The sequence below is a fragment of the Oncorhynchus keta genome, chromosome 2 (genome assembly GCF_023373465.1).
Source record: "Oncorhynchus keta strain PuntledgeMale-10-30-2019 chromosome 2, Oket_V2, whole genome shotgun sequence".
Lineage (NCBI taxonomy): Eukaryota > Metazoa > Chordata > Actinopteri > Salmoniformes > Salmonidae > Oncorhynchus > Oncorhynchus keta.
The window spans coordinates 43,226,013-43,370,191 of record NC_068422.1 but is presented as its reverse complement, the minus strand read 5'-3'; the positions used below and the strand labels follow the sequence as shown (position 1 = coordinate 43,370,191).

General features: G+C 42.6%; 3 protein-coding genes across 18 annotated transcripts; 1 reads left to right on the top strand and 2 right to left on the bottom strand.

Moving 5' to 3' along the window:
• The first annotated feature begins 13,508 nt into the window (after window positions 1–13,508).
• Window positions 13,509–50,180, top strand: LOC118400776 (uncharacterized). 3 transcript variants are annotated; one of them, XM_035797787.2, is made up of 8 exons: window positions 13,509–13,917; window positions 28,634–29,469; window positions 35,791–35,952; window positions 43,213–43,378; window positions 45,357–45,490; window positions 45,657–45,778; window positions 47,463–47,564; window positions 47,771–50,180. In XM_035797787.2, exons 1-7 carry the CDS (start codon window positions 13,839–13,841, stop codon window positions 47,557–47,559), a joined length of 1,596 nt encoding a protein of 531 aa, XP_035653680.1. In that variant the 5' UTR covers window positions 13,509–13,838; the 3' UTR covers window positions 47,560–47,564; window positions 47,771–50,180. The 3 variants fall into 3 exon arrangements, with proteins under 3 accessions (XP_035653680.1, XP_035653673.1, XP_035653688.1); XM_035797780.2 differs by having other exon boundaries at window positions 47,463–47,568; window positions 47,771–50,159; XM_035797795.2 differs by lacking the exon at window positions 13,509–13,917 and adding an exon at window positions 25,149–25,192 and having other exon boundaries at window positions 47,463–47,568; window positions 47,771–50,159.
• Window positions 50,181–62,326: 12,146 nt separating this feature from the next.
• Window positions 62,327–80,345, bottom strand: LOC118361806 (cGMP-dependent protein kinase 2-like). The gene is given in 20 exon segments (XM_052477185.1): window positions 62,327–63,257; window positions 63,380–63,446; window positions 64,398–64,460; window positions 65,899–66,021; window positions 66,414–66,577; window positions 68,197–68,338; window positions 68,799–68,888; window positions 72,756–72,892; window positions 73,024–73,174; window positions 73,353–73,451; window positions 73,654–73,722; window positions 74,108–74,141; window positions 74,144–74,201; window positions 74,395–74,472; window positions 74,565–74,628; window positions 75,743–75,848; window positions 76,290–76,403; window positions 76,484–76,650; window positions 78,164–78,728; window positions 80,175–80,345. Coding segments are annotated over 19 exon segments (2,319 nt in total). The 5' UTR covers window positions 78,661–78,728; window positions 80,175–80,345; the 3' UTR covers window positions 62,327–63,161.
• A 225-nt stretch (window positions 80,346–80,570) lies between these two features.
• Window positions 80,571–138,541, bottom strand: LOC118400652 (collagen alpha-1(XIII) chain-like). Of its 14 annotated transcripts, none has more exons than XM_052477122.1 (39): window positions 138,111–138,541; window positions 135,231–135,266; window positions 133,550–133,576; window positions 127,208–127,258; window positions 124,833–124,868; window positions 124,171–124,197; window positions 123,872–123,898; window positions 121,470–121,496; window positions 121,298–121,324; window positions 121,124–121,150; window positions 116,437–116,502; window positions 114,569–114,661; window positions 114,368–114,409; window positions 114,228–114,245; window positions 113,587–113,613; window positions 113,062–113,097; window positions 111,260–111,286; window positions 106,985–107,029; window positions 105,590–105,625; window positions 105,447–105,500; window positions 104,757–104,843; window positions 104,623–104,649; window positions 104,400–104,435; window positions 104,238–104,294; window positions 104,106–104,129; window positions 103,447–103,536; window positions 103,163–103,297; window positions 102,383–102,454; window positions 102,147–102,191; window positions 101,945–101,995; window positions 101,802–101,828; window positions 101,562–101,648; window positions 98,887–98,922; window positions 97,495–97,548; window positions 97,284–97,337; window positions 96,944–96,979; window positions 92,627–92,704; window positions 87,510–87,548; window positions 80,571–84,175 (listed from the first exon to the last, which is right to left on the bottom strand). In XM_052477122.1, the coding sequence occupies exons 1-39, from the start codon at window positions 138,282–138,284 to the stop codon at window positions 84,146–84,148; spliced, it is 1,968 nt and encodes a 655-aa protein (XP_052333082.1). In that variant the 5' UTR covers window positions 138,285–138,541; the 3' UTR covers window positions 80,571–84,145. The 14 variants fall into 14 exon arrangements, with proteins under 14 accessions (XP_052333082.1, XP_052333076.1, XP_052333081.1 ...); XM_052477116.1 differs by lacking the exon at window positions 92,627–92,704 and adding an exon at window positions 93,225–93,311 and having other exon boundaries at window positions 138,111–138,536; XM_052477121.1 differs by lacking the exon at window positions 92,627–92,704 and adding an exon at window positions 93,225–93,311 and having other exon boundaries at window positions 116,437–116,499; window positions 138,111–138,536.
• Window positions 138,542–144,179: the final 5,638 nt, after the last annotated feature.

The following is a 144,179-nucleotide window of genomic DNA, read 5'->3' as shown; positions in this document are numbered from 1 at the left end:
ATAGGCCAGTGGCACACGACCTCAATTGAATCCATTTATATTCAGGCTGTGACACAACAAAATATGGGGGAAAATCAATGGGTGTGAATACTTTCTGAAGGCACTGTATATATAGCATAGATTAGACAATAATGTTATTGTCTTTGGTTCAAGCCATGATCATATAGTGCTGACTCTGAAATAATGAACTGAGACAAAGTCTCATGCAACAAAGACTACTGTGAACGCAGAGACTTCCCACTGCGTGTATACATGGTGTGCTGGAAACCCTGTACTTATTAATGGAAGTTGGATCCTGTGCCGTGGTTTCCCCCGATTTCATCTTTATGATATTATAAAGATAGGAATCAAAGCTTTGAAGTCTCAGGATGTTGTACTGTAGCAATGCTTGACTCAAAGCCTTCCTGGTTTGGCGTTTTCTTTTTGTATTTTTAATGCAGTACAGACATGGCTCCAGAGACCACTGCCACAAGCAAAAAGGCTGAGTCTAAAGCACTTCTAGAATTCTTCATGCTTGATAACAGTGGATCATTTTACAAAACAACTTTTGGTCCAGGGACAAGGCTCTTGCCCCCCTCCCCCCTATACCATCTTATCTTCTCCCAGCGCAAGTGAGTGATCTGTGTCACATTTCAGTTCAGCTTGTCCCCATCCTAAGTTCGCCCTCTCCTTTTCTGAGCCCTTTTCTGTGGCCCTCTCTTTGTGATCCTGCTTTTTGCCTTAGGTAATTACTTTTTGGTTATTTTACCATAACACAAGATGGAGAGACTACACCAATCAAATCATATTGATTGTTCAATCGTAGACATTGAGACTGCATGTGATGGGCTTCTTGACAGGGAGACAGTGTGTATTTGGAAACTTGTAAGAGGGTGTACACTATCTGCTGCCGTGTGCCTCTTGCATTCCTGGGTTGTTTTGCCCAGGCTTAGCTAACCATGTTGTGGAAATCTGTGGCAAAGATGTCCTGAAGAGCAACGTTTTGTGTGCCCATATTTTTTTACAATCACGGATGTTGCTCAATCAAGGAGGTGCTTGAAAAAGGTTGTTTTTTAAAAAAAACATAGATTATCTGTTATCCAACAGAAAGAAAAGTACATAAAGGAATAAAGTAATTTTACATGGGCTCTGCATTATTTACTGCGGTTCATGGTCTATCGACGCAATGGGAACCCCATTCAACCACAAATTGACCTAAGATATCAGAAAATACACAATCCCCCACATCACACCCTGGCCTATATTCATTTCACAGGACTGAGTCATGCCAGTGTGTGACGAGGATAACAAAGAAACTGTGAAACAATACTTTAACCCCAGGATGACTTGCCAGTTTTAGACTGCAAACCCCACGCTAAGGAGCAGCCATTGGGCTGGTAAATATGCTCTTTGTTGAGTCAGTGTGTGCAGGCTTTGGGCCCACATGCTGGGGGTGGAGAGAAATATGCCCGGGTTATCTGTGAGGTTATCAACGAGACTGCTAGCTGTAAACGTATGGAAACGACCCATTAACACCATTTCCTTCATTGCATCGCTGCGTCTGTTAGTTTAGCAAAAGGCTCATCAACTCTGTTTTATTTGTGTCCCATAGTGTAGGAAGCTTTGTACGTTATTCTAAAAAGGCCTGTGCATGTTCCTATACCCCTTGAGACTTTATAGGGCTACTGTTCCTCTGCTTTAATGTTCCAAATAGAACCAAATGTCGTTAACACCAACTTCCCCACCACCCTTCATTTGCAATGACTTTCATCAAAGCCCGATTGTTCATTCCTTTTTACATTGTCATTCTCACTGTACCCTCAACCAAGAGAGCAACACGCAAGGAACGACTTGTCTGGGTTTTCTGTTGTGGACACATCAAGGCCATCCCACCTCATCATAGATCTAGAGGCTAAAGGCAAGCCTCCTCCATCGAGTCAACATCGGTAAGTATAGACTTACACACTGATTGAGAGTCAAGCAGGCTTGTTGTGATGTAGTAGTCAAGGCGTGAGCTGTAAATACACTGTAACCTATACATGGCAGTATTAGAGAGGACTCCCTGCCAGTGTCTTACAGTGTGATTCGGGATGGTTGATCTTGGTGTGCCCTGGTGCAAAGACTCATTACATTTGCTTCGTCAGTTACTGTTTGTGTTTCTCTTGCGATATCTCCTGAAATGTGTCCATGTTGAAGCATTTCTCAAGCTTGTTCGCCCACAGGTCATATTGTTGTTGTTATCTCACACAAGCAGAACAAAACAAACATTTTAATCAAAAAGTGTAACAGTGCTTAGCTTTTAAAGTGAAGTGTTAAATTGTATAGTAGGCCAAATTCTTTATGTTGACATACTTTTATGGTGCTGAGGACTTTGGTTTTTATGGGTGTCAAAACATCAATTATTTTCCAGTGTTAACATGATAATGATACATTGCAACTGTCCACGTGCTGCATGTCGAAAACACTGTATTTTAAGTACTGTGAAAGACACAGCGCAAGTCCCACATGCCTTAACAATTAATAAAACCATTCTGACATTTGTTCTGATTTATAATCATTATCATGTGTGCATACACTAATCTCATTAAGGCCAAATGTAGTTCAAAATGCCTTTTAAAGTTCAAGAGGAAAAAGGGGCTGGATCAGAACTTAAATTGGTTTCAAGAACCTGTTATGGTTTTCACACCGGAATGGCAGGAATTCCAAATGAACACACACTTTTATCAATGGGTTTTGAAGTGTCAGCATTGAAAAGAAATGTACAACTTCATTCCAAGTTTGCTACACAAAAATTTAAAAAAGAAACTGGACGTGCCTGCTCTTTCATTTCTACTAATGTGGGCACTGTTATGACCACAGTTGTTATTAACGTACAATTATTCATCAAACAACATTCAGTATATTGTCTGAATAATATTGACAGGTTTCTGCCTTGATTAACATGTTAGTCATAACTCTTTAGAGATGATTTGCCAGTACTATTATCTTCACAAATAATTGTCACATATTAGAGTGACATCTTAAATAATATGTCCCTATCTTATTGCTTCGGGTTAAAGGTGCACCCCGGTGCATTCAGTCTATATAACTTGACTAAAGTTCAGGAACACCTCATATATTTGTTTAGCAGCAGCACCATTGCAGACACACAGTCATATTTACTCAAAAGGAGTCAGAATGCTTTATGATGACACGGACAGTAATCAGATTGCTGAGGTCATCTCCCTCCTCGAGAGAGAGCTTGATCTGAAATAAAACGACCCCCCCCCATCTCAACTTACTATATTTGGGGCTTAATAAAACCTCAACTGCCCTTCTTTCTGATCTTCTGACCACCAGAATCAAATGACCCTAAATTGGGTTATTCTTAGGTTAGTCAGTTGGTGACAAAATTAAAGGCTTAGATGTGGGTATGGTGAAGCCAATGGCTTCTGTATAAGTGTAGGTGGATGAGTGTGCCCTTATGCTTTCATTTTGGGTCTGTTCCATTGATGTCTTTGTCAAACTCTTTCAATCAAATGAAATCAAGACAAAAGCTTGTGGATCAGGTGGGGGGACGGCTCTTTGCTTGTGATGGAAAGTGCAGCCGAAGGTCTGGTGTAGCGAACATTTTGTCGTGTTACATCCTGAATTCAAAATGGATTAAAACAAATAATTGCACCCATTTACACAAAATACCTCATAATGACAAAATGAAAAAATGTTTTTAGATCAATTTAAAATTAAAAAATGAAATACAGACATATTTGTATTTACATAAATAATAACACCCTAAGTCAATACATGTTTGAATCATCTTTGGCAGCAAATACAGCTGTGAGTTGTTCTGGGTAATTCTCAAAGAACTTTACACTCCTGGATTGTACAATATTTGCTCATTATTCTTTTTCAAATTCTTCAAGCTCTGTCAAGTTGGTTATTGATCATTGCTAGACAGACATGTTCAAGTCTTGCCATAGATTTTCAAGACGATTTAAGTCAAAACTGCAACTAGGCCACTAAGGAACATTCAATGTCGTCTTGGTAAGCAATTTGTATCCCAGTGTCTGTTGGAAAGCAGACAAAACCAGGTTTACCTCTAGGATTTTTCCTGTGCTTTGCTACATTTAGATTGATTTATTTTTTAACTCCATAGTCCTTGCCAATTTACAAGCATACCCATAACATGATGCAGCCACCACCATGATAATATGAAGAGTGGTACGCAGTGATGTGTTGTGTTGGATTTGCCCCAAACATAACACTTTGTATTCAGGACATAAAGTTAAATTCTTTGTGTCATTTTTTTGCAGTTTTACTTTAATGCCTTATTGCATATTTTTTATTCTATTTTCTATCTTATTGCATATTTGTATTCTGTACCAGATTTCTTCGTTTCACTCTGTCATTTAGGTTAGTATAGTGGAGTAACTATAATGTGGATCCATCCTCAATTTTCTCCTATCACAGCCATTAAACTCTGTAACTGTTTTAAAAGTCACAATTGGCCTCATGGTGAAATCCTTGAGCGGAGTTAGGAAGGACGCCTGTGTCTTTGTAGTGACTGGGAGTATTGATACACCATCCAAAGTGTAATTAATAACTTTTTTTTTACCCATGTACCATAGGTGCCCTTCTTTGCGAGGCATTGGAAAACCTCCCTGGTCTTTGTGGTTGAATCTGTGTCTGACATTCACTGCTCACCTGAGGGACCTTTCAGCTAATTGTATGTGTTGAGTACAGACACTATTATTGCACACAGTCCATGTAACTTATTATGTGACTTGTTAATCAAATGTTTACTCCTGAACATATTTAGGCTTTCCATAACAAAGGTGTTGAATATTTATTTACTCAAGACATTTCAGCTTTTAATTTTTAAATAATTTGTTTAAAAAAAAAAATGAAAAACATAATTCACTGAATATATATATATATTTCATTCAGGCTGTAACACAACAACATTTAGAAAAAGTCAAGGGGAGCGAATACCTTACAGTGTTGAGTGCTTTTTGAGGTCGGTTCAGTTTAGGTTAGATTATTTAAAAAAGAATCACAGTTTTCAATTTCAAGATTATTTTATTTTACACTATGCAATTCGTGGGTTGAATGCTCCAACTACACAGAATAAAACAGTTAATGAACGTCCCATGATGGTAGTGACTGCCCATTAAAGCTTATCGCTTATTAGCCATACTTTATTTTTTTACTCTAATATATTACTTTACGAAAATATTTCAGTTGTGTATATGACATTTGTTTTATTTGATGACTATTATTTTATTCCAAGTCATCATCTCATCTCTATAGATCTGCTGCCTATGCTGTCTGACAAGATCACTGTTTTATAGTTCTTTAAAATAAATAAGTATACTTTTATGACTGCCCAATACCAACTATCAATCACTAGTAAAAAATATAAATAGTAAAGTAAAGGACAGATACCTCAAAAAACTACTAAAGTAGCACTTTAAAGTAATTTTACTTAAGTACTTTACACCACTGCAATTAGGTGAGGAGGCCGAGGCGGGCCTCCGTCGGCTCCGCTGAGAAATAGGCTAATTAGATGCATGAAAACTATACCGAACAAATGTATCAATGCAAAATGTAAAGTGTTGATCTCATGTTTCATGAGCTGAAATAAAAGATCCCAAAAGTTTGCCATATGCACAAAAAGCTTATTTCTCTAAAATGTTGTGCAAAAATGTGTTTACATCCCTGTTAGTGAGCATTTCTCCTTTTCTAAGATAATCGATCCATCTAATAGATGTGTCAAGTAGCCTATTAAACAGCAGTGTCATTACACAGGTGAACCTTGTGCTGGGGACAATAAAAGTCCACTCTAAAATGTGAAGTTTTGTCACACAACACCACAGATGTCTCAAGTTATGAGGGAGCGTGGAGTTGGAAAGCTGACTGCAGGAAGGTCCACCAGAGCTGTTGCCAGATAATGAAATGTTCATTTCGTAACCATAAGTCGCCTCCAACGTCATTTTTGAGAATTCAGAAATAAGTCCAAATGGCTTCACAACCGCAGACCACTTGTAACCACGTCAGCTCAGGGCCTCCACATCCAGCTTCTTCACCTGCAGGATTGCCTAAGACTAGCCACCCGGACTGCTGATGGCAATTTAAATGCACAGAGATACCATGATGAGATCCTGAGGCCCATTGTCGTGCCATTCATCCGCCGCCATCACCTCATGTTTCAGCATGATAGTGCACAGCCCCATGTCGCAAGGATCTGTAACAATTTCCTGGAAGCTGAAAATGTGCCAATTCTTCCATGGTCTGCATACTCACCATACATGTCCCCCATTCAGCATGTTTGGGATGCTCTGGCTCGACATGTACGACAGCATGTTCCAGTTCCCGCCAATATTCAGCAACTTCGCTTACCCATTGAAGAGGAGTGGGATAATATTCCACAGGCCACAATCAACTGCCTGATCAACTCTATGCAAAGGAGATGTGTCGCATGAGGCAAATGGTGATCACACCAAATACGGAGTGGTTTGGGGTCACCGTTCAAAAGTTTGGGGTCACTTAGAAAAGTCCTTGTTTTTGAAAGAAAAGCAATTTTTTGGGCGATTAAAATAACATCAAATTGATCATAAATACAGAGAATGACTATTGTAGCTGGACACAGCAGATTTTTAATTGAATATCTACATAGGCGTCCAGAGGCCCATTATCAGCAACCATCACTCCTGTGTTCCAATGGCACGTTGTGTTAGCTACTCCAGGTTATTTATTTATTTTAAAAGATCTAATTGATCATTAGAAAACCATTTTGCAATTATGTTAGCACAGCTGAAAACTGTTGTCCTGATTAAAGAAGCAATAAAACTGGCATTCTTTAGACTAGTTGAGTATCTGGAGCATCATCATGTGTGGATTTGATTACAGGCTCAAAAAGCACTTTCTTCTGAAACTCATCAGTCTATTCTTGTTCTGAGAAATGAAGGCTATTCCATGTGAGAAATTGCCAAGAAACGGAATATCTCGTACAATGCTGTGTACTACTCCCTTCACAGAACAGCGCAAATTGGCTCTAACTAGAATAGAAAGAGGAGTGGGAGGCCCCAGTGCACAACTGAGTAAGAGGACAAGTACATTAGAGTGTATAGTTTGAGAAACAGACGCCTCACAAGTTCTCAACTGGCAGCTTCATTAAATATCACCCGCAAAACATCAGTCTCAACAGTGAAGAGTTGACTCCGAGATGCTGGTCTTCTAGGCATAATAATACACACCTCCAATAAAAGATTCTAGAGTGGTATTTGCCGCCCTCTGGTGCCAAGAGGAACAATGACACCCCCCCCACACAAAATGATGAGGTGCCCCCTCCAACTAGTGTCTCCACCCCTTACGAGCCCACTTAACTGCCAAGAGCTCCTGGTTGCCTACATAGTAGTTGCGTTCCGCTGGCGAGAACCGCTTGGAGAGAAAGGCACGTGGGTGCAGTTTCTTGTCCTCCTCGTTCGCAGTGAACAGACCGCCTCTGCTCCACCTCAATGGGATGAGTCGGATCAGGATGAATGAGAACGGGTCCAGAGTTGAAATTTCCCTTGAACTCCATGAATGCCCTGTCAGCCTCGGGGGTACAGCAAAAATGGGTCTGGGACTGGTTAGACTGTGTGAGGCGCTGCCACCACACCAAAGTTGCGTATAAAACGGCTGTAAAAATGGGCTAAGACGAGGAACGCTGGACCTGCTTGAGTGAGGTGGGAAGCAGCCAGTCGGCAACTGTACAGGGTTCATTTGGATGCCTGTGGTAGAGGTAATGTGACCAGGAAGGAAACCTGGGATACGTGGAACTCACACTTCTCTATCTTGATATTGTTGACTCTGCAAGAGGCGTCTCAGGACTTGGCGGACATGCAGTGTGTGATCCGGAATGGTCTTGGAGAAGATCAAGATCAAGATGCCACCCAATCTACCTACCTCATCCCCATATTGTTTTTATTTACTTTGCTGCTCTTTTGCACACCAGTATCACTACTTACACACCATCATCTGCTCATCATCATCTGCTCATCTATCACTCCAGTGTTAATCTGATAAATTGTAATTACTTTGCTACTATGGCCTATGTATTGCCATGCCTCCTCATGCCATTTGCACACACTGTAATATAGACTTTCCTTTTTTCTATTGTGTTGACTGTACACTTGTTTATTCCATGTAACTCTGTGTTGTTGTTTCTGTCGCACTGCTTTGCTTTATCTTGGCCAGGTCACAGTTGTAAATGAGAACTTGTTCTCGACTAACCTACCTGGTTAAATAAAGGTGAAATAAAAAATATTTAAAAAAATAAAGGCAGTCTACCACTCATCCCCCTCCCTGATTCTCACCAGATTTCAACGCTTACAGAGGTCCAGTTTGGTGAAGAATTGGGCCCCTTGTACCAGGGGTAGGGAGTAACAATTCTTGATCGTAATCTGATTCAGCTCTCTGTTGTCGATGCAGGGACGCAGCCCTGCATTCTTCTTACCCATGAAGAAGCCTGCACCAGCAGGGGATGTAGAGGGGCGAATGAAACCTGCCTCCAGTGACTCCCGGGTGTAATTGTTCATACCTGCTGGTTCAGGGGTCGAAAGGGAGCACAGATGACCCCGGGAAGTTCTATGGCACAGTCGTAAGGACGACGAGGGGAAGGGTGGCAGCCTACCTCTTACCGAAAGCCTCCCGGAGGTCGAGGAGCAGGAAAAAAAGCATTGGTCTTCAAGGGATGCAGGCTCTTGGTGGGGGTCTTAGACATTTAGTTTGGCAGTCCATACCCCAGTCTAGTAGGTGTCCCATGGACCAGGAAACTAGTGGGTTATGTAGAGATAGCCAAGTGTAACCAATGTGAAATGGCTAGCTCGTTAGCGGTGGTGCACGCTAATAGCGTTTAAATCGGTGACATCACTCGCTCTGAGGCCTTGAAGTAGTTGTTCTCCTTGCTCTGCAAGGGCCATGGCTTTTGTGGCGCGATGGGTAACGATTCTTCGAGGGTGGCTGTTGTTGATGTGGGCAGAGGGTCCCTGGTTCGAGCCCAGGTAGGGGCGAGGAGTGGGACGGAAGCAATACTGTTACACAGGGGTACCCTAGTATAAGGAGGTTCTCGGGAGCAGCGATCAACAGAAAACTAAGAGTCTCAGTGGTCCACCCCAACCTGCAGAAGAATGGGCTTGGTCTGATATTCCACCTGACCGGAGCCAATGGGGCATACATCGAGGGCTTTAATCTGCAGATTGATGGGACATTTCATACAGGGCCTCTGTAAATCTCTGGCGAAGTCTTGATCAATGAAATTATCCGCAGCCCTGGAGTCCACAAAGGCTTGAATCTGGTGCTGACAGTTGTCCCAGTGGAGGGTTGCGGGTAGTAACAGATGGTGACTGGGTAGCTGAGAGGTAACTGCACAGCTCGTAGGTTTCTTCCCCTGGCGTATTCCGTAAACTCTGGGCGGGTAGCAGAGATTTTCGAGATCTCCGCCGTAGAGGAAGCAGCCTTCGCACATGCAACTGTCACGCTCCTGTAGGCTCAGACGTGTGTTACCCAGCTGCATGGGGTCCTCCATGCTGGGCTCAGTGGCCTTGGGGTACTCAGGAAACCGGAATGAGGGGTGCTGTCTTACCCATTCCCAGATGCAGTTGTCAACCTGATTGCCAGCATCATCAGGGACTCAAGGTCCTCTCCCAGTCCCCGAGTGGCCAGTTCATCTTTGATGGAGTTAGACAGACCTTGGTGGAAAGCAGTAACTAGTTCCTCCGTATTCCACCCACTCTTGGCGGTGAGGGTGCGAAACTCAATGACAAAGTCAGCCACTGGTCTGGCCTCTTGGCAGAGGTCGAACAGTCGGCTGGTCGCTTCTCGTCCACCGACTGTGTGGTCGAAGACTCGTCGCAGCTTGGCAGTGAAGGCTACTATGGATCTGCAAGATAGTGGCTGCTGTTCCTACAATGCCGTTGCTCACGCCAGGGCCTTGCCCGAGAGTAGAGAGATGATGTAGGCGATCATGGCCCGATCGGTGTGGAACGAGGTGGACTGTAGCTCAAACACCAGAAAACACTGAGTGATAAACTCCTTGCATCCTCCTGGGTGGCCGTCTTACCGTTCGGGGGCTGGGATCTTGGACTACCGGTGTAGAACCACGACGGCATCTGTAGCACTGGCTGATGAGACCTGGACATTGGCTCCTCCTGGGTTGGGGGCTTGCCGTTTTTTGCTGTTAGGCGGACAGGGATGAATGAACCAAGCTATTTATTGTAACACAGGGAGAGATGGAGTGCGGATCCGGGGAATCTCGTATGAGTTGTAGGAAACCAGATGTGGAGGCTGAGGTTGGAGTGAGCTGGGTTGGGACAGGGTTAACAGGTCCGAAGGGGAATCCAAGGGAGTGGTGGTGAGCTGAATCCAGAACAGGGTAGCAGTGAGATGTGGAACAGGAACCAGAGTGGCAAAACTGCAGTGAGAGGATTTTTATTTGAGAGAGAGAGAGAGAGAGAGAGAGAGTGTACTGGGGGAATGGCTGCAGGTCAAGGAGACACTGTATGTCCACTAGGGGGTGTGGCAGAAGCAGATGTGACAGACTCTGCAAGTACCTGAAGGGTCCCGGAGATTTGGCAGAGCTGTTCTTGCTGCTGTCCTAACAGTGCTCCTTGGTAGGCTACCACATTCCTGATCTGGGTGATCTCTGCTGGGTCCATGTTGTAGCAGAAGCTTGCTGTGATGAGGTTGGACCCATGTGCAGAAGAGACCAGACGAGGAATCAGTGGTTAAGGATAAACATAAATACTTTACTGAGAAACAGTAGCTGCAGGATCACAGTACACTAGAAAACAACAAACACTAAGTCTCGAAAACTCACTCAGGAAATGAACGCACATGGTAAACAATTCAAGCTTCTGCAAAGGACCACAGAAAACACACCTCTTCTTAAAAAATGTATTTCTTAAAGAAATTATTACTGTCTTGTCGCTACAACTTCCGTACGGGCTCGGGAGAGACGAAGGTCGAGAGTCATGCGTCCTCCGAAACACAACCCAACCAAGCCAAGCCGCACTGCTTCTTAACACAGCGCGCATCCAACCCAGAAGCCAACCAATGTGTCGGAGGAAACACTGTGCACCTAGCTCTCTGGTCAGCGTGCACTGCGCCCGGCCCACCACAGGAGTCGCTAGTGCGTGATGAGAGCACTAGCGACTCCTGAGCTAGCACTGTAATGCAGTGCCTTAGACCACTGCACCACCCGGGAGGCCCAGGAAACACACCTCTTTTAACAGGGACACACTCATGAAATAATAAGACACACCTGAGTCCAATACAAGTCTCTAGGGCGTTCTCTGTTGCCCTCTGGTGCCAGGAGGAACGATGACAGCCTGTGTATAGCCGTATATAAGACAACTGCTGGGACTGCCCCAGCAGAGCTCCTGACAGACAGCCACTATGGTGCATTACGTTTGTTGGAACCGCGGCAGCTCGCCAATAATAAACAATGATTCATTTAATATTGACTTTGAGTGTCCCTGTGTAAGAATTTCCACAACACCCTCTTTGCTGCTATAACAGCCTCCACACTTCTGGGAAGGCTTTCCACTAGATGTTAGAACATTGCTGCTATAACAGCCTCCACACTTCTGGGAAGGCTTTCCACTAGATGTTAGAACATTGCTGCTATAACAGCCTCCTCTCTTCTGGGAAGGCTTTCCACTAGATGTTGGAACATTGCAGCGGGTACTTGCTTACATTTAGCCACAAGAGCATTAATGAGGTCGGGCACTGATGTTGGGCGATTAGGCCTGGCTCGCCGTCAGCGTTCAAATTCATCCCAAAGGTGGTCGATGGGGTTGAGGTCAGGGCTCTGTGCAGGCCAGTCAAGTTCTTCCACACCGATCTTGACAAGCCATTTCTGTATGGACCTCGCTTCCTGCTGAAACAAGAATGGGCTTTCCCCAAACTGTTGCCACAAAGTTGGAAGCACAGAATCGTCTTGAATGGCATTGTACGTCATATCGTTAAGATATCCCTTCATTGGAACTAAGGGGCCTAGCCCGAACCATGAAAAACAGTCCCAGACCATTATTCCTCCTCCACCTAACTTTACAGTCAGCATTATGCATTCGGGCAGGTAGCGTTCTCCTGGCATCTGCCAAACACAGATTTGTCCGTTGGACTGCCAGATGGTGAGATGTGATTCATCACTCTAGGGAAACATGTTTCCACTGCTCCAGAGTCCAATGGTGGCGAGCTTTACACCACTCCAGCCGACCCCTGGCATTGTGTGTGCAACCACACACCTTGGCCATGGAAAACCAATTCATAAAGCTCCTAACGAAAGGTTATTGTGCTGACATTGCTTCCAGAGGGAGTTTGGGGATTGGTAGTTAGTGTTGCAACCGAGGACAGTAGATTTTTACACTTTGCACACTTCAGCACTCCCGTTCTGTGAGCTTGTGTGGCCTACCACTTTACAGATGAGCCGTTGTTGCTCTTAGACGTTTCTACTTCACAATAATAGCACTTACAGTTGACTGGGGCAGCTCTAGCAAGGCAGAGATTTAACAAACTGACTTGTTGGAAAGGTGGCCTCCTATGACAGTGCCACGTTGAAAGTCACTGAGCTCTTCAGTACGAGCCATTCTACTGCCAATGTTTGTCTATGGAGATTGCATGGCGGTGTGCTCGATTTTATACACCTGTCCAATCAAGTCAAATCAAATTGCATTGGTCACATAGACACATGTCAGCAACAGGTGTGGCTGACATTGCCAAATCCACTAATTTGAAGGAGTGTCCACATACTTTTGGCCATGTAGTGTATATTTCTGGAATGTTTTCAAACGTCTCACTTTGGCTATCATTGATTAACAGTAGTACAGTAGCAGGCTTGAAGTGCCGTGAAACATTTCCAGATCCATTGTTTTGTTGAGATGTTATATGTTAGCAGATGCCAATACAGTCTGGCTTTAACAATGGGATAAAATGTCAGATCTAGTCAAGAATCTGCTTGGGGATTTTATTTTGGTGTAAAAGTAGATCAGGAACTCTACTGTGAAGCAGACTGGATCATCCAGTCCATTTTCCTTTGGTATTTCCTGGCCCATGTGAGCATTTATAATGAAAGACAGCAAAGCACATTCTCCACCCTGTCTCTCTTCTGAGATGCAAAAGTGAAACATATCTGTTTTCCCAATAGAGTAATTGACACATGATGCAGATTCCATCCCCCCTCACTTTCTCTATGACAAGGGGGATAAAAAAGTCCTCAAGAAAATCCTCAAAGACTGTATCTCAGTGAATAATACCTTATCTGGTAATTGACCCACTCTACCCCTTTCTCTCTCCTTCTATCCATCTGTTATTATTCTCAGACATTCACCCTCAGGTTGAATTTGAGTCCCATGCTTCTCCCTAGTCTTTTCCCTTACTCCCGCTCCTCCTCTCTTCCTTCCTCCCTCTCTTCCCTTCCTCCTCCCTCTGGCTGGCTGCCACTCCTCCCAGCGGATCTGTGCCTGTGGTAGTGGTGTATGTTGTCGGTTGAGGCCGGCCCCCTCTCTCTCCTCAGATGGAGGAGTGAAGCTCACTGACACACATACAGACCGCAACAAGCCACAGGCAGGCACGCTACCAGACAGACCGGCAGACAGGTAAGCAGGAGGCAGGCACCATGACGCAAACAGGGGACAGACTCAGCTCTGTGACAACAGATGCCTCCCACAGGACTGAACACTGAAGTTTACTTTGAGAGCCTCAGTGGAGCTGGAATAAGCAGAAAATAAGACAAATAACAAAACGGGATGAGGAGTTCTTGACTGCTGTTTTTTATGCTGAGGAGGAGGGGGTATTTTACACACTTTTTCTGTAGTTGCTGAACCTGTGGAATTACATCTATGAGTCAGGGGAGGACTAAAGCCAGCATGGTATTCAGCTGGCAGAAGTCCTTTGCCATCCTGAACCCCTGGAGGAAAGGTACAGTATGCTTCATGTTGAACCTGTCTCTGTCCCTTGTGCCATCATGTTGTCTCATCCTAACAGCTAGATTTGCCAGCACATGTTGTAATTTGAGTGTCTGATGGATGTGTGTTTGTGGTTTGAGACAGGTGTCATTTCAGTCTGAAAGTAGAGGGTGTCTTTAGCATTGGGTTGTTATGGTGTCAGGATGTTAGGAGACTGATAGTCTCATCACATAGACCAGCGGTTCCCAACTCCTCAAGTACCCCCAACAGCACACATATTTTATTGTAGCCCCAGACAAAAAACACCTGATTAAACTAATTGAGGGCCTGATGATTAGTTGACAAGTTGAATCAGGTATGCTTGTCCGGGCTACAATATTATTTTTTTACTGTTGGGGGTAATCGAGGACTAGAGTTGGGAACCACTAACATAGACAAAAACAAACATATATTGACTCATATCCACATGGACTTTTTCTCAGTGAACAGATGAGAGTAAAGTAGTATTATTGCCTCTCGGTCTAAGGAAATGCATCTCAGTGCAAGAGGGGTCACTGCAGTCCCTGGTTCGATTCCAGGCTGTATCACATCCGGCCGTGATTGGGAGTCCCATAGGGTGGCGCTCAATTGGCCCAGTGTTGTCCGGGTTTGGCCGGGGTAGGCCGTCATTGTAAATAAGAATTTGTTCTTAACTGACTTGCCTAGTTAAATAAAGGTTAAATAAAAAAATATATTTAAAAAATACAGACGTAGGATCTTAATTTGATCACTTAATTTGATCACGCTGAGAATTTTCCTGAAATGCAGGAAATGCAAACTTCTAGTGTATTTGATTTTTTAAAGTCTTCTAAATGTGTAATTTCCACTTTGAAATTTCCAATTTATTTGCCCTCCTGAAAAATGTATCAACTCCTAGAGAAATGTCCATTATTTATAATCCACATAATAATTTGCATTTCCTGTTGATGAAGGATTATTTTCCTGCTGTATGTCCCAATAGAATGTATTGAGGAGAACTGGACTTGATACAGTGTAATGGTCTCTTGATTAGAATAAGCAACAATATGCTCTTATATAGCCTAGCATGGTTTTAATTTGGAGCCCAGACAGAACAATTACTTTTGCTTTCCAATGGCAATATATTTAATTACTATACCATTGGGGAGTGAGACATTTTATTTTATTTTATTATTCTCATTTATGTACCATCTGTTTGTTATATACGATCCAAGCTAAAGCAAAGCATATTGTACAGACCACCAAAAATTAGGTTGACTTCAAAACTCAGCAGTGTCATGAAATAACCAAACTCTAAGAGGAAGGGACATTAATAGTCGGTGCTGTGGAGCCGTTCTGCAAAAAGCTGTGAAACACGTTCATATCAATCCACATCCTCATGTCTGTGGTAATTGAACAATATCGTATTACATTAAATATGGTAATCAACAGACAAAAAGCTTTATATTATATGACAATGCAAAACCAAGTGCTTTGACAAATCACATCTGATAAAGCATAATAGCTACATATTGCATGTTTACGGGGGGAAAAAGTCTGAAATATCCTGACTCAAAAACATAGAAATCATCTTGTGTTTAGGACCTGTTAATAGTCACAGAATCTATGGGGCTCTTGTGATACAGTGTAACTTATCATTCTCCTTCCACTCCTTTATAATGGGACTATTAGCTGTAGCTTACAGGTTTGTCGACATTCCAAGAATCCGCCTCTATCAGATAACGATCTCAGCTTATGTACAGTATGACCAACACACGTTGGGAAGGATTGTCCCTCCTCAGATCCTCAATTTGTTTTGTCCCGAGAATTTCCAGCATTGTTGTAGTTGTGAAAGAGCTTAGACTCCCCTTGGCAGGAATCATGTTGTTTGCCATGATCCTTGGGTTGGAAGAAAATAACCATTGTAAAGATAACACTCACTTTGTGTACAGTACATCAAGGCAAGGCATTTATTGGTGTATTCTTGTGTGGCCCTATTGTTGTCTTCGATCCCGGTTAAGTTCACAGAACGAGGATTGCAAGAGGAGGTGAAATACAATGACGCTAATTATTTTGGGGGAAAAGGAGTTTATCACAACTCAGGATATGACCCAGATGCAGACACAGGAGACGGATAGTTTGGTTCTCAGAATATTTATTATAACAAAGGGACAGGCAAAGGGCAGGTCGAGGGCAGGCAGAGGTTCGTAATCCAAGGCGGAGTCAATCAGGGACAGAAAACGGCAGACAGGCTCAGGTTCTGGACAGGAGGAAAGGTCGGAACCGGGAAGACTAAAAAACAAGAACTAGAGAACTGGCGAAATGGGAAACATGCTGGTAAGACCTGACAAAACAAGATGAACTGGCAATAGACAAACATAAAACGCAGGTATAAATACACAGGGGATAATGTGGAAAAATAGGAGACACCTGGTGACGGGTGGAGACAAGCACAAGACAAGTGAAACAGATCAGGGTGTGAAAGAGCAAACATTCAGAAACATCCTTGGGCTCTTACTTTGTACATTCACTCTGGCTATCTACTCCGATTTCAGAGCACTCTGGTCTGAGTGTGCCAGAGCGCAGAATAACTGATGCATTTACGAACACACCCTCTGTGCATAGCGTTTCCCTGAGCACATAGTAAGGAATTACATCAGCAGTGTTTTAAAATGTTCACTTTATAGCGATAAACAAATTAAAAGAGTCCCCACTTGCCTCCCCGTATTCATCACCCTGACTCATAAACAACCAGGCAGAACGGCACACAGTGGAATTCACTGATATATGGAATGGAATCATCCTGTGAGTACAGGCTGACAGGTATGATTCAGATCCTGAGGAATTTGAGCACCTGGAGGGAGTAAGGGGAGTACTTTACATGTTAAACATCAGATTTACTTCAACTATGTGTGAAGTTCAACTGTGTCTTGATGCCCTAGTTTTTTCCAGTGTGATCCTGCTACAATAATTCATGATCATCACAATAATCAAGAGCCAATAGCAGTGTCGATGTAGGATTCCTTCATCACACCTCCAACAAGATTGGGAATGGCCTATTTAAACATATTCATGTTGATTTGTGTTCAATCTTGAAGTAATATGTGTTATTTAGAAACATCAGAGTTGGTTGGTGAGGGGGATTGTGGGAGGATTCTAACTCCAGACCTGAGCTGTTGGAGGAAACTAGCCCCAAGGAGACTTGACTTGAGTTAGCTCACTCTTGCCTTATCCTAATGGCGTCTGATAGTGGAGGAGTGGGGAGCGGGGTCTCTGCTAGCATCTAGCTCGCAGTCTGGGAGTCCTACTTAGGGTCGACATTACGTCCAAGGAAGAGGTGGAATTGTGAAAAAAGATAGAGACATGGAGCTGAGAGGTGCCCTGGTGGGTTTCCTTGGGGGATGAGGTGAGAGATGGGGAAGGGCTGAGAGGGAAGGTGTGTCGTGGTATTTCACACCTCATCAGGGCATCTTGTTTCTGTCACCTGAACTGCAGTTGAAATGATGTTGGAAAATATGTTTTTTTTGTTTTCTTTCGGGTCAATTGGATCACAATGGTGTTTTCCTTGAATTATAAATGTGTCTCTTGCGTAACAACTACCTCTTTCCCAACTGTATTTAATTAATTTATTTATTTTGCTCCTTTGCACACCATTATTTTTATTTCTACTTTGCACATTCTTCCATTGCAAAACTGCCATTCCAGTGTTTTACTTGCTATATTGTATTTACTTTGCCACCATGGCCTTTTTTGCCTTTAACTCCCTTCTCACCTAATTTGCTCACATTGTATATAGACTTGTTTATACTGTATTATTATTATTATTGACTGTATGTTTGTTTTACTCCATGTGTAACTCTGTGTCGTTGTATCTGTCGAACTGCTTTGCTTTATCTTGGCCAGGTCGCAATTGTAAATGAGAACTTGTTCTCAACTTGCCTACCTGGTTAAATAAAGGTGAAATAAATAAATAAAAATAAAAAGTATCCACCTCCAGTTATCATTACATCCATAACAACTTGAGGTTGAAACATGTATTAAAAAACATTTCATGACAGTGACTAGTAATGGGCATGAAGTTCTACCAGCAGACTTATGGTCAGTCCAACTAACCACTCAAAGTGCTAACAGAGAACGGACATTCTCCAAAGCCCCCCGGCCGTAAAAATAGCATGCCTGTCACAACCTGTTTATGACCTTTCCACTTAGGATCCAAGGGGCCAACTGAATTAATAGTTTTGCCCGGGGATTTCACATGCCATTGCCCAGAGCCTGAGCTACTGGAGCCCGCCTTTTAGCATTCGGAGGAGCACACCTGCGTGGGGAGATAAAACCTATTTCCAAAAATACTAAGCAGGAAACCACACTTTCCAGTGAGTAGAAAAAAAATGTATTTGAAACTCTTCTTGGCCTAGTTTATTTAATGGGAGCATTTCAGTAGAAATATACTGTACATGCTCAACCTAATAACATCTGTCATTCTCTAGTTGTAAATCATCTGTTTGTTGGGATCTCAGCTTCCACCCTACTGCGAGAGCAGTAGTGGAATGTTGAGTCTGCACATACACAGGTCAACACACCTCAGGGAGGGTCCGTGAAATCTAATGAAGGACACACACACACACACATACACACACACACTGAAGAGGGGAGGAATGGATATTACCCCTCCTTACAGCACATATTTTTGCCCCTCCCCAATCCGACCAGCTTCTGCCAACTGGCTGGCTGGCTGTGTTTTCCCTGTGAGGGAGTGACAGCCATCCAGGAGCTTAAACCGTTGTTCTCACAGTAGAGTGGAGGCTCCAGGCATTTGGAAGGGCGATCCATTTATCTGAACTCCCCTTTAAAGAGATCACTGTGAAGTTGATTATCCGGGGCTTATTTTTGTTGGCTAAGCTGATTGACAATAATCAACTGTGGGTCTGGAATGTAAAATTAATGTTAAGGGAAACACCTGACTCCGTCTTTTATGACAGAAAGGATGCTAAAGACGAGTCTAGGGGGGCGGACAGTGTGTAGCCTAATTATATGTTGTGGGGTTACTCAGCCTTACTGAAAACAGGCTGACTCAGCTGTCTGTTCAACTACAGTGTGGGATTTCAGATCTGTTTTGTCTTTCCGTTGATGACAGCTGGATGATGTTGACACTTGCTTGGGTGCAATAACAGATTATTTGAGGGATCAAGCCAAGCAGATTGTATCACAATGGTAGTAGTTTGATTACATGGTTGAATAAGCAAGGTGACTTCAGTGTGTGATTCATGTCAATCTGGTCCCATTTCTGTCTGCTGCCAATTCAGAGGAGCTGGCAATTACTGCATTTATGAGTAAGGATGAGATAGCATAAACAGCGAAGAAAAGAGTCAAATGTTTTTTTTATCACAAAGCAAGATTTTTGTTTTTCTAATTTCTTGAACCAGTTTCTTGATTAACTTTAATCCATGAAATAATGTTTTTAACAATCTCCACCTTTTATTAATTTCCACATTCTTGGTTTTGAAAATAGGTTCCTAGGTTCTTCAGTCCCAGAAAAATATGTTTTCTCTTAAAACCTCTTCTATTTCCTCCTAAATACAAACATAATTATTTTTCATGAGATGGCCATAAACAATAATATAGTTTTAGAAAGGTCTGGAACTCACCATTCTGGTAATAGTTAGTTATAAATTGTTATTTTGTAATTTGGGTGTACTTTAACATTGAGGGGGGTCTTTAAAAAAAAAATCACCTAACAGCAGGAACAGCACCATCTAGTGGACAGAACCTGGTCATATCAGGATGTCGGATGAGACATAGACCTAACAACTTCAATTACTAATTTCTGTGAACAGGTGGGAAAAACATCACTGAATTCACTGAGAATACATAACAAATGGCGAAGAATCAATACTCCGACTTTGGTCCAAATCGGATGTTAGGTACTATATTTATTGAATATTAAATGAATCCTATAAAGTAAAATTGCCAATTTGGGTGCAATCAATTATCTTAGTTTATCAGAGAACAAATTATATTTAAAAAAAAAAATAATAATAATTATCTTATTTGTTTCTAACAACAGAAATGATTGCAGAACAACCTGAGATGGTGGGTGTCGAAATCCTCCATATTGTGCTTTTTTTGAGGTGGAACAACCCCACAGCCAGATGAAACCATAACGAGCGGAATCGCGAGACTGTCACCGTTCATGTTTTTTTTCTTTCAAATTTTACCTTTATTTAACCAGGCAAGTCAGATAAAAACACATTCTTATTTTCAATGACAGCCTAGGAACAGTGGGTTTAACTGCCTGTTCAGGGGCAAAACAACAGATTTGTACCTTGTCAGCTCGGGGGTTTGAACTTGCAACCTTCCGGTTACTAGTCCAACGCTCTAACCACTAGGCTACCTTGCCGCCCCATGTGACGGGTTGGGCACTCCCAGGCTGGGCTCACTCACTCAGAGGGAATAGATTATTTGTCTGGATAGGCCAGAAAACATAACACGTTAGTCCCTATGCAAATGTGGCTTCTGAAACCTGACACAGACGGGGCTTCCTGGCTTTATAAGGCATGAGACCCTAAGGCGTTCACAGAGCACTTTGCACATCAAAATGTCAATGGGTGCTGTTAAAAAAAGATGGCTTGGATAAAGGGACTTCAGAAATGATTTCCTCTAAGCTTGCTCTGTGTAGACAACGTGAAACACAGCAAACCTTTAGTTCTTTGGTTTGCTATTGAGTGAGAACCTATAGCCAAAACCAGTTGACCAAAACCAGGTCAACTTCTCCAACTAAGTCATTCCAGTACTTCTGCTGAAAGATAAGGTATTGAATAAAGAGTTTGTGGTCGAGGTTATGGAAGAAAACTGATTGGGAAATAGGGTCTCGACATATTCTGCAAACACAGGCATTGACCTATTTCTCTTGTTTGTATTTTACAAAACACATACCTCCACTGTATTCATACTCCTGGGCACTTACACTGTATTGCATTAGTCACATTCCAAGCTGCCTGGAGCTGGGTGAGGTGCTGTTTGATCTCTCTGAACAGGGAGCCAGGTCTCTAGGTCATTAATTGAAAATCCAAAGGGATTTGGATGCAGATTGCTTTCTTCTCAGGACAACAGAAAAAAATGCCCCCTCATCAGCAAATCCCTGTGCTCAATTAGAAGCACAGCACTGCTTTAAATACTAGTGCATATCAATTCCTAGGATGTCAGTGAACTTCGAAGTACAAGGCGAATCACACCTTGTGAGGGTAAAGCTTCGGCCGCTAGCATAAACATTATGGTAATGCAGTTTACAATTTGCTTGCATGTTAAAGAAAACTCGGCGGAAATTGAGAAAAAAGGGGCCTAGCCCTAAGAAGTTAAAGAAAACTCAGATTAGTTATTTTTGGTGGGACAGTTGGGGGCTTTAGTTTACAGTAGCAGATGCAAACATTTAGTAACTTTCAACCAAAATACAACAGCCTACATGTTGTGCAGTGTGTCTGACTATAGGATGGAGTGCAGTACACTAGTTGTCAGGGCCGACTCTAGGCTCGTTGGGGCCCTAAGAAAAATTGGGTTAGGGGCTCCCCAACTCACGGCAAAACATTTTTGTGGCCCCCCTTTTGATGGTGGAGAGAAAATGTTTTGTTTTAAAGTTAATTTCCTGTAATTCTGCAGATTTTGCCATGAGGGCGGAGAAAACTGCAATTTCATAATACATTTCCTGCAATTCTAGTCCTTTTGCCATGGGGCAGAGAGAATACATGTGCAGTTGTACAGCACATTTCTTGCAATTCTACCCATTTTGTAATGACTTATGCCATGTTAATATGATATCTGAGTGAGAATGACTAACAAATTATTGGGGGCCCCCTGGACCAGGCCATGATTACTACACGGTTATTTAGCTGGCTAGACTAACTACCAATAAAAAATTGTTTAGCTGATTGAGTGACTGTCAGTGGCTAATTGAGTGACTGTCAGTGACTGTCATAGCAAGAGAAAAAACGCTGATGCATAACCACATTTTTAAATTGTGCGGTCTATTTGACTATTCTTACTCTCAATAGTAAGTTGAGACCTCGACTGAGCTCATGGAACCGGCTCTGGTAGCTGTTATGCAGGAGATCCTCAATGTTGCTCTTTAACTATCTACTCCTTCTGGTCTGTTGCAATCGTGTGAGATACACCAGTTCCCATTACACTCGTATTGATAACACATGACTGACCATAGACTGACCTGATAAAGACAATGAAGAGAAAGTCAGAGCGGTACTGCGAGAGGGTTACACACAGACTGCAGTCTCTCATATCTCCCCCAAGGGACCACAGCCTTATCAAGGCTTAGGGAGCTGCTGTAAATCGGTATACATATGAGATTTACTAGTTCTTTAGTGTACAGTCATAACCTTGAGGGCCATCCCAGACATCCATTTCCCATACTTCTGATTGGACTGCTCAGGATTCAGGAGTGTCCATGCAATGTGTTCATCTGGGAGCAATAGGACTTGGTTAAATGTGTGTTTTTGTTTGCAGTCTTGCTGTTGTTTGTACTGGTGAAACCTCTATTAAGGGAAGCACCATATGATCCTGCATACGCTTTTGTTCAGGGCTCAGGCTAGATCAAGCACGAACAAGCATTTCGCTACACCCGCAATAACGTCTGCTAAACACGTGTACGTGACCAATACAATTTGATTTGATTTGATCAAAGGCTGTATATTCCAGACTCCGGAGACATGCTAAAGAATGACTTACCTCAGACATAATTCACACTTGGACAAGTCTTTCATCTGATGTTGCTAGGTAATCATTGACACAATAGGGCATAAACAGTGTTGAAGTACAGTGCCTTCAGAAAGTATTCATACCCCTTGACTTATTCCACATTTTGTTTCGTTACAGCCTGAATTCAAAATGGATTAAATATTTTTTTCTCTCTCACCCATCCACACACAATACCCATAAAGACAAAGTGAAAATATGTTTTTGAAAATGTATTGAAAATGGAATACAGAAATCTCATTTACTTAAGTATTCACACCCCTGAATCAACACTTTGTAGAAGCACCTATGGGGGCAATTACAGCTTTGGGTTATTTTAGGAATGTCTGTATAAGCTTTGCGCATCTGGATTTGGGCGGTGGCGGTGAACAGCAATCTTCAAGTCTTTCCACAGATTTTTTTTCTGAAGGCACTGTAGTTGTACTTTTGCTCTGACCACAGTGGAAACAGTTGTGCTACATTTTCCTGGCGTTTGAAGAAAACAGGAAATACATTCCCTTGCCTCTACTGCAATAATTTGTTTTGAGAATACTGTCTTGAGTTAAGCCAGTGAAATTCTTTCCACATGTAACATTAGCACTACGGGAATGTCATGTAGAAAGTACACATCTCATTCCAATTAAGTGAGACATACCAAATGACACATGTACAACACATGCAATTTTGTCCATTAAAACTCATTCATGATATCTACTTTAATAAACAGTGGAATTTTGACTGAATGTACTTCAGTTGAACACATTGAACTCAGAATTTGAAAGAGAAAAACACATGTAGGCTACATTTGACTGTATATGCTAGCAAGTATTGCTTTCTGATACTAATGTTAAAGTTATTTGTCCACCAGTGGAATTTCTGAATCTTATAATATTTCCAAGAGGCCAACGTTGTGGTCTGGAAACACCCACATAACTGCTCCGCCATCTTGATTCACAAGCTTTGGCCAGAATCGGTAAATGTAAACTAACTGGGAAAACAAGGCCATTGTTTTAAATGGGAAGAGACCTGAGCCAGAACCAAGGCTGATAGGAGCTGCTATCTAACCCCAAAACAGTATTATCACAACTGATTGTTTTCTCAGGGATAACATGGGTGTGCCTCCATTGTCGTGGATGTTATTCACAGTGAAATAATAAAACAATGGGTTTTGTTTAGTGAGAAAAAGCAGGCGAGCAAACAGGGTGGAAGTATCTCCACCTCACAACCCCCACTAATATTCAAATGCAATTCCATACTAAGAAAATTCATTCAACTTCAAAAAATGAGGGAAGAGTATCACTGTAATATGATTTATTACGATGTAATTGACTGGCTGCTTTTAAATCTGACACGTCACCATCTCCAAATAGTTTGTTAGTAGAATGTTATAACAAAACATGGTGGTTACACCTATTCCAATCACTTTTGTGTGCTCATCTCAGCGACCAACTTCCTGCCAATTAGGTTTTTAGGATCATCACTCAGTCTGAGCTCCTGTGAATTTGATCATCCATCATTCTATCCATGTCCCCTCCAATCCAATCACAAACTCTGCCTGCCTAATTTCCTAACAATCAGCTATGGAATTCCCCTGGAAGTGTTTATATATTCCTGCAGCCCACTCCTTAAGTAGGCATAATTTAAGTAGGCATCATGTTAGGAAGTTTTGTTTTGTTTGGTAATGAGGTAAAAGGTGGTAATGGGATTCAACTAGTATTTATATTCAAATGAATTCAGTTGTACTTTTCTTTTAGCTCTCACAAATGTTTCCTTCAAATACTCCCCTCACTAAAGTGAATGAAAGCACTGGATTACATCTTCAAAGCCCTTTTTAATCTCACATTTGCCTTGCCCAGATCTTCAATTTAAATAGTCTCTATAATAGCCTCTATTGTTGAAGTATTATCTAACAATCTGCTATTACGTTATACCAGAAAGATGCTTGGGTTAGATTTGCAGCACAGGACTAAATAAATAGAATAAAGTAATAATCAGATTTAATTAAAACATATGAGATGCTTAAGGAGATGGTGGAGGTCTTCTTGGGTCCAAACCGAAGGGACCTGAGGACAATCACACCAGGACCCGAACGGACTCGATAATTTCAAAAAAGGTGGGACCCCGGAACCAAACCGAGCCGAGAACAATCAGACCCGGATCCGAATGGATCCGACGACAACCAAACCTAGACCAATGATTTATGGATTGCCCTGGATTGCTGATACTATGTATTGGTCACTGACTATGTTTACATGCAGTCACGCCCTGGTCTAAGTATTTTGTGTTTTTCTTCATGTATTGGGTCAGGCCAGGGTGTGGCATGGAGTTTTTGTATTGTGGTGTGTTTTGTCTTGGGGTTTTGGTGTGTATGTATTTGGGATTGTAGCTAGTGGGGTTATCTAGCAAAGTCTATGGCTGTCTGGAGTGGTTCTCAATCAGAGGCAGGTGCTTATCGTTGTCTCTGATTGGGAACCATATTTAGGCAGCCATATTCTTTGGTTGTATTGTGGGTGATTGTCTTGATGTCCTTAGTATGTGTTAGTTTGCACCAGGTAAGGCTGTTTCGGTTTTCACTACGTTTATTGCTTTGTAGAGTTTGTGTTTTGGATTCGTGTTACGTTGTGTGATTAAACATGGATCGCAATATACACGCTGCAGTTTGGTCCGACTCCTTCACCTTATGAAAACCGTGACACATGCCCACCAATATCCTGTTATTATTCGGGATACTCAAGTATTTTGTTTTTGAGTTGACACATGTAAACAGCATATCCCGTTTACAATAACTCGAAAAAGCTTGTATCCCGGTTATGAGAAACCCGGCTAAGATGCCTGGGATATACTGATCTTAGAGGGGATACTGTGGCATGTAAACATCTTATCTCGTTTACTGTTGTTTTTCGCAGGCTCAGTTTCGCATAACATGGGTGTTGTGTGATGATGTTTTCATCTGATTGTCAAAGAAATCACTTTAAAAAGTAGGCTACCTGAGCAGTTCCATCCCCTATAATTCCATAATTTATTTTGCTGATACTCCCTTACTGGACCGTATAGCCTACTAGCTACTTTCAACCCATATCTAGACAACTTTCTGATTTATAATTTCTGACATTAGGCAGGCCATTTGATTGTCAGCTACAGTTAGATAAATTCATTTTTTCTTCTGTCACAACTTGTTGACCCAGAAGGCTAAATAAAGTAGTGCTCACCAGAACAATCTCTTACATCGATAGAATGAATGCATTAGAAATCTTGTAAAGTTGACTGTTTCATTTATGCACCGGGGAGAAAAACGCAATAACTCTAAAACAGATTGGTCCTGTGTAAAATGTCCAAATGTCATACGTTTTACCGGTTTTAAGGAAATGAAAAGCTGAGAACTATGAAATACCTTTCTGATAGGACTTCAACTCATCTTGGGTGCATATTTTATGTGGTTGAAATACTGTCTGCTTGCATAACATTGTCAAAGATAACACATTTACATGTGCACATTCACATTTTCTTAGGGAATACTGAAAGAAATCATATTTCTCAACTCCTGTTCCTGAAACAAAAATTAAAATTGATTGTATCACTTTACTGAAAGAAGTGCATAATTCTGCAGGAGTTAATATTATATTATGCTACGTGTGAGAGGTTATAGACCTACAGTCAGTGTCCAGATTTCAGTTACTATTCCATTTAACCCATATTCATTTAAATTAAGAATATTCTGTTTATTTTTGGATACAGGGAAACTCATGAGTGGGATATCAAAAGGTCCAACTACTATGCAGAATACTGTGCGCATGTAAACGTGTTCACTGAGAGGCTTTGAAGCCACAGCTCGGCCATATTGGCACTCCTCAGTAGGAGCAGTCTTCCATGGGAAAGAATGGAATTCTACAGTATTTTCCTTGAAATGTTTTAAAGACAAAATTACATGTATAAGTATTTTTCTTGTTGTAGTGGGAACAGTAACATTAGTAATCTCTAATGTCTTCATATGAAAATATGAAAAAAAATATGAAAAAATGTTTACCTCACATAATATACTTTAAAAGTATGCCAAGATGGAGGCATGTTGGTTTCAACACAGCGGCCCCTATTAGTTATCTAGAGTATATATAATCCATTGACTTAGACCCGAGTGACAAAAACAATATGTTTATCAGCCAAGTTGCTCTTCTGGTTAATGAATAGGTCTTAATGTGTTACGTATGCCTCTAGGAAGAGGGAACGCAACACCCTGCTACAACTCAACTCCCTGTGAAGTGCGAGATGTATGGGACTGTAGGTGCGAGTAAGAATGACAAAAGGCAGAGAATTACCATCTACAGGGAATTTATTCCGTCACACGGTAATTTTTGGGGAAAAGGGGCTGGACGGAACCTAAGCAAAGAAAGTAAATATCAAAGCCCCTTCTCCTACCTTACCTGCCTACCCACTACTTACGTAACTAGCACCACCTGGTGCACTAACCAAAATAGAAGGGCTGGTCCACCCAGGTCTTACCTAGTGTGCATAGACAGTGACCTACTACGGGTTATGTATGCCCGCAGGCCTCTTGCCTAAGCACTCCCTAGGTGCCTTCCCCTTCCCCCCTGGGAACCATAACAGAATAACAAAAACAATTTCAATAATCAAAACAATGCATCCTATTGACACATAACAGACATAACCAATCAGCTCTCTCACTCAACCAACACAGGACACACTACTCATCGCTCTCATAACAACAACCAACACATGATATCACCCTCATCTCTCTTCGCTCAGCAATCACCTCCTTTTCTGAGCAACAGAACACTGGCTTTTATAGCTGTAGAATGAGTCTAATGGGATACAGCTGTATCCTGACGGGGGGGGTCAGCTCAATTAGCCATGAGGTCGACCAATCAGCTGCTTGGGGGTTTCCAGGAAGCCATTTCCTGAAATACATACAAATACACAAACCACAACACAGAAACTGGGGAACGTAACAATATGTTGGCTAAGCCTTTTATACGACAATACATTCACCCTATTAGCTTCAAATAAATATGCTATAGGCTATGCAGAGCCGTGTTCGGGTTCATTCGGGGCTATTCAGGTCTATCAGCTGTAGTTACATAGACCCAATGACAATCAAACAGGACCCGACATTGACTGGAAGGAAAAGTTAGAGTTTTGGACCAGCTCGGGTTGGGTCTCGGGTATTCGGGTTAGGGTGGACCCATGAAGACTTCTAGGAGATGGTGTTATGTAGGTTTGTTGTTTTGGAATTCAAAGTAAGGGGGGAAAATGTTTGATTGACACAGAGGAGTATCAGATTGCCCGTGTCGAGAAAGAGGAGATGTCACATATGAATGCACCCCATCATAGTATTAAGCTGGACAAGCTGGACAGTCCAGTGTGGGGCACGTTTAAATAGTGTGTGTCCTGTGTACGTACGCCCGAGTTAAAGAATGCTGGTTTGTGTAAATACCAGTCTTCAGGTTTCATTGGAAGATCCTCAAATACCTCTTAGATGTATATTTTGAGAGTACATCTGTCATTCATGGTCAAAGGAATTGGACATGCAACTGTGAGTCCTTTGGAACAAAAACACCATCCTCCTGCTTACACAAGAAGAGAGAATATTTCAAATACCTGAGCGGCTCCAGTTTTACATTTACTCTTGACATCCACTGTCCTTAAGAAAGAGATGTTGTAATTAGATGTTAGTGATGTTCTCAGGTATTCTATGTCTCTGGTCAAGAAAAGTACATTTTGTAATCTGAAAGAGTTAACTTTTTGCTTCGCCGTCCCTTTAGTGCACCTGAAGCTTTCTGGCATATGGTATTGTTGTAGCCCTTAGAGTAGACTGCTATGCAACACTTGAAAACTGGCGTACACTCGCATACATTTTTATTTCATTGGGGATAATTGTGAGTGAAATTCAAGTCACTTGTGGGAACACTCGAAATAGGCAACTCGGGTAATGCGCAAAAAAAAACTGCTTTACTAATTGTGCTTTTCATTATTCACAGGGAAGGGGGACAATGTGCTGGATAATGAGGTTGTCTTGACCAAGATGAAGCTCTTCAACAACTTCCATGAGAAGCTCCTCAACAACGCTGATGATTCTTCATCCACTATCTCCATGTCAGTATCGGAGCAGGACATCTCAGAGCCTGTCAAAGGCTTGAAGGGGAATGCTGATCTGGATAACATGCCTGGAAAGCCCCTGATGGAGTCAAACTCAGGCTACCTCTCTGACATTTTCTCAGACTCTCAGCTTCCCATGCTGTACAAGTTTGAGTCGGAGGACTCTGGGGTGGAACTGCCCAGTGGAACCAACTCTCCGTCCACACCCACCGGCTCAGAGCAGAGCTTTGTGGTCCACAGCCGGGAACCCTCCTATGACTCCTGTAACCTCAATACTCCTGTCCCTACCCCAGGTCCACTCCTCACCATTGAACAATGCTCTGACACCAAACAAAAAGAGGATTTAAGAGACACACCATGTACGATTGTAGACAATGCTGTGCTGGAGTGTAATACTGTGGAGTTGGGGGCTGAACTCAACACAGAGGTTGAGAGGGTAGACCTTCATATAACTGAGAAGGACATACATATGGAGAGGGCCCAACACAGGGCCTTGAAGGACACTGCTGAGGACAGTGACAAGGTTTCAGAGGAGCTGGGTGAGAACAGGGCTGTGACTGACGGGATCAACTCAGAGAACACAAGGTCCAAGAGCCAGTGCTCTACAGGGGCCTGTGATGATATGACAGGAGTTAACTTTGAGCAGCGTCCTCTGAGGAAAAGCACGACGAGCGACAGCCTAGAGGAGTATATGGAGGAATGCTGTAGACTGAGTGAGGTAAAGATATCCCCGGCCCCCACACTTGGTATCTACTCCCAATGTTTTATATTCTGTTTTATGTATAAAAGATGAAGGTTTATTGATGGGGAAATGTGTTGTAGCTATGCCATCTGTGTACTTTCATCTGCAGCATTAAGTGTGTTGGCTACTTGAACAGAATCAAGGACCTCATTTTTCATTCATATGAAAAACACACATCTCTTAAAAGGATTCAAACCAGGGATACTTTAGTGACTTCTCACTAATTTAAACATGATGCCCTCAGTAGTTTGATGGATTTTGGGTGGTGGACAACAAAGATCTTTACGCTCCCTAATTATCCCTGATTACGAACCCTTCCCAGTCTCTATGTCAGCAGCTAATCATGGAACCTCTAACGAGAACACGGCTCTAGGAAAGTATCTCTATGGGCAGGAGAGTATTTCAGGGAATTTGGGTGTATTTCGAGAGAAATGACTAAACTTTGTCTTTGCGTTTACAAGTAGGTGCTAGATTAGAATCAAACCAATAGCGGTGTAGACCACATCATCACAGTATTGCAAAAAGATAACATCACGCTGTTATTTTTTAAATTTTTTAAAATTTATTTAACCTTTATTTAACCAGGTAGGCTAGTTGAGAACAAGTTCTCATTTGCAACTGCGACCTGACCAAGATAAAGCATAGCAGTGTGAACAGACAACACAGAATTACACATGGAGTAAACAATTAACAAGTCAATAACACAGTAGAAAAAAATGGGCAGTCTATATACAATGTGTGCAAAAGGCATGAGGAGGTAGGCGAATAATACAATTTTGCAGATTAACACTGGAGTGATAAATGATCAGATGGTCATGTACAGGTAGAGATATTGGTGTGCAAAAGAGCAGAAAAGTAAATAAATAAATAAAAAAACAGTATAAAAACAGTATGGGAATGAGGTAGGTGAAAATGGGTGGGCTATTTACCTATAGACTATGTACAGTTGCAGCGATCGGTTAGCTGCTCGGATAGCTGATGTTTGAAGTTGGTGAGGGAGATAAAAGTCTCCAACTTCAGCGATTTTTGCAATTCGTTCCAGTCACAGGCAGCAGAGTACTGGAACGAAAGGCGGCCAAATGAGGTGTTGGCTTTAGGGATGATCAGTGAGATACACTTATAAGATAAGTGCTTGTTGATTTTACAAACAGCACAGCTTAAATCTCTAATTATGGGTAAAAAATTTATAAATACAGTATTCTCATACTGAACCTCCATTATAGGGACGGCAGGTAGCCTAGTGATTAGAGCGTTGGACTAGTAACCGAAAGGTTGCAAGATTGAATCCCCGAGCTGACAAGGTACAAATCTGTTCTTCTGCCCCTGAACAGGGCAGTTAACTCACTGTTCCTAGGCCGTCATTGAAAATAAGAATTTGTTCTTAACTGACTTGCCTCATTAAATAAAGGTACAAATAAAAAGATAGCTATGACCTCAACTTGTCCTTAGTGAGATAGCTGAGCAACAAAAAGCTACTTTACCCATTCAAAAGGACCAGTAGAGGCACGTTCCCTAATGAAAGCTTGTGAATGACAGCTGTGCTTTCATTCATGTTTGGAAAAAATGTATATCTTATTTTTCATGTTCCAAACGAGAAAACAGTGTTGTCTTGTAGAGCTGCACCTGACAGCTGTAGAGGTTTGCCAACCGATAATAACCTGTTTGACGTGCTGCTGTACACATCACTATCAGCTCTCAGCTCTGTCTTTGATACGGCGTCAAATGCTCTCTCATCTGAATGTCTGGTCGATTTTGCTTTTGACTGAAGATGAGCGTTTCGTCTGAGATGCTTTGATCTTCTCCCCCCAAAAATCTGCGTAACATTTATTTCACTGTAAGTAGCCTAGTCATCAATTTATTTAGGCAATAAGGGATACGTGAGCTATAAAAGTTTACCGTGGACAGTTTGGTGTGCTGTGTCAAGCAAGGCAAGGTGAAAGTGATGCCCATGACATATGTGACCTTTTGACAATTTCCCAGGACACAGATGGGAATCTCCTCAGATCCTATCTTGGATGACACACGAGCTGTTAGTTGATCTCACATCCTTTACACGATACACAAAATGTTCAACAATCCAATATTAATGAGCAAACTAATCTGTTAAAGAATTTGAGGTGGCCAAACTAGAAAAACTAGGACATACTTCAAAGCCGGCACCTCTTAACACATACTTCCCCATCTCTCCCTCAAAGACCTTTCACAACAATGTCACGTTCAAAGACCCAGTGAAGACAAGGCTGTATTATGGCATACAGCAGGGGAATCTTAACACAGGGCCTAGTAGCTTACAGACTGAAAGGAAAGGTGGAGAGGGCATGTGTTACAGTGCGGGGGCCTATTTCATGCTGCCGCATGTCAAACAGCACCTGTTCATCTGTGCTGAGTGACTGTGCAGATGACTGTGGTGATATTGTCCCGGAGAACCAGCCAGCCAGCCAGCTCCCTTCTCTCTCTCTCTCTCTCTCTCTCTCTCTCATCTGGGTCTTGCCGCTCCCTGGGCCCAGAGATGGACGGTCTACCTGGACGCATCAAACAGGTGTCAAATTGCTCAAATTACTCACATATTTACCTAGATAAAGCCCCTTTGATAGCCTCTAGGGCCCCTTTAAGGGAACAGCCGGCTACCAGCGGGTGGCGGTTATTTTGGGGGGCCCTTCCGTGGCTTACTTTAGAGGTGTATTGCTGACAGGCAGTCCGGCGGTAAACCTCTTCATCATCATCATCACTTGTCACCACAGCTAATAATGCCATTCCTTTGCCTGCCAAATGGGGCTCTGTGGCCCCAGGAATTTAGATATTGGAAGCCCCCCCACCCCACCCTCAGTCAAAAACATCAAAGACTCTCTCTCTCTCCCTCTGCCCCTGTTTTATAGTTTTAAGTGGTATGATGGCCTCAAGATGGTCTGTCAATCAAATGTTTTGAAAAGAACATCATTCGTCCTACGCATGCTGAACATGAAAACAGTAATGTAAGTTAGTAACCAATAACACTGCCTTCTACTAGAGCGACAGGGCTGCAGGGCAGTGCAGAGTGCAGCGCAGACATATTTCACCATGAGGAGAAGAGGTTTATCATATGGATGTGTTTAGCTATCCGTCTGATCTTCAGCGTGCCTCTATCCAAAGGAGGAACCACAGGGTATTCAAAGCATATTTTCCCCTCCGTTGAAGGATGTGTGGAACACTGTGGAATATGGTGTCATAAAATAATGAAGACCGGGGAAGACGGCAACTCCGGGTTCATTAAAATGGCGGTCCTGTCGAATTCCCCAGCTGCAGCCCATAAACATGCACATGATGTACAGTACCAAGCACACTTCCTAGGGGCTAAGATGCATTCCACTGATTCATCTGTTTATGATGAGCCGGTCTGTGTGTATTGTGGTGCTCGTTCCTTTATGCCCTTTGGCTCAAGGCATCTGTAGAGTACATGAGAAGTATAGCTGCTGAATTGATGCAAGACACCCAAGGACTTATTCTGGTTATTGTTGGCAGGTAGTAAGAGCTCCTGAGGTAGACCAGCGTTTTGGTAAGTTGTGGTTGGTGGCTAATTGAGACAGGTAGCTAGCATCATTAGGGTTGTTAATCTCACCACGAACCCATCAAATTTTTTTATTTCAACTTTATTTAACTAGGCAAGTCAGTTAAGAACAAATTCTTATTTACAATGACGGCCTACCAGGGAACAGTGGGTTAACTGCCTTGTTCAGGGGCCGAACGACAGATTTTTACCTTGTCGGCATTTTTACCTTATCGGAATTACATCATACATTCTGTCTCTCTGTAAATCCTCAAGATGCCCTTTTCCTGTCAAAGTTTGACAGAGCCAGCACTGACACACATAGTGTTCCCCAGAGAGTGGCTTGGGAGATAAACAACGAAGCAGAGAGGCAAGAATATTATCTCAACTCTCCCCCCAGACTGTATGTGCTGAAAATAAATGGGGCTTTCTGGATAGAAAACGAGTAAACATGTACAGCACATACTTTTCTCCCTCTCTCTGTCTTTCTCCACCAATCTCTGTCTTTCAATCTATCTCTGTGTGCATCCCACATCTGACGGCTAATTCCTTTCCAACGCTGTCCTGTTTAGGAAAGTATTTTTTGATGCAGTAGACGCAGTGGAATGTCCAGAACCAAGACCCGAGGAGAGTCTCAGTTTTTCACAACTTTGATATGTTGGCATATCATGCTCATATTTTCTATGTTGCGTCTGGCTCACTTGGTAGGGCATGGCACTTGCGACGCCGGGGTTGTGGGTTTGATTCCCATGTATGCTGACGCTTGGGATAAATGTCTGCTAAATTAATAAAATCATTAGATACGGTATGATATGAAAAATAGAAAAATAATCCACAGTTATTTTTTTCATATATGTTTCTCATTGTCAAGGCAATGGATGGTCTTGTGTATTTGCTTTGGAAAATGGACCTGCCCATAAATGCCATTTTAACACATGCACCTCTCCTTTCTCTCTATTTCACACTCTCACAACTTTAAAGGAAAGAGCCAAGTAAAAAGTAATTCACTAACTAGGCCAAAGCCTGGCATTTCCTCCACACGTCAGCGATTCCCACGTCTGAAACATTGTTACCTCCTCACAACATAAGGGGCCAGAGGAAGTTCTGAGGAAGGGAGTGGGGGCATATCTTCCCTCTCTCTTTTCCCCTCTAGTCCCCTTCCCTGACCCACAGGGGACCAGGAGGGCCATGGAGGGGTGATAAGATCAGTCCCAACCTGCTTCCATCACCGCCTCTGCCAGGAAGACTGCTAATGACTGCCTGTCTCATATCCTCTGCCCATGACTTACTGTGTGTGAGGAGGAATCTACTCCTTATCTTAATTGAACCCCTGTAAAACAGAGCTGGGATGGCCAGGCTACAGGCTCCAGGAACAGGCACCAATTCACTGTCAACCCGACATAACATCGCTGAGGCCCTGGCCAGACACCTGCATATCTGGGGAGATAAGGGGAGAGCTAGGACAGTACTGGACGTCTCCATGAGCCATTGACCAAATATAATGCTTCAAAACCACTGTCTGGGAAATTAGTAGTAAGTCAAGACCGTGTGTCATGGGTAGAAGGTTCATTTCTCCGTCGGAGGAAATGAGTGATGTCAGTTCTCCTGACTGTTATGACTTTTTGTCCCATTGTTTGGCCTGCGCTTCCATTAGTGGACACGGCCCTTACTAGAGTTTCACAGAAGTGGCACGGAAAAGCCTTCTGGGTGGAGAAAGGCTTCGACCTGAGCTTACTTCCTGCTTTTGTTTGGACACTGTGGAATGGTGGACGATTGTATAAATATTTGCTCAATATGTCATTTTCATATTTCTGCAAACGTGAGCATCTGCGCCTCTCGGGCTAAAGGTCACACCATAAAACAAACAAACAAATACATGGCACACACCTGACTTTGTGTTCCCACACCAAAGGCAATGACTTAACCTCTGTTCCACCCCTCCAAAGGCACTATATCTCACATTGTCATCGCAGACATTTCCCCTACCCATCTCCAGCCAATGGCAATTTGATGTTTAAATTTGAACATCTTCATAACTACCATGGGAATAAAACCACCACCCGCCGTTACCATCCATCAGACGATTAGAAACGTATGCACTGCCACTACGGTATGTCGATAGATTATGCAATACCGTCACGATGAAGCGAGACCCTAAGATGAATTCATATGAGTCGCACGTAATCCCTTTCAGACTTTCTGACTCGTCTCCTCCCGATCAACGATGACAGGAAGCTAGGTGCAGACGAGTGGCCCACGCGGCAGCGGGGGAATGTATTTACGAGTCTGAACAATGATTCGGAGTAGTAAAACAGACTCCGTCTACATGGTTCACATGTAACAGTGTTTTGTAAGTCAAAAAAATATCCCACAAAAAAACAGGACTATGATAAAAATGGAATAAAATGAAAATGTGTTGAATATCAGAGTGGATGGAGAACCTGCCTGGCAGGTTCCACCATTCATCAAACGTCACCTTGTTAAATCCACCAATATATGGGGCACCATTAAGGTCAATGTTATATCTGGACCCAAGAATTTCAGAGGACGTGAAGATATTTTTATCACACAGGAACATTTTGTGGATTAGGGATCAGTAAATCAGTAGCCCTTTCTTTAATCTGGTTATCAGGAATGACAGGGTGATATAAACCTCTGGAATCATTTGACCAAATACCTTTGACCACTAGTTCTCAGCAGTAAAGTTTCATTTTTGTAGCCCTACAGAGCCCTAATGACTAAACTCACCAACCAAATGGTCTCTATTTCCTCAGGTCCACCAGGCCAGCTCCAACCCCCTTGGCTCCGGACTGGGCTACCTGGAGCACATCTGCCAGCTCATTGAGAAGATTGGTCAGCTCCAGGAACACAACCTCAGGCTGCAGAAGCAAATCTGTGGGCTGCAAAAGGATGGAAGGATGACCAAGACCAAAGAGGTGAGTCACATACAGACACATACTGTACGCTATCATCCTCATCAGCATACTCACACAGTGAGTGTGTCTGCTGGTCATTGGTGAGCACCCTGGGAAGAATCCCAGGTTAAAACATCTGGATTGGACTTGTGTGGATTGGATTTATCAAAGATAGGCTTCTGCCACGTAGCTTTTGCATGACATATCTAGTCTTGTCAGATCAGGGAGGGCGAAGAGAGTAAGTACTGAGACAAAGCCTGCTTATGGTCGAACCATCTCTCTCTCAATGAGTTATAGCAAACAAAGGGGTCCTTAACAGTGTGAATGTTCTAATGTTGCGGTATTATGATTTATCTCAGTTACTAGCTAATTTGTCAGCGATACAAAGCTCCTACAAATGTTGTAAAAACATTGTGAACGTAGCTGTAGGTCGTGCAGGGCAGACCTAAGACCATTGATCTTTGATTTGCAGCTGACTGCTGTCCAGGTGGTGCAGAGATAGCCATGCCTTGAAGTGACTGATTACTCACCATTAGGTCCCAGTGCTAATCCAGCGGTTTCAGAACGGTAGTAGGAGCTGTAAATCATGCCGGAGGAAAGTGTATTTAATAAATAGAACAGCTGGGTCCAGCCCACTGCAGTCTTCAAACATTTATTTAGTCAGTTAAGAACAAACTCTTATTTACAATGACGGCCTAGGAACAGTGGGTTAACTGCCTTGTTCAGGGGCAGAACGACAGATTTTGTACCTTGTCAGCTCAGGGATTCGATCGACCAACCTTTCGGTTACTAGCCCAACGCTCTAGCCACTAAGCTACCTGCCGCCCGGAACACATATGGGGCACACATTTAGTAACGTCCTTATAGCACGGCAAAGGGGTTGTTGTAGCACGGCAAAGGGGTTGTTGTAGCACGGCAAAGGGGTTGTTGTAGCACGGCAAAGGGGTTGTTGTAGCACGGCAAAGGGGTTGTTGTAGCACGGCAAAGGGGTCGTTGTAGCACGGCAAAGGGGTCGTTGTAGCACGGCAAAGGGGTCGTTGTAGCACGGCAAAGGGGTCGTTGTAGCACGGCAAAGGGGTCGTTATAGCACGGCAAAGGGGTCGTTGTAGCGCGGCAAAGGGGTCGTTATAGAATGGCAAAGGGGTCGTTATAGCACGGCAACGGGTCGTTATAGCACGGTAAAGTGGTCCTAATAGCACGGTAAAGTTGTCCATATAGCACGGTAAAGGGGTCGTCATAGCACGGTAAAGGGGTCGTCATAGCACGGTAAAGGGGTCGTTATAGCCTGGGAAAGTGGTCCTTATAGCACGGTAATGGGGTCGTTATAGCACGGTAACGTGGTCCTTATAGCATGGTAAAGGGGTCGTTATAGCACGGTAATGTGGTCCTTATAGCACGGTAAAAGGGGTTGTTGTAGCACGGTAAAGTGGTCCTTATAGCACGGTAATAGGGTCGTTATAGCACGGTAACGTGGTCCTTATAGCACGGTAAAGGGGTCGTTATAGCACGGTAACGTGGTCCTTATAGCACGGTAAAGGGGTTGTTGTAGCACGGTAAAGTGGTCCTTATAGCACGGTAAAGGGGTTGTTGTAGCACGGTAAAGTGGTCCTTATAGCACGGTAAAGGGGTTGTTGTAGCACGGTAAAGTGGTCCTTATAGCACGGTAAAGGGTTGTTGTAGCACGGTAAAGGGGTCCTTATAGCACGGTAAAGGGGTTGTTGTAGCACGGTAAAGTGGTCCTTATAGCACGGTAAAGCGGTTGTTGTAGCACGGTAAAGGGGTCCTTATAGCACGGTAAAGGGTTGTTGTAGCACGGTAAAGTGTTCCTTATAGCACGGTAAAGGGGTTGTTGTAGCACGGTAAAGGGGTCGTTATAGCCTGGTAAAGTGGTCCTTATAGCACGGTAAAGGGTTGTTATAGCACGGTAACGTGGTCCTTATAGCACGGTAAAGGGGTTGTTGTAGCACGGTAAAGTGGTACTTATAGCACGGTAAAGGGGTTGTTGTAGCACGGTAAAGTGTCCTTATAGCACGGTAAAGGGGTTGTTGTAGCACGGTAAAGGGTCGTTATAGCACGGTAACGTGGTCTTTATAGCATGGTAAAGGGGCACGGTAAAGGGGTTGTTGCACGGTAAAGTGGTCCTTATAGCACGGTAAAGGGGTTGTTGTAGCACGGTAAAGGGGTCCTTATAGCACGGTAAAGGGGTCATTGTAGCACGGTAAAGTGGTCCTTATAGCACGGTAAAGGGGGGGTCGCACGGTCATAGCAGCACGGTAACGTGGTCTTTATAGCACGGTAAAGGGGTCGTTGTAGCACGGTAACGTGGTCTTTATAGCACGGTAAAGGGGTCGTTGTAGCACGGTAAAGTGGTCCTTATAGCACGGTAAAGGGGTTGTTGTAGCACGGTAAAGTGGTCGTTATAGCACGGTAAAGGGGTCGTTGTAGCACGGTAACGTGGTCTTTATAGCACGGTAAAGGGGTCGTTGTAGCACGGTAAAGTGGTCCTTATAGCACGGTAAAGGGGTTGTTGTAGCACGGTAAAGTGGTCGTTATAGCACGGTAAAGGGGTCGTTGTAGCACGGTAAAGTGGTCCTTATAGCACGGTAAAGGGGTTGTTGTAGCACGGTAAAGGGGTCGTTATAGCACGGCAAAGGGGCACGTGTATGTTTATGTTTATTAATAACAAACATCAGGGGCTTTCCAGTCACCTGTTTTGAGAGAGCAGAGAAGTTAGAGTCTGTGGCTGGGCCAATGATGCATCATTCATGATGATAACCTGAAAAATCTACATCTGAACCCAAACAACATCGTGCAAACGAGACGGTTTACCAGAATTGGTTTAAATAAAAAATAATAATCTGTTTATATCTGAAATAATCTCCATGTTTGCTAACCATGTACTGTATCTGTAACATCACTCTCTCACAGCTGTCCAAAATTAGATAGCCACATTTGTTTGTTATAGAGTTCAGTGTGTCAAATCGGAGGGCATGCTGTCCGGTCCTCTGGCAGTCTCTATGGGGGTGGCACAGGGTTCAATTCTCGGGCCGACTCTTTTCTCTGTATATATCAATGATGTTGCTCTTGCTGCGGGCGATTCCCTGATCCACCTCTACGCAGACGACACCATTCTATATACTTTCGGCCCGTCATTGGACACTGTGCTATCTAACCTCCAAACGAGCTTCAATGCCATACAACACTCCTTCCGTGGCCTCCAACTGCTCTTAAATGCTAGTAAAACCAACTGCATGCTTTTCAACCGATCGCTGCCTGCACCCGCATGCCCGACTAGCATCACCACACTGGATGGTTCCGACCTTGAATATGTGGACACCTATAAGTACCTAGGTGTCTGGCTAGACTGCAAACTCTCCTTCCAGACCCATATCAAACATCTCCAATCGAAAATCAAATCAAGAGTCGGCTTTCTATTCCGCAACAAAGCCTCCTTCACTCACGCTGCCAAGCTTACCCTAGTAAAACTGACTATCCTACCGATCCTCGACTTCGGCGATGTCATCTACAAAATTGCTTCCAACACTCTACTCAGCAAACTGGATGCAGTTTATCACAGTGCCATCCGTTTTGTCACTAAAGCACCTTATACTACCCACCACTGCGACTTGTATGCTCTAGTCGGCTGGCCCTCGCTACATATTCGTCGCCAGACCCACTGGCTCCAGGTCATCTACAAGGCCATGCTAGGTAAAGCTCCGCCTTATCTCAGTTCACTGGTCACGATGGCAACACCCATCCGTAGCACGCGCTCCAGCAGGTGCATCTCACTGATCATCCCTAAAGCCAACACCTCATTCGGCCGCCTTTCATTCCAGTACTCTGCTGCCTGTGACTGGAACGAATTGCAAAAATCGCTGAAGTTGGAGACTTTTATCTCCCTCACCAACTTCAAACATCAGCTATCTGAGCAGCTAACCGATCGCTGCAGCTGTACATAATCTATTGGTAATTAGCCCACCCATTTTCACCTACCTCATCCCCACAGTTTTTATTTATTTACTTTTCTGCTCTTTTGCACACCAATATCTCTACCTGTACATGATCATCTGATCATTTATCACTCCAGTGTTAATCTGCAATATTGTAATTATTCGCCTACCTCCTCATGCCTTTTGCACACATTGTATATAGACGCCCCTTTTTTCTACTGTGTTATTGACTTACTCCATGTGTAACTCTGTGTTGTCTGTTCACACTGCTATGCTTTATCTTAGCCAGGCAGTTGCAAATGAGAACTTGTTCTCAACTAGCCTACCTGGTTAAATAAAGGTGAAATAAAATAAAAAACCTTCGTCTATGAAAATGTACAAATGCAAGCACAATGTCAGCAGTAAAATAGGGCAAATTACGTTTCTTGTTTTTCTGTAGTAAGCACCATTTTAGAGTAGTATTCCAGTAAACTCTCATAAAATAACTACAATTCTGCTCAGTTAACAATGTGTAACCTATAAAATCCCCAGGCCAGCTCTCCCTGCGCTTACTTTCCGTTCCCAAACAGGATGAATGCGTTGCTCTGAATGTTATCTTACCAACGCCAGAGAGACATTTTTGATTATATATGGCTTTTTAAAAGTTGTTGCATTGTTGTCATTTAAAAAACATCAGTATGGTAAAACATGGGCACATGGGTGGCATTTTAACACACTTGAATAGAAAATGAGGCTCGTAGAGTTCACAGAGTCCCAAAGCTACTTCAATTTTATGTTTTTGTTTTCAGCTCAACATCATAAGAAAACCTGACCTTGAATATGAAAAATAACAACATTGGCACAAGATTTATCCCAACCCTATTGCATTGTATTCAACGTTGTCCCCTCTCTTGTGACAGTTGCCTGTGCTTCTAAAGAAAAGTACTTTGGCATTGTGTGGAAGCCTCCCTTTCCTTTTGAGACTTTGGCACAATACCGGAGCGGCTATGTTCAGGGGGTTTCAGAGAGAGCTGGTTCCAAACTATCCCTGTCAGTTTGGGCCTGGGGGCCGGAAAAGCTTTCCACTGAAGCAAAGGGTGAGCCCAGCAGGAGCATACACTACAAAGTCTTCAAAGACAGAGAGAGAGAGAAATAAAGAAAGAGGGAGAAAGAGAGATAGATAGGGGAGAGAGAGTGAGAGAGGAAAAGAAAAAGAAGGAGAGAGGGGGAAAGGGGCACAGTAAGAGAGAGAGAGAGAGAGATCCCAAAAAGTGCTCATTCAAAGAAAACGCATCCTCTCTTACAAAAGCTATTTCTTAACATTCTTAGCAGAACTTACTATTCTTTGAGGTCATCAAATTCTGACATGATTTCACCTTGATTATGATATTTGTCCAGATAACTTGGTGTTGTTATTCTCTCTGGGCCAAACCCTGACTTGAAAGAAGATTTTTAGGACCACACTGGCTGGCCTCCCAAGCGGTTGGTCTTTTCCCCTGCTGTGAGTGTTTCTATGGTTACGCCACAAGCTGAACCCCATAGATGACACATCAAAAGGAGGAGCAAGTCAGCAGGGGTACATCTAAGCTCCATGAATGACACCCATGGTTCCCTGTGCCTACACACATCTACCCCACCTTTCAAATCAACACCAGGGTCACCGCTGAGCTCACTATAAACACAGAGATCAATGAGACAATGGCCAATTACCACCTACATAGAGCCCTCTTTTCTGGCTTCATCTGTTCTCTACCAGGACCCGTGTGCTTTGGGGTTTCTCGTGATGAACTGAGATGCAAGAGTCAATACTAGAGTGGATGATGACTTGTAATCAAGTTTCGAATGTGAGCAATGAACATGAGCTCACTCTTACGGACTCAAGCTACCCCTTTCCCTATCCTCAAAGCAGTACTACCTCAGACAATGGATCCATCTGCAGGCTGTCCCTGGGTTGTTGAGGAACGGGATTTGATGGAGGGAACATTCCAGGGCCGGAGTCTTCTGGACCTTCCCTTTTCCCGAGTGCACAGGGGCAGTTTAATCCTCTTCTCAGAGGTCAGAGGTCAAAGGCCTGGTGTGGCCGGCCCTCTGAGTCCCCAAATGTGGGCTGCCTCCTTCTAAGGGCTAAGCACACACAGATGGGGTAGGTCCTTGGAGAGTGCAAAGATCACACTGTTTTCGCCCATGGAACCAGGGCCAGGAGCCTGGGCCTAGCCCCTTCTCAGTAGAGGCAGTGTCTTCACCGAGGGGAGCGTGTGGTCGTGGTTCCAGCGGGGAAGTCAGACTATGGTCAAAGTCCCGTGAGACAAAAACAAAGCCATGGAGTGTGACTTCAGTGGTCATTCATCATGCTATTTACCCCTTTTTATGTTTAAACATCCAGTGGTTTCGTAACAGGCTATTCAGTGTTAAAACAAGGAATTCTGGAAGAGAGCACTGCCCAGAGATGATTCTATTCTAGTGTAGAGTTTGCACCTTGTGTCCAGGTTAGAGGTAACTTCAGAGCGGAGAAGGAAATTATTTTGCACAAGATTAGGAAGTGACTTCCCCTAATGAGCCTCCTGAGTATCGGTCCTGGGTTCTGAAGTTGTGCAAGTGGCGAGTGTGTCAACGTCACGTGATGAAAAATCCCCCTACTGTAGAAGTGACACTGCACGTTTAAATGTTAACTATGAAGCAGGAAAAAACAACACTCGTCTCCAGGCTTTCATCTTATTCCGTTTATCCTACTGCTGGGTGCCTGCGTTGTTTGAGTTATAAATGTGATTTTTTTTACCTTAGCGTGGATGTGACATCCAGAGTTTCCTCAGCTGGGATAAACGGATGTGAACATTTTCCTGACAAATTCCAACTTTACACAATGACTCGGAAAGTGTCTCTCATTGTTCTTTGAATCACCATACATGTATCGGCATGGCACATAGATTGGAAGGCCTACTTTGGACAAGTTAATGTTGAGTTCAGAAGTTTGAGGTTAGGTTAGCATAAACCCAACTCAATCTGGAAAAGAAATAGTAAATACACACTATGTATGAAAACAATAATTAAAGTAAGTTATTAAGTTGAAGTAGGTTTAAAACAATAACAATAAACTCAAATATCCCAAAGACTCTTGTAAAAAATGTGGTAGCATATGAGGCCAAGAAATACAAGAGTGTGATGGCCATAACACATTTTCACTCTCCTGAATTTGTAACAGATGGTTGCTGGCTGAGCCAAGTATGCAGTATTAGAGGGCCATTCTTGACCAACGAGTGAGAAAAACAACGAAACTAGATTTGGATATTGTAAAATACATTTCATATGCCTCCTACTCAAAGTCCTGTATCTTCTCTTCCTGTCTGTCCCCCAGGACTTCTTCCTGCAGCACTGTAGCTGTGGAACGGCCGGCCTGGCCTTCCATGAACAGAAAAGACACTCTAGGAGCGAGTTCCTGACCACCTCCGTGAGCGGCACCCTCTCTGACCTCTCCACCATCCCTGAGGTCACACACCACACAGGACTCACAGCCAGGGGAGGTCAGTTAACTACTTAATAACATGATAACAACCCATAATCTACATCCAGTCATCTCTCCTCACTCAAAATCCAATGGATATTCCATAAATTCTCCAAAAGTAATTTTGTCCCAGTTTGACTGTAATCTCATCAGATGTGTCCAGCCCAATCCTTTTGTTTCTCTCGGAAAACCATAGTGTATTATTTCATTGGCAGGTAGATTAGCACTTCATAACCTGCTCCTGCGGTAATCATTCAGTCACAAGACCAATTTATAGTAATGTTTGCCCAAAGTTTTCCTGAAATGGATTTTCTGGGTTTATTTAAAAATCATTAGGGGTTACCAAAATGTGACCGGGCGACGACCCCAGGTGTGATTTCCCCCAATGTTCACCTTTTCGTCATGTTTTTACTCTCCTGTTTTCGGAGTGGCTCACGTTCCCTCAGGTGGGCTGACTATTATTATCTACTTTTATTTATTCAGGGAAGACCAATTGAAACCAGTGTCTCATTTGTAATGGTGCCCTGAGGACAGAGATTCCACCAACACAACAACAAAAGATAAGACACAAGATAGCTATAAATACATTACATCAGGTTATTACAACAAGTTATAATAGTCCATTGAAATGATTGCACACTTCAATAAACTAATTTAACAACAGAGTTTTAAACTTCCTTATAGGCACCAGGGAATCCAGGTGTAATTTGTTTTGTAAGATATTCCGTAACTGTGGTGCGTTAAAACTAAAGGCAGATTTACTAAACTTTCTGAATACAAGCTGGACCTCAAGAGTTAACGAACACTGCGACAGGACACAATGTGTGCTCTCTCATGGTGTCAAGTCTAGTTGCCACTATATTACGAAAGGTGTACCGCAAGGGTCGGTATTGGGACCTGTTCTTTTCACTATTTCTATAAATAATATTGGTCTATGCAATCCTGTAATATTCATCACTATGCAGACAATACGGTTATGTATGCCATTGCACTGAGTGTTGCCCGAGCTATGTTAGAGCTGCAATCTGATTTTGTTGCATTACAGAAATCCCTCGTTGATTTAAAACTTTTACTTAATACGGGCAAATCTAAATATATGTTGTTCTTTAATTCACAAAAAAAATCTCGAAAGGGCTACATATTCACTCATTGGACAGCTCTCTCATCGAGCGGGTTCCAGCCTACAAATATCTGTGCGTTTGGATTGATAAAGATCTAATGTTTAAAAAAACATACTGACGAGGTAGTTAAATGGAGGGAACATATAGAGTCCCATGGATTCAGGAATTTCTTGCTCTTCCGATAAGCAGGATTCAGGAAATTGGAGCTGGGGAGTAGGAGGATGGCGAATGGTGCTGCGATAACAGATTGAGGACGTGGGGAGGTTGAGTGGGCAGTGGCGGCAGGTTGAAAGAAGGGGTTCCTCTGGGACTGCTGATTCACATCACCATGTGTCATAACAGTTTCCCCCCACTATGAGCAGCGAGTGGTTCCAACCCTTGTGACTCTAGCCTCATTTATACCTGGCGCTAACATGTGTCCTTTGTCCTGATCTTGCCCACATTCTGATTGTGCCCACATTTTCAGAAATATGTCTACACATGGTATTAAAATTAGTCTCACTGTGTTTGCATTGTGATCAACTATTCTTTAAAAAATGTATGTATTTATTTATTTTAAGACCCATATTGATGCCATAAGTCAAATGGTGCCACCTATCAATTAGTTAAGAAGGTGGGATAATGATTAATTAAACGGTTTCACTGTCCAGATCCGTCTACACTTGTAAGGTTTCCAGACACAATGCGTGCCTGACTACCTTCGTAGATGGTCAGAAATATCACAATCAGATCACAATGCGTATTTTAATCATCTCCAGTCTACACCGGTCTGAAAATGTGGGCACAATCAGAATGTGGACAAGATCAGAACAAAGTATGCATGCTAGAACCAGGTATAAACAGATCTTCTGATTCATTTATTCTCTCTCTCTATAGAGAGTGACCAGGGTGGATGCCAGCCCCTGGTGCCCCTTTGGAAGAGGGGCCTGAATCGGATGAGCTACACAGAGGGAGATACGCGCTCCTATCTCTCTGACAGTACAGAGGGTCTCTCTGCCCCACACAGACGGGTGAGTCACTCTAACATCCCTCCTCTGACTCACTGGCTCTGCACAATACCCTCAACCCCTGTTTACTGTGCAAATATCTAAATCAGCGTAACTCGATGTTACCCGACCAAACAGTGGGTAAAGCGTCTATTCGTTAATGCTGAGAGATGTGTGTTTGGTTGTGTAGCTGAGTGAGAACTACACGTGGGGCAGAGTGAAGGATCTGGTGAAGAAGACCAAGCTGAGGAACCAGAGCAGACTGGGACAAACATCCACCTCCCTCAAGAGATCCTGTCCACAGCTTTACCGGTGAGGACACTCCCCACCCACCCACCCACCCACCCCCCACTCCCCACCACCCACCCCCGCTCTCTCTCGCTCTCTCACGAAGGAAACACTCAGTCTACTCGAAATACTGTATCGCTTACTACAGTATATGTAAACAAACACGCACCTAACACTAGGATTACCTTTAACTTCATAAAATTAAAAATAACAGTTGGAACTTGTTGCTCCTTCAAGGATTTTTGAAAATCTTGAGCTAATCATGCTACAAGGAAGGAGAGGTTAAGTTGTAATTAATCACAGCTCGCTTTAGTTTCATATTTTGTAGGTGCCTATTATTTCTAGATAATTTAGTCTTAGCAGAAAGAGGAGTTAAGACTGTCTTTGGCAGTAGGTCATGGGTTGTGTTTGCAGAATGATTCAACTGCTTCCTAGGAAGAATATAGACACTGAAAATACTGAAAATGCCCAACCGACTCATATCATTTTACCATTTAGAGATCATTTTCTCAAATTAAATTACTTTTATATTGCTTTTTAAAATGCAGTTATAAAACATCACTTGTAAGTAGCGATTTAACTTTCCCCTGTGACAAATTATCAGCCAAGCTAAACAAGTCAAAATCAAATGGATTTTGAGAATAAAATGTACCACTAACCAGAATATATTGTTACTCAGTCAACACAACTGTCAGAAGTCTTTGCCTTGACAAATTATCTTGAGTAATAACCACGGCTTTAATATTTTATTTTACAACATTCAGCATACGCCATGGAGAACTTAGCCCACGACCACTGGAATCTATCTTAAATAGCGTCCCGAAAATTTCAAAATGAAGCAAAAAAACTGACTTGTACACAAAGCAGATGCACTCTTCAGTGTCAGGGAGCGACTATGCACCGTTTATTTCAATATGACTGAGGCAAATATGATAAGCTTAAATGTTATTATCTGAGTACAAGCTTGTAAAATTATATTTCCCAAGTTCACTGGCTCTCTCCACTGGTGGTAAATGGTGACTAGCACTGCTGGGTTTAAATGGCCTAAGCTCAAAACTACTGAAAACAAACCAACCTCCCTCATTTGTTAAACAAAACACAATTGGCCCCCTCTAACAGTATGTCAGCTTCTACTAAGCAGGAATCTACGCCAACATATTTGGAGTAGACAAAAAGACGTGGACATTTTGGGTTAGAAAGTATTGACAGCCTTAGCGACTTTAGACGAATACCAAACTATGACAGGTTCTTGGCACTTCAAGATTTTATTTTATTTTGTTCATGCAAGATGGCTGTGTCAGTGGATGAATTGTGGTATTATTCTGTTTGAGGGTTGTAGAACATAAGGATCTGGTGGGAGTTGAAGAGCTTGAGGAAAGAACAGCTATTTGTTGTGCCCTTCAACGTATTCCACAACTTGGATGGGCACTCCTCAGAGTGAGGGAGCTGGGCACGGACCCAGACTAATAGCGGAGGGGTTGCAGTGTCAGGTTTGAGGTATGCAAGGAGGAGTTGGAGAATTCCACATGTATTTCAGAGTGGTCCAATGATATATAGAGATATGCAGAATTTATCAAAAGGGAGACCCTCTCTTGGAAAGAAATGCATGTGGAAAAACCATCCTGTTCTCAAGCGTTGTGCAAACTAATGCATTGCTCATTGTAATAGCATTGGAGCACACCAATAACAATAACCCATTTCCCTCCAGCCCTGACCTGGGACCAGTGGACCTACCAGGAAGAAACAGGAACTCCATGATCGCCTTGGGCCATCAGAACAAACTGGACTTCCAGTGGCCCAGATAACCATTGTTGGTACAGAAAGTTCTGACGCAAAATATTGCTAAAGCGTAGTGAAACATGTTGGAAGCATGCTGTGCATGTACAAGCACAACTGATTTAGCAGCTGTCGTGCGATCTATTCTCAGCGTATATGTGTAATAAAGATATCCATTGAGGTGAAGAGGCAACACTTTTGTAACACTGCCCACACTGAACGTCTTTGTTTTCTACCCAGATATGAAACAGACGGCCCGAAGTGGGAAGAGAATGCCCGGAAGGTGAAGTTGCACAGATTCTCGACTGGACTGAGAGAGTAGTGTGAAAGGGGGGATGTGAGAAATAACAACTTGTGATGGATGACAAAACTTTGAGTGAGGAGTGAAAAGAAAACAAAAAGAGGGATGGTCATAGACATCTCTCTTGAGATACAATTCTAAACTAAGGGATTGTATTGTTTCAGATAAGGGAACATTGGTATTTATATGAGAACAGACATGCATGTACTCCACAATGTACATGAATACGATACAAATGATTTCATCTTGTACTATAATCGTTTTTCTATTCAATTCATATTGTAATGCTTTCTCTAAATATGTGTTATGTTAGTGACATTTCAGTACTATGTGTTGATGGAGAAAACAACAAACTCTTTGACATGGTTGTTCCAACTAAGAAATAGCCCAGACAATATTCTGGGGTGAAATTAAGGGATAGTTCACCCAAATTACAAAATGACATTGGTTTCCTTACACTGTAAGCCGTCTATGGACAAGCTATGGCAGCAATGCATCCTTTGGTTTAGTTTCCCTGCCACTCTTTCAACATGCTAGCATTTTAGCATTTGTGGCACAAATCCCATTCAAGTCATGGGACCGATATTATTCGCGCATCATGCCCAAATCAATACATGATTTCAATTCTAGATAAGAGCGTCTGCTAAATGACTAAAATGAAAATGTAAATGTCAAAATAATTCGAAAGTATCTAAAGTCGCTTGTCAAACTCAACAAAGTCACATAGATTATTTGAACATGATGCTTGAAAAATACTAATTTCGGTCCCATGACAGGGTAAGGAAACCAATATGTAATTTTGTGTTTGGGTGAACTATCGCTTTGGTTATCATGCCCCCTTGAAGAAATGTGAAACATACACATATCATACATATTTGAGAATTGTACTTAACTATTCAACACATTTTGTATGAATTCTCCTCTTGGTTTGAGTGTAGGCCTAAGAGGCTGTGTGTGCATGCACTATTACAGGGATAATAGATCGTGGTGATGTTGTGTGAATGTGCTGTATATAACAAAAGTGAATTGTGTACAGTCACTGTGTATGTACAGGAGGGGAGTTATGCCTCTGTAAATGCCTATGTTAATATGATGGAAATGTATACTTTTTGGAGATAGGGGTTCCAGATCCCTTATGATAAAAAAAAACACTTTGAGGATGCTAGAAAACGTTTGTGATGCATTGCCGCAAGGTTTTTTAATGTTCCTCTCAAACATTTTATGTAAAATAAAAAAAAAACAGCAAAGAAAAAAAACAATAATTTCGCATCACTGCAACATGTACAGTATTTTATCAGAGGCTGCTGTTGCATATGTTCATCTTCAAGACATTTTTTTATTTATTGTGACACGCAAGTCTGGTTTGACAAGCTAACGGTGATTTGAGCTTTTCTACATCACGGTTACATTCCCCGGTTTTCCAGAAAGCCTGGTTGGAATATTCCCGTATTTCCTGCTTTTCCCTCGTAATGCCATGAATCTTCCCAACAGGCTTCTTTGAAAAATTGGGAATTTTGGGAAAGCCACTGGAATTTTGCAACCTTCACTATGAGCTTCCTTTGATAACAGACAGGCAAGTGCCATGGTACCTTGGAAATCTCACTGGGTAACTACAGAAGGAAGGTTCAACACAGAAACTTTGAAAATGATGATTAAAATGGCTTCAAATCCTTGACATCTAATTGAAATACAGCAGAAGTCAATTCCAAATGCTCAAAACTGTCCAGCGTTGTTTACAACAGGAATGGAGGTCGTCACATTTTTTGAAAATACTAATCCCACAGAAAGAACAAAACAGTTAGTTATCCAGTATGTACTTCAGCAATGTGAACAACAGTATAGTACAACACCAATGAGTTATTCATCATGGTCAACATGTACTCCTATTAAAATAATAATGTACTCTGTAGTACTGTACATGTAGCACAGCTGTAGCTGTATCATACGGAATTCATGTACTTCTAAATACTCTAATCAAGTAGAAAATACATCCGTTGCAACTTGAGAGGCAGTAAATGCTGTCAATATGCATGATAGGCCTACATGTTTTGTCAGGACTGGGATCTAAGGACTAAAGATTGTGATATCTGTATATTGTAGAGCCACAGTAAGTTGTACATGGATGGAATATCTCAATATGCGTAATGTATCATTATTCAAAAGTTATTTTTTCGAAATAAAGTTGACATTTTCAATGACATGAAATGCTGTGCTTTTAGTAATTTTATACCACTCATCGATTCCTGCAGGATATAAAGCAAATTGTGTTTCCCATGGAAAGAAAGATGTAAAGATCACTCATTCACTAGAAACTAGAGTTTCCAAATAAGTGGAAAGATACACTCAACAGTGTGCCCTTAGAGATTCCCCTCTCTTTATGATTCATTCTATAGTAAAACCTACTATGCGGTTTTCCTGGAAATTCTACACAGGGACACTTGATATCCACACTTAAATGGATCATTGTTCATTAACAGCATGCTGAAGAGGTCACAGTCAAACTTAGGTGCATAAAGTACCGGTCTGAAGTTAGCTCTCCCGGAGCAGTCCCGTTAGTTCTCTTATATACTGCTTACACAGACAAGTTATATTTGCACGATTTAGCTTATTCATCATTCATAATTAATTCATCATTAACGTTTGGTTCATGCATGTGACCGACCAATACCTCACAAGGCTTCCTCTCCAAGCTGAGACCTTGAAACTGAGATATCCCTTGCGTTCTCAAAACAAAGTTCTGGGCGTACTACCAAAGTGCTCTACTGATAGTGAGAATTCCTCCCAGGCACGTTCAATCAGTCACTTGCATGAACACAGAAATTGGTTATTAGAACAGCACAAACATAGAACACAGAAATTGGTCATTAGAAAAGCACAAACATAACATTTTCCATCACAGGGTAGAGTGTGCATTGGATACAACACAGTTTGTAGTTCACAGTAATCCATTTATTAAACACATAGAATATCAACCAATCACCCAGCAGAGCTAGCAGAACCCATGAATAGACAGCCCAGTACCCTTACGCTTTCCCTAACTTACCCTGCCTTTTACCCGGTCCCTGCACTTAATCCCTAAACACTCTACCTTAATCCCTAAACACTCTAAAATTAACTAAACATAGGGGGAAAAATAAGATGACAATGCAAAGGGACATCAGATATTATCTATGAATGTTAAGGAAGGGGGGGGGGGAGTCTATTAAATGAGTGAAATTGGAAGTGGTGTGGAGAGCGCTATATTTAGATGGAGCACTTGTTCCTGTAATCCTTGTTGCTGGAATCGGTCTCATGGTAATTTTCCATTAATTAACATAAACACATTTAGCATCTCCTGGCTTCCACACAATTTTTAAAAACATATACGTTTTTAAAAAGTCGAATAAATCCATGTAATATAATAGCCGACCCCTTCACAATAAATCCATTATTTATTTTAGACAGGTCTAAAGAAACATGATATGAAGAAAATGTAGTCTATTTCAGGAGAACAGAATCACATACTCTGAGTAGTCCTTATGTTAGACCCTGATCTGGCTATTCCAAATGGCTGTGGGCTACACTACTTCCTTTAGCAGACAAGATTTGCTTACAATTCCGTGGCATTATTTATAATATAAAGAATACAATTGAACAAAGCTGAATAAAATAGAAAGGATATTTTCACCAAACGATTTGAGGGAGTGCGCACATGCGGCTATTCTGTGTTGAGCACTAAACAAAAAAATGGGTACTCCTATATGCTTAATTTAGAGTTATTATTGTAACTTTAGTTGTTCTACAAATGTTGGGCTATATGTTTAGAGTTTTAATACATTGTAAGGCTACATGATTCGATCCTAATGATGATTTGGAAAAAGTTGCTTGAAAAGCACGAGCTCTGCTTTGTTTCTTTGCGCAGGCTGTACAAATCATCTGTCTCTCATTCACAATTTAACAAGTACTTACTAATGCCTGGCATTTCCCGGTGGCATCCCCTTTGTGTGGCCGTAATGCACCCTAAAATACTTATTTTCCACCATAATTTGCAAATAAATTCATTAAAAATCCTACAATGTGATTTTCTGGATTTCTTTTTCGAATTTTGTCTGTCACAGTTGAAGTGTACCTATGATGAAAATTACAGGCCTCTCTCATATTTTTAAGTGGGAGAACTTGCACAATTGGTGGCTGACTAAATACCTTTTTGCCCCAATGTAGGCCTATGGGCTAGGCTACATGAGGTGTGTGACTAGGATTCTTGCCTTAAGCTGGTCATCATTCACAAGTGATAATATATAATTCACAAGAAATAGGCTAATATTGTCACCCATCAGACTCTTCTTGATGCAATCTCGTCTCTACATATACTAAATGATATATGTGTGAAACTTGTTTTGATTTAAAATGGACCATTATCATGCACATGTCTCAAAACAGGGGCAGCGGGAAAAATACATGTCATCTATTAAATAGCAAATGGAGGAAGCTTATCCAGTGGTTCATTTTCATGCCAGCCAGGTAGACAATACTCCTGTTGTAAAGATAAACAATGTGCTTAATATTAGGAAAGTTGAGAAATATAGTAAGCCTAGCCTATAGAAAGCTCATGGGAACCTCCTCTTTTTAATAGAGGCCAGTCACAATGTTTGTATCCATTAGGCAATTATTTTTGTTGGCTCCACCCAGGTTCCGTCTCTTATTCAACAGTGCAAACCGTACTCTTCTTCAGACCAAAGTCCTGACAAAGTTCATGTGAGCACCCCTCCCCTTCGGCTGATGCCGACCTTGCACTAATCACTCTTCAGCCGAGGACCAGAAACACAGTCTGTGTGAAATGGTTACGCAGCTCCTAAATCTTCAAACAAATACCCGTGTGGCTCAGTTGTTAGGGCATGTTGCTTGCAACGCAGAGTTGTGGGTTCAATTCCCACAGGGGAAAAGTATGAAAATGCATGCACTTACTACTAAGAGTCGCTAAGAGCGTCTGCTAAATGACTAAAATGTCAAATGAATGTCAAATGCTGTCCTAGCTCGCACACTCCCATCTTCGGCATAAACCAGGCTAACCTATGTCAGCTAGTGCGATACTCTTCGGTCTAATACCCAACACTCAGTCTGTGCATCTATACACCGACTGTTCTTTGGGCTCCGCCCAACAATACTGGTAACAGCTCTTGCTGTAGCTTTACCACAACGAAGGAGTTCTCCTTGCAGCGTCCACAAGGCAATTGCTCCCAACACCAGAGAACTGGGTTTCCTATCCTGTCCTACGCGCACCTGTGCAGTTCCCCCCTAGTTAGCTGCACGCAGGTGAATTAATCAATGTGTGGCCATATCATCTATAAACTCAGTTTATCACAACACTAATAGGTAATAACTACTGATCTTCATCCAGGTAGGACTACAGTAAGCAGAAAAGCCCTTTTCCAATCAGAGAGGACCTTCACAGCCAGCGACTCCAGAGATTCATACCTCTTTCTGTCCAGGCTGAAATGTTGTCGGATAAAAAGACAGAATTCGAGAATGGTATCTGAAGGCAAAGGAAAAGTATTTGATCGTCACGTCATGGTTAAGTAGGTCTGTATCAAAGACAAGTACTGCAACTGGATCTATTGGCATAGAAAGGATACTACACAATAGTAAATTACTTCAGCATACAGAACTACCGGGGAGGAAGCAAACTAACTCACTCACATTTGAGAGAAGGGAAACAAAAAGTCACATACCCTAAGAAGGATGTATAATTATTTGGTTTTGCTCTGTGGTCCATAGGCTGCCCACATACATCTTTGGGTCTGTGAAGTTGAACACCTCATACAGTTGGTGGATGGTACAGTCCAGGCCAGGCCTCCACAGACACATGGATACATTACCTCAGAACCATCCTGACATCTTCTGGTAATATGTGGTAATACATGTATGATCAAAGAAAAATATTGATACTATTGAATTTATTATGCCCACACCCTCCTTTTTTTCATCCTACCATTAAACACTCCGTCTTCTTCTTAATTTGTGACCAGGCATAGAACGTCACAGACTGTGAAGACATTTTTCAAACAGACAGTGACTGTGGGTACACCTTATTACGTGCTGAATGTGACCAGAACATAAAGGTTTGACTTTCACCTGTTTACCGTAAGACAACGTTTTACCATGGTGAAAGTATGTCCAATCATCTTTAGAAATCTCATTAGAATCAATGCTGAGAACACATATGATTTTAAAAATGTATGCGTTATTGATTATGAGATTTTTTTTTAAAAAGTGTACTGTTTTCTTGGTGCCCTCTGAGATCTATGGGGTGCATAGAGTTGGCTTTAAGACGTCTGGAATGTGCTCCTGGACAATGGACTCGTAAACGATGTAATAAAAGCCCAACATGTGCTTCTAAAGATAGCAGGCAGGGAGCAGAGCCATTGTTCAGTGAAATATGGAGGAAATTCTTTCTGGTAAGGATGATTTACTGCAGGGAAAATCGTACTGCTCCCTTTATGTCTAAATCAGGTTTCCCCAGACCCTTTTAACAATACAGGTAGCTCTAATAGCTTTAGTATACTGTGTAGGTTCACATGGTGCTTTGATGAACAATGTCCCATAGATATTCAGTAGCAAGAAAAAGTATGTGAATTTGGAATTACCTGGATTTCTGCATAAATTCGATATACAATTTGATCTGATCTTCATCTAAGTCAGAACAATGTGTGCTTAAAACTAATGTGCTTAAACTAGTGTGCTTAAACTAATAATACACAAATTATTGTATTTTTCTTGTCTATATAAACCTGGAAAGGTTTACAAAAGTATCTCTAAAAGTCAGTCCACAGTAAGACAAATTGTCTATAAATGGAGAAAGTTCAGCACTGTTGCTATGCTCCCTATGAGTGGCTGTCCTGCAAAGATGACTGCAAGAGCACAGCGCAGAATGCTCAATGAGGTTAAGAGGAATCCTAGAGTGTCAGCTAAAGACTTACAGAAATCTCTAGAAGATACTGACATCTCTGTTGAGTCTACAATACGTCCTTTTGGGAGGACACCATGGAAGAAGCCGCTGCTGTAGAAAAAAAACATTGAAGCACGTATGAAGTTCACAAAAGATGACCTGGATGTTCCACAGCGATACTGGCAAAATAGTCTATGGACAGATGAAACTAAAGCTGAGTTATTTGGAAGGAACACACAACACTATGCGTGGAGAAGAAAAGGCACAGCACACCAACATCAAAACCTCATCCCCAGTGTAAAGGATGGTGGAGGGAGCATCATGGTTTGGGACTGCTATGCTACCTCAGGGCATGGACAGCTTGCTATCATCAACGGAAAAATGTATTCCCGTATGGTACTGATATAATGTGTCTCTATGACAGCAGCTCACCCCTGCCTCTTGGTACTCGTTAACGAGTGTTGGATTTTCAGTGAATGCCTTGAGCTTTTCTCATACCAGACCAAAACCCACTGAGCCCTTCAGAGATCAACACCCAAACAAACACTCAGAGGCGTCTATAATGGCATAATTCTAACTTGGGACATATATGATATTTACTGTGTGAAGTTTCTGAGGAAAATAGGCTGTTTCCTATTGCCTACCTCCAGAGGAATTCAGGAAAAAATGTGCGATGCATAGAGAATTGTGTACTGTACAAACCCACTGAGAGATACAGGGCTATTAAACCCACCGCTTCACATAGCAGGGAGACTTACAACTTCAAAACCTTCAGGGCTTGTCTTGATAAATGCCAAGCTCTTACAGTAGATGTCAAAAATTATATTATTGATGCCAGCTAATATAATGGATGCAAGTATTGAATACCTACCAAAGCATTTATTCTCCACGCACTACATATTTTTTCGAGTGGGTGAGGTGGGTATACTACTAGCTACATAACTTTCCTGTTAAAGCGAGCAGCCCTCATACCAGGCTCTTTCCTGTCTCCTTCAGGATGTGTTTGGCCCATGGGTCTCTGAGAATGTGCTGTGGTGCAGGAAACAGACATGGATGAGTGGCACAATATTCACCGTATGTGTCGTTCTCTGCCTGACACATGACCAGTAAGGGGATTGCTTACCTCAAATGCGTGATGGATCGCATTGAACTTGATATTGATCAAAGCATCATCCTCCCTTTCTGGCAGGTAGGGGCTGTGATAAGAGTACAGGGGGACGTTTCACCAAGTGTTAATGTTCCTTGACTGGTCAGCTTGGTTGTCACGGAGACAAGGTATGTCATGTTTGCACATATTGACCTCTAATAAAGTCTAGGCAGAGCGCTCACCTCCAGTTTTGGGATATTCTCACATCTGTGTAGCCTACAGAGGAGTCATTTAAGGTCACAACAGAAGATCCCCTGAATAAATCCAGTATCAAGTGTCTATTGACCAATGGACTTACCTTACCTCATAGCAAGGGAAATACACTATATATACAAAAGTATGTGGACATCCCTTCAAATGAGTGGATTTGGCTATTTCAGCCATACCTATTGCTAACAGGTGTATATAATCGTGCACACTGCCATGAAATCTCCATCGACAAACAGACAGTAGAATGGTCATTGAAGAATTCAATGACTTTCAACGTGGCACCGTCACAGAATGCCACCTTTCCAACAAGCCAGTTTGTCAAATTTCTGCCCTGCTAGAGCGTCCCTGGTCAACTGTAAATGCTGTTATTGTGAAGTGGAAACATCTAGGAGCAACAATGGCTCAGCTGAGAAGTGGTAGGCCACACAAGCTCACAGAACGGGACTGCCAAGTGCAGAAGCGCGTAAAAAAAAGTATATCCTTGGTTGCAACAATCACTACCGAGTTCCAAACTGCCTCTGGAAGCAACGTCAGCAAAGTAACTGTTTGTCGGGAGCTTCAGGAAATGGGTTTCAACGGCCGAGTAGCCTCACACAAGACTAAGATCACCATGCACAATGCCAAGCGTTGGCTGGAGTGATGTGACCCCTCCTGTCTCAGCCTCCAGTATTTATGCTGCAGTAGTTTATGTGTCTGGGGGCTAGGGTCAGTTTGTTATATCTGGAGTACTTCTCCTGTCCTATCCGGTGTCCTGTGTGAATTTAAGTATGCTCTCTCTAATTCTCTCTTTCTCTCTTTCTTTCTCTCTCTCGGAGGACCTGAGCACTAGGACCATGCCTCAGGACTACCTGACATGATGACTCCTTGCTGTCCCCAGTCCACCTGGCCGTGCTGCTGCTCCAGTTTCAACTGTTCTGCCCGTGATGATTATTATTTTACCATGCTGATCATCTATGAACATTTGAACATCTTGGCCATGTTCTGTTATAATCTCCACCCGGCACAGCCAGAAGAGGACTGGCCACCCCACATAGCCTGGTTCCTCTCTAGGTTTCTTCCTAGGTTTTGGCCTTTCTAGGGAGTTTTTCCTAGCCACCGTGCTTCTACACCTGCATTGCTTGCTGTTTGGGGTTTTAGGCTGGGGTTCTGTACAGCACTTTGAGATATCAGCTGATGTACGAAGGGCTATATAAATAAAATTTGATTGATTGATTGATTGAAAGGAGAGGAAACCAGCAGCATGTCATTTTCCAACACTTTGAAATCGTCAAAACAACGAGAAAATTCACAGTTCAAAGCACACAGCAGCGATGTATACTTCTCCCGCTGGTCATCTGATAGGGAACAGACTAGTAGTGCCGGAAGGTGGGTGAGGTTGTTTTCTTCTACTTCTCGAATCAGGAGGAGTAATTTTCCCTTGAAAGCTTTGACAAGGCTGTACATCTGTACATTCCCTTGTAGTTTGGAATTCAGTTCATTCATGAGGGCCATGATGTCCATGGTGAAGGCAAAATCAGTCAACCATTCATTATCTTGCAGTTGAGGGAAATCCACATATTTTCCTTTCATTTGCAAAAACTCAGCAATCTCAGACTTCAGGTCCCACACCCTTTTAAGCACCTTCCCCAAACTCAGCCATCTCACGTTTGTGTGATAGGGGAGATATGCATGACCCGACTCTCTCTTCCAACAGTGAGACAAACTGTCTGTGGTTTAAAGATTTTGCTCTTATGAAGTTTACCGTTTTAGTGACTGTATCCACAACATGGCTCATTTTCAGAACACATTTACAGAGCACCTCCTGGTGAATAATGCAAAGCAGGAAAATCATTTTCTGATCTGGGTTCAGCTCAGCTACTTGATCTTGTATCCTTTTCAAAAGGCCAACGTTTCCTGTCAAGTTTGGGCACCATCAGTGGTCACACTGGATAACTTTTCAAAACTCAGTCCCAGCTTTGCCACACACTTATTAACCTCCCCCAATAAATCTTTCCCTGTGGTTGTGCTCTTCATTGACTGCAAGCTCCTCTGTAATTTCAAAGTCTGGGGTTAAGCCTCGTAAGAATGTGACGTGCGTGTCAGCCTGTCAGTCACTGTCTGTCCTCGTGCTGTTGTTATTCATACGTGCCTTCAAAATACATGTCCCACAAGCACTGGGAGTTAAATCATTACCCAAAGGCGATTATTCATTGGGCTTTTAATTTGAATAACAAATACGTTTTTCAAATCTTTACTCTCGCAAATTCTTTATGTGATCTGAGCATGATTCCGCGGGCCTTTGCTTTAAGCACTGCGATTAAAAATGAAGATACACAAATTATTAGAGGGAGCCCCCCCTCTCTATTTTCATGGATAACATTAGCATAATGTTTTCTGTTAGAGAGTGGAGAAGAAGAGGAGGAAGAGTGAAGGAGATAGAGGAGGAAAGGTCAATATAATAATAATAATAAGATATGATTACAGAGCCTGACAATTTATTATTCCAAACAATGTTTTTGAGATAAAATACAAAAATGAGGCAAGCATTGGGAATCTGTTAACCAAAGTATTTTATGTAATAGTGTACTATTAATTACTAAAGATTGGGGAGGAAGGAGAAGAGAGAGAAGGAAAAATTAAGGGAGTAAAAAGAGTGAAGCGAGGAGAGTGTAGAAGAGTGAGGTGGAAAGGTAAAGAGAAGGAAAGGAAGAAAGAGAAGGAAGACGAGTGAAGAAAAGAGGAGAAATATCGGAGGAGAAGAACAAGTTGAGAGTAAGAAGAGTGACACAAGGGGAGTGAAGAAGAGCAGACAAAGGAGGTACAATGGCTCTTTCCAAGTGGAAATGCCATTTTAATGACAACGTGATGAGAGAATTTCCATTTATACGCTCAGGTCAAGGCGATAGAATGGTTCACTGCACCCTTTGTTATTCCTCTTTTTCAATTGGCAGTGGGAGGGGCAAGAACGGCAGTGGTAGAACGAAAAAGCATAAAGCCTCTCTGATTGGCCGTGTTGGTATGCCCTCTGTCACCACATTCTTCAAGAAGGTAGAGACTTCCCAAGAAGAATATGATTTAGTTGTGCAAGAGGATGTCTTTGCTACCACACTATGCGACACAATCATAGTTACACATATCCATAGTTAGTAACGTGTTAGCACCATGGGCAACTACAGGACCTAGACCAAGTTGAATTTGTGTCCCTGTCCATTGATGCGTACATGTAAAGCTGCTGCCAATAGTAGTCAGATATTGTCACGCCCTGGTCGAAGTATTTTGTGTTTTTCTTTATGTATTTGGTCAGGCCAGGGTGTGACATGGGTTTTTGTATGTGGTGTGTAGCTTAGTGGGATTGTAGCTTAGTGGGGTGTTCTAGGAGAGTCTATGGCTGTCTGAAGTGGTTCTCAATCAGTGACATGGTTTTTGTATGTGGTGTGTGGAGTTGTCAATCTGATTGATTGTAGCTTGATAGTGGGGTGTTCTAGGAGAGCCAAGTCTATGGCTGTCTGAAGTGGTTCTCAATCAGTTCTGATGGGTCTCACAGTGAGAGAGATAGCGGGAGAGAGAGTTGGCCAAGGACGGCACGCTCAAGAGTTTTGGAGAGAAAAGGGTCTGTAGGTGTTTATCTTAGCAAACGAGGATCGGATGTCATCGACCTTCTTTCAAAATGGTTGACGAAGTCATCTGCAGAGAGGGAGGAGGGAGGGGGGGGGATTCAGGAGGGAGGAGAAGGTGGCAAAGAGCTTCCTAGGGTTAGAGGCAGATGCTTGGAATTTACAATGGTAGAAAGTGGCTTTAGCAGCAGAGACAGAGGAGGAAAATGTAGAGAGGAGGGAGTGAAAGGATGCCAGGTCCGCAGGGAGGCGAGTTTTCCTCCATTTCCGCTCGGCTGCCCGGAGCCCTGTTTATCGTTGTCTCTGATTGGGAGCCATATTTAGGCAGCCATATTCCTTGGTTGTATTGTGGGTGATTGTCCTTAGTGTCTTGACGTCCTTACTCTGTGTTAGTTTGCACCAGTTTAGGCTGTTTCGGTTTTCATTACGTTTATTGTTTTGTTGAGTTTTTGTATTGATTCGTGTTACGTTTGGTTTATTAAACATGGATCACAATATACACGCTGCAGTTTGGTCCGACTCTCCTTCACCATATGAAAACCGTGACAGATATTGTAAAATATATGATGGCAGCACGTCTGTGGAAACAAAACTGCTTGATTTTGTTGAATTGAAACGAGAAACAGCAGAGGAAATTGCAGCTGTGGTCCTGGTGGTCATCCAAAATTGTAACCTGGAAAACAAAGTCGTGGCATTCTCTGCCGACAACACATATACCAACTTTGGAGGACTGAATAGGCTGGGGAGGGTCAATGTCCATACCAAAATTAAAAATGTTCCGCAGCGGGAGGTGATTGGTTTAGGTTGTCTCCTTTTAAAAAGGCAACCTCCGGGTGAAGAGATCCAGAAGGCAGCGGCCACACTGCAGGAACAATGCCCCAATGTGACCATCAATGAGGATGCATTGTTTGACGAGGTTAATGGCCTGCAAGATTTCCTAAAGAGGGGGGAGGAAAAAAATAAAATCGCTTGACGCATGGAAAACATCTGAGACACCGCTTAGTCAGAGATGGAGCACGGTGGTTACCCACTTCAAAGAGAATGACATCCCGCACACTAACCTGACTAGATTTGTGTCTGTTATGTGTTTACCTGGAAGTAATGCACCAGTCGAGAGAGTGTTCTCCCAAATGAATGATATATGGACAGTAGCAATAAATAGTGTCACTGTTCCTACCATCAAGGAAATGCTTATTGTGAAGACAAACTTCAACCTCCCCTGCCAGGAGTTCATGGAGAAGCTGGCTAAAGACAGAGCAATCCTGATGAAAATACATTATTCAGAGAAATATACAGATTAGGTTGGTTTAAGTATATTATGTAGTTACCAATCTCATCATCATCTTATTTTTTTAATGTTGTTAAATATTTCACATATACTATTTTTTTTTTATCAAGGCGAGACCCAGATGCAGATGGTTGGAGTCTTACCATTTAATAATCCAAAGGGGTAGGCAAGAGAATGGTCGTGGACAGGCAAAAAGGTCAAAACCAGATCAGAGTCCAGGAGGTACAGAGTGGCAGAATCAAGGCAGGCAGAATGGTCAGGCAGGCAGGTACAGAGTCCAGAAACAGGCAAGGGTCAAAACCAGGAGGACTAGAAAAAGGAGAATAGCAAAAAGAGTATGGGAAAAACACACTGGTTGACTTGACTAAACATACAAGACGAACTGGCACAGAGAGACAGGAAACACTGGGATAAATACACTGGGGGGGAGTCAATCACAGGAACAGGTGAAACAGATCAGGACGTGACATTTCTGTTTTCTTACATTTTGCTCATGTTCTCTTCTGCTCTTATTCTACCCAGACTACCGGGACCACTGAAAGGCTGTTCTGTCTTGTCTGTAGTGTTTCTGTATATATAGTTGTTTTCTCTATCACAGTGTGCATGTTAGACTAAATACATGAAACCAGAATTGTCCCCTTTTTTATTTCATAGACAAAAACATTGATATTTTAATGATATATTGACCGCCGAACTGGAAATGTCCCCGGTTTTCATTTCAGAAATCTGGTCACCTTAATAAGGATCGGACCCTTTTTTTGTTGTCAATTTTCGCCTAAAATGACATACCCTAATCTAACTGCCTGTAGCTCAGGCCCTGAAGCAAGGATATGCATATTCTTCGTACCATTTGAAAGGATACACTTTGAAGTTTGTGGAAATGTGAAAGGAATGTAGAATATAACACATTAGATCCGGTAAAAGATAATACAAAGAAAACAACTAATGTTTTTTGTAAAAAACATTCTACCATCATCTTTTAAACACAAGAGAAGGCCATAATGTAATTTTCCAGCCCACTAGATGGCAGCAGTGTAAGTGCAAAATATATACTGGTCTGATGAACCATTGCATTTCTGTTCAAAATGTTGTATCAAGACTGCCCAAACGTGTCTAATTTGTTTATTAACAACTTTTCATGTTCAAAACTGTGTACTCTCCTCAAACAATAGCATGGTAGTCTTTGACTGTAATAGCTACCGTAAATTTGACAGTGCAGTTTGATTAACAATCACTTAAGCTTTCAGCCAATAACATATATGTCTATGTCCTGGGAAATGTTCTTGTTACTTACAACCTCATGCTAATTGCATTAGCTTACGTTAGCTCAACTGTCTCGCAGGGGATCCACCGATCCTGAAGAAGTTTACCGTCACTGGTATCTACTAACCCTAGCCCTAACCCTAAACTTAACCCTTACCCTAATCTTAGCAAGCAGTTGCTTATCAACATATAGTTTGTTGATAATATGACCATCTGTAGAGCATCAACAGATGGACTATTCGGATCCGGATTATCCAAATCATGTGTGACTGTAATATGTATTGTGTGTAATGTGTCAAGGACAATTGGTCAGATTTTTTACGAATCAGATATTTTGTTACAGTATGTTGTTTTATAGTGATTTGTCCATAGTAAGCCTTTTTGAAATGTACTGTATAAAACCCTCATTATTTATTTTCTTTTGTAAAAACCCTGAAGAATTCCAAAAGCCGAAATGCATTGGTTTTTAATTGTAACAATCAAGAAGCTTTATTATTTATTTCCATTGTCCTAAGAGTTTCTGTCTGAGGGAAAGAATTTGACAGAGATTAGAGTTTTTGGCAGTCAAAGTTAATCACTTGATGAAAGTCCTTGCTGTCACATGAAAGTTTCAAGTGACACTTCACACACTGTTCCTCCGGCCAAGAGCCCCAAAAAAGAATGGTCTTCTCCGTCTGCAAGGCAGCAACAGCCAGGCACTCATGATGTCAAATGTATGGCAAGAATGGCAACCGCAGGGAAGAGATGGGATTACAGTATTCAGTCAAGGCTGCTTCTGTGGTGTCTATTGTCTTAGGCCAGATAGCACAGCTCACTGCAGTAGTGGAACACCGGCGTCAGGTAGTAGAGTGACACTACCTGTCTGGAGACATGGCTGTGCGGAGTAGAGGCTCAAAATGGCACCTCAGAAGTCCTTGTCCCAGCCTGACAGCTCATCTGGAGGCTCCTCCAGCTCGGGGGGAAAGATGTCAAAGTGGCTGTGGTCCATCGGCCCCTTCAGCTGGGGAGAGGAACATCAAAGAACACCCGTCAGATACAGTCACATCCAAGAACTCCTTTGACGGTCATATACCTGTACTCTATAATTTTGTGATTAGAGTACTATGCATCAGAACACTTCACCTCTCTCTTCAGTGGGGATATGAGCTTCTGGCATCTCAGCCCCTCCCCGTTGAAGCCCTGGAACCACCTGCAAGACGTCACAAAAAGTCAGCTATTAATTTTCTGTCAGAACTACAGATCCCATCATCCCCCAGTGCCCACACACTCCACCAGACCCAATACAATATAGAACAGTTGGTATAGATATTGCATACATGCACACACATCACCCCACAAAGACAGACCCCAGCCTGTAGGACCCTGTATCAAGCAGTGAACAAAATATTTTATTTTGCAGGAAGACACACACACAGGAGTGTACAGTCACAGCAACACTAAAAACAGAATGATTTAGGTCATATTGAACTGCTAATAGGACCACTAATGTTTACATACCATTTCTACCAAACATCACTCGCCTACACAGAACAGGAACATCTCTCTAATGACCAAACAAAGGTCAAAATGGCTGTCACGATTTTATGATTTGCTCAGTGAGTTCCTCCAGCTTCGAGCATTAGTGCTCGGATGACTGTTGAGAGGGAGCCAGCTCTGCCAGTCCTATGGTCTATTCAGGCTCTGCTCTGCTGATTAAATAAGGAGGCAGATGCACCCCCCATTCTCACAGCTAATTGCTCCCAGGTGAAAGTGCTGTTTTTTTTATGCAGTACTGACTATTGTGACATGATACTGAAGAGGAGGGAGGGGGTAGGTGCTCAACACACATTGCTCTGCACAGTGCAGAGAGGTTTGACACCAATAGGTTCAGAAATAATTACCCTAATGTCTCTGGGTGACTGAACGGAGAGAGAATGATCCATAGCCTACTGGTTATGAAGGCACCACTGAGCAAGTTGTTCAAATTGAGCTGGATTTATATCACATTTGATCAGAAATCCATCAATGGCTGAATACGTTAAAGAACCGTAGCTGATCAGTGGCTAGGATCTAGGATCTAGGATCTAGGATCTAGGATCTAGGATCTGTCTAGGTGTGTAGTTGGTGTTGATGATGCTTTATTAAAAATAAGCAGACCCACTTGTGTTTCTTAATGTCGAGGATTCCGTTCTTCTTATTACCAAGCCTGTCCACAGGGTTGAGCCTAAAGGCAGGACAATATATATATATATATGTACATGTTATTGTTGACAACCATCTGGACAAACAGAATGCTGACAACATGATTGCAGCTAATACCCTATATACACACACGAAAGCAGGTTGATACAGTAGATATGACACAGTCTATTTGATTCAGACCTGGTCTGGCTTGATATGTGATTATTATCCATGCAGGCCACTCATGGACCAATTACATTCAGTTGTTTTTGTCTGGTCAATTACTAAAGGCTCAATTGCTGTGTGACTCACTGAGCTGGCCAAAGGATTTTAAACATGGTGCTCACTAGCCTTGTCCAGTAGCCTATTTATGACCAATCAAATATCAACATACTGTTTTGTCAGCTGAAAGTGTGTCAATGTGCACTCTGGGTTGTTAGTAAATTCAGAGCGTTGTCAGATTGTCCATGCATAAATTCAGATCGTTTCACTCTCTGAGCGTTCAGAGCACACACTGGACGCTCTGGTAGGGTTTAATCTGAGTGTTCTGAACTCACAACGGCAGTCAAGCACCCACGCTAACAGGCTAAAGTTGGCTAGCTTACTAGCTACTTCCAGACACAAACGAGTGAACACACTCTACTGCCCTAGCAGAGCTAGTTGGACTGTTTTCATGTAATTTAGAGGGTTAGTGAATGTAACTGTGCTGCTGGCAACAATTTAATAAAATATTTTTTGCAGACATTTACTGTCACCAGTCATATCCACAAATGAAGGGTGTTGCTAAATTCCTTCATTATTCTTCATTATTATTCTCTGGCACTCTGAGTACTCTGGCACTCTCAATACAGAGTGCTCTGCTATCGGAGCAGACTGCCAGATTGAATTTACAAACACATCCTTTATATGCTGCCAATTACAACCACGACAACATTTAGATCCAGAGGATCTTCGTCAGGTTTACTAGTGTTAAGGTGCTAATTGGGAGAATACAGTGAGTAGAGACTGTTATTAGCACCTCACAACCCTGAGCTGCACACTCCACTCCCCAGCCCCCATGGCTGGAGCCTGAGAGTCGAGGGGGTACCATAAACCAGCCTCTCAAACTCTCTCTGACCTGTGTGACTCGTGCCCTGATAGGTTGCTAGGGATGTTACTAGGGGGACGGACATCAATTACTAGGGGGACGAACCACAATTATTATTATTATTTTTTAAACATTTTATTTAACCTTTATTTAACTAGGCAAGTCAGTTCAGAACAAATTATTATTTACAAAGACGGCCTACCCCGGCCAAACCCGCACGACGCTGGGCCAATTGTGCGCCACCCTATGGGGAACTAGGGTTTCATTATTTTTGTTGGCTTTACCTCAAACAAAGTAGACAGACAGACACACTGTTAATTTAATTCAACTACAGCCTTATTTGTCGCTTAATGGGATTACTATAGCAGCAGTCAGTGATGCCACAGCCACATACTTGCAGAGTCTCCTGATGAGGTCATCGGGGCGCTTGCTGATCCTCTTGGGGAACTCAACCTTTTCAATCCCATGGAGGACCATGGTGTAGATCTTTATAGGGTCAGTTCCAGAAAATGGTGGGCTGGAAGAGGTGGTTTGGAGGGTAGAAAACGTGTAGAAAACAAATAGGGGATCTTGAGGGATCTTGCTCATGATGAACATGACAGGCTCTAGCTAAATGGTATCGTGGATATGCTTGGGGCACTTACACACACTGTATTGTCTTATGCAGCCCAACAAGCTATCTCAAGTAGGCTGATAGATCCTCATACACTCAACATCCTAGTGTCAAATATGTTACCGTGGTTGTGGGATGAGGCCTAACGTCTAATGGTTCCTCTCAGAGTGAAGTGCCTGAAGCGCCTTATTCAAGATTCAAGCACATACTCAGTGTCCACAACACTCCACCCATTTGAGGCACTGTTATTGTCAAAGGCAGATCACATCACAGGTCATACTGTCCTACTGACTCACCTGCCAGTCAGCAGCTCAAAGATGAGGATCCCTAGAGACCAGCAGTCAGCTCCAAAGTCATGGCCCTTGTTCATGATGACCTCTGGGGCCACATACTCTGGGGTCCCACAGAATGTCCATGTCTTCTTCCCCAGGCCTATCCTCTTAGCAAAACCAAAGTCAGCCTGAGGAAACAGACAGATACTGTAACATGGACACCCCTTCAAACATGTATACACCTAGTGGTTTTGGCTATAGAAGGCTAGAATGATCTTATTGAAGAGCTAACAGACTTTCAATTTGTCACCGTCATAGGATGCCACCTTTGCAACAAGTCAGTTCATCAAATTTCTGCCCTGCTAGAGATGCCCCGGTCAACTGTAAGTGCTGTTATTGGGAAGTGGAAACGTCTAGGAGCAACAACGGCTCAGCCGTGAAGTGGTAGGCCACACAAGCTCACAAAATTGAACAGCAGAGTGCTGAAGCGTGTAGCGCAGAGTGCTGAAGCGTGTAGCGCACAAAACAAATTGTCTGTCCTTAGTTGCAACAATCACTACAAACTGCCTGTCACGACTTCCACCGAAGTCGGTCCCTCTCCTTGTTCGGGCGGCGTTCGGCGGTCGACGTCACCGTTCTTCTACCCATAGCCGCTCCACTTTCATTTTCCATTGGATTTGTTTTCCCGCACACCTGGTTCACATTCCCTCATCAGACTAAATGTATATTACCCTCTGTTTCCCCTATGTCTGTGTGTGGAATTGTTCTTTGTGTAGGGTGTTATGCAGGCTGGCTTGCGCTAGGTTTGTTTCAACCCTAGGTTTGTTTGTTTTGTTTAATCCGGTTCATGTTACCGTGGTTGTGCTTTGTGTTGCCTCGCCTGTGCCTTTGGGCCAGGGTGTATATTAAAGTTCTCCTGTTATCACCAATCTCTGCTCTCCTGCGCCTTACTTCCCGGCAACCAGTCATTCACTCCGTTACACTGCCTCTGGAAGCAACGTCAACACAAGAACTGTTCATCGGAAGCTTTCCATGGCCGACACAGACCACCATTCACAATGCCAAGTGTTGGTTGGAGTGGTGTAAAGCTCACCACCATTGGACTCTGGAGCAATGGAAACGCCTTCTCTGGAGTAATGAATCACGCTTCACCAACTGGCAGTCCGAAGGACAAATTTGGGTTTGGCGGATGCCAGGAGAACGCTACCTGCCCGAATGAATGGTGCCAACTGTAAAGTTTGGTGGAGGAGGAATAATGGTCTATGACTAGGTCCATTAGTTCCAGTGAAGGGAAATCTCACTGCATACAGTACAATGATATTGTAGAGGATTCTGTGCTTCCAACTTTGTGGCAACAGTTTGGGGAAGGCCCTTTCCTGTTTCAGCATGACAATGCCCCCGTGTACTAAGCAAGGTCCATACAGAAATGGTTTATTGAGATCGGTGTGGAAGAACTTGACTAGGCTGCACAGAACCCTGTACTCAACCCTGTCGAACACCTTTGGGATGAATTGGAACAGCGACTGCGAGCCAGTACAAACCGCCCAACATCAGTGCTTGACCTCACTAAACCTCTTGTGGCTGAATGGAAGCAAGTCCCAGCAGCAATGTTCCAACATCTAGTGGAAAGCCTTCCCAGAAGAGTGGAGGATGTTATAGCAGCAAAGGGGGGACCAACTCGATATTAATGTCCTTGATTTTGGAACGAGATGTTCGATGAGCAGGTGTCCACATACTTTTGGTCATGTAGTGTATGACTATGTACAAACAACTGAAAATGAGCAGTATTCAAATTAAGGTATATTACCATTTTGACATAGCCTTCTGCATCCAGTAGTAGGTTCTCAGGTTTCAGGTCTCTGTAGATGATTCCTCTGGCGTGGAGGTAGTCAAAGGCTTCCAGGACACAGGCAATGCAGAAGCGGGCTGTCTGCTCCTCAAAGAAACTCCTGTTTCACAGTCAAGGCCAACATTAAGACACATACTAGGATCTTGTACTGATTACTTTTGATTGGCATCATAAGAGCAATAGTAATGGCATATTTTTTTAGGCACAAACTCCACTACGGTTCATTGGACAAAGCCTATGGGGAAATTAATGCAGTTTCTGTAGGATTTTGGAATAAACGTTGAAAATAAGGTCTGTGATAAACACAGGCTTCAGACATCGTATACATTTTGTTCTATGAGATAATCTTAATCAGCTAACATAACTTTTTATGAATTTTGAAGCATTCATGTCATTTAAAAAAACACGACGCACATAAAGGCTTCTTTCCCAATTCATTTTGCCCCATAGGAACGGCTTTACGAAACAAAACGTTTTGTTTTTAGGACTACAAGCTGGCGATCTCTATTGATTACAGGCTTTTGAGGTGTTTTAGCAGATGTAAGACAACCCACACTCACATGTCCCGTAGTACACTCCACAGCTCACCACCCAGGCAGACTTCTAGTAGCAAGTACACATACTTGTCATCTCGGAATGTCCGAAACAACCTGGAACACAAAGTGACATTTAGAGGACTTAGGACCATCTGAACAATGTTACTGTTCTGGGGTTCTTAAAGACATGACTGCTTGACAGAGGTCTTTCTTTGGGTGAGGTACTTTCAGGTGTTAAGCTGCTTTTTGTTTGCCTTGGTTGGATCTGTTTGTCAATTGAGCCCCAAAGAACAGTTCCTAGGAAAGCAGAGTGAGAGAAAGGAGCATTTTGAAAAAGAGAGAGAAGAGAGAGATGTGTGAAGATGGATATGGCATTCAAACTGAACTTTCCTCTTTGAGTGGCAGCTGGAATCAGTGTTTGCCCAGACCTTTTGTCCTTGAATGTCACAGGGCGGATAAATCAAACCTCAGTCTACACTCAGCGGTGAGGCCAAGGACAACGACATTCTCCAAAGGGACTCCTTAGCAACTCATACTGGACCATAGGACACGTGGAGGGGGGCCTCTCACTCTTAATAGGACAAGTTCGAACTTTCCTCTCATGAACCACTTCTTGTTTCATGGTCAACACCCTTCACTTCCACAGTCCCTTTTCCCGTGTCAATCTGAGGGCTGACTTGTCTTATAGGGTATTCAGTGAAATGAGACCTTTCACTCTCAAGTCATGGGAGGCATGGCAATGGAACTAAATCACTTGGGAAATAATAAACATCACTTTGTCTAAAACTAGCCAGGTTTCCATCCATTCATTCAAAAAAGTCATGACTGAGCTGATGGAAACGGGGGATTTTATAAATGCTGCCAGACAATTTGTTCCTTGGTCAGTAAAGTGTATTATGCGAGAAATGGCGATGGAAATGCCTTTATGTGGAAATATAGTAACCAACACATCGAAGTAAATTTGGAGTCAAGCAACAATACAGTACCAGACAAAGGTTTGGGCACACTTACTAATTCAAGGGTTTTTCTTTATTTTTACTATTTCTTTTTACTATAGTGAAGACATCAAAGCTATGAAATAACACACATGGAATCATGTAGTAACCAAAAAGGTGTTAAACAGATTCTTCAAAGTAGCCACCCTTTGCCTTGATGACAGCTTTGCAGACTCTTTGCCTTCTCTCAACCAGCTTCATGAGGTAATCACCTGGAACGCATTTCAATTAACAGGTGTGCCTTGTTAAAAGTTCATTTGTGGAATTTCTTTACTTTTTAGCCAACCAGCTGTGGTGGTCGGAGGTGGTATACGGAAGATAGCCCTATTTGGTAAAAGACCAAGTCCATATTATGGCAAGAACAGCTGAAATAAGCAAAGAGAAATGACAGTCCGTCATTACTTTAAGACATGAAGGTCAGGCAATGTGGAACATTTACAGAACTTTTAAAGTTTCTTGAAGTGCAGTTGCAAAAACCATCAAGCGCTATGATGAAACTGGCTCTTATGAAAGGAAGACCCAGAGTTACCTCTGCTACGAAGGCGTTAACTGCACCTCAGATCTGAGTTAACTGCACCTCAGATTGCAGCCCAAATAAATGCAACACAGAATTCAAGTAACAGACACATCTCAACATCTGTTCAGAGGAGACTGCGTGAATCAGGCCTTCGTGGTTGAATTGCTGCAAAGAAACGACTACTAAAGGACATCAAGAAGAAGAGACTTACTTGGGCCAAGAAACACGAGCAATGGATATCAGACCGGAATAAACCTGATGAAACCTAATGAGTCCGAATTTGAGATTTTTGGTTCCAACCATAGTGTCTTTGCGAGATGCAGAGCAGGTGAACGGATGATCTCCTCATGTATGGTTCCACCGTGAAGCATGGAGGAGGTGGTGTGATGGTATGGGGGTGCTCACTCTTTGTGATTGATTTAGAATTCAAGGCACAATTAACCAGCATGGCTACCACAGCATTCTGCAGCGATACACCGTCCCATCTGGTTTACGCTTAGTTGGACTATCATTTGTTTTCAACAGCACAATGACCCAAAAGACACTGTGTAAGGGCTATTTGAGTGCTACATCAGATGACCGGGCCTCCACAATCACCTGACCTCAACCCAATTGAGATGGTTTGGGATTAATTGGACCGCAGAGTGAAGGAAAAGCAGGCAACAAGTGCTCAGCATATGTGGGAACTCCTTCAAGACCGTTGGAAAAGCATTCCTCATGAAGCTGGTTGAGAGAATCCAAAGAGTGTGCAAAGCTGACATCAAGGTAAAGGGTGGCTACTTTGAAGAACCTCAAATATAAAACATTTGTTTTACACTTTTTTGGTTATGATTCCATGTGCTATTTCATAGTTTTGATGTCTTCACTATTACACTACAATGAAGAAAATAGTAAAAATTAAAGAAAAACCCTTGAATGAGTAGGTGTGTCCAAACTTTTGACTGGTACTGTATGTTGTGTTGCCCTCCCACTACTACTCGTGAAAGCATGCAGTTTATTAGGCTACAGATTAAATCCATTAATGTGAACTTCACAGGGTGCTGAAAGTGAGCTTGATGCTCCCTTTCCAATACATTTCGAGGGTCTTATTCTGGTGACATAATGATCGATGATTGGCTGCCGTTTGACAAATAAAAATGATCCATAATAATCTCATCATGTATAGTTAGCCCCACCCACACTGTATCTGTGAGCTGTTGGCTATAGTGCACGTGCCAAGACCAGAGTGGGCACATTTGCAATATTACATAACGTTTTTTGTGACAAACCATCAGTGGAGTTGAAAAATGTAACTTTTTATTCGGTACATTGGAATTAAAATCGCAAAATATATTTTTATACGCACTATGTCATCAAGCACAGCCTTTTATCCGCAATAAGTCCGTTTGATGGAAACACATCTCTGGTGTGAAAATGCGCATATTGTTCAATGCAGATTTGAGAAGATTGGCATGAAAATCTGTCGCCAATTGGATGGAAACCTAGTTACACTAGATTACAATATTTGTTTCAATGAATTTTAAAACCATGGAAAGTATGTGAAAGTAAGACTGGTCTTGGCAGCATTTGCCTCATTTATATTTCAAGTTTGACTTTTGTCAGAAACCACTCGAAAACATGCGTTACGCATTGACTAGATGGATACAATACATGCTGTATTCATTTCCATTGTGAATACAAAACACTCTCTTCTCGGTTTCATAGATCTGAACAATGAATTTGTCCTTCACTTAACTGTTTGTTTATGCATTCAGCGGATTCACGAGGTCCCACTTTGCATCCCACTGCGATTGTATGATGTTGTATAACCAACCATACATTGTTTTTTATGAAACAATACAGGATCCTCAAAAAGAAAATGATGATTGGGAATAGAGTACATCTACAGTGGGGCCTGAAATTGACACCCTTGATTAAAGATGCTATATTGTATGCTCAACATTTCATACCCGCAAGACATGCTAACCTCTCACCCTTACCAATAACAGGGCAAGTTAGCATTTGAGCTAAGTATTTTCATTATTTATTTTATACCATCATTATTGCTCATCTTTATCAATGGTGTCAATCATTTCAGATCCCACTGTATATGATATTCCACATGGGAGGCCTTGCAAACATCAATATCTCTTGTCTCCCTCTTCACATAAAAGTTTATTTGTCACGTGCTCAGAGTACAACAGGTGTAGTAGACCTTACAGTGACAGAGTAGTTGGCCTTGCTCTTTAGATTGAACCTGATTGTCATATGGTCCAGGCGATAGCAGTCATGCTCCATTCATATTGGAACTCCTTTACACTGATATAAAGACGTATCATGTGAAGTACTCTAAGAAAACATTGCAGTTGTCAAAAGCTTGAAAAAAAGCCTGAATAAAAGGCTATGGATGTTTCCACTGCTTTGGGGACTTTGCAATAGGCAGTGTTGTGTGAGGACAACCAGAGAGCATTGTGAGCACGTGACGCAGACCTGACTATGAAGTGTGACTTGGTCAGCTGAAGGACATTCCTCTCAGAGTAGATGTGCTCCTGTTGTCTTGTGTCCAAAATGTGCTTCTTTTTAATACACTTCAGAGCAAATGTGGTGTCTTCATCTCTCAGTTTCACCTGCAATATAAAAATAACAATTATTGACATGATGTTACATCGTTTTTATAGCAACTGTAGGCCTATGCCCTATGCTGTTGTTTTTGCCGTTGCTTTATGTTGTGGTGTGACCCAGACATCAGGCCACTCACCAGCTCTACTCGGCCGAACCCACCCATGCCCAGTGTAGCTATGACCTCCAGGTCCTGGAAGGGGTCATGGGTGGGGAGGACAGCTATCCTCTCCCTGAGCCGATGCACTTCTTGGGCCTCTGGGGACGAGTCGATAACGGGGGAATGGGGCCTGTGGAAAGATGGAAGGAGGGAGGAAGGGGGGACCATTTGGGTTCAACTCCTAAATCTCTGTTTCTGCCCACAGTGGGGCCCTACAATGTCTGGGGTGGTTGGGTATTTGTCAATGTACGTAACTGCCATTTGTTATTTGAATTATGTGGAAACAGTAATTTTGTGGAACTACTTACAGTGCATTTCTCCTCACGTCACATCGGGAGAGCTCTTCGACATATTCCTTCAGATACGCCTGCAGCTCCTCATAAGTGCCCACCATCTGGTTGAAGTTGCTGGAGAGGTGGCATAAACACATGACTGCTGTTTCCTTTCAGTGTGTGTGTGTGTGTGTGTGTGTGTGTGTGTGTGTGTGTGTGTGTGTGTGTGTGTGTGTGTGTGTGTGTGTGTGTGTGTGTGTGTGTGTGTGTGTGTGTGTGTGTGTGTGTGTGTGTGTGTGTGTGTGTGCGTGCGCGCGCACGCAGTGAACACACTCACTCTCTGTCCACCACCAAGCACTGTGTGTCATTCTCAGTAGAGATGATGTTTGCTGAACGCACATCCTCACTGGAAAGAAACAGACAGTCTTAATCAGCAGAGCTACACACAATTGAATCCAATGGAAATTCACCACAGAATCATCATTGCAATAGCCGCCAGATAATGCATGCCTTTGTCAGACAGACAGACATTCCGAGGCCCACTACTCTACAATATGGTGAAAGGATTTGATTGAAACCGCGTTGGTAAAATGTGTGGATTGTCAATCAGGGGGCTAGCAATGACAATTGATAGAAAGTGGACAAACGCATATTAACATGGGAGAACGAGGGAACCGACGGTGTGTTACAAGTGTGTTTGATACTTGCCTTGGTGCAAGACAAACCAGGCCAGAGTGCTTTTGCCCATTTAACATTTTGAGTCGGTCAAAGCGATCAGTAACAGCTCTTACCTTATGAGGGCTTTTTCTCCAAAGTAGTCGCCACACCCAGCGTCTTTATCTCCCGCGGCTCAGTACATCCCTCTGTGGTCTGGGTGACACACACCTGGCCAGAAACCACAGCATGTTAAGGGCTATCTCTTTTTCCCTTGATCCAAAATGGCAGACTACGTTTTCTGCAATCAAAGATAGCATGATCTATAACGGTCGGATAAAGCATTTCAACTTCTCTGTAACGCCAGATACGAAAGTGAGTCTTTTCAGCTACAAACATGAACCATGTGTCACTTGTGTCTTACCTCTCCTTTAGCTATAATGAAGAAAGTGTTCCCTTCTTCGCCCTCCCGAATGATATACTCTCCTTTATCAAAATAGTCCTAGGCATGAGACAAAATAATCAACAAATCTTCCCAAATCACCTGTTATAAAAAAAAAAAAGTCTGATTAAGAAACAAAGTAAAAGGCTCACAATTTCCAGACAGTCAACGATTTTAGAAAGCTTCTCTTCTGGCAGGTCTCTCAGCAGAGATACACTGTAAAAGATAAGGACACAGAGATAGTTATTGGGGGGATAAAAATTTGGATTTAGCAATGCAACATATTCACAACTACTTCAAAGATAACCTAACTTAATAGTAGACACTGAGTATACAGAACATTAAGAACGCCTGCTCTTTCCATGACGTAGACTGACCAGATGAAAGCTGTGATCCCTTACTGATGTCACATGATAAATCCACTTCAATCGGTGTAGACGAAGGGGGGCAGCGTAAATAAGGATGTTTAAGCCTTGAGACAATTGAGACATGGATTGTGTGTGTACCATTCAGAGGGTGAAAAGGCAAGACAAAATATTTAAGTGCCTTTGAACGGGGTATTGTAGTAGCACAGGAGGTTGCTGGCACCTTAATTGGGGAGGACGGGCTCGTGGTAATGGCTGGAGCGGAATTATGGGATGGAATCAAATACATCAAACACACGGTTTGATGCCATTCCATATATTGTAACACAATATAAGGAAGGTGTTCCTAATGTAAAATGTTTATTTCAAAAAAATTTAAGGGGTAGATCAGCTTTAATATTGCAGATAAATTCCATCAATGTAATTGTCTGCATCACTTCCAATCCCACATGTATATTTTTTGCATTTATTTATATACATAGAAATACATACATATACATGCATATACTGTATATACGCATCTTTTAAAGAATATATCTTTTATTTTATTACTTTTTAACCCTACCACTTCTCTGCTAATTGGAGTAAACTAATGAACAACAACACTTAGGCTTCTACTTCCAGCTTATACATACTATATACATTTTACGGGCACAGTCTATTTTACATTTATATATATATATTTTTTTCTCCTGTCCTTCCTCGAACCTCAATCATTTATTTATTTCACAAAAGTTCTGAACCTATATACGTTTTACGGACACTTTATGTTTTATATTAGTTATCTTCTTGTTATTAGCTGTTATTATTCCCAACCTTCAGCGCCATTCAACCCATCTATCTCTTACAGTAACACCATCCATACTGGATCTCTATTGTGTTCCTAATGTTCCTAAACTTTCATGCACATCTTCCATAGACATCAATGCCTGCTTCACGGTTGAGGACCAATCCTCTAGCTGTACCTGCGTAGGAAGCTGAAGTACTCTTCTTGTGTGGCCTGTGTAGACTTCATCATAATACTCTGGAAGGTCTGACGGTCCAGAGCCCAGATATGAGCCTGGGATACAGCTGGCCATTGGAAATCACAAGTCCGATCAACACACCACACAACATCAGACATTCACTGGGCCGGGTATTCTTAGAACATTATATGAGTTGGCAAAACATTGCGTGAACATTGCGTGAACATTGCGTGAACATTGCGTGAACATACTTTCAATATGTGAAAAAGGTGTGTGGTTCCTACAGTACTATTCCATGCAAGATTAGAGAAAGCACCTGTGTGAAATATGGTTTTGCACATTCTAATGACGATTTAATAGTCCCTTGGTGACTCCTCATAAAATCAGGTGTCGCCTTGCTGCTCTGTCATACATTGGTAATCATGTATGTCACATGAGTGGTTTGCTGCACTTGAGTATGAACACTTTGTTTACGATGTGTGTGGACAAGTATTGTATCTAAAAGGGGAAATCCTCTCATTCTAGAGACTCTACCAGTTAAACTCACCTTTCACTGTAGCAGTTCTCTTACAGTTGTACAATATAGCCAACTCTCCAAAGGCAGTCCTGGGGCGCATCTCTCCAAGCAATTTGCCATTCTGCGTGACCTTTAGCAGGCCATCTGAAGGGACAAAACCTAGCCTGAGTATAGACCAACAGCCAAAGATATACTGTGTAAGAAGGTAATAAAGTCAATATGACCTGCCAGCACATAGAGGTAGTTCCCTGGTTCTCCCTCCTGGATGACCAGTTGGCCATCAGTGTAGATCCTCTCATACATGCAGTCCACCATCTCCTTCAGGTGCTGCGGATCCAGCTTCTTCAGGAAGTCATTGTTCATGATGGCGTCATTGATTAGCTTCTTGGTGCTAGGAGCAGGAGGAGCACAGATAAGAGGCACAGACACTCTACTTTTAGAGGTCAAAGCCTTGTTTCACCTCCATATCAATATTCATCCAGCGTTTTAGTTGCAAGTCAAATATCAGCTTTGACAGCAAGTCAAGTAAATTGGTAGTGGGAGCACAAATGGGCAGATTATTTTGAATAACGTGGGTTTTATCGCCTCCGGATAACTTTTCTGAACAAAAGGATCCAATGTATTGCAGTAAAGTACTAGGAAAGCACACCAAAAGTCGAATTAGTTCACCTTAAACAGCCCACTAAGCCATACATACAGTAGGGGCTGCTAACTGGTGGTTCAGTTGAGTAAACGCTTTGTCACGAGAGACTTTCAACGACGCCGTTACAACTGTATTCATACTACAGCGTTCATGTTTTCACAGATGGACAAAGCCCTATGCTGTCACTAGTCTCTAAACCAGCCACATAAAAGACTAAACGGTTGATATAGTACCGTTAGTGCTGTCAGTTTCCCCCTGTATCCCTCTTAACTACAAGGCCTATGTTATCGCATCAGACAGCCGAGGGCCAGTCCATTAACCTAAGATCGACCTGGTGAATGAACTAAAGCAGGAGAGTGTGATGCAGGCAACCGAGGTCTGCTTAATTGAAGCCATAATTATCCAGTCCATACATATTGCGTATTGATGCTCAACGCCTTTGTTTCCCCGTGTGCCTTCCAATTATCCCCAATGCTAATACAGGATTTCGAATCTCCTTGGAGTGGCAGACACTACAAAGGCTTGGCCAGAGCTGTTGTTCTTTCAAGAGAGTCAGGCAGTTTTCCAGAGAACACTTGGGCCGAGAATCAACCAGAACACAGATTTGGACAATGCGCCGTTTAAAAGGTCATTTACAATTAAACCGACATATGCACCTCTTCCTGTGAACGTGGTCTCCGTGAACACGGTCACATTGACTTTAAAACGTGCATTGCGGGCCAAGCAAGATACCCCTACCTACATGTACAAATTACCTCGACTATCCTGTACCCCCCGCACATTGACTTGGTACCGGTACCCCCTGTATATAGCCTCGTTACTGTTATTTTATTTTTTACTTTAGTTTATTTAGGAAATACTTTCTTGAACTGCTGGTTAAGGGCTTGTAAGTAAGCGTTTCATGGTAAGGCTTGTTGTATTCGGTGCATGTGACAAATAAAATGTGATTTGATTTGAGATCAGATTGAATCCCGGCATAGTTATTTTTTTATGTGCATGTAGCCTATACCAGACACCGGCATTCAATGACAACAAATAATGGTTAAAGGCTTTATCATCACAGACCCAGCTGATTGCTTCTAGCTTATTGGGAAATAGGTTAGAATGTAATTAAATGTGGGAGAATGAGACAATAGGAACAAGTACAATAGAGGACAATCAGTCTGGGCTGTCCACCACGACATGGAAATGTTTTGAGAGTTATTATCCCTTCCAACATCCTCAACAACATTGTGTGGTACTGTTGATGTCTGACACCCACCTGGAGTCCTTGCGGACACAGGCCCTCTCTGTGGACACATGTTGGGCTCTGAAACCCCCGCAGAAGTGCCCTGAGGTGGGCTCAGCTGACACGCCCTCCTTGGCCTTGAGCCTGCAGTGGACCTCCACGGCCACCCTGTGGAAGCGGGTGGGACCCTGGTTGATGACACTGAGCATGTGGTGGCTGGGGTAGTTGGGAGCCGGAGCGGAGCGGCCCAGGCTGTTGTAGCCGATGGCATCCTGGAGCTTCTCTATTTGGGAGACTTTCGCCTCCAGCTCTCTCTGCAGGCTTTGCAGCTGCAGCTCCTGGGCTTTAAACTCCTGGTCCCTCTGTGCCAGCTCCTCTTCCAAGTGGGCTATCCTGAGCCTCAGGGGCTCCGTGTCCCACACGGGGCTGCCCTGAGGCTCCACCTTGAGGCTGGAGGCCAGGCATCTGTCCTCTGGCCGTGGGGCTTTGATTGAACCGTTGCCCATGGCCAGCTGTTGGCTGGCCACCATAGGAAAGCTCTTGGTCACCCTCGTCTTGTCAATGATAGGTCTCCGTCTGGTGAAAAGTCTCCTTTCTCCTTGAGAAGAATGTTATGCTTTATGTTACGGCCGGCTCTGTCCTTTTTGGGGCTCTAATCGAGATTTGGTAGCTAACAAAATCAATGGCGGCCCGCTGGAGGTCAGGGCACCTGGGCACGTGCCTGGTCGGTATTCGGCCATGATTACTACAAGTTTAGATAGCTAGCTCGACTAATTTACCAATCTAAACAATTGCTATCTTGTTGGATAATTGAGTGAACATGGATAATTGACATGGATAATTGAGTGACTGTCAATGACTGACATAACAAGAGACAAATTTCTGATGCACAACCAAATTTCAGTTGCTTAGGGCCCCCTAGCGGCCTGGGGCCCTAAGCAACTGCTTATACCTGGAGCCGTCCCTGCTTTATGTTAAAATAGATGTGATCAGCAACAGATCATCTTGAATAGATTTTAAATCCACAGGATATACATCCCTACGATAACATTTAATTGACAAACTATCTCTAAATTTCCAAGCATCAATTGCATTCGGTTTAACCTCCAAAGAATGAAACTTGGTGAAAAAATACCGTACAAGCCAATGACTGTGAAAATAAGGAAGCCTATATTCCTGCATTCATTGCACGGAACTGATACAATATCTTACAAACGGAAACATTGACATAACTGAGATACACTATCACTATATCTTGATTCTAGATCTGCGACCAGATCATATGTATATATATATATATATATGTATATATAAATATATATAAATTAAGATCTGGTCGCATTTTTGAAGACGTTTAGAGAGTGCAATACAATGTAATTGTATATATATATAATTACATTGTATTCTATTGCACTCTCTAAACGTCTTCAAAAATGTATTTAATCTGTTGTTGCTAGCAATATTCCCATCCCCAAATATCTAATTATATGTATAATATGCCCCATGGCAAAATGTGTATAATTGCACGAAAATAGTTCTAAAACTGCTAAAAGTCTTCTCTTCCCCAAGGAAAAATGTATCGATTTGCAGGAAATTTGCTTCAATTCTGCAAAAATGTCTCTTTGATGCCAAGGGGGGGCTTTAAAATATTTTAATTCCCCCCCTTCATTAATTAAACTGCTTGTATATAATGTTTAATCAAACTCTAAAGTAGGAGTTGTATTCTGATATTATGAAGGTGTACCTGAAGTATTTGCTATCACAAAGGGGGTCCCCCTGATGCAAAAAGGTTTGGGGACCCCTGTTCTAGAGAATGCAATTACCATTTTATGATATTGAAACACTGACATGCATACTGTATGCTGCAGCAACACAACAAAAAGTATGATTAAAAATGCCCTGTATATATGGTATACATGTTGTAAAATGTTGTAAAATGTTCACACAGCCACACATCAGAGCTTGTCCTATCATAGCCTAAATGAAATTGCACTAGCCTACAATATGTCACAACAATAGCCTAAGTCGTAGCTATATTACTTACAATATCGTCGAGTACGTTCCTGGTTTCTCAAAATGTAATGCAATATTTCATAAATGTAATGAACGAGCCTCTCCAGATGTTCAAACACCTGCGAAAAAACAAAGACGATCATCTCCCTTGAATGCACTGTGATCTGTGACATCCTCCTCAGAAGCCTGTTGTCGTTAATGTGAGTACTTATGTGGAAATAATGGTACTCCTACTCCGTCCAATGATGGCAAGAAAAATCAAGGCTACCCCTGGTGGTCGCATGGTGTTTATCAATGTAGAAACGGAGTTGAATACTGGCCATATTCACACCTTGCGTCGATATTTTTCGTTTACATGATGTATTATTATTTATTATTATACCTTATTTCCACAAGGTTTAATTGAACAGGCCTCCAGCAACAACAATTTAAAAACGATAACTCAATTCTTTATTTTTGGAATTATTGACAATGTTCTCAAAATGTGACATGTATTGAACAGTGAAATAACAATCGGCAACCAGTGACGTACTCTGAAATGTAAGATCTGTAAAAAGTAAAAACCTTCTCTGAAAAAAACCCAAAACTGTTAAAACACCTTTGACAGCACACTCAACGAAGCCATGAAAACATACTGAACTCTGGATTACATTGATTTAATTCAAAGGTTTACGGACGACTCACATTGAATCTCAAGAAACAACCTTTCTAAACCTCAACTTAATGTTAACATTGCAAATTGTATTCATTTTCAGGAGTCTGTAACACCAGAGGAAGTTATAAAAGGTCACTTAACTGACAGAATTCCTCGTCTTGTGCAGAATTGGCATATCAAATATATGCCCATATATGGTGTGCAGTTATTTCGCTGTTGCTATTAAATGGTAAAATAGTGCTTATAAACAATCATATCAGCATGCAGATGTTTTTTTTTACATCAAATGCATTGAAATAAATGCCCTCAAATCAGTTCTCAGTTAGCTACTGAAACTGATAGTTTGTCACACAAAATATTATACATCTTCATTTCTGCCTAGCATACATACAGTATAGATAGTTAAGAGAAAACAACATGTATGTCAACCGCAGATGAACTATTGTGCAGTACTATACAATACTATCTAAAATGCTTTCTAAACCTGAATCTCCTATATTTCTTTAAAAGCTCAGAATGGTGACGGCATCAAGAAGAGATACATCCACTTTATACAAAACAGAATGCATTGAGCATAGACTGGCATAAACATATCGGCAATGTCAACCAGTGATGAACCACACAACTTTACAGTTGATACAACACCAGTACTAAAACAAATCCGTGTACTCGTCATGTAAAAAAAAAAGTGAGAGTGAATGAATTGCAAAGTGGCATTGACAAAAAAAATGAATAATGAATCGAGGACTTCATTTGAATTTTTTCAGGAGGCAACAAAAATACATACGAAAGACCAATTTTGTGCTCAGTTCCAAGAAATAATTACGCATGACCTATCGTCAGTTTAATGGGTGTTGTTCATGAATCACTTGCTCTCATATATAATGTGTTAAATAGTTATATGCATATTACATGACGAGTACACTTAATATATTAACACAATGTAAGATCAAGACACAGTAAAGTTGTACCAAATGGGAAATGTATACCAAAGAAACATAATACAAATGATACATGTAATAATAATGTCCAGAAAATATCTGGTAAAACTAAAGAGTACTGCCACCATTGTGCAAAACATAAGTGAGAAAAAGCTGAAATGAAATGCACACAAACTTTCAAAGATGACCCTACAGTCAATGCCCTAAGGTGACTGCTGTTTTGAATGAATTCCTACAAAATAATGAATGATTCTTAGTATATTTATATTCAATCTTCATATGATTACTCTGGTTAATTCATTAAGGACTGTGGGCTGTATTGGGGACGATGGACTCTCTTGTTAAAAAATATGTGAGGTGAACTAAATCATCTATTAATCAAATGAAAAGCATCAAATTCGCCCAAATTACACATGTATTATGTATCATTGCACAAACGGGCACCACTAAATGAATACGAATTTTAATCTTTGGGAGGACAACTTCTTGTTTAGAGCATTCAAAATAAATGGAAACATTCATCAATTGTTAAACACAACAATTGTGGGCAACACTTTGCTTTAAGTGACATTTACAGTAGTTACTTTAATACAGTGACAACACTTAACTTTAAGTGACATTTACAGTAGTTACTGTAATACAGTAACAGCACTTGACTTGATCCACTCTTATAAGGACCATGTTCCACAGAGGTTTTATAGGAGCAGTTCATGTAAATGTAAATACATTCAGAATCAACTGCGTGTAAAGTATGAACAACAAGTGCAGAGTAAGCCGAGTTGTCAGACTTGATGTGGCTTTCATGAACTCGAAAGAACAACCACAATAACTGCCCCTTGTTCGCAATACACAATTTGGATATGAATATGGACTCTAGCTAAGCACGGTTCTGTATTCACCACGTTGAATATTCAAATAATTATTTTATGCGCATTTGGATTGAGTTGTGCGAACGGGTAAGAAGGCAGCTGTCAATATGACATAAGGAATGCTTCTGTGCATTAGATTATTTTAGGAAACAGGGAAGCTTGTGTGAAACACAGATAAAAGGCACAAGATATCACAGTCGTTGACAAGATGGACATACCGGCAGTTCAGAGTTCAGACGTTGTTTTCACCCAAGAACGTCATTAAATTGTCGATCAGCTCCGATGAAAACGTCATAGGCTACCTCAATAAACAACTCATTCGATTCAAAATAATCTCAGCGTCTGTTGTCAACTGTCCAATAACTCCAAAACTGGTCTTGTGCCTCCAGCCACGACAACAAAAATCAGGGGATCTTTCTTCCATCAGTATTCAAGAAGAAAAATGTTTGGAGGAGCTGTTCAAGGTTAGAATCTTACATAAAGATTAGCCTACAATATAAATAAGCGTTCTTATAGTTCAAATCGATATTTAAGGGCAACAAACAGTAACCGTAAAGCCCAACTGATTCATACAGACAGGATGCACGTGTTAAAATTATTACAGTTGAAATTAACTGCCCAAAATGGCGCACGACGTCTTGCATTTAGTATGGCATTTCTCAGGAATATGAATCAAGTTATTCTAGAATACTCATTGAAAGCGGACAGTATGTATGACTGCTAAAAATGTATATATATCGATGAGTAATTCATATGCTTGATAGTGTGTGAACCCTCTCCTACTGTATAATACTTACTCTTTCAGCATTGATATGGTGAGTATTACACCTCAGTACAAGAATGTGAATAAATGTAATATACTATGTCTTTAGTATACGTATATAATGTATACCAACAGTATAGTGTTCGTAATAAAGTTCTTCCTTGGGCACAGGTCAGGCAACATAGCTACATAAACAGTTTGTTATAGGCCTGCAGCACCCAGGATAGTAGAGAAGGCAGTGAGTTTGATATCAGGAATCATCGAAAGTGTTTCCATTTGTTTTTTTGGTTAGTCTTGGAAACACATGAACAGGGAGAGAATATTTCTGTATGTTCTGTGAGCTGCTCTGAATTCTTGAATCACAGTTGTTGGTGTCAAATAAAACACAGGGAAGTGTACACTATAAAAGGTTCATGTCTTACTTTCACATAGTGAATAAAGACCGATGGGAAATCAAGCATATTCATCTCAAAGAAATGCATCTGTGTCTCTCTGTGGCTTTGACGGCTTTTCTAGCCTGAGAATCCTTCAACAAAAAAACTGCAAAGGAAACTGAATTTCCTTTTGTTTCTGAGTCTTATTGAAGTCAGTCTGCTCATTGCTGCCACTGGAGCCCCCCAACATTACTGGCTCTGTCTTCAGTCGGCTGGAAAATCTTTGAGTAAAATGGCAACCACAGGTCGGGTCAAAACTCAAAGATATCTCCAAATGTCTTCAAGTTTCCATTCTGTAGCTTTGAGCAAAATGTCACTGAGCAGATGTCTTGAACCTCTACTACTTGGCCAGTTGGAAAGGATTTTGACCCTTTTAAGGAAAAAGAGGATCATGTCAATGGATAACTATTTCCATACTACCAATCCATATGCCTTTCCCCCATTCATGTGTACTGTAGTGTACTGTGTATGTCAGTTCAAAGACCCCACCTCAAACGGCACAATCCATGCTTTTTTGGCACACACACACACACATTCAGGTCACTACAAACCAGAGCAGAGCAATTTAAGAGACTTAAATGCACACTTCCCACAATTCATGTTAAATGGAACGTTTGCATATCAAAGGCATCCCTAGATGGCATGGTATTCAATGCAAAGTGATGCAACACAAAAGGAGGTACACTCACTCCCCTATTGGGTCAGTGAAGCCAACACCTTTCATTTGGCTCTATATTCCAGCGTTTTGGATTTGAGGTGAAATGTTTTATATGAAGTGACAGTACAGAATGTCACCTTTTATTTGAGGGTATTTTCATACATGTTTTACTGTTACGAAATGAATGCACTTTGTGTACAGTATCTAGTCCCCCCATTTTAATGTCTCATAAGTATTTAGACAAATTCACATATAGTGCATAACATATAGTCAAAAATTAAGTATTTGGTCCCATGTTCATAGCATGCAATGACTACACAAACTTGTTGGATGCATTTTCAGTTTGTTTTGGTTATGGTAGGGATTATGCTGTGCACAATATAAATGAATGGTAAATAATGTATTGTGTCATTTCGGGGTCAATTTTATTGTAAATAGAGACACAGATGCACAACGATCATACCCCCAAGACATGCTAACCTCTCACCATTACAATAACAGGGGAGGTTAGCATTTTATATCATACACCCAAGACATGCTAACCTCTCACGATTACAATAACAGGGGAGATTAGCATTTTATATCATACCCCCAAGACATGCTAACCTCTCACCATTAAAATAACAGGGGAGGTTAGCATTTTATATCATAACCCCAAGACATGCTAACCTCTCACCATTAAAATAACAGGGGAGGTTAGCATTTTATATCATAACCCCAAGACATGCTAACCTCTCACCATTACGATAACAGGGGAAGTTAGCATTTTTTTGATGGGGGGGGGGGTGATATTAATGCCATGGTAGCATACATCAGACTTGCATCCACACAAATGTAGAACTGTTCAGAAACATATTCTATTCTTATTCACAATAAAAGTGACTGCAAAATGAAACAATACATTATTTAAGAGTGCAGTCCATAAGAGCAGACAAAGGATACAAAGGGTCTGGAAAGATTCTGTATGGAGGAATGGTCTCAGATACCTCCAAATGTGTTCAAATCACATAAAACATTAGAGAAAAAGGCTCAGTGCTGTTATACTCACAAGGGGAGGGTGCTAGAGTATTGACAACAGGGGTGCCAATCATTTTGACCCCTATCTGTTTTTGACCACTATTACTTTTATGATATATTTCTCTGAGCAATTGTATTATTATAAAATAATATCATTTCCCAATTTTTGGAGCGTAGAATATAGCTCAGTATTTGTATTATATATTTTATACAGTATTCTTCGCTCATATTTATCAAGGGTGCCGATAATTATGAACCTGACTGTGTTCTTTTTTAAAGCACAACAACTGTATGTACTGTAAAAATGGTATGCTGATTTCTAACATACATGTCCATTTGAACACAGATCCTCAATGATCCCATGAAACTATGGGTTGAAAACTAACACAAAGGAGGGCAAGGCAGGGGGACAAGGCACACGCTAGTATGAGGTATAAGAACCTGATGAAGACTTTATTGAGGGTGGTAATCTGACAATCTCTTAATCTAGCTATACATTTCCAGGCAGAGCAGAACACAGAGCTTTTTTTTACAATGAGCAGCAACTCTACTCCAGTCCCCTTCATCCATTTCTTCAATACTGATTCATAAACACAGTTAGCGAGGGCGACATAGACTACTACATCCTATGAAACCGCTGTAAATAACAAGTCTGTTTCTTCTTAACAAAAAATATCTATTTATTGTCCATTAATGGCTTTCTTCATAGAAATAAATGGATGAGGTACACTGGCCGTAGAGGCTATGTGGCTGGTTGCAGCAGCATGCCTTAAAGGTGAGCAGCAATATTTCAGTCATCCAAGAGAAAGCCTGTAACATGGGTTGGTCTCAATTTGATAACGTTCTAACAAAAAGGCAAACACCTATGGTTAAAGAGAGCCTGATAGTGAAAAAGCAGGGGGTGGCCCCTTAGATTTGGTCCCAAAAAAATATTTACAGATAACTTGGACAAATTGAGGTCAGGTTATATGTGAAGCTATAGCTTAGAATGGTTGGTCACTCTGGCTGTATAACTACTCAGCCAGTGGAAAAGCAGCAAATGCTAAGTATTTGTTTTCTATTTAAAGATGTCAGTTTTGCCATAGTGGAAACAATTAAAGCTTGAAATGGTCTGGCAATCTTAGTTGAAACCACCTTCATGAGATCCCCTTTCAGAGAAAGCGACAAAATGTGCTTGTGTGGCATGCTGGGTATTCAGGATACTTTATGCGTTTATGATATCAGAAATCCTAAATGGTTTAAATCGGATGAGATCCATCTGTGTGCTAGTGATTTAAATGGCTATACTGTACAGTGCAGACTAAATACAGTGCTGTCTGTCACCGTGACTTGAGTTGTGTACATATTTAGACAGGAATTATTTGCGGTGCCTTTCATTTTCATAGTTATGATCTCTACAAAGAGGGTTCAACTAAGATGTTTCAAGAAGCCAACACTTCATCTTTCCAGCCCCACAATTCAGTGCAGCGTGGTCACAACAAAACAAAATCACATGATACAATAAGTTAATTAGCAATATCCATTCACATTATGCACAAATATCATGCTGTATGTAGCCACATTGCAATTCTTCCTTATTCAAACATGTTGACATAATGCATAGCTATGAAATAAAATCCAATACATAAACATTATTACAAGTAATAAAAATAAACAATCTGTACAAAACTCCTGGCATATTGTTATGATTTTCTTTTTCTTCCCTCAGTATAAGAAAGCACATACAAAGTACAAAAATAAATATTCTATGTACAATCACACGTGCCACCTCGAAGTTATCGTCACTGCAAGGAGAAAACAAGAGGCAACAAACCACACATTAGTTCATGCAATGTTCATTGAGGACATAACGAACATGAATACAAAAAAAAGCCCTTTTTTTTTACAGTATAAACGAAGAAATGATAGATGAGGTTGTTGATTATACTAGCATGGGGATCATTTAAAAAGCAGAACTGCCAGGCACTTTATCACCTCAAGATGCAGATAACGTACGTTCACAGCAGGAAACCAACGCTCTTTCACTTACTTTATTCCAACACCCTGATACTGGTAGGCCGTCATCCCCCTAAGGAAAGAGAGGGAGTGAGTCATAAACACTCTGAGGTAACACTTTACATTAAGTAGTTCTAACACAGATATACATTCAAGGTAATGTGTTACCCACACTGCTAAAACTGTAGGATGTGACTTAATGTACCGTATAACAAAAGGCAATTTACTGTTGAATAAAAATGCTATGGACAGGACAATACTATAGTGTGTGTATATGTGTATTATATTTATGCAATGTACTATGCATATTGTGTTAAAAAAGCAGCAACAACCAGCCAAACAACTAGTGGTACACATGGGCAACTGACTTTTTCTGAAAGTGGGAGAGCTAAAATGTTATAGCTTTTATAATATTAAAATAATTTTCCGGCAACGCTGTTTCATAACCGGGGGAATCCATATTTATGAATAGAACACAACTACTTTTCTTAGGTTTTGTCACAATAAATGATATTGAAAAAGTTTTTTAATTACTTGTTTACCAGTCTACTACCTTCCCTGAAAATCCCACCCATAGTGATTGATTGACAGATCTGAAACCCTACCAACTCAAATCAAATCAAATCAAATCAAATCAAATTTTATTTGTCACATACACATGGTTAGCAGATGTTAAATGCGAGTGTAGCGAAATGCTTGTGCTTCTAGTTCCGACTCTGTGACTCTCACAAATATCATGCTCCTCCCTTGACAATCCCACCTACAGTTATCGACTGACAGGCCACACTGTTAAGAATGTGGCCAGGATAACACATGACAATGACGAAAAGAGAAAAAAAAAGTTGGGAGGAATAATATTGTTTAACCTAATAAGGATTTGAATTATAATTTTGCACTTGGTAGGTTAATAAAAAGCATGGTTTAATTGCACATTGAGTTTTCGTTTTCTTTTTTGTCACAAATAATATGATCACAATAATGTAGTACAATTACAAATGACTTTAGTTTATCATTAAATTCAACATTTTCTCAATATGGCAGTGTTATCTGGAAGGGCATTGAACAAGAACTGTCAACTTACAAATTCCACATGGAGTTTTGCATTTAAATGTGATCACTGATTATGTTCACATAAAAATAAAATTGCCAATGTATTATTAATTTGCCATTATCAGGATCAAATTAGAATTTCTTTGGCAACTCTATATATTCATAAATTGCGGCCCCGAATCTGCAACAGAAATAATCAAATGTAGCTCAGATAATATTGATCATATCCGAACAGTTTGGGCTAGAGCAGGGGTCTTCAAAAATGTATTTCATTAAAAATTACTTAATCAAAAATATTTTTTTTGGGGGGCTACTCATATACTGCCTGCATATTTTCTTATTGTGTAGGTCTAATTTGATAAATAGAAACAAAGAACAGCACAGCATACACAACGTAATTGTGTTTTGTTTCTTATAACCACACAAATCATTCTACTGTAGCCCACCTGTAGAATATTTCCTTTTTAAATGATGAGAGAATAAAAAGGTTTTACATTTGAACAAATATGTAGCCTGCAGTAACAGGAATAGGCTACTATTTCGCAATTATTCAAAAATGGTCATTTTGAACAACAACCACAGTGAGTAGGCTATATACGTGTATTTGACAACAAAAAGTAAATAATGAAAAGTATGAGGAATAACAAAAGTGTATTCTCAGCGAGCACATTATTTGACTGTTCCACTTTTACTCCAACAAGGGCATTTTGGCACCGTTATTTGAAGCTTTGTCACCATGAAAATGTTTAAAATGATCTTGTCTCAGAAGCCTACATATCTGATGGAAATAGGGTAGAAATGGCTTATTTTGTCAATTCTACTTACCAAGCAGAGCTGTTTGTTTTATCCAGATACAAATGATCCTGTGCTTTGTGACGCATGGGCACATACTGTACAGTGCATTCAGAAAGTATTTAGACCACTTCACTTTTTGTTACATTGCAGCCTTATTCTAAAATTATTTTAAAACATTTTCCCTTTATCAATCTACACACTATACCGCATCATGACAAAACAAAAACAGGTTTGTAATTTTTTGCAAATAAATTAAATATCACATTTACATAAGTATTCAGACCCTTTACTCAGTAGTTTGTTGAAACACCTTTGGCAATGATTACAGCCTCGAGATGTCTTGGGTATGACGCTACAAGGTTGGCACACCTGTATTTAGGGAGTTTCTCCCATTATTCTCTCAAGATCCCCTCAAGCTCTGCACAGATATTTTCAGGTCTCTCCAGAGATGTTCGATCGGGTTCAAGTCCAGGCTCTGGCTGGGCCACTCAAGGTCATACACAGACTTGTCCAGATGCCACTTATGCGTTGTCTTGGCTTTGTGCTTAAGATCGTTGTCCTGTTGGAAGGTGAACCTTCTCCACAGGCTGAGGTCGTGAGAGCAGGTTTTCATCAAGGAACTCTGTTCACTTTTCCCTCGATCCTGACTAGTCTCCCAGTCCCTGCCGCTGAAAAACATCCCCACAGCAGGATGCTGCCACAACCATGCTTCACCTTAGGGATGGTACCAGGTTTTCTCCAGACGTGATGCTTTTACTGAGGAGTGGCTTCCGTCTACCATAAAGTTGTTTTTTGACACGCACTGTCAACTTTGGGACATTATATAGACAGGTGTGTGCCTTTCCAAATCATGTCCAATCAATTGAATTTACCACAGATGGACTCCCATCAAGTTGTTGAAACATCTCAAGGATGTCCCATTGCAAAGGGTCTGAATACTTACGGAAATAAGGTATTTATGTTTTTAATACATTTAGGACATTTCTAAAACAGGTTTTCGCTTTGCCATTATGGGGTATTGTGTGTAGTTGTTGATGAGGATTTGTATTTATTTAATCCATTTCAGATTAAATGTAAACGTTACAAAATTTGGAAAAAGTGAAGGGGTCTGAATAATTTCCAAAGGCACTGTATGTAGCCTACACAGCTTGACTGCATTGCAATTGCAAAGCGACAATGGTGCGCTCGCATATGGGGCTCACCCAGGACTGTTACTTTTGTAACTGAAGGAAAACATTTGAACAATGTATTTTAACTGATTGATGTTGGGAAAATAGATGGCAAAATGCAGAAGGGTGTTAAATGCCTGTAAACAGCTTAATAATAATAATAATATATGCCATTTAGCTGACGCTTTTATCCAAAGCGACTTACAGTCATGTGTGCATACATTCTACGTATGGGTGGTCCCGGGAATCGAACCCACTACCCTGGCGTTACAAGCGCCATGCTCTACCAACTGAGCCACAGAAGGACCGCTTGGGGGGTGAAATTATTTCACAGATTTAAATCATGTAATATTAGGCCTACTGATTATTCCTCAATTGCGAGTTTCTTATTGACAGCCCACAAGCTACCTGCAAAGGTGCAACCTTTCATATGCTGATGGAAGGGTACTCAGAATCAGAGGCTGCGCTACAGCAAAGCCAAGACATGCCCGGGCCGTGTTCAGGCAAAGGGAAATGATACATGCCGCTCAAATGATATGTAACAACACCATTGGACCAACACCATTCGATATGACACAACGATACAAATGTAACAACAGCAAAACAAGTGCCTTTTTGCAAGTGCCTTTTCATTTTATACACCAGTGGTGCAAATTACTGCTTTCTAACTGCACTGAACTAAAACAGTGGCGCACGGGAGCGAAGCGAAACTTTAGAGTGGTCAAAACAATTCATCTTGAGGCGACAGGGTGCAATCGACAAAATCGCTTCATTATTAAAGCATATTTCAAATGGACACATCTATTTTAATACATACTAGCTCAAAACATTGTTAATCAGTGAAAATAAGAAATGACCCATTGGATTATGACCATTTTGCGCCCCCACTTAGTTACCAGAAAGTGCGGATACAGCAGCTCCATTAGCTCCATTGCTCAGGCGCAGTAGTAGATGTGTATGTGTATGTAGATGTGTATGTTTTTTCGTTATATCCAATTGGTAGTTACAGTCTTGTCCCATCGCTGCAACTCCCGTACTGACTCGGTAGAGGTGATGGTCGAGAGCCATGTGTCCTCCAAAACACGACCCGCCAGCCACACTGCTTCTTGATACACTGCTCGCTTAACCCGGAAGCCAATGTGTCGGAGGAAACACCGTACAACTGGCGACCGGAGTCAGCGTGCATGCACCTGGCCCGCCACAAGGAGTCGCTAGAGCGCGATGGGACAAGAACATCCCAGCCGGCCAAACTCTCCCCTTAACCCGGACTACGCTGGGCCAATTGTGTGTCATGAGTCTCCCGGTCGTGACACAGCCTGGGATCAAACCCAGGTCTGTAGTGATGCCTATGGCTCTGCGCCACTCAGGAGGCCTCATTCAAACTTTTATTTAGAAATAGGGTTTAAGTCCAGCCACTGGGCTGTTATTTTCTTTCATCTGGCAACTTTTATGAATGAATCAAACCTTCCATTCCTCTTCTCCTTTTCAATACACAAACTCAAAACAGGGTTCAATGAAAATCAATGAGGAGGCGCTGGTTCTTCCAAGATAATCCTTCCCAATACAGTTCTGTTGGCCAAAAAGGTAAGGGACAAGGTGGGAAAAGGGTGCCATGCGAGTGGGACAGGGATAGGAATAACGAAAAGTAAAGCCATTAACTATTAAGAGTATTTGACATTTTCAAACAACAGTCACTGAATGGATCACGGGTTGTGATCAAGAAAATAGATTCTGTAACACACCACTAATTAGTGTAGGTGTTCTGCTGCCCTTGCAAGACAAAATAACAGCATTCTCAGCAAATCAATTACTAATGTTAGTAAAAGTGAAAAATCATGATGCACAGTTAATCTAAACAAGTGTTCTGAGCAGTATTTGTAGTAAATAGCTACGTCTTAATCAAGAACTTGAAGTGTGCGCATGCCTACTTGGTTAATAAAGGCGTTGCTTTTTCGGGGTAATAACCTGTTACATAACTAACGGTACTAATGGGTTAGCTCAATGTCATTTTCACGCAGCCCTGTTATATTGGCTTTTACTCATACCTACAGCAAAGCGAATAAGAGAGTGAAGGGAATTGTTATGGGTGGTTAGGGAAGCCAAAGTGATGGATAGGAAAGGAAGAGAGGAAGCATACCACAGGACAAGGGGCATCCAGCCCATCCAGGCCAGGTAGGCCCGGTTCACCCTTTTCTCCTTTAAAGCCTCGGAAACCCTGTTTGTGAAATCAACTTTGTAAACATTTGCACATTGCCCCTCCTTTAGGAGCAGTACCCCCTGCTGGCCAATGAGATTACCTGCTGCCGCTCCATGAACAGACCGAATCCTGTAACGACAGACACACTTAAACATGCAAGCGGCCTGAGACTGACAGGAACAGACTCAATGGAGAGAATGGGCCATGTTCCTGTTAGTCTTACCCCTGAAAAGAAAACCCCCTCTGATAGTTTATGGTCCCTGGTCCTGGGGTAATTATTCAGAACTCATAATCATCCAGGCATTCACTGAATACCAAATGATCATCACTGCTGTAGTTTGTGTCGCTGGACTTAACACTGTAGAGGACGTTTGGACCAAAAACCACTTCAGGGTCTATTAGGGTTGATTATCATCAGAGGCAAAAGGAAGTGCGAATCAGAATTCAGAGACTACTGATTGTCACTGCAAGTTATATGGCATTCTGAGGGTCGCTCCTTCCTTTTGCCTCCTGGCTGCACATTGAACGCAGGACATACCAACGGACAGGGGGCATCTAATCCGGGTGCTCCTTGGTCTCCCTTATCCCCTTTAGTTCCCCTGTTGCCTTTCTTGCCCCTCTCTCCCTGAAAACAACATTGCATTAAAAGAGACAGGCTTTAGTTCCTCCTGGCTGGCTCATCCACACAGTAAGCAAATATGTGTTTGTTTTTTTAAAAGCACAATCATGAAGCTTGAATTCTTACCTAAGCAATTTAGACATTTTACAGGTATTAAAAAGATTGATGTGCTTTTTTTGGGCTTACTAAGGAGAGTACTAAAGTTTCAGAATTTTGTGGTGGGAAAAATAAGTGGAGGGAGTTAGGGAGTAGGGATACAGGCCGATGCTATTGGTGAGCGGGTTCCTTAAGTGCCTAATGTGACCTTCACAGGAGGTTGTTGCAGGAATGGAAACACCTTATTGGTTCATCAACTACCACTGTATAGATTATTACGAGGGTATCACTAGCCCTAACACAACATAGACTTGATGACCCAAATAGTACCATAACAATATCTTAATTGCCATATATCACATTTAGAAAGCTGGCTCTCTGCGGTGCATTGTACTACGAGTGACTGATCATCATGTTTCACTGCACATACTGTACTCTAGACCTGACAAAGAACATGACCACAAACCTCCTATGAGTAAAGACACCATTAATTATGTCCAGTTGCCCAACTATAAAGCCAGCACCGTGCAAAATATGGCATAGAAATACCAGAAATAGTATCACTCTACTATTTTCCCTTATCATCCCAATCCCCAAAAATACTGTTTCCATTCCCCGAAAATGAGAACCAAATGATGAAACGGAAAGATGCTGTTGTTTGTGTCCACTGAAGGTGGCTGGGCTGGCTGCAAGCTGGCTACAAGTAAACAAGCGACTTAGAGGATTCAAAAGCTAACATTTTTCTTTCAAGAAATGTTATTCCTTTACTGCTGAAGTTAGAGTTATATTTACAGGTATAACTGTATGGTTTACAATACATTCTAATTTCATTAACCTAGTTCTCTACTGGGAGCAGATCAAATATTTCCAACCAAAGCAAACTATTCTATATAGTGATGAAAACGTATAAAACCTGACCACATTGTCATTCAAACATCCGCTCACCAAGATCAAGGCGTTTGAACAGGTTGGATTAGGGGTTGGACGAGTTTATCAAGAAGGAATTGGAATTGGAAGAAAAATAAACCCTGGCAAACATGTAAGCCCTCTCACAACTTTGCCTGAAAACCCTCAACATTGGCTAACGTTGCGGCAACATTGTGGGAACATTACTTGCCAGCCAAGGGAGAGGAGATTACAGGCTTGCAGGGAAGGTAAATGGTGAGAAAAGGAGGAGGATGAGGAAGAGGTGGATGAGGAAGAGGAGAAGGAGGAAGATTAACCCGAGACTACGACATTAGAATGCAGGAGGAGCAGGTTGCCAGGGTGTGTGAGAGGGAGAGAGAGGACAACACGACCCGGCAAAAAGAGCCGCGGGGAACAGAGCAGGGTGGAGGGGAGGAAAAGGGGATAGGAAGACCTGCGGAAACAAAGGAAAACAGGACAAAAGTAAAAACCACCAGGATCCCACAGCCGGCCACAGCACCTCCAACTGGTTTAGCAAAATACCTCATATCAATCTCTTATCCTTTCTTTTACACCCCAAAGTAGCAAAAAAAATTGTTCCACAAATAGGAAGTACACATTAGGGTCAATGTCATATATTTCCTGCTGTCAAGAGCCCAGTTGGAAGTGCTGGGAGGGTCAATGACATGTTGTGACTTTTAAGTAGAGAGTCAGAATATTAAATCAGATGTTAATAGGAAGGAAACAAACATTCTCCAAGGGGAAGGGGGGCATGTGTAAAACATTATTTAATACATTGGTATAATTAAAGTGCATACTCTTATTTTATTTTGCAGTGGCTATTTTACAAAATGAGGGTATAGCATTCTGTTATTACTTGAAGTAAGAACAGAGTATTCAGATACGACGGCACAAGGTAAACCAAGGACAATTTATAAGACAACGTTTTGACTGGTCTTCAGAGTAAATAGAATATCATTTTGTAAGTTCTTTGATGTGTCCGTTCACATGTTCCAGTCATCTCATTATCAAGGTTGAACATCTTCAATCTCTTTTGATCTCTGACTTAATTTATACGAACTCAGTCATATTTGCATATTTGAACAAGATTCATTGAACTCTGAGGTAAAAAGGCCACTGCAAAGGTAAAGGACATATGCATATAATTTCTTCAAACATCACTTAAAAGACCAATTGAGGTCACTTTCACTATATGAATCACATAAACTCACACATACTATCAAAGAGCACATCTCTTTTTTCCTCTGTAGTAATGGGATATTCAAAAGATGAGGCTATTGATATTCACATTAACATTTTGATTCAGATTTGCCTAATTAAGAGAGCCTTTGAATCCACCATGGTCCTGCTCATATCACCTAATACAAGCCTACCATGGTCCTGCTCATATCACCTAATACAAGCCTACCATGGTTCTGCTCATATCACCTAATACAAGCCTACCATGGTCCTGCTCATATCACCTAATACAAGCCTACCATGGTCCTGCTCATATCACCTAATACAAGCCTACCATGGTTCTGCTCATATCACCTAATACAAGCCTACCATGGTCCTGCTCATATCACCTAATACAAGCCTACCATGGTTCTGCTCATATCACCTAATACAAGCCTACCATGGTTCTGCTCATATCACCTAATACAAGCCTACCATGGTCCTGCTTATATCACCTAATATAGGCCTACCATGATCCTGCTCATATCACCTAATACAAGCCTACCATGGTCCTGCTCATATCACCTAATACAAGCCTACCATGGTTCTGCTCATATCACCTAATACAAGCCTACCATGGTTCTGCTCATATCACCTAATACAAGCCTACCATGGTCCTGCTCATATCACCTAATACAAGCCTACCATGGTCCTGCTCATATCACCTAATACAAGCCTACCATGGTTCTGCTCATATCACCTAATACAAGCCTACCATGGTCCTGCTCATATCACCTAATATCGGCCCACCATGGTCCTGCTCATATCACCTAATACAAGCCTACCATGGTCCTGCTCATATCACCTAATACAAGCCTACCATGGTCCTGCTCATATCACCTAATACAAGCCTACCATGGTCCTGCTCATATCACCTAATACAAGCCTACCATGGTTCTGCTCATATCACCTAATACAAGCCTACCATGGTCCTGCTCATATCACCTAATACAAGCCTACCATGGTCCTGCTCATATCACCTAATACAAGCCTACCATGGTCCTGCTCATATCACCTAATATCGGCCCACCATGATCCTGCTCATATCACCTAATACAGGCCTACAGTACCATGGTCCTGCTCATATCACCTAATATCGGCCCACCATGCTTTCAAGCTCGACATTCCAATGGGCTTGCAATTGAACAACTATTACGTCTCTTGAACAACCCAAGAAGACCAATGGGAAAATGAGTACTGCTTTTCAATGAGGAATATGTGGGAGAATAATATCTCGCGTCGAGTAGGAGCATGGAGGATCAGCAGCCATGTTAAACACCATAGTTTATCAGGAGCACTAAATGTACTTCATTAAGCACAGGACATGTTTTCGTCCTGTTGTTTGAACAATAATATTTTGCTCCGGGAAGACACATCATTGTCAGCGGCTGTCTTACCCGGTTCCCTTTGAATCCTTGTGGTCCTACAACACCCTGAGGAGGGGGAAACGAAACACATTATGAGTTCCTGTGCAAGGAGATGTTACCGGTGAGGCATATAGCTTTGTGCTGTCAATCAATTTGATCCACTCATTCCCTTGAGACTTGATTTAAGAGAAGATTCATGTTTTCCTCTGTCACTTGAAAGAAGTATTATATGATGTTCAAGATGGCTCATTCAACATGTAGCCACTGATTGTCTTTCAGATAGTCAAGATATTGTTCACTTGATAAATGAAATGCTGGAAATGCAATACTGTATTTATTTGATGTTCTTGATACTTCGGGAACTACTTACAGGGATGCCTTGAGGACCAATTGGTCCTGGGACTCCTGAATCTCCCACGAAACCCTGAAAAAACAACGACATTCATCTCAAATAGATAAATAAGCTGTTTTGACTGAAATCTCTTATGTGGTGTGTGTGCTACTTTTGTGTGTGTATGCGCGTGTGTGTGTGTATGTACATGTGTCGGTGTGTGATGATGATCAGTGATGTGAGTACTCACTCTCTCCCCCTTTGGTCCTGCAGGCCCTGCCACACCAACTGGTCCTATTAAACCCTGTAAGGTAATGACAAGTCAGACCCTCAGTGGACGCAGACATGACAACGGGAGGACATCAAAATAAAAATGGATTACTTCATTTCCATCATCAATAGCTCAACAAGCTTCCGGAGCACTTAAAGAGATTCTCCAGTACCTTTTGTATACTTTTTAGCCAGTAGTTCTAAAAGTAGCACTCACGATCCAAAAGAGGTCCCTGAAAATTGCTAGGGGGCTGGCACAGGGTTGCTTTCAAACTAGGCATTTCGCGACTAATTGAGGTGAGACCGTAATTCTGCTCATAGATTACGCATGTACGAACGACACATTGACACAACCAGGCCCGAAGCAGGGGGTTTAAAAAAAAAAAAAACTTTCTTTGTCGCTAAAGTACCGGAGCATGTCTTTCAGTGCCAAAAGAGTAGTTATCCAATTCTGTTTCGGTTGACCATTATCAAATCATAACCGATTGATTAGGTAGTGGTCTTCTCTAGGTTATCCCACTGTGCATGTTACACCAAGCTTGTTGAGCTAAAGAATAAATGGTAACAAAAAAGGAGAAAAACATTGAGTTCAGCTGCAGCTCTCTCTCTCTCTGTGTGGAAGTCAGGATTCAACAGGAGGACCTTGCATCTCAGGCAGATAATACAGTATGTACAGCATATAGCATTGGGGAGCCATTACGCCATACTGTCCTGTATGCATATCAACATGCAGCATGAGCATCCCAGCATGCTCTCCTGGTATGACATCACAACGCCAGTTCAAAGCTTTACACTGCAGGAGAGACACTGTTAAGACACCTGTTTTTGAAGATTTGCAATGGCATAAACTCGGACACTCAAACAGCTTGACTTTATGCAAGTAGGCTGAATGTTGAGACCTGATTGCGTAACTCAAATGTCCTTATAAATCTTCCATTGACATCAACACATGATTTAGGCAGAAGTCTAGGTTATACATGCAAATCTCAAGCTATGATTCAACGTGTAATGAACAAGGGGACTGTTTCTTGAGAGCAGACGCATCAGTATAGAGAGCAGACGCACCAAAGGGTCCATTTTAGTACCCTGACACGTTCCATTGCCATACAGACATGGGACACAGTCATGTGAATATCATCCCTATGCCAGAGCAATCCTCGAAGAGTGCCTAAAAACAGAACTACTCTCTCTGCAGACAATCAGACAGATAACAAAAAAGGACAAGCATGGAGGAAAGCAAGCAGACAGGCAGACAGACAAGACACCAGCGCAGACAGACAGACAAGCAAGTCGTGTGGGGAGCAGAATAGGGGAGGAGAGGCGGGGTAGGGGAGGAGTGTGTGTTGGGGGGTACAGGACTTGCGCCACTCACCACTCGACCAGGCCTGCCGTCTAAACCATGAGCTCCCTGGACAGTGTGTAAACAGTTAGAGAGCAGAGGTGGGAGGGAGGTGGTGGGAGAGGGGAAGGAGGTGTGGAGAGGGTTGGGAGGGGTGAGTGAAGCAGTGATTCGTGTGACTCAAAAAAAACACATCCAGTTGTTGATGAAGGGTGATGGTGTTGTGATGACATGAGAAACAGTAACTGCCAGTAACTCCGTTTATAGCTGCAGTTGATTATCTCTATCAAATAATTAAGTCCTGACTTATGATAAAATAGTTTTCAATGTCTTTCAGATACATATGCATGGTTCAACTTCTTTCTATGGTTGATGCCCCGTATTCAAAGCAGTTTGAATCATGCACAGTATTCAGACTCCTTGACTTTTCCCACACTTTGTTACGTTACAGCCTTATTCTAAAAGGGATTTGTTTCTTCCCCTCATCAATCTACACACAATACGCCATGATGACAAAGCAAAAACAGGTTTTTAGAAATGTTTGCAAATAAAAAACAGAAATATCACATTTCATAAGTATTTAGACCCTTTACTCATTCACTTTGTTGAAGCACCTTTGGCAGCAATGTCAGTATCGAGTCTTCTTGGGTATGATGCTACAAGTTCCACACACCTGCATTTGGCGAGTTTCTCCCATGATTCTCTGCAGATCCTCTCAAGCTCTGTCAGTTTGGATGGGGTGCGTTGCTGCACAGCTATTTTCAGGTCTCTCCAGAGATGTTCGATCGGGTTCAAGTCCAGGCTTTGGCTGGGCCACTCAATGACATTCAGAGATTTGTCCCAAAACCACTCCTGCGTTGTCTTGGCTGTGTGCTTAGGGTTGTTGTCCTGTTGGAAGGTGAACTTTCGCCCCATTCTGAGGTCCTGAGCGCTCTGGAGCAGGTTTTCATCAAGGATCTCTCTGTACTTTACTCTGTTCATCTTTGCCACAAACCTGACTAGTCTCCCTGTCGCTGAAAAACATCCCCACAGCATGATGCTGCCACCACCATGCTTCACCGTAGTGATGGTGCCAGGTTTCCTCCAGGCGTGATGCTTGGCATTCAGGCCAAAGAGTTCAATCTTTGTTTCATCAGACCAGAGAATCTTGCTTCTGATGGTCTGAGAGTCTTTGGGTGCCTTTTGGAAAACTCCAAGCGGGCTGTCATGTGCCTTTTACTGACGAGTGGCTTGCGTCTGGCCACTCTACCATAAAGGCCTGATTGGTGGAGTGCTGCAGAGATTGTTGTCCTTCTGGAAGGTTCTCCCATCTCCACAGAGGAACGATAGAGCTCTGTCAGAGTGGTCACCTCCCTGACCATGTCCCTTCTCCCCAGATCGCTCAGTTTGGCTGGGTGGCCAGCTCTAGGATGAGTCTTGGTGGTACCAAACTTCTTCCATTTAAGAATGATGGAACCCACTGTGTTCTTGGGGACCTTCAATGCGGCAGAAATGTTTTGGTACCCTTCCCCAGATATCTGCCTCAGCACAATCCTGTCTCGGAGCTCTACGGACAATTCCTCATGGCTTGGTTTTGCACTGTCAACTGTGGGACCATATACAGGTGTGCCTTTCCAAATCATGTCCAATCAATTGAATTTACCACAAGTGGACTTCAATCAAGTTGTAGAAACATCTCAAAGATAATGGAAACTGGATGCACCTGAGCTCAATTTCGAGTCTTATAGCAAAGGGTCTGAATACTTATGTAAATAAGTTATTTCTGTTTTGTTTTAATAAATTAGAAAACATTTATATAAAAACAGTTTTCCCTTTGCCATTATGGCTAATGTGTGTAGATTGCTCAGGATTATTTAAAAAAATTTTTTTTTAGAATAAGGCTGTAACGTAACAAAATGTTACGGAAAAGCCAAGGGGTCTGAATACTTTCCGAAGGCACTGTATGTAGAGAAGTGTGAAGATATGAGTTTCTGATGATTTTCAAATAGCACGTCTTGGATTAACAATGATTAGCATACACATACATAATAGCCCTCATCATTTCCATATAAAAGGAGTTACTGTGCCATTGATGATGTGACTAGTACATGTACTGACTGTCAGCAATGACCTTTGACACCCAAGAAGTAAACCAGTTAGGAGAAGAGACCCCCCCAGTGATACATATCAAACTTATTCCTTGACATGCAACTAAAAATAGAACTACAAGAGACTACATTAACAACATTTCCGAGAGATGATCAGAAAAAAAGTTGCCACAATAAAGAAAATGATCATTAACTATTTCTAACACATAATAAATCATTATCAGGTTATCTGAACATATGACAATGGCAATGGGTAATGTAGATTTCATTTTTATAGTAATGGTTGTATCGCCCCTGTGTATTGGATTGCAGCAACCATCCATCCATGCACTTTGAAAACATTATAACGCAGCTGCTGAGCCAGGAAACTATCCTTGGTGAGTTAGGCCTAGTTTCAAAGTGACATATGACAACGTCAGAACAACCATGCTGCCTGGTTCTAAGACACAAAAGTCTGAACAAACAGTGTGCCTACCCTACTGTGGTTTCCAGGGGTCTAAATAAAATGTCTAATGGCAAAATGGTCCAAGGGAATTAGAGAAAAAAACCCAGACACAAACCACAGCACGGATACAATCTACATGGGGATTGAATGGTGTCGCTCTTGATTGGTGTACTTACAGGAAGTCCAAGATGGCCCCTGTCCCCTTTATCGCCCTTTGAACCAGATGCTCCCTTCTCTCCCCGTATGCCTATGCCTTGCTCCCCCTAAAAGAGGCACAGAAAAGTTATTACTGATGTTTAGTACATAGGCATTAAACTCACCTACTAAAATCAATAAATATAGCTACTGTTAACTACAGTATCAAAGCATTCTGGAGGTACAGTAAGACAACAAAGGCTACCACAACCAACTCTTACCTTTGGTCCTCTCAGTCCTTCAGGTCCCTGAGGGGTAAAGACACAATTCGAGTCAATAACTTCATGTCAATGCGATATATTATCAGGAGGTTTTATGGATATTTCTATATTGCTTAAGGGCGTGCCAACTGTAGTGTACTCACCGCGGGGCCAACTGGTCCTTGGGGACCTGGAGGCCCTGGGGGTCCATAGACCTAAAGACAAACACCAGGTCATCAATGATACACTCCTTCATTAGTGGGTTCAATCTAACAACAAATCCTCTGAATCTGACCCTCTCAAGTCCACTCAAACACGCATGGGTCATTAAAAACAATGAGATATACAGCAGTGGGGGGGCCTTACCATGTCTGACCTTCCTCCCTTATCTCCGGACTCGCCCTTCTGACCCTGAAGCATCAAGATACAAGGTTAACTTAGGCTACTCTCGTCATAGTTAGCAGGAATAAAACCCTACAGTACACCCAATCAGCACTGTACAAATGAATAGCATTCTGAACAGTACTTCACTGCTCCCCAAAGCCAGGTCAGACACTTCATACTCTATGGTCAGATGCAGTCTGAGGGGCACCATTGCGTACCATTGTGCCTGGTAATCCAATGGGGCCAGGGGGTCCAGAAACCCCCTTTTCACCAGTAGGGCCGTCTAAACCCTACAGAACAAAGACAGGGGAGATCGTGATAGACGTTAAAATATTGGCAATATTTTGTTGGTTTGGATTGTTGTTTTGTGTGTTAATTTTCATATGAAACTGTTAATCAATTTACATAGTTGAAAATAAAAAAAAATTTAAATAGAAAATGTAGACCTCTCATTTGTCCGATGTTCGAGGTCAAAATAGATCTTTGAAGGCCTCAAAATGATACAATGAATTACAACCAGCTTTTTGAGATTGGTCTTGGTAGTAGTTTCCAACTCGTGGCTGTCGGGACATGAAACTGCCCACGACGAGGGACGCAATGTTGCCCATCCGTTCTCAGAGTCGAACCACCCAGACTGCTTGAATGAAACTCTTTTCAAACAATCCTTTCATGGTTAACATAAATACAGTACATATGTCTGTTAATAGGATTAACGCCGCATGGCGTCCTCATAAGACAACGGGTAAAGCCATTCCCACAGTATGGCGTAGTCTTGCGGTATGTTTTGGCTCCATGGTCTGATGAGTGTAGCCCACACCAGTGTCAGAACTGGAGTTGATCATTTACTGTAGCCTATCGAAGGTCTCTTATTAGATCATACGAGGGTGGTAGAAAGAGCTAAGGGCCTCCCTTCCCTCTAGTTAATGATAGTGCTCTGGCTTTGGTGTGGGAGTGTGTGTAGTGGTGTGGTGTGGGTCTGTGGTTCCCCAGTCACTCACAGGTGATCCAAAGTGACCCATGTCCCCCTTGTCTCCTTTGGGTCCTGAGAAACCCATCAGGCCCCTCTCCCCTCTGGGACCTTCAGGGCCCGCTGGGCCAACAGGACCTGGCTCTCCAGGCTTCCCCCGAGGACCCTGGCACACAAAATAGACATCATAGTCGTTGTTGTCTTTATTTTGATCGTCATCATTGCCATGTTGTTGTTGATGTTGTATTTTATCATCCGTAACAGCTGTACAATGGACATTTATACTGGACAATACACAATAGGGGGTGCTCTAACCTTCTCTCCGTCAAGACCTGATGGGCCTGGAAGGCCAACTTCACCCTTTGTTCCTGGTGTTCCGGGGACCCCTGGAGGGCCAGGTGGGCCCTGGATAGACAAAGAGACTGACTCATTTCTGCAGCATACAGTAACATAGGGACCGAATGCGCCTCTAATTTACACATCTCCATCTGGCTTTTGGGGGTCACATTATAAAAAATAAGAATACTGCCTATCACTGGAATATTGTTGCTTTAAATCAGTGCTCGCCCGAGCACTCTCGCAGCATTTCTCTATCTATCAGTTCCATTCAAATTGCATACAAAATAGATCATCCTGTTCAAGATTGTTTTGTTTATTTACATATTTAATACATATATAGAGAGTACCAGTCAAGAGTTTGGACACACCCACTCAAGGGTTTTCCTTTATTTGGACTATTTTCTACATTGTAGAATAATAGTGACTCACAATGACTTATTGAAAACATATACTCTATTATCTAGTAGCGTATTCATAATAGCAAACATTTATATTGGAATTAAAGTGGCAAAACACATTAGGCCTTTAAATTGTCTGTCTGGTCCCATGACTGTCTTTTTGTTCCACAGACCTGCATAAAGAAGGCCTAAACATTTCTAATGCATCATTGACAGACTTTAGAAACCGCCACTCACCATCAAAGGTACATTCCGAATATCCTAAGGAGAAAAAAACCCACAATGTTATAAGAGCTGGTACCCATTTACAGTACTTCATGAATCAAACACAGGCTCATCGCAGGAAGCAGTAAATAGTTGGTGACGTACATTTTCATTGTTGATGATTTCTGATTTCCCTGGCTCTCCTGCCGCACCCGGAGGACCCTATAAAGTTGGGGATCAACAACAAAAAAAGTACATTAAGAATCATAATAATTCATTTGTGTAAATCTCCCACTGGCATTTATGTGTGACAGAGCCTGTACTTACTCTTGGTCCAGCTGGACCATCAGATCCTGCTTCCCCCTGGAGGACGATCAAAGGTTAGACAGTTAGCCTCTCCCCTTTCATTTATCAACCTCAACACAGCATTCAACACTAACAGGATGGGAGTGAACGTTACTTGAGCAAAATGAGAGGACAATGTTAAGTGATCATACGTTTCCTGTTGGGACAAAATGTCAACCGAGGCTACAAAAAGTTCCCATCTCACCTTGAGACCTTGGTCGCCTTTGTCACCCTGGGAAAGATTTTAAAAAAAAAGTTTTATTGGCATGCATGATATTATTAAACCAAGGTAGCTTTTTCTGACTAGTTTACAGCCTCTCGTTGGATAGCTTTTAGTACCTTGGATCCTGATAGGCCTGGGAGTCCTGGTGTCCCTGGTTCTCCTTTGATGCCAGTTCCTGCTGCGCTGGGTTCGCCCTTGTCACCCTGCCACAGAATAGGACATGGACAGTGTCATCGACGACCGTACAGGACAACACACTCTACTGTACAACACTGAGACACCATCCCATTGACTGTGCCATTAACGGGAGATGAATAACACAGCCCTGAAGGTTGGTCACAATGGATCTATACGGATCTGAACCACAAAGTGAATCACATGAAAACATCCAACAGCACAGCTCCTTGTCCACAGCTTCAGTTCTTAACCCCTCAACACAGAGGCACGAACTGCAAAAGCGTTCTCTAACAAGAGGACATTTTCACACATTTGGCAAATCTCTGTGATTTGATGGAAACAGAGTCATGTGAGTGAACGATTTCTCTGAAATGGCCCGCTGTCACGTGAGGCTTGTTATGCCGCGTCACTGCAGTACAAGCAGCTATAAAAGCACTTCTACACAAGCCAAGCCTCCTAACAGAGGAGAAAGCTAAAAAAGCAACTCGAGACTCTAATCGCAGCTCTAGTCAGTCACAAAGACAAAACAGTGAGACGATTGACTCGATGGAGCTCTTGTTGTTATGGGAACACTGATGATTGACAGATGCAGACACAGAGCACAAACACAATGTCCATTCCAGGCCTACCCTGTAGCCCCTCTTTCCAGGAAAACCAGGTGTACCAGGGATACCAGCTTGACCCTTTATAGTGGAAAGAAGAGTTTCAGTACCCTGGATATATATATAGGCTTTTATGATCTGTGTTAGCCACACCATTCCAAGGAAATTACCTTTCTTCCAGGACTGCCTGGAAAACCTGGCTCTCCCTACGGTGGCCAAGATGGCACAAAGGTCAAAGGAAGGGGGGAAAGAAAGAAGACAGAAAGAATGAAAGTCCTACTCCTCTTTTTCAAATATTGATGAACCAATGCGTAAAAAAGCACACACGTGCACACAGAGTAAGCTAATTGGTATTCAGTAAACTTGCCTCTTTGAATCAGTAGCCATGCCACATATCCCTAACCAGCATTTTCGATACATTCAGGAAAATTCAGAAAAGGCGCGGGGCCTGTTTACATCCACGTGTTTGTCAGTGTTCTTGGAAGAACATAATTCCCTCAGCGCAAGAAAACAACTGCACTGGGATCGACATTTGGAAAGGCATGTTTGGGTTGGTGCATTCTACGCTTGCACATAGCTGGTCTGGGTTTGGACACGGAACTGTCTCAGATTCTAATCCGTCAGGAGCTTCTAGCCCACCGCAAGCCGATTTAACCCTCGAAATTGGTCGCTATAAATAGTAAAGAACACACGAGAGTTATTTAATTCATCCCTGTGTTTGCTCCCCTCTTCAATTGGCTAGATTAACGAGGAGACACGCGGCGGATGATGTACGGTCACAGCTGTGACCACAGGACCTGCACGGGTTTATAGCAGGCGGCTGTGGTCCGAGTCCCAAATGGCACCCTATTCCTGGTCAAAAGTAGTGCACTTGATATGAAACAGGGTGCCATTTGGAACACGAAGTGTGCCTCAAGTAGATACCGTATAAGCAATTATACGGTATCTACTTGACTTGCTGAGACTCAAATGCCGTGTTTTATGCCGAAAGTTACGAGGGTGACTTCTCTCGTAACAATTTACAACCCATTTTCAAATTTACTAATCATCAATGTCAAGATATGGTTCTTAAAATCAAAATGCTTAACAACCATGGACCTGGGAGTATTACTCAAAAAGGCCATGCACTATTCATCATTGGTTTGACTTGTATTTTGGGGAACATTTGGATTAGGAAATGCTTTGACAGGCAGTTCAACAGACAGCATACTGGGAATACAGCCCTCTAACTCAACTCTGGACCTCCAAGCCATTGTTCCCCTCTAATCAGGGACAGATTTAGTGGGTGCAATTAATTATCGGGTAGAACAGAACACCAGCAGGCTCCGGACCTCGTAGGGTAAGATTTGAATACCTCTGGCATACAGTATACTACCAGTTAACAGATACAAGGCATTCTCCCCCCAAAATGTGGACAAACAAAGGTCTGAGAGGAACAATCACTGGACTGCTCCCATCATTTCATCTCAGATGCACAGTATGCACACTGTCAGATACACTGCATGCACAGGATGGTTTAGGACAAGGGTGAAAGGTCAGGGGATAGCTGCACATGGGTAGACTACCTTCAATCCTTGTTTCCCTGGCATTCCTGGCATACCAAAGTCCCCCTAAAAGAGGACATTGATTATCAATAACTACAGTGAGAGTGTTCCCAAACAAGCAGGACAACACACAGTTAGTATTGACGAAACACACTGAAGCTCAAATAAAAACACATCAATTGGAGGCGCAATTCAACCAACCAAAACAAAACCTGTTGTTGCCATGTTTCAAAGTAATGAGAACAAATGATCAATGACCAAGATCCTCAAGAGGAAAAGCGTATTACATGAACAAATAAGAACAGAGAGATGGGGAGGAGTGGTGGAACGTCCCTGGCAGTCTGACTCCTCTAGGTCTGACGAAGGGGCAAGTGGCATCGCCCAACTTGGCAACTCTCCTCTCCTTTCCCCCACCCTACCGACAGACACTCAGCAAGTGCATTTCTGCTGGAGCCACTGACAGGTGCTGTGGTTCAGGCTCAACGTGGAGGGGGGAGGAGAGTGGGGGGGGGGGGGACTGCAGACTGTACTGGACCATTGTGTGTGTGTGTGTGTGTGGGGGGGGGTACAGAGCTAGAGCCCAGCCCCCGCAGCTACAGCATGCCCAACTGCCCCATGGCTTTCACACCAACCTGTCAGGGGGTTGTCACGTGGGGACAGAGTGTCCGTCCGTTTCTGGGAAGATGAAAGCGCCGAGCGGGCCCCCTAGCCAGGGAGGGATCAGGGCAGGTGAGCGACGATGGCTCTAATCGCATGGAGGGGCCCCCAGCAAACAGCAAAGAAACAGGAAGCACAGCTCCCTTTGATCTCCTGATTCTCTAATCAGCTCACACCATTCCCCCCATCTACTTAGCCATCCCTTCCCGCCAGCGTCACTCCCCACCCCCTGGTTCTATTTCCACACCGGCATGTGTGTATGAAACTCCATGGGTGTAGGCTCGCGCGTCATTTGTCGACTGATAAGCCTGGTGCTTGATTTATCAATAGGCTAATCTCTTCATTGAAATGATGCCGTCATGGCCTTTCCAGTTCAGAGGAAATGCCCTGACGGTCACAGGGGAAAAGATTCATCATCTGTTCAGAACAAACTGTAATGATCCCTCTGATACACCAGTAAAGAGGGAGTAAACAGTGTGAGATACTTTAAGATGGCCTTAAAATGGCCACTGCAGCTACTACCACTACCAGAGTGGATCTGAGGCAAGTGAACGGAATAATAGCACTAGGTAGGTGAATAGAGAGGCCTACTTTCTGTCTTCTCGTCTGGTCTAATGTGCTCTCCAGCTGTGCTGGTCTAGGGCTCTATGATTTCGAGGGAGAGTGAGGGCAGAGCTCCATTCAGTCAGACAGACGGTCGGTGTCTGAAACGCTTGGCTTGGCAAAGTCTACCTCCCCACACACCTCTTCCCCCTGTGTTCGGAGCACCACTGTCACCTTATACACTGTCTCTGGGTCACTGTCGTCTGCTTTCCTGACTGGAGTGTCTGGGAGTGCCCACACAGGTCTGACCCAAGGGAGACATTTCAAAAGCAGGCTTTTCTAACAGCCTAACAGGCTCATTAAATCAAGCAGTCGTCCAGACCGGGGGAGAGACATCCGCCATTACAGGGCTAATGGTGAACCCCTGTACGGTAATGGTGAGCTAGTTCACCATTGCGAAAGCAGAGCAGAGGAGGAGGTCTATGGCTATCCTGTTCACTTCCTCTATGTCTAGCCTGGTTGACTGTAGCCTGGCGACTGTAGCCTGGCGACTGTATCCTGCTGAGCGGGAGATGTGGGAAGTAGCTCGGTCAGACTTGTGGTCGGCACCATGTGGACATTAACGATTATGGCCCACGCCACAATCCTTTACATGTTCTTTTTATTCCAATCTCGTTGTACAATACTGTGAGCCTGATCCAACATTGTGAATACAAATATAGAACAAAGTTCCCCTGGGCAGAGGCAAATCCCAAATCCTAAGGTGAATATAGTGTAGCTTTGGTTCATTTTCCTGCAAAAGCGCTTTCTCTTTACCATAAAACAATTCGTACCATAACTCTCACAGCCCCACTGTTGCTGTGGATACCGTGTCTCTGCTAAAAGCGCCCTTCCTTGAAGTGTTTTTCCCTCTCTTTCCCAATCCCTCCTCCGTCTGTGGAGTCTAATGGGGAAAACACACGGCAGCCGCTACTGCTGTGTCGGGCGGCTCAGGCCGAGGAAGCGGGAATGTTCACCATGGAAACTGGTCGGCCGTGAGTCCGACACTCAAGGAGGGCAAAGTCGGTATGACCGGGAGCTGGCAGGTAAGAAAACAAGTGGCTATGCCACATCATCCAGTCACGTCACTGGAGAACGTCCCACAGAGGGCGCTGCTCGCTGTCTATGAGAGACTGAGTCAAAGGACTGAAGAGGCCTGGGGATCACATGTGTTCAAATCCCAGGGGGGAATGTGAGGATGAGGGCAACCATGTTGTTGTTGTTGACGCTTTCCGGTCAGAGACGGGCAATACAGCCCCACTTCTTCTGGAAGGCTCCTCTCACGCCCTGTGTGGCGCCTTCTCTGACACAACGTTTTTCATCCCAGGACTGTTTGGTCTGAATCACATGATGTATAAGATCATTTGCCCACATATTGTGATGACTGAAATAAACGTGTGCCTTCTGATTTGTAGTAACTGTCCAGTGTTTCCAGATTTCTATGAAATATGACCTGGTCGGCACTCAAAAAAATAAAAGAGATTCAAGGTTTCTTTTTGGTATTTATTTCATTCAGGGGTGGTTAGATTGTATATCTGTGATGCCTTATTGACATGTGCGCCTGTTCCAGGAGCACCCACACGAACGCACCTGTCGGTCGTTACAACTTAACAAGCTCGAAATAAAGAAGCGCACCTGAAGAGGAGACACTGATGAAGGCCAAAACGTGTGTCTATCTACCCACCCCTGAATTAAAGAAATACCCAAAAGATACCTTGAATTTCCTTTTTGAGTGTGGACCAGCTACACAATTATGGAATTCTATTCTATTTTGGTGGATGCACCTGTTGTGAGCACAGTATGAAATATGACCTGTAATTAATTAGAATATGAGTGAAATAGTTCTCCTTAAAAAAAAGAAGGTAATTAGGTATGTTAAAAAGCAGCTTTTTTGTGTTGGAATGGTATGGGTGTACCCCAACAACAGAACGGTGTGGGAGTAGACCGCTGAGTGGCCAGCTCATCCTCCTTCCTCTATACCATTGATTGACCAGCTCATGACATCATACTCTATGAAGAAATAGCAAGCATTTTTTAAATGGTTTTAGGTGGGGGTTTTGAAGGGGGGTTTTTGTCTCCAATTTAGGCTTTGGCCACAAATACGAGTATAGTGCGAGTCAACAAAATGATTTGGGTTTGAGTTAACAGATGAAGACATCGTAAAAGTGAGATTTTCACTGGACAGTTACTTTAAAAAACATCAATGTTCAAATTAACTTGTTCAACAGCACAAACTATATTCGGGTAATTATCTCAAACAAGCAATAACAAAATCATGCCACAGACAGTGCTCAATTTATCTTTAAAATAACTTAAGATGGCATACTCCACATATAGCTTCCAGTATTTTTCTCCCCTGTCCCCTATGAGGCCTTTCTTCCCCTCACCTCCCTACAGTGTGGATGGAGACATCATCAGAGGAAAGACTCAAATAGAGGGACTCAAAAGACAACCAATGCTACCAAGGGAAAGATGTCTTCCATTTTGAAACTGGGCTACATAAATCTCCTAAAAACGTCTCCTAGCCTTTTCAACGTCTAGGCCTCTGGGCTCTGAGCCTCGCATGGTGGTCCCTTGACTGAAGGGGGGGTTGGGGGTCCTAGTGAGGGAAATGAATATTCCATCAAGCCCTACTAAAACAGGAGGGAATTACACAGGACAAGGCCACACCACTTGGGCTTTTTGAACTGCGATGATATCTGGGCCAGATTCAGGAACCAGCCCAAAGTTTGTCTATGATCTATGTCTACAGAGAAATACTCCCGGTTTATTTTAGATAATATTATTTACAACCTGCTGCCGTCTGGTGGCTGCACAGTCACTATCGCATGTTTCACTGGGAGGCTCCTCTCCTGTGAGGCTTACAGTGAAAATAATTCATCCCATTCAAGAAAATATATTAATAGACCAAAGTCAGTGGTGTGGGGTCTGTGGGGTGCGTTTGTGCTTCAGCGGGTGTCGGCTAAACAATAAGCTTCCTAAACTCCCACGTCGTGTTTTTGATAGTCAGAGAAATTCACATAGAACCGAGAGGGTGAGTTGTAACACGGCTCTTACCTTCAGTCCAAGCTCTCCCTTCAGTCCCTACAGAAGGAGAGAGAAAGACAAGAGAAACACAAAACATTTAGTCACATATTCTAAATCATTCCTATGATTTATTTTTCAACATATGAAAATACAGCCAGTCAAAAGGTGAGAGGTCAATGGAGTTACAGCAGAATTCCACCAGATGGTGCAGTAACCTCTGATAGTAGTGGACCCATGAACAAACTCTTGACGCAGCTACAAAAAGGTATTGGATCCTCCATAAGGAACAGGGTGCAGTGGGAACATGGGAGAGTTTGTATTTCAATGCCTTCACATTTGAGTAACTCACACACCTCTGAACGTCTAGTGCAATACTAACTTTCAGAGCGGTGAACTTACTCTCGTAAAAAAACATGGCCGTGGCTTTAGTTAAGCCTTGGTCTTGGTCGTCCTCTGAGCAACCTACTGTAGGGTTGTTCAACCTCCTCATAAACCAGACTGAACTTTTTGGGGCTCTGTCATGGGAAAACAGTGAGATGGAGGAAAGCTGGAGTTGACAAGGCAATAATATAACTTGGAGCTGGAAGCTGTTGGTTCAAGTAGGGGTCAAACATAAATGAAATGGCAATTGCCAAACAGAAATACATATTTTACAAACTCACAGTTTGAATCAAAATCTGTATATCTCACTTGAGGAAGTGTACTAATGACTTTGAGAGCAGATCGTGTCATAGAGAGGCTGTGGTTTGCTGATAGCAGCAGCCAAACAGTTTGACAATGCCCAGATGGCTAAGACGTTTAACCTGCTCCAGAGGCTTGTGTGGATGTGACCCTATTTTGTTGGGGGATGTGGGAGCCATGCAGGCTGTTGTATCTCTCTACCTCTCTTTTCAACCCCTATCTCGACCCCATTGTCCTCTTCTCTCTTTCCCCTTTTCAATCTCTTTCCCTGTATACATTTTCTTATGTAAGCTTTATTTAAATAGGCAAGTCAGTTAAGAACAAATTCTTATTTTACAATGACGGCCTACCCCGGCCAAACCCTCCTCTAACCCGGATGACTCTGGGCCAATTGTGCACCGCTGTATGGGACACCCGATCACGACCGGTTGTGATACAGCCTGGGATCGAACCAGGGTCTGTAGTGACACCTCCAGCATTGAGATGCAGTGCCTTAGACCACTGCGCCACTCGCCACTTAGACCACTGAGCCACATTCACACCACCACCCTCCCTCTCTCTATGCAGTCACGCTGTGTGCAGGCTGAACCAAGTTCAGTGAAGGGCAGCGGCTGTGAGAGTGAGCCCACCAGAGGAAGTCCATTAAGCCATGGAAAAGTGGAGAAGGACAGACACGTGGAGAGTTTAAGAGTCACGGCTCTCATGCCCCCTGCAGCACTTCAAAGCCAATGTTAGCTCCAACAGCCACCCAATGGGAGCGTGTGTGTGTGTGTGTGTGTGTGTGTGTGTGTGTGTGTGTGTGTGTGTGTGGGAGAGGAATGCTCCCTCGATCAATAATGGTATGGGACCATCCCTGGGTGTCCTATACAGTACAGTACAATACTAGAGGAAATGATACCAGCAGAGGGAGAGAGGGCCCATGGCTAGGGGCGAGACAGGCTGCAGTTGGGCCTGAGGTTTATAAATACAATGTAGAATTGACTGTGAGCAGTTGAAGCTCTAAATACAAAACCTGTGCTATATCATTGACACAGGAAGTACACCGAGGTAACAGGAATGGTTACATGTGGATTCCTGGTCCTGCTGATGGTGTGGTGAGTGGAACAGGTCAAATGAGACTGATCCACAGGTAATATTGTTCATAACAATACCTTGGGGCCTTCAGGACCAGCGGGGCCAACATCGCCCTATGGAAGAAAGACACAAAGGTGAAACGGAGACAGACAGAATGAGAAGGAGGAGGGTGAAAAGGGATGCAGAACGGCAGAGGACAGCAAGATCGATCACAAAGACTTGTTTAATCCGCCTAACTCTTCCCTTTCAGCTGGATCTCGCAAGTTCCTATCTGTAGTCTGCAACTTCTGCCAGAGGACGCAGCCCATTGGTTCATTATCCGAATGTAGCAGTTCTGACAAGCCACTAACAGCGGATTTTTCAATCAAGTCGTGGGATGATTACATCAAATATATCTTCCTTCTGCTTCGGGTGATTGAAAGCAGATGGATTCATCAAAAAATAAAAAATTCCCACTACTAAAAGGAAAAACAGACGGTCATTACTTTTCCGCTGTCGTGAGTACCTATAAATCGTGCAATGCACAATTGATGAATTCCCACACAGACCACACATTTCAATTGATCTATGGATTTATGCTTTAATTGAGATCCACAACCCACCTTTATTCCTGCCATGCCTGGCTCACCCTGAAACGACAGAAAGATTCACATCACAGTAACAGACAACACGTGTACTGTAGTTACGCCTCTTTCATTACAAGCACGGGTCAACAAAAGAGTACGCACTACTTCAATTCAATTTGGGGAGTTCAAAGACTTGTTTCCAACTAGATGGCCATATTTCGACACAGCCCAGTTGAGGGGAAGGTATTCCTCGCTGTGAAAGCCCAATCAAAAGTTACGGGGCACATTTCTTTCAACTTCCCGCTGTGATATGAACTTGGTTTCATTTTTTGTATGGAGAAGTTGTGTTGGGCGTGCTGCTTTATAGTCTGTTTCCATGGCCCACAATCTAAATTCCCCGTTCTTAATAATCCATGGTAATGAACGTAATCAGGGGAAATATAGTCCACTAGTCCAATAGCAACGCAGAGAACACAAATGTAGGCTTCCCAACATGAATTGGTCTGCTGATACAGAAAGACTGGAAGCTACACTTGGACAATTGAGAGATGTGTGCCAATCACAGAGCGTTTGCGTTTCATACAGTATGTGCAGCTATAAGTAGTGGCAATACATGTCCTTTCGTGTGTAGTATATGTATAGTGGTGTTGATTATGGAAAATACAAATCATGTTTACCTTCATCCCTGGTAGGAGCTGGAGAAGATGGGGAAGGAAAATTTAGAAGTCACAAGCATGTCAACACCAGATTTCCATCAACTTTTTCTATTCGGAAAATACACAAGTCCCGGCAAACGCAAGAGGCGTAACAAACTCACCCGTAGATCTTTCCCAGGTTTTCCTGGTTCACCAGGTTTACCCTACACCAGATTAACAAAAAAAAATACATCACAGATATAGTACAATCATTTTCTGGGCAAACACTCAGAACATTTTCACTTCTATGGCCATAGCCTCTTCCTCAATACAGTCCCTTGTCCAGTGCTGATGATGGTGGTCAGCTGGCTGTGGGGACTCACCGGCGGTCCACTAGCACCATTCAGTCCAGAGGTCCCTGAGGGCCCTGGGGGGCCAGGAGGTCCTGGTGGGCCCTGAGCTCCAGGCTCGCCCTGCTGAGAGACCTTCAGTTACCATCTGCCAGTCGATGCCAGGTCAGGCCATGCCAACACAACACATCACAGCACTACACATGCTGGGAATTTTATGGCGGGCAATATTAGCAGGAATCAAGGCCTATTAATTTGAATTCAAATTAAGATACATTTTGTGTTTTTGTGTCCTTCAATGGTTTATTCTGTCAAAACCAGTTTGCTTTTAACAATACCAAACTCATTGACATAACAAGGGCACAAGTCCTCTTTTCTGTGGCATTTGAGTGACATGTTAATATAATTTTTTTATTTTTATTTTTAACTCCAACTGATCTTTCTTTATTGTTACTCTGAGGCAACTCAACTGTGAGCCAGGGGGAATATCCAACACAAAATAGAAGACTAAACAAAATCCCAAAAGTCAAATATAGTATTTACAACGAGAACCGGAGAAGAAGAGGAAAGGGGCCTACACTTCAACTTGTCTTAATATTCTAGAGTCTAGCAGAGCTCATGGTTATACCATCATCCCATTGATTATGTCAAACCATCTATTTCTTTATTTGACCAAACTCAAAAAATATTCAGCGGCGAACTGTCTTAGAAATGTATTTATTTGCTTTAAAACCACATTTCTGGATATCTCCACGGTCATTTTAGTTTTTAATCAAAGGAATGACTAGAAATGACATTACAAATACCCAAACGGATGATGTATTACTGTACATGTGGTCTAACTTTAGAAAAGTCACAATACAAAATCTTGGCCTTGAAATCAAACACTCCCTAATCACTGTGGAGTAGGCTACACTAACGCTTGCAAGGACCCCATCTTTAGCTCAAGCTGAGCCTCGGTTGCCAGGCCAGACATCGAGGCTCTTGATAATCCGGAACACATCCATCCACATTAGATTCATATTTTATCCATCCCATGCTTTACAGTGTGTGTCTGGCCATGATTTATGATCCGGATGTGCTTCCATGAAATGAACACATTCCGTTATGCTGCCCAGGACTGATTCCAGGGGTTCAATTTAAAAAAACAGAGCCAATTCGGCCTGGATCTGGGTGGTAAATTCCCCTCTATGTCTTTAGTGATGGCTCCACCACAGTGTGTAGCATTGTCTCCAAACAAGGTACTCTATCCTGGCACCGTGAGACTGCACACCTGGCCAAAACAAGATAGAGGAGGCATGCCAACAGGGGTCCACCGGGTGCCAGGGGCCCTCTTTCTAACAGGGCCGGCAGGGTTTTGGGCACAGGGAGGGACAAAGGTCCTTTCAGAGAGCCAGGGTGAAAGTCCACAAAGAGGATTGGAGAAGACTCACTTCCTGACAGAAAAGGTCACTTTTCTTTCCTGTTCTTTTCATATCTTTGCTAAGGTTATGAAAATCATAGAAGCTTTTAATGTCCCCCCCCCCCCAAAAAAATGCTTTCTTTCCCACAGCAATGCAGGGTTTGTGTAAGAGCCAAATTGGGCTTTTTCGACATTTCATTTACGTTAATGGAAATTCAATGGGCCTTGAAGCCCAGGCTATTTATAGAATCTACTGCATGTATCTGTTTTTATTCTTAACCCTCTATAGTCACGAATATGTTCAAAGTAAATACTACTGATTTGTTTCTCTTTTTGGATTTCAACGACATCTATCAACTATTCCAACTATCACAGAATTCAGTTTTGAGACACACAGGTGCCATAAAGGGTTAGCGGTGGGTTATGGGGGGGTTGGCGGAGGTCGACGGCAGTTAGCATCCAGGGGGGGACGGGCAGGAAGGGGCAGAGAGAAATGTACCTTGAGGCGCTTTAGGATTACAGGGTTTATTGGGGGCATGTTTCGCATGGGGATGGGCAAGATCTGCTGAGGTGGCCAGCGGTGTAAGAAAGTCACGGGGCAACAAGTTCACCGGGAGGCCAGGGAGAGGAAACAGAACAGAATGAGAAGGGGGGGGGGGGTATTGGGAAGAAGAAAGAGAGAAATCAAAACATGACAATGAAAAGCAAGAAATTGTCAAGGCAGGGAGAGAAGAGAGAGACGGTGGGAGAGAAAGAGTAACAACAGGGCAAATTAGGGGGGCAGGAGTTGGTGTCAAAGGGGAGGGTTGATGTGCCCTCCATGGTCAGATTGGTTACTGGTAATTGAATAGGTATTGGCTTTTGACCAGATTGAATGCTGTCAGTTTACTTCACATCAGGCAGCCCTTTTGAGTGCTTGTAAGACCATAGGGGCAGCAGTTGAGTTGTTTATACATCAATCTTCCAGATCAACTTTACTCCTGGCCCCTGTCCTGTTGCAGCTGAGTGGAGACCAGGTTGGATTCAGTCTTGCCAGAGAGAGAGAGAGAGAGAGTACAGTTCACAGACTTACTGTGGCCAATCCTCCAACACAAGGCTGTACAATACGCCGCTTCTGTTGAGATTCACCAGTATTATCAGGCACAGTTTTAAAAGAGGTGAAAATGACTGTATTTTCCCATTGCTTTCTGCATAGAATCTGCACTGTACAACTTGCCTACTTTTTACATACGGTATACATTTCCAACTTGAGGTTTTTGGTTAAAAAAAAGAAGTTATGTCCTCAGACCTTGCCAAAGCAATGTTTCAGTGGCAATGACGTTTGGAACTAAAGTTGACATAAAATGTAAGTAAAATCAAGTAAAATTGTATGCTGAGGTATCAATGAGGAAATATATACAGTACTCTATGTCATTACTGAGAAGTAGAGACAGGGAGAAGGAAGAAGTACATGAAAAGTAGACAAGTGTATTGTTATCCCCCCCACCGCTATCAGAGCTGTCCACCATACACACCCACACACCCACACACCCAAGATGCACCAAGCTAAACTTACACCAAAACATTGACCGAAGAAGTAAAATAGCTTTAGAGTACCTCTAATTTGACACAAAAACATGTTTACCACATACAGTGGTAATAGAGTAAATGACAGCATGTGGTGCAGTTTCTGGCAATCAGAAATAGAACGAATTGAGAAGAAAAAAAGAGTTGAAAGCTGAAGCCTGATGTCTGTCATAATATGTCCAATCGGAAGATAGATAATCAGTGGACAGTGTGAGAAATAGGCCTGGTTTGGAGAACAGCATTACTCCACTGTAGCCTGTTGACTCCAGAAACGGAGGGGAGGAGTAGGGGAGAACAGAGGAGCACCTGCGAGTGGAACATTGGCTATCTTTGCAGCACAACTGGGTTACAGTTTTGGGGTTACCCGCAAACTGACTGGAGCATATAGAAGCCAGGGTTTTCACTGGAAGATCCTATACAGAGGCCACACACCCACATAGAATAACTGTTGATATAGAGTCTCACTCCTGAAACCACTCTGTCGAACAGCATCCAGCCTGAGCCTACACCCCCCTCCTGGTTCCCCCTGTAGGACAAGGAGGACCTGAGTGGAACCACCAGCTGGCAGGGACTTCCCATGCAGTGTGTGCCCGGGGGGGCTCCGAGATGTGTATGAAAACAAACCAATGCACGCACAGCATAGTGGGGGCTCCAGCACAGGTTGAAGGTTTTAAACAGCCCCAAAATGCTCTGACCTTCTCCCTCTCAACTACACATTCTCTGCTACACTTGTTTATTGTATATGAAATAAGTATTATTTTCCACATGCTTTGAGTTGTTGTTATGAGGTCTTTCATACATATTCTTTACTGGGGCAACAAGAGTTTACAAAAACAACAGGTCTTTATAGCACCCATTGAATAGTGGGAGGTTGAATTACATAGGACATGGAAGGAGCTATCTGAACAATCCCTTAATGCACAGAAGAGTATTTTTCTTGGCATCCCCACACATAGACCCTTATCTTGTAGTGCAGTGTTTCCCAACCCTGGTCCTCCAGTACCGCCAACAGTAGACATTTTCATTGTAGCCCTGTTCAAACACACCTCATTCAACTCATTGAGAGCTTGATGATTAATTGACAAGTTGAATCAGGTGTGCTTGTCCAGGGCTACAATAAAAATGTGTGCTGTTGAGGGTACGGGAGGACCAGGGTTGGGAAACAATGATGTAGTGTATGCTCCAGCATGCTGTCAGTAATTGCCTTGTTTAAACTCAAACAGCCAAGCCCCTGAGAGATGGCCTGATTTGCTTCATGGGGATGCCTGCCTCAATGTTGCATGTGCTACCCATCATAGACTCATTTGTCAGGCCTCTATTCTGTAATTTGAACATACTCTGATGTTACATCGCAGACCCACAATTCACTTTGTTTTACGTCTGTACCTGTGAGGAATACAATGTTATTTGCTACAGAGAACACCTAAGAGAATGTAAGTCAGCATACAAGCACATTTTAGCACCATCCACTGTGGTGCTACTGTAAGAGATCACAGAGGAGCAATTTTTCCCAAAACAAAATGATTACAGTTCAGTATGGTCATTCTGGACGATAGTCACTTTATTAAAGGTCCAATGCAGCCGTTTTATCTCAATGTCAAATCATTTCTGTGTAACAATTAAGTATCGTACTATGACTGTTTTCAATTGAAACGATCAAAAAGAAACAAAAATAGCAAAGAGCAATTTCTCAAGCAAGTATTTTGCTAGGACTGTCTGGGAGTGATCTGAGTGGGGAAGGGAAAACTGAAAACTAGCTGTTATTGGCAGAGAGGATTGGAACTCTCTTTTTTATTGGTCTATTAACTGATTTATCACTTGGTGATGTCACCAGGCAGGCCAAAACTCCATCCCGCCAAAACACCAAAATAGGCAGAGATTTCAGGCAGTCTTTTCAAACAACCTCTTACACTAAAAGGACATTATCATAATTTTCACAGAATTATTCCAACCTCATATTGTGGAAATGCGTATATACAGTATATTTCGGAAAGTATTCAGACCCCTTGACTTTTTCCACATTTTATTACTTTGCAGTCTTATTCTAAAATGGATTAAATACATTTTTCCCTCATCAATCTACACACAATACCCCATAAAGACAAAGTGAAAACAGGTTTTTAGATTATTATTTTTTTAAATATTTTTTTTAACTAAACAGAAATACATTATTTACTTAAGTATTCAGACCCTTTGCTATGAGACTCGAAATTGAGCTGAGGTGCATCCTGTTTCCATTGATCATCCTTGAGATTGTTCTACAACTTGATTGGAGTACACCTGTGGTAAATTCAATTGATTGGACATGATTTGGAAAGGCACACACCTGTCCCACAGTTGACAGTGCATATCAGACCAAAAACCAAGCCATGAGGTCAAAGGAATTGTCCGTAGAGCTCCGAGACATGATTGTGTCAAGGCACAGATCTGGGGAGGGTATCAAAACATGTATGCAGTATTGAAGGTCCCCAAGAACACAGTGTCCTCCATAATTGTTAAATGTAAGAAGTTTGGAACAACCATGGCTCTTCCTAGAGCTGGCCACCCGGCCAAACTGAGCGATCGAGGGAAAAGGGCCTTGGTCAGGGAGGTGACCAAGAACCCAATGGTCACTTTGACGGAGCTCCAGAGTTCCTCCGTGGAGATGGGAGAACCTTTCAGAAGGACAACAATCTCTGCAGCACTCCACCAATCAGGCCTTTATGGTAGAGTGGCCAAACGGAAGCCACTCCTCTGTAAAAGAGACATGACAAAACTGCTTGGAGTTTTCCAAAAGGCACCTAAAGGACTCTGACCATGAGAAACAAGATTCTCTGGTCTGATGAAACCAAGATTGAACTCTTTGGCCTGAATACCAAGCGTTATATCTGGAGGAAACCTGGCACCTTCCCCACGGTGAAGCATGGTGGTGTTCGCATCATGCTGTGGGGATTTTTTTCACCTGCTCCAGAGCAATCAGGACCTCAGACTAGGGTGAAGGTTCATCTTCCAACAGGACAACGACCCTAAGCACACAGCCAATACAACGTAAGGAGTGGCTTCGGGACAAGTCTCCGAATGTCCTTGAGTGGCCCAGCCAGAGCCCGGACTTGAATCTGATCAAACATCTCTGGAGAGACCTGAAAATAGCTGTGCAGTGACGCTCCCCATCCAACCTGACATAGCTTGAGAGGATCTGCAGAAAAGAATGAGAGAAACTCCCCAAATACAGGTGTGCCAAGCTTGTAGCATCATATCCAAGAAGACTCGAGGGTGTATTCGCTTCCAAAAGGTGCTTCAACAAAGTACTGAGTGAAGGGCCTGAATACTTATGTAAATGTTTTGTCTATTTTTGTTTAAAAAAAGAACATGTGCAAACATTTCTAAAAACCTGTGTTTGCTTTGTCATTATGGGATATTGTGTGTAGATTGATGTGGGGGGGGGACTATTTAATCCATTTTAGAATAAGGCGTTAACGTAACAAAATATGGAATAAGTAAAGAGGTCTGAATACTTTCCCGAAGGCAATGTATAAAACACAGGACAATCACGTTTTTGACTGCACTGGGCCTTTAACATGAATCAATATGACCCTAATGTTGCTGTAGTTACACAGAGATACAGTTAATGACCCACTTACCCTGTGAGTGTAGTCTCCACATATGCCCTAGAGAGAGAGAGAGAGAGAGAGAGAGAGAGAGAGAGAGAGAGAGAGAGAGAGAGAGAGAGAGATGGATGGATGGATGGTGAGTAAGATTGATTTTGTAATGAACACTTTTATGGTGCATTGTGGTTGATTATTCCACAAACTCACCTTTTCCCCTTTCAGCCCAGGTTCACCCTGGTAAGTTTTTTAAAAAAGGGCGAAGAAGGAGAAAGGATATGAGTGAAGAGAACAGGTCGTCGTAAAGAGAGACAGACAATTTATCAACTAATGTCAAAATAACAGAAAAGCTGTCAAAACCTAAAAAGAAAAAATAACTTACTGCGACTCCTTTAAGACCACGTTGACCCTAAAAAAAAAAGCAATAAACAGTACCGGTATATCAATCGACGATCGAGAGATTAAAACCATGTAAAAACATCACGTCATCAAACTATCATTTGCGTTTTATAAATGCAACATTAATGATTTTACTGCACACGCATTAAAAATACATTTTAAGAGGATCAATGGAAATGATCAAAACAAACTTGAGGAGAATTCAAATAAAGTTCAGATCCAAGCAATAGGCAAACTGTACCAATCGCTTGTCATAGCCTGCTCTGCTCTGTTTGACTACCCACTAAGGCCTGGGGAGAGCTGTCTAACATCTGTCAGTGGCACACAGTTGGACACATCAAGCACACTCCATGTCTGTGACCCTGGTGCATAGGAGTTCCATAAAGGCATTGTGGAGACTGGAAAGATTTCATCTGTGCATTTAACAGACTGGCCTTCAGTACCCTTTAAAATGACGATTGACAGCTGTAGACAAAAAAAAGAAAGGAGGAAGGGAAGCGCTGCTGAGGTACACACTAGTAGATCTTGGCGGACAGAAAGTGATCTTTGGTAAAAGGGGTAAATCGGTCATCAAAAAGAAAGGAGGATCCAGGCACTCTTGATATAGTTCATTCAAATGCTTTTGTTTGTATGGCATGTTCAGTGGAAACAACGTTTAAAAACAGTTGTTGGGGGAAGTGGAGTGCGAGGAGAGGAAAGGGGTCTCATTAAATGAACATTAATCAACATCGAAAATTATCCACCCCACATGGCCCCCGGACAGGCATGTCCTTTGTATTGGCCCAGGCTGCCTCTCTGCATGTGAGCTTCTGTAGGAAGGCAGCGCTCCAAACACGCTCCGAGCGAGAGGCTGCCGACGTGAATAACCCCCTAATAAAACAAAGCCCCTCATGATAACTCCACAAATCCAACAAAGAGTAATGGCTTTCTAGAGGAGACACAAAGACCTCTAAAATCGGCAGCTGGCTGATAAAAGTCAGACCCGGAGTACGAGATGAAGAAACAGCTTCCAGGGGTACCACAACCATCATCCAAGAAGAACATAGTGTTTAGTGAATGTGTCTTTATTGCCAATGGGATAAAAAGGAGGCGAGGCTTCGGGGAAGAGAAGTCATCACTAAAAGAGGGATTCAAGGTCCTAGATGAGATCTGTCCAGCGGTCACAGGGCTGGAGGTGAAGGGGTACAGGACGTTCAACAGTCATTGTGTCATATTCAGAAGCCTCACAGGGAGCTCCACAGGATTCACTAGGGCCTATAAAGGTGTCAGAGTTGTGGGGGAAATTGGAGTCTCAATCCCCTGGCACCTCAGTGGAAGCCAAAATAAGTCATTTTTTGGGTGATTCTTTTGGAAAGGAGGTTTTTATGGTTCGCCTTTTATGGCTTGCCATGTATCCAGTCCTGCTTTCTATGGTCTGTCTGTTTTATTCATCGTTCTTTTATACGGTTTATTTAGAGGTGTATTTCAGTGTATTCTTGGAGAACTCCGCTGAATTGGACTCTCAAAAGAATTTGAATCTCCATATGCATGAAACGGTCAAGTCTAACTATTGTTTGCCTTTGCTCCTCTGTGTTTTATCTCAGTCAGTTTTACCTCGAGACTGATTGAGAACCTGTGAGTGGATTCCAACTCCCATTTGAAGACCCCATCAACTGAAATACGGACAGCAGTTCTGCCTGTCACTAAAACAGACAGACTACTGCTGTCAATCAATCAATCAATCAATCAATCAATCAAATGTATTTATAAAGCCCTTTTTACATCAGCCGATGTCACAAAGAGTTATACAGAAACCCGGCCTAAAACCCCAAACAGCAAGCAATGCAGATGTAGAAGCACGGTGGCTAGGAAAAACTCCCTATAAAGGCCAGAACCTAGGAAGAAACCTAGAGAGGAACCAGTCTCTGAGGGGTGGCCAGTCCTCTTTTGGCTGTGCTGGGTGGAGATTATAACAGTACATGGCCAAGATGTTCAAACGTACATAGATGACCAGCAGGGTCAAATAATAATAATCACAGTGGTTGTAGAGGGTGCAACAGGTCAGCACATGAGGCTTCATTTGGCTTTTCATAGCCGATCATTCATGTGTTTGATCCCATTACTATCCAAATAAATCAGGCCACAATAGTGTTTTCCCAATTCATTTTGTGGCTTCACTCATGACACAAGGTAAACAACTTGCTAAGATGGTCACATGGATAACAAATGGTGCATAGGCAGAATTTACCAACCTGCACATTCATGGTGATCACATTTTGTAGGGCATTGGAAACACATAAAGAGTATGAGTTTACGTCCTTTGCAAGTACAGGAGTGCAGACAGCAATAGGCCTACGCTGTTTACATGAACTGTAAAACTGTGTGCAAAATGACAACACCACTTACCAAGTCTCCTTTCAAGCCGTTCTGTCCCTGTGTGAGCATAAAAGAGTGAATGCATGTGGTAAAATAATCAAAGCAAGCTTCTACTTGAGTATCTTGGCAAAACACTATTACCTACTTCCTATAATAACAATAATTATACTAATAGAGATTTTATTACAATAATGACCCTAATCATTATTAACTTAATTATCCCCATCATCATCATCATCATCATCATCATAAGGTGGTGGATTCTGGGCTTTTAAAGTACTTCAATTACTCAATTATTCAACATTTGTCAGGAATGGGGTGAAACTCACGGGCTTTCCGTCCAACCCAATCGGACCCTAGGATAAAAAGAGAGGGGAAGACATTTAAACACAGGTTAATAGCAGCTAATATAGCTGAACAGACCACAGCAATGATATGAAACTCCTTATGAAGGGGAAGAAAGGTATTTCCAGGTCAAGGAAATTGAGGATATAGTGCATGTTTTGTGTTCTGCGGGTGTAAGTGGCATGGTGAGTCAAGCCGGTCACAAAGATCCATTAACATTTCTGAAGGGACTTTAAGGGAAATTATAGTGACTTAATATGCAGCAAACTTGACACACACTTCAAAACGGCCACGTTAAAACATAAAGGGCCAGCTTTGCGATTGCACAAGGCTCTATTCCCGATAAGGAGGCATAAAGGAGACAGTAGACTGGCTATAGATTTGAATAAAACAAGACCAATGATCAAGGCACTTATGCACTTAACCAGCCATGTAATCTCGGTTACCCAGAAGTAAACTCTAGTATAATTTGGTCAGCTGCGTGATTATGCAGACTCTGCCCACGGGAGACTTCCAGCCAGGAAACATCTAACCTTCTGACATTTGGGAGCTCCAACTATGTAATAAAGCTCCACTTGTAAAATAGTACCCTAACATTATAACACTGTTTATAAAGACTTTAACTGGGGAAGCTGCAGAGTCTTACCGGAAAGCCTGGGAAGCCTCTTGTTCCTGGCTGTCCCTATAGAGAGTCAGAAATAGATGAGTTGAGTTAAATGTTTTTTTTTCTGTTGAAAGATTGACATGAAACTCTGGTGAAAGAGGGTCAGTGTGAGAGGGTACCGTTTTTTCTCTTCCACAGCAATACATTTGGGCAGAGCTATAACAGACCTTGACGGAGAGAGAGTGATACCACAGACTACGGGAAGAGCCTTCTGTGTGGGTTGCGGAGGGAAAACCAACTGACTCTCAAAACAGGAGGGAATAAGAGGGCGAAACACAACACTGGAAAGAGTTTTAGAGGGATGAAAGAAACAAAGGTTGGCGCTTTCCGATCTAATGAAGATAGACTGCGAAAGAGAAAAAGTCAAACAAGCCGATTGAGTAAAAGTCAATAACGATTAGGGAAAATGCTTGGATGAAAACATTCTGCACTGGGTGTTGGATATGCTACCCGGCCTGTGTGACTAGAGGAGGCCATTCAATATCCCAGGAAAAAAAGAGAGGGAGGGCCGTAAAGACAAAATTAGGGAGAGTTGAACGTTCCTAATGAAATGTCTTGGACCGGAGTAGTTATTGGGGTATATGCATGTTATCCCTCCCAAAGGGATTGTATGTTTCGGAAAGACAGCAGAAGGATATGGCTTGTACATGCCTTGCGCATGAGCCTTACAGAGGATCTGGAACACTGAGAATGCGGTGTGTTCAAATTCAATTTCTCTTGCTGTGCTTCTGCGCTTGAACTTGCAAAAAGGTATTGAGCTGTATGCATGGCTCAGTCGTTGGTTTATCAAGAGTAACCTATCATATTTAGTTTTATTTATTCATACCAGTAGGGTCAATTCTGCATGTGGACCACATATCTTAACATACGTCGACAATATGATTCAATATGACCATTGTGTATCATCATTAACATAGAGAACTAATATAGAGAACTGATATAAACATAGGGGTCCTTTCTCCTTTGTTTCCTTATGGTCAGGTTGCAGTAGAACAACTACAGAAGAAGAACTACGCTCATCTATAAAATGACAGTGTGGAGAACAAGGACAGATAAGAAGGGCCACCTTACGGCGGCAGATAGGAACCCTGGCAGTTAGAGCATTGGGCCAGTAACCAAAAGAGTGCTGGTTTGAATCCCGGGGCCCACAAGGTCAAAAATGTGCCAATGTGCCCTTGAGCAAGGCACTTGTTCCAGGGGTGCTGGACAATAGTGATCCTGGCCATGACTCACTCCCTGCAGGTGTCTCAGAGGGAGTAGGGATATGCAAGAAACACATTACCATTACACCCTTGTGGTTAACGGGACGAACATAAGCACCTCCTCGAATAACCGTTATCTTGCTTTAATTTCTGCTCTTTCTCTCCTCCAAAACAATTTCCTCACCCTTTCCTGAGGTGAAGAGAGAGCCTCTTGTGTCGACCTCACCTGCTGGGGGAAACCCCATTTTAATTGCCCCTGCTTTTCTGGTTCTCTGTGTACTCCTTCACTCTCCTGCTGGGCTTTACATCCGCAGTAGCCTGATGTTCATTATAAATGCCTTATTACCGGCCAGGGGAGTGGGAACACAGGTAGTGTATGTAACTAATCGTCAATTGGGAAAACAGATGTCTACTCCTCATGAGCAGCCAGTCTATTGGCTCCACAACAAGGTACTCTTAACCTTGCTGTCCAAAAACCAGTGTCGGAACAAGAAAACCTCAAATTAAAACATGTCCAATTCTTCACAGCATAATCAGGATATTGCACAACTGAGGTGCAACGCAGTACCTCTATTGTCTGTCTACTGATAAAAAGAAAAGAAGGAAAACAGGGGGAAGAAAGCTGTTGAAGCAGGATGACCACTTATTTCACCTCAGGAAAATAAATGATTTCATTCAATAGGTCCCCCTTGGGTTCTGGTGTCTGGGATACAGTAATAAGAGGTGGAGGAATGTATTCGCTTCTCATCCTGATGAAATACGGAATGATCCAGATCACAGGCAAATCAAAGCTATGGCATCCTCAGACAATGCCAAAGTACTCCCACACAACCTGTAATTATCGGTCTTCAATCTCCATTAGCTCTGTGGTGGACTAGCTCAGCAACTTGGTCTGGAAAGTCCTGACAGGCAGACATGTAGAATCTCTGACATTTCTGCTATGTGGTCATGAGTCTGGGGTTCACAAGATAACTTCATTTATAACTGCTGTTGACAAATTCACGACATTACAATCATGCCAGGCTTATTCAGAGTGGCAGGCCACGAGCCATTGAACTGAAGACGTATGAATTGAAAAGGAGAATTGAAAGCAGCAGTTAACAGTACAGGTAATGCACAGGTTTATTAGGTGTAAGACGAGGTGAAGACACTTACAGGAGGTCCTCGTGGCCCAATGATAGACAGGCCTGGCTCCCCTGGCGCTCCCTATGGACAGATAAACAGAATGTGAGAAGACGCACCAACAGTGGAACAAAATAATGGAATAATACCTCTCCCCTAGTCCTATCCAGCTAACCAGATGTTCTGCTTAGTAATTCTGTATAATATGTACTGTACATGAATAAAATGGTAAATGAGGGAAATGATTTAAAAAATAGCTACTAACATATGTAACACATACAGTTAGTCTAGTTCCTACACACGCACGCCTAGTCTTTCCCACGTTCCAGGCGAAGAGGCTTTAGAACATATTTCTATACGTTTTCAGCAAAGTCAAAAGTTCAAATTTCAGAAGCATACTTTAAACCTTCGACAGCAGCGCTCGCTCAGAAGGTCAGCAGCACTGCTGTGCAAACACAAGAAAACTCACTGGGCTCCTCTGGCACAAAGTGGGTGATTTGCACAGTGTCAGCCCCGTCCAACGGGACCTACGGACGCTCGCAACACAATCCCAGAAACTACTTGGGCCAGACAGGGCCGGCTCGGGTTTCCAGCACTTTCCCTAATTAGCTTTCGCTCCAGAAACCCTATCACTGGGACATCTTTGATTGCCCAACCATCCATCACAAATGCAGGTGATTTTAATGTTTCTCAACAAATGCCTACTTAGGGACGGGAAGTATTTGTTTTCACACTCTGGTTAGGTGCTGTCGCCTCGCAGCGCTACTGGAGAAGATGGATTGACGGTGCCTCACAGTGGCCAAAAGGCAAACCACTGAGAAAAATGGTCTTCGAATCTACTATAGTTCAGGGGTTTACAGTTCCTCCCATGATACAGAGATCCAACAGACTGGACAAGTGAAGATCTACAGATGCCCTTCTAGAGTGGTCAGATTACTGGCGTTGGAAAGGGTCAATCTCAAGAGGCCGAAAATCATGACTAAGACCAGAAACCACTCAGAACAAACACAGACGTTTATAACCCAGGACTATGAAACACCAAGACTAGAGACAGCCTTTTGAGATTTAATTTCCTCCCATATTAAATCTTCCCATACCCATGAAGTCAGCAGCAAGTGTTCTTTGGGTGAATGCTTCTCTCTCTCTGCTTTTAACCAATTCATCATGGTTTTCCTTTTCTCTGGTCTTCTGCCAGTCACTTGCCCCATACATTACGGCCCACCCAGAAACCCGCAGAACTCATTTGTTTTAAGGTTCCCCTTGTGTTGGCTCTCTGTCTTTGTTCTGGAGAGGATGTTTTCATATTTAATGACGATTTGCAGTCAAGCCTCCCTGTCTAACCCCTGTGCTTCTTCATCCTCTTTCCTGGCAGCCATAGCTAACCACACATGGGGATACAGGCCACAATATTACACTTCTAAAACAATTGGTGCAGAGAAATATGAGCTAAGCTATTGGATTGTTTTGGACCCAGATCTGTTGGGAGCACCCAAAGCCAGTGCCGTTGTCTGGTTCTACATTTACAGTCTTGGTTACTATTTCTGTTTCCTCACAAGTCCACCCATAACTCCTGAGGTTCTCCGCCGGCAGGCAGACTAGCTGAGCCATATTGAAGTTGTTTGGCTAGCTTGCTACTCTCTACAGTATGACAGTGAAGAATGCAACGCATGTTTCTCCTCTAGCCTCACATTCAGCTCTGCACATCCTATATCACCTCAGGTTTGATGAAAGTGAATCCAAAAAGCTGTTGCCTCTGGCTTTGATTGGAACAAAGGAGAGGGCAGATCTGATCGCTTTTGCAACTGTGGCCATTTAGTGGACTGGAAAAGTCTGCATGGTCAGATTACTATAGGCCATCTGAGGGAATGAACACATATTGAGAACTTCGAGGTGGAAATAAGATTTCATGGTGATGCAATGCACCACCACCAATGCAGATTGGTCATCAGTGTATATAATTTCAGGTAGGGTTCTGAAACCTACATCTTAGTGGAATCTGCTGTGTATCTGGAGTATACCATGATCTCAATAAATGTCTCTCAACTTTCTAGAGGGAGCCTTAAAGCTGTAATATGTAACTTTTTGGGCAACCCGACCAAATTCACATAGAAATGTATGTTATAGATCTGTCGTTCGCATTGAAAGCAAGTCTAAGAAGCAGTAGACCTGTTCTATATGCCTTATTTCTATGCTTCCCATTCTTTAATTTTTGCGTCTTTTACCTTCAGTTTAGTACACCAGCTTTAAACAGCTGAAAATACAGTATTTTGGGTTATGGAAAATATATTTCACAGCGGTTTCGATGGTACAATGATTCTCTACACTATACTTGCTTGTTTTGTCACATAAACTGAAATGACTATTAGAATTTTAGCAACCAGCAAATAGTGGGGGTTTAATGTGGGTGTCTTGAGTGTGTGTTCGCACGTGGCAAGCGTTTGTAAATTCACTCTGCCAAAACAAAATACACAGTTATAGTCACTCCACTTGTAGATAACTTGAAAAAGTCCAACCAGGTCTTGTGTCTTGAAGTCACTTAGGATAGTGCTAGCCAACTTCTTTCGCCAATTAGCTTAAGCTGGGCTGGTGTGCGACCATGGCAAAGTTGGTTTTTACATTGGATAGCCTATCTCTGGGGCTAGTTAGGGACCGTCAATAAATTACACAATGTAAATGGAACAATATTTGCATGTTGCACATCTTTTAGTTGTCTCATTAACAGTGGCGATCCGTCATTCAGGGCAGGTGGGGCACCTGTTCAATTTGGTTAAGACGTTTACACAGATCAGACACGGACAGAATTCTATTAGCTCGGTTTCAAGGGTGTTTATTTAAATAATAAACAAAGAGAAAATAATAGGTCTCCTCCAGGAGATCTCCTCCGGGATACCGTCTTCTGGGCTCCGGGGTCTTGCTGTATCCTGTGGGGAACGAAAACGATGTCCCTCCATTATCTCTGGTACTGAGCATGACTATACGGGAGTAACCTCTCTTCCCCAGTCCCTACCTCCATCTGCTGCCCTTCTGGTGCCTTTATGGGACTAGTCCAGCTGGTGAGCAATCAGCCCCTTGATTACCCATGTACACGATGGAGGTGTCCCGGTGAAAGTCACCAGACACGACACCGAAGCACTATTGGACTGTGGGAGTGTGATTACGCTCATACCCACGAACCTGCTGGCCCAGGGGAGCAAACGTGGTGGGGAGATGTCCATTTCCTGTGTCCACGGTGACACCAAGTGGTATCTGACCGTACAGGCCAACATTGTGTCGCCACAAGGGAGCTGCCAGATGATGGTGGGTGCCATCCTGGAGTTGCCGGTACCCCTTCTCGTGGGACGAGATTGTCCGCGGCACTGTGGAGGCACGAGCTGAGGAAAAATGGTATGAGCTGGCAGGAGACGAGAGCGAGGACGACCCGTCGCCTGCGCGGCCCGGAAGCAAGTGGTTGAGAAACCTGTATCTACGGGTCTGGAGTCCCAGGGGGTGTCGGAACCCGACCCTTCTGGTGAACAAATGGAGGAGTAGTCCATCCTCCCCCTCATCGATTTCGAGGGACCAGCCGGGACACCCGCCATGGGCCAACTGAGGGGACAGTTCGGGACTGCCCAGTGGGAGGATCCAAACTTGAAAACTGCCGCAGCCCGAGTGAGAGGTGGATGGCCAGCTACTTCCAGGGGTGAGTGACTGGCAATTCCCCCATTTCCAAATCAAGAATAACCTTTTGTATGAGGTGTCACGCCAACAGGGGGAACTTTGAGAGGTACTGTTGCTGCCCCAACAGTGCGTGGGAACTGTTCTTCAACTGGCCCACACCCATCTGTTGGGGGCGCAACTGGGAATGGTGAAGACCCGGGAACGGATCACCGCCCGGTTCCACTGACCTGGGATGAGGAGGGGCGTGGAAGAATATTGTCGCAGCTGCCAAGAGAGTCAAATCACTGCCCCCAAAAGCAAACCGATCATCGGGGTGCCCTTTGAATGCATCGCCATGGACATAGTGGGATATTATATATATTTTGTGTCTTTTTTTGCATGTTATTTTGGCTTTAATAGGTGTCACATATCAGTTTGAAACAGTGTAAAAAATAAATAAAACATTTGAGTTAATAAAGCCGTGTACAAACATGGTCTCTTTTTTGCTTTCTTGAGTAAGGCAGCTCCAAAAGACAGGTGTTTCAGCCTAGTTCAGTGCTTTCTGTGGAGGTGGGACAGCCAGCGGAAAATACAAAGCGTAGGGGTTGGTAATATTCTCTAGTTGCGCCGTGATTGGCTCAGTGTTCTGTCACTCATGGGGACACTACATCACCGTAAAATCGACAGGGGGAGCTCAAATATCCAAGCCCCTTGTGTGCTGCCATAGTTACATTAGAAGTGCCCATCCAAGATGGCTCAAGGTCATTGGCCACAGATATAATGACGTCAAATCACGTTATATCTACCGTAGCTTTGATTGGACTGACAACAACATCATACTTTCAAAATCTTAGCTAGAAAGCTAGACAAGCAGTCATCGTCATGAATCAACTCGACAATCTACTGGCAAATCCTTTCAATCCTTGTCATATGAAGAGAAATTATAGATCAAATGTATCAGTGCTCATCGGCCATTGGACATAAACAATGAGTGGTTTAGAAGGAATAAGTGGCTAACTACAAGTGTTGCAAAGCAATCGCTAGCCTGCTATTCAGTGGAGTGGGTGTGTGGTCCAAGTCTGGGTTTAAGGGTCTCTTTCCAAGCTTTAAAGGATAAACATTCAACACCATGGGCCAGAAAAGGTTGAAAACATTGGCCATGCTGTCAATCCGGCATGACTTCTGCCGCGTTCAAAACAACTGGAAACTCGGAACTGGGAAATGTCAGACTTTCAATAAAACGAGCTCCAACTGGGAAAATAACTTTTGAACAGTCATCCAACTCAGAATTACAAGTCGGGAATTCGGCCCTTTTTCTAGAGCTCCGACCTGAAGATCGCTGACGTAATGATTCAACCTTGTTTTTTTCCCTGAGTTCCCAGTTGTCTTGAAAGCACCATAAATCTAGAAAATGCCAGACTTTGATGACAAAGTTTGATGACCACCGTGCAATCTTCCTGTTCAAGTGAGCACAGCCCAACAAGGTGAGTCCAAAAATGTATACTGTAGCTAAGAAAGTAATACTAAGTGTATGTTGTGTAGTAAGCTGTTAGTAGCCCATGTGCCTCACCCTAATAATTTGGTCCCTTTCCCCCTCATAACTTAGACTACTGTTCTGACTTGGAGGTGCACATGTAGCCTATAGCTTGTTTTAGAGAAATATAATCATTGAATATTGTAAAAAAAAAAAATAATTAAGGATTGCCTCTTATCTGCTACTCAGTGCCTTATGCCATAATTTGTACATCTCACTTATCAGCAGAAACCACATCTGTTTAAGCAAGTCAGCCATATCAGCTATGTTTTTTAAAAGGCAGTAAATGAGGCTGAATTAACTGTTTCGCTGCCAGACAAGGCTCCGCTGATAGCCAGGTGTAGCGGTCGTAAGGATTCACTCCATGATGCTGAAAGGAAAGCTCTGCTGTTGGTACAGCTTTATGTAGGCCCTTACAGTTTGTGGGCACCGTTTGTCACGGTTATAGTGCAATTAATGTATTGTTTAGTGTTGTGTAGTGGCTTTGCTGACATGCATCCCACGATTTTGCTAAATCGCCACTGCTCATTAAATGCTTTCAATATTTGTATATGGTTTTCAAGTCGTTGAAATTAGGAGCTATTGACATTTAAAAATATTTTCTCATGTACATTGTGTATTTTACTGATAGTCCCTAACTAGCCCCGTAGGGTTATTTATAGAATGTGAAACCAAATTGAACATGGGCATTATGGGCGCATCTAGCTGGGCGCATCTAGGAAAACCGTTCCATAACCTTCGTTTCCCCCACCTATCACCTCGTAAATCTCTGTTTGGGATGACAATTACTTTATGACCAAAATTATGCTATTTACACACAATTTTGACACTAGAATAAAATGTTTCTGACTCATATCGATGCCAGACAAACTACTTCTCATTTTGAAAATGGCCTTTCAGGGGCAATTGCTCTTTAAATTAGAACTCTGAGACTCTTATGTGACAATTATTTGCTACTCTGTTTCATTGAGTGAAAAAAACACAGGTAATCCAACCAGGGTGGGAAATGGTTTTCAGAATGTGACCCTAACACCCAGGGCCCTTGAAATAAATCAACTATTACCTCCATACACTACTGAACAGTGAACAAGTGTGTGCTTCTAACCACCACCATCACCACTAAGCCTGTTGAAGCCTCTCTCCCTGCCTTCTCTCCGGCAGGCTTTGGAGGTTGGCTGTTCCTACTGATGTCCCTATACACTTACCTTCTCCCCTGCGTATCCTTTTATCCCCTGGTCAGTCACAGCAGACACAGTCGCATGCAAAGTGTGAAGGAGGAGAAAGACAGAGAGGGAGAGGAACCGGGGTTAGACAGGCACAGAGAGACACGGGGCATGCATCAGCCTCAGAAGTGGTCAAGGGAAGGGGCGGGGAGGGGAGGGGAAGGGAGGGGTGGGGAGAGGAGGCTGGGCTTGGCTGGGCTGAAGTCTAGGGCCACGGGGAGCTGTCTAGTGTCGAGACGTACTTTTCTCACAGAAGTAGTAGTGACTGAAGGAAAGGGAGAGGCAGTGAGCTGGGAGCGTGGGATAAGACAGAAAAATAGGACTTCCTTTGAGGAGGTACTTGAGGACCACATAGTAGCTTAACTCCTCTACACTGTGTGAAATATTAAGTGCTCTGCATGGGCTTCACAGCTGGAGCGATGCTGCAGAAAGACCCACGTTGGAGAGGGAGTGTTTTTAAAGCCAAAATTTTCAGGCCACAAACAGGAGTCGGATTTGTGAAAATTCACCTCCGGTACGACGACTCAGCAAAACAGAGAGAGCCGAGGTACCGTTATCCATATGTCGCGGTTTAAGATTGCCTTGAAATTAGCTAAAATAAACAAATTTAAATAAATGAGAAAACAAAAAGTCTGCACGCAAAATGGGGGAGAGCCTTCACTTGTCAGTGCAAACTGTTTTCCTCATCTTTAAAAGAAAAAAAATGCGTGAATGTCTCTTGGCAATTCCACATTCCAAAAACCTCAAAATATAGTTTACACGCGGAATAATAAAAACATGTGAATATTTATCAAGCCAAAAAACGTAACAGATATGAAATATGGGGAAGCTGTGTTTCTAATACAAAAAAAAAATAGATACGAAAATGATTGGCTTTTATGACAACATCATTATGTTCTAATAAATGAATGAATAAATTGAAAGCTACAAGTTTGAGAGAGAGTGGGAAGGGGGAGGGGGAGTAATGGAATATTGGATGATGCATTACACAACAATAGAGCATTTTCTGATCTGTGACTTTTGAGATATTTGAGTATGACATTTCAGTGATTTGGCATGTTTGTACGCAGCAAACAAGATCAGCTCCATTAACATGATACAATGTTTGTTAAATGACTTTCGAAGAAGTCATAAGCATGACATTACGCTTTTAAATGCAGGCCATGTCCACACACTATAAGTGCAAATATTAGGTGATATGAGCGGTTATGAATGCCATGACCGCACAAAAGAGCCTTGTTTGTGAAGTTGAATTATCGGCATTATGCAAACATGTCAAGTTACAGTACAACTACACATCTTTAGCTATGTCAAAATATTCCCAACCCAATCCTCATATATCTTGATACTCTGCGATACGTCAGTTTTAATAATTGATGAACGAACGGGCACCAAAGGTTGCAATCTGCAATGGGCAATTTTAAACCTTATAATAATTACACATGCATATATACAAAACAACATATTGATTAATAAAGAATGTCAGAAATGTCAGAACATTTCAGAAGAACCTTGATCTGGCTATAGCCTGACCTTTGGTGCCCTTTCTCTTCAGTCTTTTCATTACAAGTTTAAAGACATTACTCAAGTGTCCTCTATTTGGTCAATGTCCCTAGGACTGTTTCTACACATTACTCGGTTGCACATTGTCATTGTCACTCACCATTCTTCCAGGAATTCCCATTGTTCCTTTGTCACCCTAATAAGCAACGCAAAGTCAAGAGGAAAGAGGTAAACAAGGATGATATCTTCTAGAACTACGACAATCACAGCCTGCAGGTTAACTTTGCCAAATCGTGAGCTATAGCTTTCATCCTATCATGCCATCAAAATGTCCTATTATGCTCTTCTCAGCAAATACAGACCATGTGTGCGTTTAAATTGATGGCAGACAGTCAGGCCTTAGAGATCAACTGTGGTAAAGTTAAGACACTGTATAGCTTTGGAACTATTCACAAACATTCTGGTAGGTTGAGCTATTTTGATTCAGGCATGCTCAAACCTGTAGGTTTCCTCATGGTTAGCTACTGTATGCCAGACATTGGAATAAGTCAGTGAAGCAGTGAACCAACGGTGGTCAGAAGACAAGCCTCATCAGAGAGGATTTGAAACAAATGGTTCATAAAAGGGAAACATTGTGTCAGAACTCACTAAATAGACTGTGTATACTTTCCCTTAATCACTTAAACATCAGATGCTTGTCAGAGATGAGGTTTGCCAGCTGACCAGCTTGGGGCCAGCCCCATAAGTCGTTACAACGCACAGCGAAAACAACATGTGCTGGATACCTGAATCTGTGAGCGATGTTAGGTGGAGAGGCCTGGGTTGGACTTCCACTCTCTCTCCACCCCCCCTCAATATAGTATGGACCTAAGTACTAACCTAACATGGGTGGTCATCAATATAAAGCTGACTATCTTTTAGCGAGTCCCACAGGTGACGGCTATTTTTAAGAAAATAAAGAGAAATAGTTGCCCCATAACAACAAAAAAAGAAAAGATTGTTAATAAAACAAACCGCTACAGCTATGTAGAATGGCAGCTATTTAAAATCTCGCTGTGATTAAAAACAATGACTCCCACGCTGGAACATCATTATCAGGTCTCTAGAGATGTCATGGCGTAAGGCAGGGCTCTATATGCCCTCTCCAAGGTTCTGATTCAAGACAAGGCATTGCAATATCATACCTGCTCAACATTTCCCTATATTCAGTATTATGCCTTTATAAGGAGCAGAACGAGTAATTTCCTAGGTCACTTAATGCAGCTTTCGCTCAAAACGTTGATTCCCGAGCATCACATGAACAGCTGGCTCTCTAAACTTTATCCCGCGCAGAGCCAAGTCTGTTATTGTACTAGGCAGCATTCCGAGAGATCTCAGACAGAAATCGGATCACTCCCCACTCTATTCCCCACTGTGTTTTCCTTCTATTGTTGAAGTCGGTTGCCCTAAAAAAGACAAGAGTTTAGGCGACCACTTCCACCCCACCCCCCTCCCCACCCCCTGTCCCCTCTGACCCCCTCCCACCTGTCACTCTCAGCCTGGGATTTAGAGTTGCCGGGACTGCGGCAGTCTTAAATTCACTGGTCCCTGACCACACTGCTGATCCCCCCCACTTAACAAACATGCATGGATGCATGTCCGTGCACTTACGCCCAGACACACACACACACACCCCTGCAGGAGGATTTACAAGTGTATTAACAGGAGTAATGAGACTCAGCTGAACTATAGGTTCGAGCCCAGCACACTCTCACTCCACGGACCGGCTCCACTCACCACCGCTTGCACGGCTGCTGCTTCAGTATATACACACTCAGACCAGCGGATTACTTTAGATGAGGCATGACTGAAGGAGGATGTATAGGGCTGAAAGTATTATGATAGTCAAGAGTTTGTGGCGTAATGTGATAATTACGTGACGGTTGTCATTGTAGAATAATGAATCAATGGGAATGAGTTCGTGGAAGCTGCATGGAGAAATTGTGAAATTAATATATAGCAGGCTTGAAGTGGAGAGTAGAAAAATAGTGAAGTGTTAGCGTGACAGGACCGTATAGAGTTCCAACATCACGCGAGGTGGTTTTGCTCTTTTGTTCAAAACTCACATCTGATATACCACACTCTATGGAAAAAGGGGGAGGCATTACTGATTTATATGCAGACAAGTTCCCTCTCCAAAACCACATCCTTTCCAAGAAGAGAGGAGAGCACTTGTGATAAAATGTCTAGTTCTTTGACAGTGTCATCAATCAAAAATCCTGGAACTTATCATGTCCGTACTTTGACAAAACCTGTCAGTTAATCTCCCTTGAAAAAGCTCACCCTGTGAGCCTTCTCTTCCACTTCAAACTGTTTTATGGGCCTGTTTCACCAGTGAGCCTGACAGGACTGAGGGGGGTTCACAGGTTAGAACTGGCAGCTGGGGTCAAAGGTCAGCTCTAAGATGGCCTCCTGTTGCCATGCTATGATGGAGACCATGTGGATTTGACTGGTTGGGAGTTAGTCATGTTAGAGCTGGGTAACCAGGAAGCTGACAGGGACACAGTAAAGCAAAGAGCTAGGCAAAAGAAGGCCTGAGGTGATAACAAAACCACTGCACTTGTGCCTGGGACGCTAGGTGGAGGTCTCTCATTCTTATAAAATTGGGTTCCCAATGGACTCTTTCATGAAAAGGGGCATGACCTTTTCAATGCAAATGATATGTCCAATCTAAATGTATTAGTAAAGACTGCTGTACATCTTATTGAATGGCTGCACCGTTTGTCTAGAAAGGCATTACAATCACACAAGAGGAATGTATAAGTATGCAGATAATGCACTCAGTCTCTCTGTTAAGGAGATATCTCTGAGGTATCTCAGCTGAGAAGCTGTCATAATCACATGTTCACTCATTGGTTGATTGTCCAACTATGCATTTTTTTCCCAATGATCATTCGTTGATTTGGAACATTTTTTTTTTGTGGGACAAAAACAACTTCTCAGTAGAGAGATCAGAGAGATCTCAAAACACACAGACCGACAGAAGTTAAAAGACAGTTACCGGAAAGCCTGATCGTCCGGGCGGACCCTGAAAAGGGGTGAGAGAAATGGGTACAACATAAAAAGTGAACGTGACATTATTACAAAGAGAGTTCACATCACACGGAGCCAGGCCAGAATAAAATGGTTTTTGGAGCGTTATCAACAGTATTATGTCATTATTGAACTGTCTCATTGCAGAGTATTTGGATTGTATCCAATACTGTATGTCAAAAAGTCGTTGTCTGTGCTCATTGTATTCTGTCAGGTTCAGTTATAACAGGCAGACACAAAAGAAAACAAAGGCCGCATTCCACAACAAAAGAAAAAACGAATAAAACATGACATCATTTCATTTGGTCTGATAGGCCTCATTGACATGAAAGAGACGATAGCATGCTTCTTTAAGTCGAGGATCAATCATATACCACAGCTGTTTAAGTTATTAATTATCTGCAGTAGTATACGGTCGATTCTCATCAACATTAAAGAACATCCAATGACATCCATTTGTTTCAATCAATCTGTAAACACATGCAAAGATAGGTCTTGTGAGAAGGCATGCCATGGATTCACCTACGTAAAGCTCTTTATGCAGCCGGCGGCTAACTAAGTTGAATGGAGAAAAAATATATATTTTGGCTTAGCGCCTTTCACAAACCAACAAAGCCATGAGGATGTCCGATACAGTGTTCAATATTGCCACGGTCAAGGAGAAAGGAACCTTTCCTCCACCTCTGAGTGTTTTGTTTTCGGTGAGCTCAGGGAACAGAAATCAACATCTCTTTTATCCGTGCTGTATCAGTAAAGGACACCGCGGTAACGACTGGTTAAACGGGAAGAGGAACCCTTGACATTTCCCAAAGTCACTGGCCATCGTTTGTCCACAGAGGAGTATGTTATGTCTATGGAGGAGTTATATGGTTTTCAGACTGACATTCTGACTCTAATCTCCCCTGAAAAGCCAACGAGAGTAATGGTTGTGTCCTCTCCCTATACTGAGCGCGTGGGCGACTATTGGCCGGGAAGTCATGAATCTTGCATCAACAGTCCATCAACAATCCTAAAGGGAAGAGATGTTAACACACTCCCCCATCTCATATCATAATTCTATTTGATCTACTTAAGTGAAGCTAGATTTTATAGATGTTCAAGCTCAGGGGAGTGAATCAAGCTGCTGCTGTTAGGAAGCATAATGATCAGCGCTTCTGTGGAGCACCTTGCATGGCCCTGGAGGTCTGGGGCAGTGCTGAGGTGAGGTGCAAGGCCAGGTGCTGAGTGAGAACATACTGCACATGGGTGCCTGACTGCTTGCCTGCCTGCTACAGGGCCTCTGGGGGCTGTCTGCAGGGGTCAGGGGCCTTAACTCCGAAAGGAACCCCTCATTGGAATTACGCCAGGCACATGTGGCTCCCATTTGGGCCGAGTGCTGGTAGACGAATGAGAGGTCCCCCCCTTGCGGTTTCCGTGGCCCCTGGGGCCCGTCTGTACCTTTAGTAGTAAGGGTGGAGGTGTGGGAGAGTGGTTTGTTTTACTGTAGATCTGAGCTGATTGTAATTGAACCAAAAAGGCAGACAAAAAAAGGCCACAAAAAGGGGAGACCAATGTACACTTATAGCATGTCAACTGCGTGTGTTGAGCAGCGCTGAATCTGAGCTTAAGAACGGCGGAGCGATGGAGAGCTCTTATGCTGTTCAGTTTCATTTGAGTCTGAAGGAGTTTCCCATCAACACTGATTGTTTTAGAGTGTGTTAAATGCACGAGGCCAAGCGCCTGTGATGTGACCTATGATGAATGATGGAGTATTATATTTTGAAAAGGACCAAAGCCCTCGGTTTCGGGGGGGAACAGGAAAGCACCAATTTCATGTCATTTTACAGTTGCAATCACATGGGGTAATTGCGTTAGCTTAATATCCCAATGTAAATAGAGGCTAAGAGTATTTATACAGATCGTCTGGACCAGCGTGTTAAGAAAAGCTGAGGCGATTCATCAAACACAGGGGGAAGCGACATATTGCTCCCTCTTACTACTGAAAACAAACACTGGCATTTAGTCACAGTGAGAGAGATTCTCAATTAATCCTTGACCTGGATGAAGAAAATGTGTTGGTGATTTATTTATGTCTTAAAATACCCTTTTCATATATAAGCAGTGATTTAAAACGTAACTTGATCAATTACTTCCAGTGCTATTCCTTATATGAAAGTTCACTTGCAGGTTCATGGAGACCTGTGTGGTAGAGCTATTGTGTCTCTACTGTATAGCTGAGTGCTTCTAGTATGAATAGCTAATGCATTTCAAGTGGAGAGGTTTTACACCACAGTACATAATGGCACTTAACTTCTAAAAGGATTCCAACCACAACTCAAACCTCCACTCAATAATTTGGAAAGTTTCCTTCCTTTGTTGACTTAATGAAAGCAGAAGAGACAGGAATACCTACCCTGTGAAACGCACATCTATTTTTATCATAAGAAATAGCTATCAACTTCATCCTCGTGTAATAGCTAACAATTTCATAATTAAGTCATTACTTTTGACTTGACTGGAAATCAGCCATTAACTTACATCAAGTGTGCAAAGCAGCCGCCCAGGTGTGAGTGTTTTTCCGGGAAACCCACAGAGCACACTCCTCCCAGGCCTGCCTTTCTGTCTCTGGCTATCCCTGGCCCTGGTCTGGCTATCCATCCCTGCTTGGTTGCTGCTGACCAATCATTCACTGCTATGGCCCAAAGCTGGGCATCGACCTTCCTCCCCCTCTCAGCACCAGGATGCAGCTGTCGCAGCTACGCCCAATTTTAGCCCCGTGCCCAAGATGTTCCATACATCCTGCCCTCCCACAGGACCTGGGCTAAGACCAGCAGGTAAGCCGAGAGACGCTAGGCTAAAGCTGACATGGCTAAGGGTCCCTGAGTATTGGCAGGATACAAGGGAGACAGGGAAGACGTGCTCTCAGACATCCGAAAGCTTCTTACTTGTCAAATAGAGACACGATTGAGTGGAAAACCCGCCTGGTCTCCTGACTTTGCAAGTACCTTTAAACACTCCTCAGTGGTCCTATGATTCATATTTTCCAAGGAGTGACTTTAAGTTGAAGGCATAATAACATTCACACCCCTGTGTAAATGTACTATTCATAATGTCAAGACCACTTGATATTTCCCTGAGCTGAACCACTAAAATCCTTAGCAGCTGATGGCAGCTGTAATTAATGTGCTGTAGCACTAAATGGAGACTCACTTAAAATGTACATTTGAATAAGGGTAACTGACTAAATGACGAATATCCACAGTTTTTCCACCCCCTCAAACAACGCAAGTAACAGCGACTATAATGACCACGTTTAACGAATTGCCTTGATATGCTCAATGATATTCCTTCAAAACCCATCGTGTCGCCACTCTTTACAAGGTCTCTGCAAACACACCGCAACGGCAGCACCAAAAGGGTGCATTTAGGCAAGATTAGGTGCCATCAAACAGAGATATCACTGTACCTTTAAGGACTTACATATGCACACACACAAAAAAACACTCCCAAACACAAAAACCCAGTCACTTTACCACTCGCTGCATGGTCACACAAGGTATCAGCTCTACTTACAGGAGGTCCTGCAAAAGAGAGAGAGAGAAAGATTCAATTAGTCGTTCAGTATAGAAAAACATTGATCAGGTCATGACAGAAATTGAGTTAGGACAATGTGAGATGGAAAGTTTTTCAAGTGTTCTTCAGTTCAGTTCCAGTACGGTGGTGGTCTGCTTTGGATTTGTTCTGTACAGGTACAATGAGTCACCTCGACAACCTTCCTGCATTTGAGTTATAGAACAGTAAAAATCATGACTCAAAACATCTCAGTTTAGTTAGGAGAAGAGGTTTTTCACCACTTCCATGGACAAAGAAAAAAAATTGGCTCTGTGAAAGTATAGAAGACTTTATTAGTCCAGTGGTAAGGGGAGTTCTTCCAAACCATCATGACCCACCCCACCCGGGCACACACTGGTTGAATCAACATTGTTTCCACATCATTTCAATGAAATTACACTGAACTAAGGTGGAATAGCCGTTGAATTGACGTCTGTGCCCAGCGGGACAGCTTCTGCCTCACTCATGCTCTTTGTCTTTGTCCCTAACCACCTTCAGAGACACAGAAGGGACTACTGGGCCCGTATTTCACAAAGCATCTCGGAGTGGGAGTGCTGATCTAGGATCGGTCCGTAAAATTCTTGTTTATTATGAACTAAGAGGTCAAACTGATCCTAGATCAGCACTCTTGAGACAACTTGTGGATACGCTGAGCATATAGGCAGGTCAAATATTTTGTGGGTCACATCAAGAAATTTGGTGCATAAAAGTACTCATTTTGGGAGGCGAACTCTCCCTCAGCCCTCCAATGAGACAATCCTTCCTGGCCTTGAGACATTTCCCCTCCCAGGTAGTGTTGGAAATAGTCTGCCTAGCAATTTCTGGATTGATGAGAACAGGGATGGAGAGAGGGAAACTTGGGCCAGGGAGATGCCAGATGACACTACACCGCCTGTAGCATGAGACTGAGCCCAACGCCAAACCGGTGTCGCTCCTCAAAAGCTTCCTCCACACCCAGCTGAGATGAATTTACTACTACTTATTGCATTTACTTTTTCCATTGTGGAGAGACATCCACACCGACGTGACATTACAGGCAGTTTTCCAGGAACCAGATGAAGTCTTCTCCTGGAACAAGAAGCACTTCCAATGGTGTATCTCTTCCCAGCATGCTTACTGAATCCTGGGAACTGGTTCTTCAAAGATGATTCCCCGAATTAGCATTTTATTTCACTCCTACGTTGGACTCCATGAGCGGTATTACAAATCACAATGCCAGAAGTGATGAAATACTAATGGAATCAATGCTTTCTATAAGTGGAACAACTGAGAGTTGAAGTTCTTTAAAGGACAACCCCGATGGGTCACATAAAACTTTAAAACTCTCATCAGATACACAAGGCAGGCGCAGAGGCAATACTCCAGCAGTAGTAGGAGCAGGTATATTTCTTACATTATGACCACGCCTTCCTCTGACCTTTTAGAGGGATCATCAGAAAGACCTCAGTCACCAGACAGAATCAATTACCGCCAAAATCAAGACCGGGTCAAACAAGGTAGGGTCACACAAGATGGCATCCCATCAATCACAGGACAGTAAGGAAAATGACTGATGACAAATCACTTCCCTTAACGTCACATCAAATCACCGGCATTAGCTTCTCAATGGCTTATTTTGTCTGGTCCAAGTTTAGGACTCTGTGAGTAAAAAAAAGACGGCTGTCAGGACAATTTGTTCCGGGGGGAATGTTCCCATTAACAATCAAGCCAAGCAGTGGAACTGGAGAGAGAAAAAATGGATCATACGGGTTTTCCAGACTGTTCGCATTAAAAACAACGTGAAAAATGGGAATGGAAGCAAGCACATGATGGTTTCTCTGTTAAATGGTCTGTAGCTGGACAAGTAGTCTGCTCAGTGAGGAGGAGTAAAAAACCTGTGGGCTCAGGACACCTAGAACCCCATGGAGCCACACCGTAATGAAGGAAGACAGAGTCTGAAGGTCACTCTTAATACATCCTTATTATACTGCACGAAGCTGTCATAGACATTAGAGAAACAGCCCTGAAAGTAATTACTCTCCAAACGGACAGAGGGAGACTGTCAGGCCACTCCTACAGACCTGTGATCATTCTGACATGAGCAATAACATCCAGGAAAAACAGATGATGCAATCAGGGATGACAAAACCTTCCCTTTGAGGGTTGCATTATTTTTATTTTTATGTTTTTCTAGCAATTTCTAGCATTTTTCCTAAGCTTCTCCTTACTGGGAAGGCGCTATTTTGGACTCGACCCTATAGTAAAGACTATAGTACAAGCAAATGCCAAAACTGAGTGGGTCAAACCCAAAGGAGATGTCTGGTTCCAACCAGAATGGGCGGTGAATGTGTTCCTTTCAGATACGTTTTACTTCATCATAATATACAGAATCAAAACACTAAACTCAATTCCCCCCCCCAAAAACATTCAACTAAATTATGAGAACCCCCCCCCACTAAACTCAATT

Coding starts and splice junctions, on each gene's coding strand:
- LOC118400652 (XM_052477116.1), bottom strand. CDS start 138,284: ATGAGACAGTTCAATAATGACATAATACTGTTGATAACGCTCCAAAAA. Junction 105,626..106,984: donor CAGGGAAACAAGGATTGAAG/GTAGTCTACCCA, acceptor TGGCCACCGTAG/GGAGAGCCAGGTTTTCCAGG. Junction 98,923..101,561: donor GGGGCCATCTTGGACTTCCT/GTAAGTACACCA, acceptor CACACTGTCCAG/GGAGCTCATGGTTTAGACGG.
- LOC118400776 (XM_035797787.2), top strand. CDS start 13,839: ATGAGTCAGGGGAGGACTAAAGCCAGCATGGTATTCAGCTGGCAGAAG. Junction 13,918..28,633: donor CCTGAACCCCTGGAGGAAAG/GTACAGTATGCT, acceptor CATTATTCACAG/GGAAGGGGGACAATGTGCTG. Junction 45,491..45,656: donor TCTCTGCCCCACACAGACGG/GTGAGTCACTCT, acceptor TTGGTTGTGTAG/CTGAGTGAGAACTACACGTG.